The sequence below is a fragment of the Erigeron canadensis genome, chromosome 1 (genome assembly GCF_010389155.1).
Source record: "Erigeron canadensis isolate Cc75 chromosome 1, C_canadensis_v1, whole genome shotgun sequence".
Classification (NCBI taxonomy): Eukaryota; Viridiplantae; Streptophyta; class Magnoliopsida; order Asterales; family Asteraceae; genus Erigeron; species Erigeron canadensis.
In genome coordinates this window covers 29161406-29302861 of record NC_057761.1, presented here as the reverse complement: position 1 = coordinate 29302861, position 141456 = coordinate 29161406, and the positions used below count along the sequence as shown (strand labels likewise).

Sequence of the window (141456 nt, the reverse complement as noted above, 5' to 3'; positions counted from 1 at the left end):
AATAGACGGTCGTTAGCGATAGGTATTGTCAGTGTAAGTTTTTGACAACAATATGTATGTTTCGCGTAATTTTTAAATTGTAGGTATGACCAGTGTAGTTTCGAACAAACCTCAGATATGATTTTTGTAATTTACCCAAGAAATGATGAATATACAAATGGAATATTAAAAAAAATACAGATTTATAAAAAATATTCTATAAAAGTTTAAATGTTACAAAGTGTTGAAAACTATTGTATAATACAAAGACAAAAAAAAAACAATAAATTAAACAAAAGTTATATATATAAAAAAAACTAAATCTTAAAACATCATAAACTACAACACATATGTCATTGTTATAAAGTATATATAATAAAGTTATAAAAAGTTTAAAAAGTTAAAAAAAATATATTACAAAGAATAAAATGCTAAAAATGTCAAAATATAAAAATGACAAAATACAAAAGAAAAAGACAAAATATTAGTAAAACATAAAGGTATAAAATAACTAAAGTTGTTATAAAAATTTTTAAAAAAAAAATTATATAAGGTTAGGGGGTTCAAATAATAAAATAGAAACATGAAGAACAAAAAAGTAAAAAAAAAACAAAGGAAAGACCAAAATGTAAAAACTTTACTATTAAATAGAAACTTAAAAAAATTAAAGAGGGTGGGAGGGGTTGAACCCGTGACCTCCACCCCTTAAGGCATGAAGAAAAACCACAAAACCAAATCCACTTTACATTTGATAATTGCTAATTCTTTTATTTATCTTCACTGTACAGATAAAGACAAAAAAACCACTGTTCATATCCTATTCCATTATTAGAGTAGATAATAACTATTAACTAGATTTAAGTTTAATATTCAATTTAAAAAGCATTGTTGGTCTTGTTTTTTACAATGTTTAATGGGCCAACCCATATGAAGCCAAACCCAAAAATATATCACCATTGACACTATGGTGTATGGTCACAGGTCACTTATGCTGAGTTTTTGTCCAGATACTTGTGTTACAAAACATAGAGTAAAAGTAAATGTTAAATGAGATTACTATATTGTCCAAGTAGTTGGCATGTGAATTTGGTTTGGTTGGATGATAACTAAACTAAGTTTTATCATTATAAAATAATGCATTACGTATTTTTTTGTATTTCACATGATAAAAGTAATATTTTGTTAAATCAAACAAAATGATCTCATGTTCCAAAAGCACGTAAACAACCACTTTCCAACCAAGCAATGACACTACTCCCCAATATGTTCAGATTTCTTTTGTACTATTGACAAAATCCAACTTTATCACACCATAAATAAGTCACTCAATGTTGCATAACAACTTTTTGGGTATGACAACACATCCTGCTTTTTTATTTATCTACTAATTTATTACTGTATTATTCTTATAAGAAAATAATATATTTTGAATGGCTTTGTGGAAAAGCTGTTTACAGAAAATTTTATGTTAGAATCTACCATATGTGTTTTTCCTACATGAAAACATTTGCATTGAAGTAAAAAATAATGTCATTTTGAGAGTTGGGATTATTAAAAAAATCAGAAAAATATTTATTTTTAAAAAATATTTTAGCATAATAAATTTTTTATTATCATAAAATTTTTACATGTAGAATCCATTTAATTATTATCTTTCTCCAATTTATCTTTTGGGTTTTCCATGTGACTTAATCTTACGCTACAGAAGATTATTAGATTGACCAATTAAGATGATCAATCATTCCTCTAATATAATGAAAGTAAAAAAAAAAGAGCTGAAAACTAAGCGATGGATCTTAGACTTTGGATCAACCAAAATTAATGATGAAGATGACCATAACCACCACTACCATCGTTTTTCTGGCCGCCACCACTACCACCATATATTCTTCCCCGTCGTCGGATCTTTTTTTAATGGTGTTACGGTACGAGTTTCGTCCTTAAATGTATTCACAAAAGGTAGATAAAGAGAAATGACCGATAATAAGGTGGTAATCTATGGTATGGGCTTCACCATTGGAGATGGTGATTTGAGATTAGGTGGTATATGGTCGACTGGTTGTGGCAACGACGAATAGTGGTTGTGGAGATGGTGGTTATTACAATCGCCGGAAAGAAAAGAAAGAAAGAGAGTTCTGACAAAAGAGAGATAATCAAATCTTAACAGTTGATTGCAATGATCTAATGACTAAAATATGTTATTTGTTTTTTAACTTAAAAGTGGTTAATTTTCAAACAAACATTTCTCATCGAACATAATATAAACTAGATACATGCTTGCACTATTAAGCGGCAATGTCGGTAGCGGCGACAATGTGGTGGTAATGGTGGCGGCGACGAGATAATGGAGGCGATGGCAACGGTGATAGGGTGATTATTGATGTAAAAAGGGATAGTGTAGTTAATTTGTGAGTTGAGGGGATTTATGTTTTAATTTATTTCATTAAAAATATTATAAATATATTAGGTGAAAATGAAAAAATAAAATACTTGTCGAAGGACAAAATAATGAATACAACTATTTATCGATGAAGGTCAGCCCAGCTGGTCAGAGACACTTCCGGTTTTACTCAAAATCGAATGTTCGAAAAAAATAAATACAACTATTTTTTTTTAATTGAAAATGAGGCTTCCCTATCGAACATAATATAAATTAACGTAGAGTTTAAAATATTTTTAATATAAAGTACATTGATTTAAAGAGATATACTTGCATGAAGAATATTTACTTTAGAGAAGAAAAAAGATGTCACGTATAAATGACAGCAAATAGCTACTGGATTAAATGTGTGATGTTATTCTTTTTCTTTTTCTTTTTTGAGCATATAGCGGCTGGAGATAGTTGGTTTAACGCGATTACGCGATGAAGACACATCGATTCATTATCTTTACTTTAAGTTGTTTCAAAAAAGTACAAGATTTAGCATGTACTCGTATGTATTTAGCCAATTCGAATTAACAGACAAGTGACATGAGACGTATATTTTCCAATATTTTAAAAGGGATTTTATAATCGAATCAGTTGGGTCCTAAAAATGGTTCAACCGCAGGTTCAAGTGAGTTGACTAACCAACCTATTGTTACAATCTAATAAAAACATTAAAATCAACTCAAAAATAATTTTAATTATTTGAGTTTTTTTTTCAAACTAATATAGTGGAAAAACTTATTTATCAACCTAAACTTATTTACCAAACTAGTATAGTTTTAAAAATATTTACTATTTTAGTTAAACTTTAATTAAAATTAATTATATATTTAATAAAACTTAAACCCTTTAACTTTTCTAACCCCTCAATCGTATTTGATTCAAACTCTATCTTCCAGGTTAGTTTTAATATATATATATATATATATATATTATATATATGTTTTTTTTGCCTTTTGATTAACACAAAAACTAATGTCACATATCTATCTACCTAACAAAAGTTGATATTACGGCACAAAAAGATATTAATTTGAAGATATCAACTTTTGGTGTGATTGCCCTGTGATAACAAAAATTAATTACCAATCTATCTATCTTTGATTACGTACACACATATTTTTGTTTTTGCAATGTTATATCATATTATGCAAACTTATAGTGTTGTATCATCTTTGCAAGTTCATAGTAAGGCATTTGTAGTGTTGTACTTGTGCATGACTAATGACATAATCAGAGAATGGGTTTGTCTTGTGCTTTTGTTCTTTTTTCTTTTCTTTCTTTCTTTATTTTTTTGATTATTTCTATTGTAATTATACCCATCTTAGGTTAATGAAAAATTGGATGTGAGGGAACAAGTATTATTAAGTGTTAAGTTGTTTTTTTTTTAGTTTTATATTTAATGTTTAATTAAAGTTTAGAGTTAATTACAGAAATTATCTCTGTCGTGGACCTCTATTTGCAGCTTTCGTCCCTAAGTTTAATAAATTACAAGTTTTAGTCCAAAAAACTTTGTTTCGTCAACACTTTTGGTCCTGACCATAAACATCCGTTAAAAAGAGGTCACGTGCCTGGCACATGATGGGTACTCTCGTAATTTGGCTTTGAGTTATTTATAGAAATCGTCCCTGTCGTGAACCACCACTTTCAGCTTTGGTCCCTAGCTTTTAATAATTAACTTTAAACCAAATTAGTTAAACTAAATCTAAAAATCCAAAATCTTATCAACATATATTAAACTAAATCTTATATACAAACTTTTATAAATAATACATACAAACTTATAATAAATCACACAAACTGCTTGTGAGCCATGATAAATGAAAAGTGAATGAGATGTAACTATGTAAATGCTACTATAAATACATGTGTGCGTGACGAAATTAAGAAATCATGAAACAAATCGAAGTTCGTGTCTCCTAATAACTTCGAAATCGGATTCAAGTGAGTGATGGGGCTACTATGGAAGCTACGACAAATTCCGGTGACTCACAACTACCGTCATCTCCGGTGACTCTAAACCCGGTAACTCATCCTTTCCCTCCAAGCTTGGTAACTGTAATTTATTAAAAATTTGTGTGATTTATTAAAAGTTTGTATATATTATATCTAGGAATCTATAATATAACTAAAAGAGGAGGTTGGGGGTACACTTGGCACCCCCAATCCCCCTCCTTTAGCCTAATATTTCATCCTTATTAATCCTCAATTTTTTCAATATTTATTTCATAAAAAATAGCCGACCTTTAATAAAAAAAATCTTATAAAAAAATCTTTATTATTATTATCTATATATATACCACTTATAAAAAATCCTCACATATTCTCAACCCTAAGAAAAAACCTACGGCAAAAACAAAAACCCTATGATCGGCTACCAAAAAGGTTTTTTTATTTATTTATATAATTTGTTCATATTAATTATTATTATTATTATTATTATTATTATTATTATTATTATTATTATTATTATTATTTAACATTGAATTCTTATGTTGTTGTTATTATTACCTAAAGAAAATCAAAACGTTCGAGATGGTCTTTGTTGATGAATTGATATGTATTTTACAAATTATATACTCTACACTTTTTGTTTCTCTTTTTATTTAATTAAAGTTGGAAAAAAAAGATAAACTGGAATCAATATTTATATGGAGTTAATTTTCATATGTTTCTTATTTAGCTTTCGTATTGATTAAGTTTGTGACATTGGTCATACCTTTTTTGTTTCTCTTTTTATTTAATTAAAATTGAAAAAAAAGTAAACTGGAATTAATATTTATATGGAATAATTTTCATATGTTTCTTCTTTAGCTTTCGTATTCATTAAGTTGTGATATTGGTCATACACTTTTTGTTTCACAATTATTATAAGATTTATATATCTTGAGATTACCCGTTCAATGGACGGGCCTGAGCACTAGTTTGTATATAAAATTTAGTTTAATATATGTTAATAAGATTTTGGATTTTTAGATTTAGATTAACTAATTTGGTTTAAAATTAATTATTAAAAGTTAGGGACCAAACCTGAAAGTGGTGGTTCACGATAAGGACGATTTTTTGTAAATAACTCGAAGCCAAATTATGAGATTACCCATCACGTGCCACACACATGACCGTCTTTTAACGGACGTTTATGGACAGAACCAAAATTGTTGACGGAGCAAAGTTTTTTGGACTAAAACTGTAATTTATTAAACTTAGGGATGAAAATTACAAATAGAGGTCTATAATAGGAACGATTTCTGTAATTAACTATAAAGTTGAACTAAAATGGTAAATATTTTAAAAATTATACTAGTTTGTATAATTTTCAAAATAAAACAATTAATGCAAAAACACGTTTAACCGAAAACCCCCGACTTTCATGCGGTTTAACTATAAAACCACACGTTTAACCGAAAAACCCCGAATTTCATGCGGTTTAACTATAAAACTGGTTATTATTAAAGCATTGCATATCTCAATTTTAGATTCAAACTTAGTGATGCTACCAGGCGGTCTCGAGAATTTAAATATCCCGATTGGGCCAAGAAAAAAAATGCTCTTAACTTCCACCAAATTCAAATATATTGGTAACTTTTTTTATTTATTTATAAATGATAACTAACATTATAACAAGAAATTATATATGCATAATAAGATCATAATTTTATATTATAACATATTTTTTTAATCATATAATACATTATAGAGTATTTACACGGATGGTACCTAAGATACACCCCAAATTATTCTTTTGATACAAACTTTTGAACTTCCACTTTGACCATACTCAAACTTGTACTTTTACACGTGGATCATACACAAACTTTCACTTTTCAACTCGGAACAAACATATCACTGACGACCGTCTATTTGGCCGTTAAGTCAGGCTACATGTCGTGCACGTGAGGTATCAAATGCGTCATTTTATGTATATTTTAGGTATCATTTATGTAATTTATTTTAAACTAACTATTAAGAATTTTAAAGTTTTATTTATATTCATTTATTAAGTTAGGTAGATATTATATTTCATATGGGAAAATTATATTTATTTTATATATTTTTGTATTATTTTTTGAATAAATTTTCATTAAAAAGATACAAATAAGTTGTAAATGAAAACTGTAGGGGTTTTTTCGAGAGTACTAATTTTCATCCCAAACATACGTGTAATTTAGGAGTACAAGTTTGATCAGAATGTCGTTCTAAAAAAGATAAAAAAAAAAACTTCCATTAAAAAACAAAAAAAACTATTTCTTCATAATAAATATATCTACCCAACTTAATAAATTAAAATAAAAAAAATTTAATATAAAAAAAACTCTAAATTTTTTAATAATTATTTTTACGATAAATTACATGGATAATACCTGAAGTATGTATGAAATTACATGTTTAATACCTCATGTGGACGACACGTGGCTTGACTTAACGGCCAAATAGACGACCATTAGCGATAGGTATGGTCCGAGTGGAAAAGTGGAACTTTGGGTATGATCAATGTGGAAAAGTGCAAGTTTAGGTATGTTCCGAGTGAAAATTCAAAAGTTTAAATTAAAAGAGTAATTTGAGGTATACTTTAGATATTATCTGTGTAATTTATTCTATATTATATGTATAATATATTATATGTATAATATATAAATATATAAAAATTTTCAAAATTTATGTCCCCTTTTCAAAATAATGTCCCTGTCGGGAATCGTGTTTGCCCCCCTTAGGCCCTCTAGATGCTACATTGAGAAATTTGTGTGTTTCATGAATTGATTTCAGTCATCGGATATGAATACAAATTACCATTAGTTATTGTTTTTTCATTATAATTTGTTTGAAAACAAGTAATTAATTTTGAGCATCGGCTAACAATTTTCGGGTCTAAAGATTAGTGGCTATAACTAATGTTTGTAGTTAAAGATTATAAAAACCAAAAGCTTATATATACTGTTATATAAAACTTGCCAGTAGAGTCCTCTCATATATACTCTCAAATATACAGATGCAGATCCATACACCGTCGAGATATTAGGACCTAAAACTCGTTAAAGAGGGTCTAAGGTGTTACATTTATATAGATGCAGATTTTCTTTATTACCACAGGATACAGATTTAGAGATGGCCGTTGTGATTTTAAATATATACCATTCCTTTTTGCCGGCAAAAAATCTAGTTTAAAAGTTAGTTATATCTCATCAACTTGTATTCTTCAAGATATATGCTAACTGATCTTCAAGCCTACCTATTTAGCTTCCTCTTTTCTTTCACACACACACACACCCAATTAGATAGTTTGAATTGTTGAGTTTGTTTTATGAGCCATTAATTCACAAAACCATTTTCTTTCTTTCTTTTTTTTTTTTACTTTCCCATCTACATCAAGATTCCCTGCTTATCTTTCTATTCTTTGCTTTTCACAAGCCAAGAATATATCTATCTATATATTTATCTCTATTTCATTGTCTCAAAACTCTACCTTTCCTTTCCCCATCAGAGATTCCCTCCTTTTTTTCTTTCTTTTGAATTTTTTTCTTCAAAACTGTTACCTTTCTTATCATATTTTGATGCCATTCTCAATTTTTCTTCTCATTTCTCTTTCTCATTTCCTTCTTTATAAATTACCTTTCTTTTTTTCCCTTTTTGAGACACCCTTTGAGTTGCTATCGCCATATTAGTCCTTTTTCGTTTTCAGCATTTGTCTTTTCGTTTTCTTGAAATCCTCGTGGCGAATCTATTCATTCGATTATATGGCTTCTTCTGGGAATGTTAGCCACCTCTCCCAGCCTTGTATGTATGGTATGTTAAAAATTGAACATTACTTTTAGATTAAAATGTATTTTGATTTCGTCGTTTTGTGATTTTACTTCAATGCAATGCTCGAGTTAATTAAAATCTAGAATTTTCTTAATAAATACAAATGGTTTCTTATCCTACATGTAAAGAGTAATTTACCATTCTGTTTATATATATAGATAATGTAGACTGCAGAGTTGATATATAATAATGTAACCTGAGTTTTCAAATCAGGAGGATCCGTGACTTCAAACGCAGAAAGGAAGACTCGATTTATGAAATGGCTGAGTAAGCTTTTGAAAGGCGGGTCTACTCGTGGTGGAAATCCTCCTCCCCAGTTTATAGGAGACGAGAGTATGGTATTGCGTGCCCCAGTTAGATCCTTGGTAATCCCATCTTCATTTCCCTTGTTAGTATTCATGGGAATGTATACAAAAAATGTGAACTTTGTTTTGGTTTTTATATATTATCGTCTCCATTAATGTTAAAAGTCCATTTAGGATAATCGCTCAAGGAGTGACAAAGAGAAGGAAGAATTAGATCGAGCCATTGCCCTTTCTATGGCCGAAGGCTTGAAGAAACCAAATGGTAAGATATTATCATTTTGGACATCCTAACTCCAATTTTTAAATTTGGTCCGAATTCTATGAACATTTTTGGTTTGGATATTTCTCAGGGTATGACTGGCCAGCAAGCAATGATGAAGATCTTGCAAAATCACTTCAGGATGACTATGATTCATCATATCCTCGATATGTACCTGATGAATATAATCCAATCGTATATAGGTACTTCCCGTTTTCCTAATTGTGTATGTAACAGAATGAGTGGACAACTTATAATGTAACTTTTGTAAGCTTACCTATGATTACAGAGTGTGTGGTGGCTGCAACCGAGACATCGGTTACAGCAATTACTTGAGATCTATGGAGACTTTTTTTCATCCAGAGTGCTTCCGATGTCATGCTTGTGATTACCCAATCACGGAACTTGAGGTAAGTCTTTGGTTCAAACTTATTTTTGGATGTTTATAAGGTCAAATGAAGGTGTCAAAATGTCTTATTATTGCCAGCTATCTTATTAGTTTTTTTTCTGTTGATTCAAGTTCTCTTTATCAGAGAAAAAGGCATACCATAAGTCCTGCTTTAAAGACTTGACTCATCCTAAATGTGAAGTCTGCTTTCAATATGTAAGAACTAACTTTTACTTGTCTTCATTTTTACAAAGGATTATGAATACTATAGTTTTTCTATATATATTATCTTTGATACAAAGACTATCATATCAAATTATAATATCAACATTTGTTTTTTTGTAGATTCCTGCAAATAGAGCTGGGTTGATTGAGTATCGATGTCATCCATTTTGGTCCCAAAAGTATTGTCCTGAACATGAGCATGATAATACAGCTCGCTGTTGTAGTTGTGAACGATTAGAGGTATGGATTCTGGTGATATTGCAAACATTTATTTATATAATTTACCCATTTCGACATTTGCTCTCAGATCAACTCATTTGTGCTAAAAATCATCTTCTTTCATCTGAAACCATATAAGCATGACCCATTATATGAATATCTGATTTTTGTACTTGACTTTCAAGTTAAACCATATTCACATTTTATATACTTATTGATATTTCGATATCTTGCAGTCTGTGAATGCACGATACATCTCTTTGGGAGATGGACGCAGTTTATGCCTGGAATGCATGGAATCTGCAATAATGGATACAGGTGACTGCCAACCGCTTTACCATTCCATTAGAGACTACTACGAGGGAATGAACATGAGACTTGATCAACAAATTCCAATGCTTCTCGTTGAAAGACATGCCCTTAATGATGCTATCGTCGGGGAGAAAATTGTAACTAACCGATTCTTTATCTTCATATATATTTGCCACTAGAATTATTTTGACTTACAGTCTTATACTTGCAGGGCTTCCATCATTTGCCCGAGACAAGGGGTTTATGCCTTTCTGAGGAACAGACTGTTACAAGCGTACGCCTTTGGAATAACTTTATAGTTTTGATTGATGTATCGCATATTCCACAGTAACACAATGTCGTTATGTCATTGTTACAGATACAAAAAAGGCCGAAAATTGGTGGCCGTCGATTGGTAGGAATGAGAACTCAGCATCAGAAGCTAATTCGCAGATGTGAAGTTACTGCCATACTTGTTTTGTATGGTCTTCCAAGGTGATGAGATTATTACTTTATCTTTAGTCACCTAAAAATGTAAATTATAATGTATATTTATTAAGACGGGTCGATTCTGGATCCCAGGTTGTGTTTATTTTTAATGGGTCAGTTGAAAAAGTTTAGTTATAAGGGGAACGGGTCGGATGGGTCAATGGAGTCAAATGAATTAAAAGTCAAAAATTCTGTTTTCCTCTGGGAAAGTCACAGATCTATTGTTAAGGCATATCTAATTGTTTTATGCAAAAACTTTGATATATATTTTTTTAATTATAAGGTTTATATAATCATGACGACGTGCTGATACCAAAATTTGAAAAATATTTATAAGATGAACAAGAAAATGTTTGAGGGTCAAGCTAACCAGACTCAATTGGTACTATAAATATTTAAATATATATCTAAGGTGAACCTGCCCGTCTTGCCACATCTACGCTTCTCATTCGAGAGTTCAAGTCTTTCATTTGCATTATGCACACTTGGGCAGAAAGTTTACAGTCTTTTTGGCAACTCAACTTTGCAGGTTACTCACTGGGGCTATTCTTGCTCACGAGTTGATGCATGGCTGGTTACGTCTTCATGGTAACTAAACGCCTCTACTTTTTCCTTTTAAAATACTGAAAAACAGATTGAATCTGGAAACCATAGTTGAATATATATTATTTTCCTGCTCAAATTTATGGTAACAAATAAATTTTTGTGTTTTGTTCTTTTAAGAATCGAAAAAGAAGAGCCAAATATGAAACATATTGGTACTTTTCCCGATTGACCAGCAAAATTCTGTTTTTTGTTATGTTTGTCGATAGGTTTCAGGAATTTGAACCCTGAGGTAGAAGAAGGTATTTGTCAAGTTCTTGCAAATATGTGGCTCGAAGCAGAAATCATGCCCGGATTAAAAAACATGCCATCAACATCTTCATCAATGACATCCTCATCAAAGAAAGGTGGAAAATCAAGAGTTGAAAACAGACTAGGTGAATTTTTCATACACCAGATAGACAATGATGCATCAGCAGCATATGGAGGAGGGTTTCGTGCTGCTAATAAAGCTGTCATTACATATGGTCTACGTAGAACACTAGAGCACATTCGCCTCACGGGAAGCATCCCTTTGTGAGTTTTCGTGTTTTTTTTTTTTTTTTTCAATTTTACTTTCTATACATAATTATCCATCTTTATTTTTGCACAAATTGCTCTTGAGGATCAAAATGATCAAATGGCTTTAAGTTTTTTTCTGGGTCATTTGGAGTTAAATGTGCAAGAAAATGGCAGAGTTGTTCTTGATTGAATTTTCATAAACCTTAAAGCTGAACCGTTTCTGTAATTTGTATGGTGTTTTTGATGTATAATTATTTATGAACTTCTGGGATTGTAACCTCAAACTATTTAGCTATGGTGTAACAAAAAGAGATTTCCGATAAATTTATGTATTTTTTATGTACTTGACAATTTCTCCAATTTTATGTTACATGTTCTTAAAACAATCTGCTTCAATTTCTTCCGTTTATATTAACGTAGACACATAGATGTGTATGTAGAGATTATCAAACTAAACACCAATTTGGTCACTAAAGGTTGTTATATAAGAACAGTACATATACAGAATCAAATCTTCACTCACAATCTGATTTTAAATAAGATAAAGATCAAACACTACGAATAACTTTTCAACAAATGACTGGCACGAAGATATGTCAAAAAAAATAAAAAAATAAAGATTCAGACATGTGAGAAAAATCAAAGGTGAAGATAAAAAGTGAAGTCATCCATCAAGAACTGAACGAATTATTCGTGTTTTAGACATGGCTATCATTTCTCCAACTCTTTTACTATACGGGCAAAGAGTAATTGAACTGTTCAACCACTACCAAGCTGAACAATTCTACCATGAGTCAGTTTGAAATTAAGTTTTTCAAGTTAAACCCGAAGAGCCAGATATCGATAGAAAAACATTTCTTTTGAACAAATATAATGACCCATGATTCAGATAGTCATTTACGGACGCTTTTACAACCTTAGACACAACTTCAAGAAACAAAACAACAATTAGAATGTAATTTCATGCTGATATAACTTTGAAATGATCACTTACATGGATTAAGTAGAAACAACAAAAAAATACATTCAAATATCTTTACCTACCAAAACAAAACAAAACAAAGCCCAATCCTCTAGCATTTCTCTCTTCTTTCTTTCCCCTTTCAGTTTTACACATTTAATAAAAACATGCCTTTGTATTTCTTTCGGTTTTCTTGTAAATATAGAACAAACATATACATAATACATGCTTTTCCATCTTCACTTGAATCTAATTAGAACAGCATTTCCTTGAAGACTTATTGTCATAATCACCAACTTTAATGGTGGTAGTATGACTAGGAACAGAAGTAGTGGAAGATGCGGCTTCTTGAGCAGCCAATGCTTTTTTGCTAACAATCTTATATATGTCCAACAAAATCATCTGAAAGGCCTTTTCAACATTGTATGCTTCGAGCGCAGAAGTTTCTAGAAACACGAGCCCTTCATGTTCTGCTAACTTTTGACCTTCAGCCTCTTGAACAGCTCTATGATGATTCAAATCAGCCTTATTTCCAGCCAACATGATGACAATGTTAGAGTCTGCATGCTCCCTCAGCTCCCTTAGCCAGCGTTGCACATTTTCAAATGATTGGGCCTTAGTTATGTCATAGATCAATAGGGCACCCACGGCTCCTCTGTAATAAGCACTTGTGATGGCTCGGTACCTCTCTTGACCGGCTGTGTCCCATATTTGTGCTTTCACTATCTTACCCTCAACCTGCATTGTATTTATCATGAAGTTAATTTGCCTTTTCCAATATATATATATATATATATATGCACTTTATAAATTACAATTAATGGCCTTATAACACGCCTCTCTTGTTTGAAGGTATATGCTAATCATATATCACAATTAGTCAATTAGACAATCTATTATCACACAGGCTGGTTTGTGGAAGCTAGATTGTGTTTATATGTCCTGGTTTTGTTATTTCAGATATCTAAATGTAGATATATGGAACAAATTTTTTAGTAAAAAATATGGTAGATTGATGAGAACCCTTGATCCCATGTACCACATTGGTACCTGCAAAACCACCATGCTGAGTTTTCTGCATCGACGATTAGCTTTCATTCTCATACTTGCCTTTGGCAAGAATTGAACCTAGGTCCCTCAAGACACAGGCTCCCAATGGTGTCATGGTAAGTGAGTTGGTTCAAATTTTTTATTTATGAATATGATATATTCACATTAAAACCAAAGTCTATTAAAATAGATTCGACAAAAGGCACAAACAGAACGACGAAAGTTCAACGAACCTGAAGAGTTCTTGTAGCAAATTCGACTCCAATGGTGGATTTAGACTCCAAACAGAATTCATTCCGGGTAAATCGTGAAAGAATGTTGGATTTCCCAACTCCGGAATCCCCAATTAACACTATCTTAAATAGATAATCATATCCATGATCCACCTTATATGCCATTAATCCTTTTTCTCTCTACACTTTCCACAAACCTATAAAACAAAGATGATATGTTATATCATAGCAAAACTCCATAAAATGTATACATTTTTATTTTTCTTTCAGATTAAAATCAAGATATAAACTAACCATGCAAAAAAGGGCTCAAGATATAATTATGAGATTAGAGGGTAAAGGATTGCAGAGAATGTAGAGAGAAAGAAAAGGTGATGAGACAGAGAAGACCGATAATAAGAAACAGAAATACCGAACATATGGGAAATTTAACGGGTAATTTACAAGGAAACAATCAGAAAAACATGGAAATGTTTCATGATGGTAATTAATTGTTTCATTGGCACACCTTAATATATGTTCTATAAATAAACACTCACCCCTAAAGGGATTGAGTTAATGATCAGGTACCGAATTGTAATTAGGATTTCGGATTTATAGTTCTTGTTATACGAATCAGATTACGGATCATTTTTAGTATAAATTAGTTATCGTAAAACAAGTATTAAATTAAATAAGATCTTGACTATTGACTCATATATGATCGAGATAAATTAAACTGATACACAAAGATTCACATAGCACAGGTATATAAAGCTGACTCTTGATCAAGATTCACAAAATTGATGCATCAAAGATAAAAACCAAATTCATCACGATGGCTTCCATGCTTTCTCAATACTGAACATGTCATGATTTTCGGTTAATAGAAAATAATTGTTATATTTAATTATTTTAACAGTAAAAGTTGCTATATTTGTTTTATTTTGATAGTTATTTTATTTAAACTGGACCTAATTATGCATAATATGAGTAGTATTTTGCCTTTTGTCTGATAGAAGCAAAAACAAATAAATAAGAAATAGCATTCGATGGGACAAGGGGATCAAAAATCATACAATCTAGCTCTTTTGGGTACGTCGCTCGCGATTCCTTGGGGATTTTAAATGTTTTTCTATTTGTTTGATGTGAGTGTTGGCATAATCGATCTGTTGGGAACTATTAGGCCGGTCCTTATAGGACGTACTCCCCGCATCCGCCGAACGTTACGGTGCCGCCGCTATAAGCACGGCCGCGTCTTGGCCCGCGTCTTGTGTGTTTCTTCTAGATCTAGATGTGCGGCATTGGTGGGTGTGGGTCCCGATTGTGGCTATCCGTTGCATAAATAAATAAAAAGACATTTTTTGTTTAAAAATTTGAATCCAACGGCTAGTTGGTTCAAATTTGTTTTTTTTTTAATTTTTTTATTTTCTTACTCCTATTTAAACCCCATTTACATTACCATTTCAAAACACAACAATCTAAACATATCAATTCTTATAACTTTTAAAGCATTTCCATCACACTCTACTACCAAAAATGTCTAGTTCATCATCATCAGCCTCTAGTGACGATTACGAATCAAACGATTACGAAGTACTCAATAATGCTGTTACGCAAATGAATGTTGTTTTCAATCCCCAAGCCATAGGTGCGTGTCTTAACGTTATCTTTGAAGAAGAAGAAAACCAACACCAAGAAGCGTCAAATTCTTCAACACCCAAGTTTACTAGAAGGGTGATCTTGCAAGATCACGTGGGTGCCGCAAAGCTTTTATACGATCATTACTTTGCGCCTAACTGCACTTACCCTCCTGATATGTTTTGTAGAAGGTTCCGAATGCGAAAGAAAATGTTTCTGCGCATAGTGCGAGACATAAACTCCTTTGAAAGCAGCGAACCACTACCGAAACACTTTCAGTTCTTCCACAAAGGCGCGACAGATGCTAGTGGTCGTCCCGGTTTCAACATTTTCCAAAAATGTACTTCTGCTATACACCAGTTAGCGTATAGCTATAAGGCTGATGCTTTAGATGAGTACTTGCAGATGGCTCAAGATACGGGCTACCAGTGTTTAGACGCTTTCTGCAAATGTGTGATACACCTGTATCAACAAGAGTACTTGAGAAGGCCAACAGAAGCAGATATCGAGCGGTTAACTGCCAAACATGAGCAGGTTCATGGTTTTCCGGGAATGCTTGGTAGCATAGATTGCATGCATTGGGGTTGGAGGAACTGTCCGGTGGCATGGCAAGGGAAGTACACCCGAGGCGACAAGGGACATCCAAAAATCATGCTTGAAGCGGTTGCTTCATATGATTTGTGGTTTTGACATGCCTACTTTGGTCCTGCTGGTTCGAACAACGACATCAACGTCCTCAACGAGTCAGATTTGTTCGACGATTTGCTACAAGACAGGGCTCCTAAAGTAGAGTTTTCGGTTAATGGGGAGCAATTTACAAAGGGATATTACCTAGCAGATGGTATTTATCCAGAATGGGCTACTCTTGTTAAGTCATTCAAGTGCCCGATGGAGCCGAAAACCACCAAGTTCAAAAGATACCAAGAAGCTGCAAGAAAGGATGTTAGGCGTGTATTTGGGGTTCTTCAAGGTTGTTAGGAGATTATTGCACGTCCTGCGCGGCCATACAGTACCAACAAAATTAAACGGATCATGTTATGTTATGTGATTCTGCATAATATGATCGTTGAAGATAACGGGCGTGCAATTACAGAGTTTGAAGAAGAGTTGATAGCTAATACTATACTCCTAACCCGTACGTGGACTGAAAGGTGTTCAACGCAACTTCGTATGTACGGGGAGCTGCGCGATAGAATGGCTCACCATCAACTCCGCAATGCTCTAATCGAACATGTTTGGAACCTCCCGGAACACGGCCGTCAACGTTGATGTCTACTTTATAATTTCCTAATAATGTCGTTCTTCAAAATTTATTTTACTTTATGTTTTTTAGTGTAATATTTAATTTTATAATAAATGTAATGTGTTTGTTTTAATAATAAAATGTGTTTTTATTTATTTTTTGTAAAAGAAAATGAAATAATAAAATAATAAAATGAATAGTGAAAGAAGTGGGGAAGAATTGAGTATTATAAGGAGGGGAGTGTTCTGATGTGTTCTTGGAGAGAGAAAGCTGATTAATAGTGGAATAAGTGGGGAAAAAGCAACCCTTATAAGGAGAGGCCTTATAACAGTTTGTTTGGGCACGCAAGGTGTCTAATCAACCATATGTGGTTTGAATTTCGAGGAAATTATAACAGGTTAATTTGAATAATTTGGATTTTGGTTGATATTATGTTAAGTCAAATCTGAATAATTTACACGAATAATCTAAAATCCATGTAACCCATCCAAATAGCATCCTTAGAGTGTTGGCATCCGATGGATTATGAGTGTGGTATGAGAGTTTGCCTTGAAGAAACACCATCGCCCTATTGTTTGGGGCAAGACATGAGGAAGTGTGGTAAAGTTACCACCTGCAAAGTCTGTGGTAAAGTTATCACACCGTCAAAGGTAAACTTTTGTCCTTTTGTGGGGTTAATTTGTTTTATAATTTATAGTGGGATTTTTAATATATGAGGTATAGTGTGGTGTGAGAGATAAATGAGAATTAAATTGCCAACAAAATAGTGAAATATAATACGAGTATGAAAAAGGTAAAGCTGACAATAAAGAGATTGGTTGACAGTAAAGTATATGAAGATAAAAGTGAGAGATCTAATGTCAATCCCCTAAAACTTAGAAGATGAGTTACCCTTGTATCTAAGCCCCCGTCAAATTCAGGGGTGTTATGTGAATAATATTTACCTTTGAAAAAAAAAAAAATCCAATTTGTCAGTGTCCAACTTTGAATCATGTGACCACTTACACATTACTCTAAGGGGGGAGGGAGCCGAAGCTATCAACCTTTTCATCTCCCTTCAACTATCCAATCAAATTACTCCATCTCATTTCAACCCTCCAACCTTTTTTCAGTGGCAAACGAAACTCCCAACCTTTTCTTCACATTTTAATAATTTATTCTTAACATTATAAACTTTACATAATTAACCCTTTTTTAATTTATATCTTTTATTAATAACAAAATACATTACATAACACTTAAAACACATTACATTTTAAAAGTAAAAAACACACACGTACGTAATAAAAACACACAATGCATATCTTAAAAAAAATATAACTACTCTTCATCGTCATTATCTTTGATTGACATTTTTCCTAATCCACGGTAAGCGTGTTCATTGAGCCACCACTTGTCGTGTTGCGGGCATTTGACTTCATCTGTTGTTTTGTCTTCTCCGCAATTATCATGGTACAATTCGGCCCAAGTACATTGGTCACCCAACGTGTAACCGGCCTTAAAAACATCATCGACCACCCTCCTGATCCTTTTGGCCTTATCTTGCAAAAAATATGAATATGTCTCTTCGTGTTTCGAGACATTGCGGCCTGTTGCTTCTATTGTCTTAACATGTTGCTCGCATTGTCGCCTTTTCTCCTGTAGGTAACCCAGGACCCAGAGAGTTCAGTTTGAAGGAGGGTGTCCTCTTTGATATCGGCCATGATTCGTGTTTTCATCTCGTCTTCGGTCAGACGAGGTCGGTGGAACATTCTTTTTTATGATGAGGACGCCATTTGGTTAGAAAGAGTGAGTGAGTTTGTAGAAAAATGGAATTTAGAATTGTGATGAATCTGAATTGTACTCTAGGTTTCTATTTATAGTGTGACAATCTAGGTAGCCGTTCAGGGATTATAAGCGTAAATGATTTTGAATTTTTGGCCATTTGAGGGACTGAAAGTGTAAATATTTTGAATTTAAACGTTAGAGGGACTAATGGTGTAAATATTTTGAATTTTGAACATTGGAGGAGCGTTTTTGTAGTCTACTTATAAATACTAGGACCTTATAAAAGATTTCAGATTAAAACTAAAACTTCTATATATCTGAAATGACTTCTTCGTCAAAAGCACCTAACCAAAAACCACCAATGACTGTCGATCAAGTGAATGACAGTATCATTGCCGATATCATATCCTCGACCACCGAATGTTCAAAGAGGAACTTGTTGCAGTTGGTCGAAAACTAAAGGCGAAAAGGAAATGGTGTCGAAAACAAATCGATTATATACAAACCGGACATTGTACTGATCTTGAAGGTCAATACTTTACTTATTTGCAGGGTAAGATCGACAAGATTGAAAGTGCTATGGAAGAATTTGCTGGTGCGGTCGTCAACTTGAACCATTTGATCATAAATGCCGAAGCACTAGCAGTTTATGAAAAAAAAATGAGTGTTTAATATGTTGTAATGTTATGTATTTTTAAATTAGTTTATGATGGTTTAATTAGTTTTAATTATGTTGTAATGTACTCTTTTAATAAATAAAATACCATTTTAAGAATTAATATGAAGTGTGTGTTGTGTTTTTGGAAGTTTAAATGGGTAATATATATAAAAAATTTAAAAGAAAAATATTTCAGCATAATTGCACCTTTAGTCCATGTCTCTTTTTTTCTTCCACCTTTAGTCCCCCGTCTCACTTTCTCATTTTGACACCTTTAGTCCCTGATGATGCAGCCCTTCTTCAACCTCCTGTGAGCTCAAAGCTCGCGACCTCCAACTCACGGCCATCTCGCTCAGGTGGCGCCCGGATCTCGCCCTAGCCTCTGCAGCTCGCGGCCATCTCCCTCTTCCCTCCTTTTCGGTTCCCTCCCCCTAACCATTTATGCTAAGGTCATTGACACAAAATGAGATTAACTGAAAGGTGGGTTCATTGCTTACCATTTTCTTGAGGTATTAAATATCGAGAAGTCGGGAAATTGCTCGAAAGACAAGAAAACACTATACGTCTATACCAGAAAAGAAAAAACTATACGTCTATACCAAAATAGGTTTAGTCCAGTCTTTGTTATATATATATATATAAATATATCCATAAAAGCGAGCTTTGTTGATTATAAAGCTTATAATAATTAAAAATATTTCCTGATCAATGCATGCATCGTATCCAACTTTTAGAATTTATTTAATTAGAGGATTAAAACGTTAGCTATTTTTAATTACTTTATTCTTAAAACACGTACCCACCTGTTATTCGGTAAAAAGAGAACACAACTTAACTAGCTATGAAAAAAGAGAAGATTTAATTAAAATGATCAAATGAATAAAATACCATATAGTAATCAGAGTGTCTTTTACCGGTCATGTTTAGTCGTATAAGTTATTTGTCACGCGTTTTTTTTTCTATATATGAAAATCAGAATATAAAGTTGTTCAAAAACTTTTTGAAGTCAAACATAGACTCTTGTCTACTTGTCTTTTGAACCTCTTTTTACGCATGGCCGGATTTGCTAGCTAGCTAGCTAGATGCATGTATATATATGTCTGAACCCGGTTTGGGAATACCGGGTTCGGCCTAAAAATCCCAAAACACACGATGTTAATTAATGATGTGGGACTTTAAAGCCTGAACAATGTTTTCAAATGTATCACTCTGTAACTCTTGACTTTGATATATACTCGTAATTCTTTGTGTTTAAAATATACTGAGTATAATATAATTTCTTGACTAGTTTTGAGTCGGCTGCATAAGCCTACTAGCCTACAACCACACAAAAGCACAACCACACAAATAATAGTATATATTTGTAATTTAAAGCTAAAATATCAAACTCTATCTTCTCTGGCATCCATGCTTCACTTTTTATATCTTCAGCGCTATTGCGATATACATCCGATCAAATCAATTATAGTTTCACTTTTCTTGTACTTTTACTCTTTTAGTCGGCCAATAATCAATAATTGGTGTATACCAATAGCAATATTAAACAATATAACCATTGCTGTCCAGTATCAATTATAAACGAAATGAGCCCAGTATAAATAACCGAATTATATATATATATATACTCGATTCGAAACCGGTATTTGAATTACCGGTTTCGACATACGTGCAATGGACCACTGTAGCCAGTCAACTCCCTTGTCACATCACTTGCAAAACTCTGAACCCGGTAATTCAAATACCGGTTTCAAATTGCTTTTTTTGAACCCGGTAATTCAAATACCGGTTTCAAGCCAAATATTTGAACCCGGTAATTGAAATACCGGTTTACCCACTTGGACAAGTTTTTTTTTTTTAAAACTTGTTTGACAAAATACCTTTGAAAAACGACCGTTTCAAAAAAAAAATCTATGTCGTCTTGTCTTACGTACTTAACTTCACCTTTTAGATTATCTCCAAATAATGTTTTCGGTTAATTGAAGTGTATTCAAGTAAAAAAGGAACAAAAGTGATAAACTTAACGACTCCGTTCAAAATAAATAAAAAAAGTGTATTAATAATGATTCGTATTTTACGTAGTTTTATGGATGAACATCTCTCTAACTTATTTTCGCTATCAGTTTTTTCTTTCGATTCGCTGGTTGCATTTTGTATGACCCAGAAAAAAATTAATCTATCAAGTTGAGTTTTTGAGACAATGAAAACTAATAAAATAAAGAGTCGATCGGACCCACAAAAAAAAACCTCACATATTTTTATAGTCACAAAAAACACATACTTGACGTATCAAACTTAATTAGTTCAATTCTAGTCTTACTAAAAAAAAATTAATTGTTTTTTTTTTTCTCTCTAAAAGTGTCTAAAATCCACTTATTCACATGACATATCGTTGAAGTCGTACAGTTTGGGGACCGACCTTTTATCAAATTCAGGGTTGATTAAAACCTGTCGCCACTCTATAGTCGTATTGTTGTCTTATTAAGGCCAGCAAAGTACATATGAAAGGAATCGAGGAATGAATGGAGAAACCAAACTCATGATCACTTGTCGTAGTAGTCAAAAATTTCTAGAGGTACTAGCTAGAAATGTACGTGATTTATTTATTAAAAATAAATTAAATAAATATGTTATATCAACTAACATGGGCTTCATATCCCGTATATAATTAATGCAGCAAACGACGATGAGATGCAAAACAATTGTGAGCACTGCAAGCATCACTCCTTTTATGGAATTCACTATATATAAACGAACCTATATTCTACACACAAAGATTGCAATGTCTTTTTTTTTTCTCTCACAAATCTGTGGACCTCACAATGAAATGATTTATTAGGTCTAAGGCCGGTGCTAATAAACTTCTTGGATGAGCGTCCAAGACCATTGGGACGCAAGACGCAAATGGCAGGGGAAGTCTTGGAGGCCGCGTCCTTCAAAAACTTCTCCACCAAGAAGTTGGAAGACGCAGGAGAGGTGGGGTCGACAACATTTTTTTTTCCGTTTTATATACGTGTGGTGTATATATATGTGTGTATGAGATAAATTATACCATAATTAATAATGTGGAAAGAAGTTCCAAGAAGCTTTTCGATCTTTATAGACATGGAGAGTCTTGAAAGTAGTCTTGAATGATGTGGCGCTGAGTTAGCAAACAAGAAACTTAAAAAAGCTTACCCTTATTAGCATCGGCCTAACAATCGTTGGTTCTATATACTTTTGTGAACAACTGTTATGTAAAATGGCTTTTTAAGCTAAGAATCACAATAAACATAATAAAAGCTAAGGCAGCTATTTTCATCATTTAAACTTTCTTTCCACGTATAAAACTTTGATCGGGTCTCAAACCAAAGATAAACCTTTGGATACGTGACTTATAATTGACCATGTGGTTCTAGAAGATGCCCCGACTGATTTATATATAGATAACGACGCCACAATATCAAAATCAAACTAAATCATCTCTATATAAACTTAGATTATTTATATCAGATTGAAATTCACCAATACTTCAAGTTCAAAGAAATGGGTATGCTTAATTTAAAGAATAATCTATCCATCTTGATATTGCTTATGATGATATTTGGTTATTCTGAATGCACAAGGGATTTGGGAATTGACCCTCACATATATTATCCTCAAAGTAAGACATTTACAATATTGCGTTCTTTCTATTTCAAATTAGTTAACATAATAACATATGAAATGTATATGTATATTCCATGTTAATTTCACTATAGACAACATTTTCTTGATTTAAGTTATGTTAATATGCAAGATGTAATGATTGTATATGTATATGTCAATATATAATACAGGGTATGCAAAGGTGTTTGCTACACTTGGAGTGAAGTGTAGGTGTTGTGATGGAGCATCAAGTGATAAAATGTGCAAAACCATATGGGAAGGATCTTGCTCTAAGCTACAATGTCTTCCATGGAAGTATCATCCTCTTTGATAATTACATAATGTTACATGAAATTTGTTCATCTCCATAGCCTAAGAATACTTGTGGAGTCTCCGTTGTTTATTTATTTATTTATCATTAATTGTTTTATATCTTATTATCATCACTTTGCTGCAATGCGGCATAATGATTTGATAATAATAAATAAATAGTGAAAGATACAAGAAAACAATTCTAGCTATTTCTACGTGAAACATAATATGTATTACGGAGTATATAATTATATTGTATAACTATATAATGCATACAATTTTTTAAAAAACAGATCATTTTCCTTAAGTTTTACTAAGATTGCTACACCATGGTATGATATCGAATTATAGCATACGGTGAAGTTATTAGGATTTGTTATCATGACATGTACGTATTGAACTTTAAAGCATTATTTAAAGTTAAAGTTGAAAAACTCGTTACTCGGATCGGGGGTGGGGGTGGGGTGGAGTCACGAGTTTTTAAAAACGCGGATCGGAATCGGGGAGAATCCAGATTAGGTTTTATATAGAAAATTTATAGTTTTTCAAATTATATCAAATAAACTTTAAACTTAAAACATAATTGTTTAGAAACTTTAGTATAATACTTCAAAGTTCAAACTTCATTCATTAGAAACATAAACTTAAACCAATTTAGGAATTTTTTTTTTTTTTTAAAAAACACATTTTTTTTACCAAAGCTGACCCGAGTTTTGACTCGATCCGGCCGATTTTTGACCGAGAATGAGGTGTATGGAGAAATAGAGGAGAAAATGGAGAAGGACAAAAGAGATGAGAGGCACGAAAGAAAGAATACTATGAACAGCTAAGGGAATTCCATATTGATCAAAGACGTAAAAGTGAAAGCTGCCCAATGGAAGAAAGAGGCCGAATCGTGCATCAAAGCAAAATCTGGAATAGCCACGGAGCAGCCAGCGGCGCTGGGTACACAGATTAGTGCTGTTGGTACACCCTACAGCCCCAATTTTTGCAAAATCAAATCCGTCACCACCCGAACCAGCCCTGGAAATCAAACACCGATCGACGTGGAGATGGTTGAAGCTACTGGAACACGAAGGAACTCAGACAACTTGAAGGAGAAGAAAAGAACAAACGTCAAGGAAGCCATAAGCCACTTCAAACGTTACCCAACGGGTACCGGCCCCCGGCTGAACCCGTATTCTTCCTCAACCTAGTTTCTAGGCCGAGTCCGGCTGAAGACTCGCTAAACTTAGCGCTTCTTGGGAGGCAACCCAAGCCGTATTTTATTTTTTATTTTTCAATTTTAGGAATATGTGACTAATTGCAATTAAGTGATTGTTTTAAATATTATCATTTGTGATATTTTATGAGTATATTTTGAGTATCACAGATGCAAGCTTTCAATGGATCGAGAAAACAAGTAACTTATTGCAATCGTGTTTTATTTTTATTTTATGTTTTAGCTTGTTATTTTTCATTTTTATATTTTGATTGAAGTGTGCAGGAGTATATTGCTTTGTAGTTAGAAGAAAACCATGCACTTGACCAAAAACTAGGTGTGGGGGAGTTCGAGCATCAAATCACTGAAGAAATCAGACATCAAAACACGTACAGGAGACAAAAGCGCCGCTAGAAGTCATCCAGCGCCGCTAGGAATGCATCAGGGCATCTTAGCGTCGCTCCCACTACTTCCAGCGCCGTTGGACCTGCACCTGTTCAGATCCAGCGCCGCTACACATCACACCAACGCCGCTCCAAGCCTAGAAGGCCCAACCAGCGCTGCTGCCTTTCCAACCAGTGCCGCTACTCACCTGTCCAGCGCCGCTATCAGCTCCGCTCTGCGCACCAGATCTCCAAAAATCCAAAAAAATTAGAAAAACCTAAAAATCCAAAAAAATAAAAAACTCAGAAGATACCAAAAAGAAAAGAAGATGGAGATGCATCAATGGATCGCCATCAAATGGAGATGATGAAGTTTTTGAAGCTCATCATGTTCGAGTCGCTCCACAAACGCCATCTTCAACAACAATCATGCAATTTAAGACCAGGAAGTTTCGTTAATCCTGTTACTCTTGAAAGTTTACGTGTTTTTCCTATTACCCTTAGTTTTTATGTCTAGTACTACGAGGACGTAGTACATTTTAAGTGTGGGGGGATGGGATAGGAAAAACCCTTGGTCTAAGTTTGATTTTGAACAAGTTTTCTACTACTTATTTCATGCAAATTAAAAGTTTTTTGTGTCTGAAAACTGTTTTGAGAATATAAGCTTTGCAAGTAGACAAAAGACGATGATAATTAAGCAATATTAGCCTTGGTATATGAACGGTTAGTTAGAATTGTTAGCTTAACTATAGACTTGTGGGTGTTCATGCTTCCAACTGGATTAGAGCTTAGACTGAAACTGTATGCGATTAAGTTTGCCATAGCCCCTTAACCGGACTTTAATATATCTAGCAATTAGAGCTTTCTAGTTATTAGTAGGTATATCAATTGGACTTAATGCTATACGTGCTTGTGTAGGAACTAGTTTAGATGTATGGTTCGCCTTAATTCTTGCACTATTCAATGTGAACTAGTTATATGCGGAGTAGGAATATGAGTCATCTGGGGTCTCTGATAAATGTCTATTGCATGAATAATGTAGTATCTTAAAAAAAGACAATCAGCAGATTAATGAAGTTCAAAGAACTATAACGAGTAAAATCTAAAAAATGCATCAAGTTATGTTGCTTTGCGCGTAGGGAACCACCGACCAGTCACCGTTGTCTTGATGTGAACTTTTAGTCTAGTTATGTCGCTCTGCGAGTGAGGAATCACCGACCTATCACCGCTGTCTCAACTATTAAAAATGATAATATCGTATGACTGCTTTAGTGTCTAGCTAGCGAGCATGACTGTAGTGTATGAGTATATCTAAGTATTGACTCACAAGTACACACACGAAATGAATAACAAATGCCTTGCTAGTAGCTAGTAGTTCTGATTGCTATACAAACCTTATATAAGTGCTTAACTAGTCAGTAGAAAGTAGTAAGATTGAGCACTAAGATATGTGGAAGTATAGAACTGTTTTAGAGGTATTAACACAAGTAAAAAGTTAGCTTTTAGTTTTGATTGACTAATTATCTTGCCTCTAGCTATAACTTACTGATTTTGTCTAAAACTTTCTCAAATCATTTTGCATGACTATTCTTTCAAACGTTTTCAATAAAGTAGAATACTTTAACACTTAAGCTGTCCGCTCATCATTGTTCTATTTTTCTTGGACTGTTTGCTTGAGGAGAAGCAAAGACTTAAGTGTGGGGGTATATGATGAACGTCCATTTTGTGATAAAAACCCCTATCGAAAAGCTTCATTTCAATGTCTAAACGAGTTAATATTTCAATGTCTAAATGAGTGTATGGATAGGACTTAATGGAATCGTATGTTTATATAGGTTCACGGAAGATGTGAGAGATGGTAAATGACATCAAGTAACTCAAGAAGGAAGCTTATGAAGTTATAAGACACAAGGAAGTGATTCGCGAGCCGAACGAAGAAGTACGAGTACAAATAGCAGCCACCAGTGCCGCTGGCACACATGCCAGCGCCGCTGGCAAGCACCCAGCACCGCTCCTGAAGACCCAGCGCCGCTAGCCCTATGAAGCCCAGAACCAGCGCCACTGGTCGGCCCAGATCAAAAACTGACTTAAACACCTATTTAAGTCGAACTAACCCTCAAAACCCTAAGAGAGAGTCAATTCTGCAGCCCTAGTCGCCCCTGTTCAACCCTAGTTCGTAGTTGCAGAATCCAAGAAGGTTTTGGAGCTTCTAACGCCTTCCGATCTTCATCCGCGGTCTAGATTTATCTTTCTATTTTAATTTCAGTTTGGTAAACAATGTCTTTCATTTTTTCAGAATTTTTTATTTCTTTGATAATGCTAGGCTAGTAGGCTGAATACTTGTTTGGATTAATGTGATCATGTAGACGTTTATTGTTTTACTTTGTTTGTTAGAATCTGTTGGAGTGTGCTTTACTGTTTATCGTAGATCCATGTTTATTAGTAATTCATATTGTTATCAGTTCTATATCCGAATATATTAGTTTAATTCTGATGGTTGTCTATGATCATACACTAGGACTAATATGCTAGGATGGAAAACACTAGTCGGTCTATAACTAGATGTAAAAGGTGATTCACTTGTAACCGAGGGATCCAGAACCATAGTAATTATGATGAGTTGAACATGAAGCTTAACAATGTTAGACGCAATACAGTGACTTGTAACCGATCACTGTGGTCACCGGAGAGAATTATTATCTGGTCATGACTTAAGAGCCGGGTAACTAAAAGATGAACTAGTAACACAAACTTTAGGACATTAATGCTTAATGAATCTAACGAGAATTTGTTTATAGGTTAGTGTGAGTCTAACGACAGCACTAGTAATTAGGCAAATTGAATCGAACGAGAATCTGAGCCGTGATTAAGTTTCCAACAGTCTAGCAAACGAGTAGGATAGTATTTGGTCGAACCATGAGATCGGAGATGCCAAATAAATATTTTAATTTTAATTAATGTTATTTGCTTTTTCAAACTATTTTCAGACTGAGCCTCTCGGTTAATAAGCGGTTGCGGATTTTATTTACTTTTTATTGCATTAGTATAATAGGAAATCGTGACAACCCCACAACCGCTAGAATTACACATATTATTAGATTAGGTAGTGCAAGCGTCCCTGCGAACGATCATGCAATTTACCACTAGACTATACTATACTGACCGGGTTCTCTGCTCGTAAGTGTTTGTGTGTTTTAGGAAAATTACTTGTACAACAACTATAAATTTAAAAGTAGAAATAAAAATGAACATCAAAATGCGTGTCTTGTGTTTCTGGTAAGATGACAAGAAAACATTTTCCGCATAAACCGGAGAGGGCTAAAGAGCTACTTGGACTCATACATACTAATGTTTATGGCCCATTTACACATGTGTCAAGAAGAGGTGCTAGCTACTTCATAACTTTTATGGATGATTTCAGTCGTTATGGTTATGTTTACTTGCTTAAACTTAAACATGAAGTTTTTGAAACATTCAAAGAGTTTAAAAATGAAGTAGAAAATCAACTCGGTAAAACCATCAAGATTCTTCATTCCGATCGAGGTGGAGAATACTTAAGCCAAGAGTTTAAGGATTATCTAAAAGTTTGTGGAATTATTCAACAACTTACTCCTCCATATACTCCACACACAATGATGTATCTGAAAGGAAAAACCGAACCTTGTAAGACATGGTGAGATAGATGATGAACCTTACGACTTTCCCATTTTCGTTTTGGGATTATGCTCTAGAGACTGTTGTACGCATTCTTAATATGGTTCCAACCAAGAAGGTTGACAAGACACGACATGAATTGTGGTATGGAAGTGTCCCTAATTTTTCTTACTTAAGAGTCTGGGGATGTGAGGCGCTTGCGAAGCGAGATACGCCTGACAAATTTCAACCCAGATCAGTTAAGTGCATCTTTGTAGGATACCCAAAGGAAACAATGGGTTAATACTTCTACTTTCCTACCGAGAACACTGTTAAAGTTGCTAGATATGCTGAGTTCTTTGAAAAGAATTTCATCACTCAAGAAAATAGTGGGAGGATTGTAGAACTTGATAAGACTCAAGAGGAAGATGTGTCACCTTCTGAAAACACTAGCGATCATCAACTTGGGGGAGGGGGGAAATGTTCAAAGTGATGAACCTCAAGTTGATGCGATTTCAATTCGTAGGTCCTCAAGAACAATACGTGCTCGTGAAAAGTTTAATCTAAATATAAAATTTGGGGAACATGTATTATGAGATTTAGATGAACCTCCAAATTTCAAAGCTGCATTATCAGATCCAGAATCTGACAAATGGCTTGAAGTTGCGAATATGGAAATGAAATCTATGAAAGAAAATCAAGTCTGGAGCCTGGTTAATCTTCCACCTAATGCTAGAACCGTTGGGTGTAAATGGATCTTCAAAAAGAAGACCGACATGGATGTAAATGTACACACCTATAAAGCTCATCTCGTGGCTTAAGGTTATACTCAACTCTATGAAGTTGACTATGATGAGACTTTTTTTCCAATAGTAGACATTAGAGCTATTAGGATTCTTGATGAGCATTCATTTTGTGATTATTTCCCATATCATTAGGTCGTGTTTTGATGTCTAAATGAGTTAAGAAATGTGAACTTTTGGTACTTAATGGGATGACATGTTATGATAGGTTCACGAGGCGTGCAAGTGATGGAAAACGTCTCTACTCAGCTTAACAGGAAGCCATAAGACTCTTGGACGAAGACTAGCAAGCGGAACATGAAGAATTTGAGGGCAACATGAAGCATATGACCACCTGTTAGTATTTTGGGCATAACTTCTTCCCGCTCATTTCACTCCATCTCCGCTGGAAGTGATCCCGAACCAGCCAGCGGCGCTGGGACCATCTTGAGCGCCTTTGGGAGCCATCTAGCGGAGCAGGGACATCACCAGCAGACCTGAGAGCCAGCCAGCACCGCTGGGACTTTTGCCAGCGCCGCTCCCAAAGTCGGTTCAGCTAGGGTTTATTCGAAAATCTATAAATACCTCTCTAAAACCCTAGGGCCGTAGCACACTTCCTCCAGGCAACTTTTGGGTCGTTTCTAGGGTATTTTCACTAGATCTAAACCTCGTAACACCCTCATATCATCCGATAATCAAACATCAATCCTTAACAACATAATCATCATAATCATCAATCAAGAAGGCATGGGTATTGCTCGAGAAGTTCGGCCGAAAGAAACAAAGGAGGCAGCCGCCGCGACTTTAGATCTTCAAAGTCAACATCAACATCAACCAGCCACATACCTTTTATTTTGATCTTTCCTTCTTCTCTTATTATTATTATTAGAGTTACAATTGCAAGACTATTTGTTTGACAATTGTTATTATGGATCTTTTTATATTAATGATTGTTTGACAATTGCAAGACTATTGTTTGACCGACGACTCACAAGCTTGACAACCAAACAACGACATAACCATCCACAACCGACGTACTCAACAACAATTAACAATACTACCAACAACCAACTCGACTCTCACGACCCACATAACCATTTATAACCACGTAATGACTAAAAATCAACTTGTGCATGGCTCTCATGTATTATATTTAAATGGACAAGGCAACACTAGCCAAGTGGGGGTATTAACTAAGGGTTCTAAATAGCTAATGCAAACATTGAATTTGGTTATGTATCTTTTGCACCAAGAATCGTTTTAAAGCTTCATTTTCAAAAGACTCATTTTGAATATTCCTTAGACAACCGTTTCGATCATTCCATATTAAATTTGTAGTTAGGCATAGTTGATCAGACTATGCATAAGTAAAACAAGAATACTTTATGATCGACTCAATTGTTTAAGAAATATTCGACTCGTTTTGAAAATACGTAGGTTATAGCAAAAGTTCTCTATAACCTTGGCTCTGGTACCATTTTTGTGTAACACCCCGACTAAAGCGGAAACACGAGGTGCTACAGAATGACATGGTACAAAAGATTTAGATATAAAACATCAACATCAAGTTCCAAATGACATTCAAATCCAAAAGATTACATAGTTAAAGTTGACGTTTAGAAAACCATTACATAACCAAATTCATAACAAAAGATCAAATGTTTGCATTACTAGTAGTCTAGTCCAACATACAACAAGCAACATATCATCCAAGTGGCGGTCCATAATGCTAACTTACTGCTCTAGACCTGAAAAGCATGAAGAAAAAGTGTCAACTAATAGAGTTGAGTGAGTTCATAGGTTTATATTAACAATTATACTTACAACCGATTCAAAAGTGAAGTAGTAAATCATAAAATTTCCAAAAATTTCCACCATAATATCCATACCCTAACCGTATGTCCAAAACATAATATCCATCTATAAATAATATCAATTTCATTTAGCCAAAGGCATAATTTGATGAGTAAATGCTTGAGCCACTACTAAGACCATTTCATGTCCCAACCAACATAATATCTCATTTAATAGCACAAGCTGTCAATCAAGTGCTTTAACCATAATTGGGTCGTGCCATGGAGACGACCATTAAAATATAAAGTAGATTAGAGCACCCTTAGGTCGGCAGTCGTTGAGGGCGGACACGGAGGCGGCCAATCAACCTGTCACCTATATTTTTGTGGGTGCGTGGAGGAATCCTAGTTGCGCAAACCTCTAACTATAGGCCTCCCCTTTCGGAGTTTATAGTAGTGTACCGAGGTGAAACAGTTTGACAGTACTCAAGCTCACCATACAATATATGTCACATTGAACATACAACATAGTTCTCATATCATAATCATCCTTCCAAATACCATTTCATAAAAGAAGCAAAATTTATTTATCATGCTTTTCACCCCAAAAGTAAATGATGTGCAAAATCGAGCTTTAAATTTATAAACTAAAGCTACCAAAGAACTCACTACTACGCCTCACGGGCAGTGGACCCGATCGTTTGTAATATAGTGAAGAGGTAAGTCTGAGTTCGTTCTCAGGGACTGTGAAATGATTAGTTGCTTGTTGAATGGTTTGGAAAACAGGTGTTGCTTCAAAATTCCCCTTTTGACAATTAAATAAATTGATTTGCAAAATGATTGCATAAAATTAAAAGACAAGTTCAGGCGATATAATTAAAAGTCATCCACCTTGACTTCCCTTGACTTCAAATGTGATTGCATTTGATGAGTAACAAATTCTCTAGAGTTTGAAAGATAGTCGTGACAAGATTATACTACTCACGTGGTACCACCAACCGTGAACAAATTATCGAATCACCTAACTACTAGTTGAATTACCCAAGCCGGTACCACCAAGACCAAGACAATTCTCCTAACAATCAGTTTTTATTGACTTATCAAATTATTAATTGAACCTATGTGACAATAACGTGGTACCACCAACCGATATCAATCACGTTGACAAATTTAATCTTTTCTTAAAATGATATTTGTAACACCCCGCTAAAGCGGAATATACGGGATGCACAGATAAGCAAAAGCACGCACAGTACAAGTTCGAACACAGCCAATAACATTAAAAAGGTAAGAAGTATCATAAGTTATTACAGAACATGAGATATACCCCAGAATAGTCAATATTAAGAAAGACAGAACAATTGTCTTTACAGAACCAAGTCTTGAACTGAAATGAGCAAAAGGAAGTCTTCACAGTTACTGATCTTGAACGTACGAACAATCACCGAAGGAAAGAGCTGAGAGAAGGAAGACTCCTATGCTAAAGGATCTAATAGCCTAGCTTGAAAAGCATGTAAGTTCAAAAGGGTCAACTACGAAAGTAGTTGGTGAGATTCACATAAAGTACTTAATAGGTATACATGATAATAATAATATGTATAATAAGAGCAAGTCATAAGGTCAGTACGTTTATCAAAAGTACTTCGTAATAGCGAGATCAGTTTAAAAACAAGTAATGTACTTTATATGTATGTATGTAATTACTGCTAACCCGATTGGCCAAAGATGAACAATCATATACCAGTAAGCTCACGTAAACAAGTAAGCTAAATATATGATTCAGATCAGAACAAGTATAGATAATATGCATCCTCCAGAACTGTAGAGAATGAGGGTGGGCCTACCCTAACAGCGCTGTCCATGATTACCTACGGTTCATTCCCTGAACTGTCGGATATGAATTGATAGCAGTAAAAATAGTACTTATACATAGATCAGTAAGTACATAGTAGCGAACATGTATAGCAATATGAATGTATTCTAGATCCTGCCTAGTCAAGATCTAAATACACTTTCGAAGACAATTCAGAATCATTTCATAAGTATTTCCATACGATCATATAATAGTACGTAGAACAGTTCATGAACGTATATATATATATTTATATATATAAGTAATATATATATTTATATATATATAAGTACAAAATAGTTTTCATGCTTTTCAGTCCCCGATAAAGAACTTGAACAAAATGTACGAAAAGGGGATGAGTGAACTCACAGTGATCTGGTACAACACAGTTATTGAGCACAGAGAACAAGCACAGAGATAGATGAGTTATATCTATCAGAATCCAAGCACACCTTGACAGAAGCCTAAGCACACGTTGTTGATCATATAATATGTACACATATTAGTCTTGGTGATTAATTAATCATACAAATGTTCTTGATGATCCGATGATTTGGTCCTTAATAAGTTTAGAACATTTTGACATAAAATGGACTCTTAAGTACTAGAACTGGACTCGACTTGTACATCTTTGAACACACACAACCTGATTATATCATTATTTAGTTGTACATACTTTATTAGTGAACTCAATTAGGGTTTTGTATAATGAACATTGTCTTGGACCATTTTAGGAACTAACTCTGAAGTCTATAAGCAGTCTTGGTTGTTCTTAATCAAGGAATATTGCAAGCAAGGGTCTAACCATGAGTTATGTACAAGGCTAGGTCGATTATCTGATCAAATAAAAGAATAGGTGGGTTTAGGTAATTTAGGTCGTCTTGGCTCTCAAGCAGATCAGGTCGTCTTGAAGATACTCAGGTAATCGTCTTAATATCCAATTCAAACAGGTCACTTCCATATTCGAGCAAGAATAGATTGTTTCCCAGAATAAGCAAGGAGATCGTCTTATATTTCCAAACAGATAGTTTCATAATTCTGGCTGAAGAACCGTTTGTAGCAAACATCATTCAAATCATTATACAGGGTTTTTTAATGTACATGAACCAAGTTTATAATCAGTACGTAGGGTCATTTTATATGCTCCTGAAAATGGACCGTTTTACTTCATCTCTAAAGAGACCGTTTTATAAACTTCTATTTAGGTCGTTTTGGTACCCAAAAAAAAGGAATCGTTCTAGTCTTGCCATATTTAGATCGTTCTATCATTAGATCGTTTTAGTACTAAGCAAGTTTAAATAAGATCGTTTCATGATCTCCGAAATTGGATCGTTTCAGGAATTTATGAATTTAGATCGTTTTAGACTAGGAATCAGTTAAGATCGTTTCAAAGTCCTTAGCAAGAGATCGTCCTGATAGTTTCTATGCACAATTGTTTTAGAGTTGCAATACAAATTGTTCAAGATATATTGTTCCAAACCAGAAGTAGTTTTGTAAGGGATTGTTGCATGTACCAGATTAGATCGTTTCATGGGCTCAAGAGAGTTAGATCGTCCTAAACTTCAAAAAGAGATCGTTCCAACTTTTAAAAGATAGAAGATCATTTTATAGTCATAAGCAGAAAGAGACCGTTTTAATTTCAGTTCAAAAGAGATTGCCTAGGTAAAAGCAAAAGGGATCGTTTTGGCTTGGACTGACTTTTAGATCATTCTAGCATTCAACTTAACACCATAATCATGACTAAAGTCGATTCAACATGAGATTGAGCGAAACCGATCATATGATCAGTTACCCATAATGTGAATCAACATCAAGCCAACACAAACACGAAACAACATCGAGTAACAACAGTATAGCAGCTCAAGAACATGTTGCAGCAACTCTATAACATCCCACGAGCCAAACAACCAAGAAATTACATCCATAGAGGTCTAGGTCGATCTTGGAACTAGTTAGGACGTAATATTAGTATATATGAACGTAATAACACAATTTCCTCATCACTTTAACAGTTTCCAAGATCAAAATGTCACAAGTACACTTGGTGGTTTCAAGAACAAGTTATGTTCATATTTGAAAAATGGGTTTTGCAATTTAATCACGTTATGACCCAAATTTGTTCACCGAAATGATGTTAAACACATTTAGACACAAACCCATTGATTATTAACGTGACTTCTTAACAAAAATCGGACCAAATCATCAAGAACAAGAACATAAAAAAGTACACTTTTGTTTTGATCAAATTCTCAAAAGGTGTTGTTATTACCTGCGATTTGATGCTAGAAACGTGTTTTGATCGTCACAAGGAACCCGAAAGTACAAACGATTTCACTCAAACAACTCAAAATCAAAATGATGATTTTTAGTGTGTGAAAATGGTGGTGGAGATGTTCCTGACTATGTGTTTTTAGAGAGAGAGAGGTGTTTGGAGGTGATGAATGAATAGTGAATTTTCTCACACTACAATATTCTATTTATACCTTTTCCAAATGAATGCACTAGGTATTTCCAAGGGACTATTTGTGAACATTTTGCACTAGAACAGTTATGGACATGAACATTTATGAACCGAACCTTCATATGTAATCGAATTAATCATAATCCGTCACATAAATCAAGATTTAAGATCAAATTGACCTTCAAATAAGCACATATTTTAAGTCTAAAGTACGTCAAGGAGTTAAATAGATTGGACTGTCTAGCCGTTCAGATGGCGAAAGTACGATCTAAGAACTTAATTAGAATATTCGTAAGGCGGTTGTTAAAATATTCACTATCATACCATGAACTAGTGATAATTACTTATAGACAAGTAACCGTTTTAAAATCACATACACATTCAACTGGTACCACCAACGAAGAATCATATGCAACCAATATAGAAATTAATTAATTGAAAAGAATTAAAATCATCAAGATCACGGAACAACGATAATTAAATAAACCCTTTTGAATTAAAAATATAGCAATCACATTATCCGTCTCGTTTCATCAAGGTGGATGATTAAACAGTTAGCCACTCATGATCAATTCACAATAATCAATGAAATAGAAAAGAAACATGATGTACCAATTGATTGAAGAAAATAAATTGCAAGACAATAATGTAGATACGATCTAGATGGGTGCCCGTAATATCTTCGATGAATCCGCCTAAGTGAAACACTTGATTGGAGAAGGAAGAATCTTGATAGAGCAACTCCTAGAAAGAGTATTTGATGCCCAATTTTTGAGTTAGGGTTTCCTATTTATACCCCTTCAAAATCTGATGCAGAAACAAGTCAGGATCTGTTTTCCCGTGCACCCACTGCGGCGCAGTGGGTCTTGGCTTCTCCTCACTGCGGCGCAGTGAGGTGTTGGTCGACTTTGACTTCGGCTGACTGCGGCGCAGTGGTTCGTGTGATCTCCACTGCGGCGCAGTATGATTCCACGGCTTCTTTTCTCCTTCAATAGACTGCGGCGCAGTCCCTTTGTTGCCATCCCCACTGCGGCGCAGTGGGGGTTTTTCCTTTTAATTCCGTGGCTCAGGACTGCGGCGCAGTGGGCTTGTGCATCCCCACTGCGGCGCAGTCCAGAGCTTGTACTAGACCAACTTGTTTCGGTCTCGATTACTCGCTAAGCTCTGCCGTTTCGTCCATTCAAATCGACTTTCATTACCATAACGTATTTCCTGGCCAATAATCAACCGAAAATGTACCAAATGAACGCGTAACCTGTTCAGAACCTGAAAACACTAACAAACACCATAAACGCGCCAAATGCATACAAAAACGACTTAAAACATCTACTAAAATGGCCAAAAATGATGTGGGTAATGGGTATAAATTAGTCACATCAAATCCCCCCACACTTAAGCATTGCTTGTCCTCAAGCAAATCCAGAGTTTAAGAAAAAGTAATCCTTGACAACCAAATTATCAAACCCATGACAAGTATCAAAAAGAAGCAACACTCAGCATGTCAAATGACAGAAAATGGGTGAAGCAGTTTTAATCTTAAATGAAAACTCGAAATGTTTGACAATACCTGAACAATCCACAAGCCACGATAATCAACTAAGCATAAATGAAAACAAACGATCCTATAAATATCATTCTACTCCAACAAATTTACTTTCGGGGTCGAATATATGAAGAATCACTCATAGCTCAGTTGTGATGTATACTCTTTTACCATAGGCTTGAACCAGGATCGTCACTCCACCATTAAGGCGCAAGGATCAAGCACATTGTCAAAATAGGCATTAAGGGTGGGTGTATAGTTAAGCTAAGGCTATTTATATGAATATGTGCAAATGGAATTTATGGATGAAGGTTGATGATAATTGTGGAAAAATGAAAAAGTATATAATGTGTATGTTAAGTGTACAAAATAGTCTAATATAAACCCATACCATTGATTGTCATCAAACCACCAACCCAAAGCTGCCATCCGCGAACACCACCCCAAATTAGCCAAGCAAAACCCGACACCATTGTGGTGTATCAACTTGAAACAACTTACAAACAACCAAATCCTCCAAAATAATACAACACACTTTCTAGACATTTGGAAATGAGAAATATCTACTAGTAGCCCGAGTTCTCTTTTTTTTTATATATATATTTTTCTGTTTTTCCATTCTCTATATTCTTTTTGAACCATTTTTACTCTACTAGCAAACATCCTCTTACAATGATAAACATGTCTAAAACACTTCACTTTCTTTGTTTGAACAATCCAAGATAATCTTCAATAACTTAACCCGTTTACGTATTCTCATAGACAAGAATATTCCACAAATCAACCCATGAAACTCTCCCAAACCATCCAAACAAACCATGACAATCAACGACCCCCCAGATTATAGGTATAGTAAGGTTTAGTTTACAAGTATGAATGGGAATTTACAGTGGAGTTGTTAAGTTACAAGGATGTATATATGTGTAATATGTACAAGGAAAAGTGAAAAATTGTATGTATAATCGTATAAGGTTGTATAAGGGTATGGATATACAAAAGAAAATTGAAAAGAAAGAAAGAAAAATGTGTGGTCAAACCTTTGTTGCCATCCCCACTGTGGCGCAGTGGGGGTTTTTCCTTTTAATTCCGTGGATCAGGACTGCGGCGCAGTGGGCTTGTGCATCCCCACTGCGGCGCAGTCCAGAGCTTGTACTGGACCAACTTGTTTCGGTCTTGATTACTCGCTAAGCTCTGCTGTCTCGTCCATTCAAATCGACTTTCATTACCATAACGTATTTCCTGGCCAATAATCAACCGAAAATGTACCAAATGAACGCGTAACCTGTTCAGAACCTGAAAACACTAACAAACACCATAAACGTGCCAAATGTATACAAAAACGACTTAAAACATCTACTAAAATGGCCATTAATGATGTGGGTAATGGGTATGAATTAGTCACATCAGTAAAACACATAAAAGAGTTTGAAAGGGGGCTATGACTCACTTGAATTGAGAGTGTTAGGAGCTGATCAAATGCGTGTTCTCCTTCTAGTTGTGTTGCTCCCCAAGCAAGCCTAAACCATAGTATGTATGTAGATACACAACGTAAGTGTGTGTTGCATGAACTAGTAAGCTAGATCATGAGATGTTTGCTAATAGGCTTGCCCATCTTTGGTTGTTGCTAAATTATGCAATTCAAGTGCATTATGATGTTCTCATTATTTGGTTAAAAGAGATTTAGTGGTAAGATTCGTTTTCTCATAATACGTATTTGTGCGTTTTTTGGAATTTTGGTAGTTTGACTTTGATTTATATAATTTCCATTGTATACTTTGCTTGATTATAATATTTGACATTAGTGGTCTCATAATATGAATATTGATGAATATTTTCTGATTTGTGAACATTTATTGAAAGGACTTGACTCGATAAAATGAAAACTAAAATTTATTTTTTTTATTTTTTATTTTTGTAATACCCCACTACGCCGCAGTGGGGTTGAGCACTCCCCACTGCGCCGTAGTGGAAAGTCACGGACATGCGCGAGAAAAACCCCACTTCGCCGCAGTGGGTTTGGAAACACTCCCACTGCGCCGCAGTGGGAGAAAAGGCATTTCTGAGCCGAGGGATTCCACTGCGCCGCAGTGGGCAAAATCACCCCCACTGCGCCGCAATGGGCACCAGATCAGCAACCCTAAACTCATTTTGACACTTGATCAAACTTACAACCTTCAAAATTTAAAACGAATTTCTTAAAACACATTTCAGAGATTACCAACAACTATATAGACCCATTTTAAACATAATTACAACATCAACTTGTTTAAAATCCCAGGAACACCAACAATGGGTCGTTTACCCATTTCGACACCATTTTCGTCCAAAATGCAACTACACAAACTTCCCAAAAGCTTTACACTTGATCAATTACAGGAATTTAACGAAAGTATGACCTTCAAAACTAAATGTACCAAAAGCCATGAGGAGAGGGATTTCTAAGCCTCTAAACCAAAAGATTGTCATTCATCCATGAATGACCTAAATACCTTCAAGTCTTGCAAAATCTTTACTTCAACCACTTCAAGCTCTAAGTTAACACTTTCAATTCAAGAGTTCTAGCTCCTTCTTCCGGAACTACCTATAAAAGGATAAACAACTAAAATATAAGTAAAGGCTTAGTGAATATACTTGCATACATTTATGAACACGAAGAAGGGCAAAGTACAAGGACTATTACATGTAACCTATGACACCGTCATGTCACATTTACATGTTCACCTTGCACACTAAACGCTATACTTGGATCCATATAAGCTAAACAATCATAACAATAACAACTATCGGGATTCTTAGGCCCCGGAGGTTCTTAGGCCTCATAAACATTATGCCCCATATGAGCCTACGCCAAATCAATCACCACACATGGATAAACAAACTTCAACATAATGTGGCCGATTAACCCAATGTATACATAAAGGTATGCAATTATACTCACCTCCTCCGCAACTTGAACAATAACGCTAAAACGGTAATGCACAAACAAGCTTCAACCTATGATCATAACAAAAAAGTGCATAAGCTTACATTCACAACTTGACTAGCTCAACCTAGTCATACTTAATCACCAGCCTTTCTAAACCCAAACCCAACCCATTTGTCATTGAGTTACTTTCATTTTCAACAATAACACTAGGTAGTTCAACCTACCATTTTCATCAACATTTCAATAACTAGTAAAAACTCATCTTTTCTCATAAACCAAAATTATCACATGGACATACCACTTTCTTAGCCAAACTCAACATCTTACTCAATGACAAACTAGGTTATCTAAGAAATTGGGGAAAAATCATTCATAATTCAATTTCTATCAAAACCTCCAATTTGGGTTACTCCATGAACCCTAATTTTCAAGATAAAAGATAAAAACTAGGTTAGGGAATCATTACCTCAAGGTTCAAAGAGCTAATTCAAGACTTTAGGTTACACTTTCTTTTTCCCCCTTTTTCCTTAGAATTTTCGGCCACTACCACCACTTCTACACAATCCCTAACTTTTAAATTTCTTAAAGAAGATTATCGGTGAGGATTATTATTATAATTTCTATCCTTTATTTGAAAGAATTGATCTTTGATTTTGAATGGATTAAGATGGAATGCATGGAAATGGTGAAGGAGGAGAAAATAAGAGTGAGTGGGAAAATGACTCAAAAGAAAGAAGTGTCTAGCACTCTTTGGAGATGCCACGACTTAAACCAATTTTGTGGGTATTTTTACCCGCTATCCACTAAAATTCCAACTAAATTAACCCCATTTCCAAAAATAAAATACTACAAAATTAATTTAATGTCAAAACTATAGAAAGAAGTTAATTTCTTTTACCCTAAAATCTTTGAGTGCTACATTTATTTAATTTAATATTATTTAATTAATTATTTATTCATTTTATTGATTTAATAATCAAATAATTCCTTAAAAATACTTTTAAATGTCATATTTGTGTTTATAATTTATGAATAATTATGATTGAGTCATATTCTGATTTTTATGCTTTTTATTTTATAATATTATGCTTTATATATTTATTAGTGTAATATTTCTATTTATTTAATAATAGTGATTAATTAGTGATTTTTAATTATTTATTTACCTTTGAAAATCTCCACACTTGTTACTTGACTTATGATAATTATTTTTCGGCGGTTTTTAGTCATTTTCACCATCGGTTATGAGAATTCAACCATATTCATGATTTACAATATTTATTTATTAATTTATACATCTTTTAATAACTATTTCAATTCATTAAGGGAAAAAGGAAAAAGGGAAAAAGATGGAGTGTAAAAGAATGTGTGTGTGTGTTGGGAAGAGAAAGGATATGAGTGTTTTGTTGTATGGGGAGTGTAAAAGAGTGTAATTTGAAATGAGAATGCGAGAGTGTGTGTGTGTGTGTGTAGGAGGGGCTGGTCTCAAGGGGGAATTTGGAGGGGTTTTTCTCTTCTTTTTTTTTTTAAAAAAAAGTTGAGTGTATATATGTATAGGTTGTGTATATATATATATTTTGTAAGGGTAATTTGTATTTATTTATAGTGAAAGTTAATTATTTGTTCTTCTATATGTATCTATGTATGTGGCCGTGTATATATGTATATATTTCTGGTGTTTTAATTTGTTACTTAAGCCATAAACTTGTATTTATTTTAAGCATATATATATACTTATTATTATTTAAACACTTTTATGTACTTATTAGTTTATAAATATATTTTTAAGATAGAAATTTTTATTCTCATGTCATATTTATTTAAATTGGCTTGGTGATTAATTTGTTGGACATTTATAAGAATTTTTTGATTGTTATCTCAACTTGTGAGTCTTACTTTATTATTTAGGTTAGACGGAGCGCCCTGGGAGGGGAGGGGTACCGGTCCGGTACCGGCTGGCACACTGCGCCGACCCCCCCATTACCGGTAGGGTGGGGAGCGTTTTGGTGACCACCGTGCCGGTTTCACTGCCTATTGATTCGACCGTTACTTATCATTTCTTTGTTTTCAACCCCCCCTTTTTTTAATGAAGTACCCATTTCCATCTATACATACATACATACATATATATATATACTGGTTTATGAGTGGAGAAGACGAGCAGCAGGCCAGCAGCCACAAAAGTCAAATATATGTAATTTCATATTTACACTTTACCCCCCTAGGCTTTTAACTTTTTATAAAAATGGTTTAAAATGTTTTTTTTATACATTAATATTTTTTTTATTTCTTCTAACATACTTTAATATTGTTTTAAATTGTACTTTAGTTTATTAAATAAAAGGTTTAATAATTTGGTGATTAAAAAATATATAGAAAGTAAACTAAACAAAAAAGGGTGGAGAAGGGAGGGGAGGGGTGGTGAGGCATTCCTAGTATTAGGCAGCGGCTGGAGAAGAGAAGCAAAATCAGGGAGGGGAGGGGAGGGGTGGGGAAGCGCTCCCCCCACCCTTATAACTTGATCAATTATCAATAAAACTTTTGTTCGATGATATTTTATTAAATTGAATTTAGAACTAAACAATAGGTTTGGATTTGCTAATTTAGGGGCATTATCTACTAGCTTCAAGTATAACTATGGCTTGCGGGATCATAGACAACATAACTAGCACATATATAATATTAAAAGGAGGGTTGTTACACGAAAAGGGTTGGATCTTTGTGCTTCAGAGTCTTATCAAGTTCAAGGAAAGTGTTGAAGAAAACTAAGATTTGATTTTGAAGACCAACAACCCATCTCTACCGTTGCCAAGAGAAGGAGAACTGGCGAAGGGTCATCTGGATAAGTTCTCCTTCTAGTTTATCTGCTTGTATTTTTATTTACGTTCTTGTAACTTATGTAAAATTACTTGTATAAATGAAGTTACTAGTTTGTAACCACAAGGTAGATAGTCGATTAAATCTAACAAACTCAAAAGAAAAACCCAAGGCATTTGTTGATCTATAAAAATGCCTTGGAAAATTTAAATAGATTTAGTCAAACAAGTCTTTCCAGTTCATACTTGTATAGATACAAGAACTAGAAAGACTTGGCAATATTTCAGGACATTTAGGGGGAATTTGTTAGGACCAGTTTCGCCAAATTGGCCAGTCTCCAGTTGCATCTGGAGACCTGAAAAAAATGTCCATAAATATATTGAAGTTCAGTTGCAACATACAGTTAACGCCACTGAAGACTTCCTCCAGTTGAGATCTGACCAGATGAAGAATCATTCCAGTTGAAGTCAAAGACAACAAGTGGAAGATAGAGAATGACAATAGCAGTGAAGCCCAGTTGACATTCTATTCAGATAGAAACTGGAGAGCATCGGTGTAAAGCATTTACAAAGCTTTACACTGATTACGAGGAAAAGACATTTTTGCTTTATGTGCTATTACACTGATAAAAGGATTTATCTATGTATAAAGTACAAAAGGTACATAAAGCACGTTGGATAAAATGACAATATGTCATAATATTATCTAACATTTTAAGGAATTAAATGCAATTCCTTAAATGCTCTCAACCATATTTGTACGCCCAAAGTTGACATCCCAATGTCAACTTTGCCTATAAATAGAGGTCTTTGCACAACCAATAAACAACTTTGCAAACCGACAATATTCTTGGTAAACTTGTGCAATATTCTCTCAATCACAAAAAGAAACATTTCACAACTTTAAGTGTTTCGATTGTAGGAGAATTTCCAAGTATTAGATCAATTGTATTCCATAGGTTGTTAGGATATTTACACTTGTATATTATCTTGGTTCCGCAATAACCTTGTAATTTGTTTAATATCAATAAATAAATTACACTTGAAAAATACATATTGTCTCACCAATTTACTTTACAAGTACTTTACATTATTGTTTTGTATTTACTTATTTGACCTTGTCACCTTTATAAGTAAATAATCCAGACCGTGGTATACTGTTCACTGCAACTGGTCGTCTCCAGATACAGTGAACGTATTGCAAAGTAATCTCACCATTGACATAGAGGTATCTTCAATTAATACTATCTCTTGAGTTGGGACTTACAAAAAGAACGAGTCCAAAGTCTCCCATGTCCGACAAAAGAACCAATTGACCATTTTTTTCATATATGTCTAATTTTTTGGGCTATCATCCTAATTGCCATTAGGGTGATAGCCTAGTGGTTAGGGAGTTTTACACTTCGTGGTTTCTTCCTAGGGGGTCATGGGTTCAAATCTTGCCACATGCAAATGTGGTGAGGAGGCCTTAGCAATGTTATACCCATCTACACATGGGAGAGAAAACCTTTTGGGGCATTGCCAAGATTCAAACCCGGCGTGGACGCATCAAAGTTGGAGGTGTTAGCCACTTATCCGCTCTGTCTTTCAAAAAAAATAAAAATAGGATGTAATCAATGTACATTATTTGTTTAATAAATGGACTAATGTTTAGAGATGTTGATAGCTCGGATGATTGTAGCGGCACATCGAACGACGACAAAGTAATATCGATCGTGGCGTTATGGAGTTACCGGTGAATAATCCTGAAATGCTACTTCCTCAAGAATGGACTTACTAATGACTTCATTTTTAGTAGATAGGAGAATGGATTTGATGGAATATATAATTAGTGGGTAGATACATGATTTAGTTTAATTTGGGATGGAACTAAATGACAAAGGCTTTCCTCCATTTTTAGTACTTTTTGCTGGAGAATTGAATCCTTTTGTTCTAAGGAAAGAGGGAGGGGGACCAGGGGAAGGAAATGTGTAATTTCTAGTTGTATTTTTTCTTTGGGTCGCAAATGTTTATTGTTAGTAATTAAATTTCTTTAAGTTAATAACCTAAAGTCAGTGTTTAGATTGGATTCCGAGTATCTTAGCAAAATAAATTTTATCACCACTCTGTGAACCATTGAAACAAGAAATCATTGATGATTTTTGAAAAAAAGCCAGTTTGGCTAGGGGCACTCGGAATGGGGTGTCCAAACAGACCGTATCACCCCATACCAGTTTGGCTAGGGGCACTCGGAATGGAATGAGAGTGTTGATTGAGAGGGTTAAAAAGTAAAAATGAGTTGTAAGGTTATTATTGGTGGAATTTGAGAGAGTTGATAAATTCAATCAAGTCACTCCTTGTGCTCTAAAAATGGTGGTAGGAATAAATAGGAGATTTGGTTGGATTGATTTTATATGTTAGAGGTTGGTTTTTGTTTTAAGATTTTAGAAAGTATTCTTAAATGCTTTTTTTTGTCTTTTCACAGTTGGTGCATTCGTGTAAAGTCGAAGTGGCGTTTAGCATTTCGCCTATGTATATTGTGATTAATATAAATTTAACAAGGAGTGATCACCTTTTACCAAAAATTTTTTGTGTTTTATTTATTATGTTTAAATAGTTCATTTGTGTTTCAGCAGCTTATATAAATTGACTTGGTGAAATGATGTTAAAGACAAAGGTATTGTATTCTATCGTGGGTGAAAGTATTGTATTGTATTGGTGGAATGATTTAATATTTTTGTTTTCAAAAAGGTCCTGATTCCAAGTTTATTGGATGGATTGGTTCGATAATGGGTGATCCTGTAACTATCATCCATATCTGTGGGTTTACTCACGTGTATGGATACCGAATTTTTTTTGTGTTTTATTTATTATGTTTAAATAGTTCATTTGTGTTTCAGCAGCTTATATAAATTGACTTGGTGAAATGATGTTAAAGACAAAAGTATTGTATATTTGTATTTTATCGTAGGTGAAAGTATTGTATTGTATTAGTGGAATGATTTTACATTTTTGTTTTCAAAAAGGTCTTGGTTCCAAGTTTATTGGATGCATTGGTTCGATAATGGGTGATCCTATAACTATCATCCATATCTGTGGGTTTACTCACGTGTATGGATCACAGATACCGGCAGGGTAAAGGTATTGGTGTATATATTCTTACCTACCAATAGATTTCGGACAAATCTAGCTAGAATATTAGTCTTTCGATTTATATTTGTTTTCTATATTATTTCATAGGATCAAAGTTATAAATATACCCTTAAAATGTTAAATATTGCATTGTATCAAAAATTGAGATGAGAACAGTTGCCCGCGCTTTCTCATTCTAAAATGCTAAGTCCATCTAGGGATGGGTACGGTTTGGTATAAACTGGCTAAACCATTTAAACCAAGGTATTTGGACGGATTGGTTGGTTTTAAATCAAAATTTTGAACCGTCGGTTTATTTTTTTCCGTAAACCATTTGTATGGTTTGGTTTTGGTTTTAGATATTATACAATCCGGTAAAACCAAACCGGACCATGTAATTATAATATATAATTGTAAGTTTATATTTATATTAATAGTAAATAATGTAAATTGTATATAATTATTATTTGTCAAAGTTGTAGACATGATATCGAATCTTAAATTGTTATGTTTGTTTTGTCTAATAAGACTTATGCATATTTTATTATGTCATGATATCGAATCTTAAATGTTGCGTATTATTTTATGCTTACTTTCAAAAAAGGCAAAAAAAACGTTTAACCTTCCAAATCAAACCGGATTAATTGGTTTTAGTTGGTTTGGCTCGACATAACAATCGATATATTGGTTTGGTTGAGATTTTTTGCTAAAACCGTCCGAACTGTTCCATGCATATCCTTATCCATCCATGAATGGATATCTTCAACTTCACGTGTAAAGAAAAATCTGCAAGCATGAGTAATGGGCTAGGGTTACTCGTGCCCGATCTCTAATGTCGAAGTTGGATATTTTGAAAGCAGAAAACAAAGTTAAAAGAGTATTAAACTACAAATTAGAAGCCCAACCTAAAAGATACAAATGTAGAACTAGACGGGTTGGTTTTTGAGCCCATATTTAGACATTGGAACACGATATAGACATATGTTTTTGACATCTCTAAGCCCATATTTATACAATGTTTTTGTTTAATAATATCACTTTTACAGTTTACTCAAGTTTTTAATTAAATTTTACTCGCATAGTCAGGCATCGACATTAATAACGTACAATCACAAAATGACTCCAATGAGTAACATGCCACATCTTAGGAATTAAATGAGGAAAGTTATAGACGAGTTAATATAGGTTACTCGAATAAAACTATCAATTTTTCTAATGGTTTTATTGTAATACATCATATGGATGGTCTAAACTGCATAAGCATTCTATCATATGAGTAAAAAAAAAAAAAACATGATAGGAATAAACTATTACGAGGAATTTGAAGAACTTGAGCTTCTACAACAAATTTGAAGTACTTGAGGTTATTTTGATCCAATACCCATCATTTTAATGTCTTCAACAAGACGATTCAAATTACCATAAGAAGACCCACCTTCATTTATCGATTCCTTTGCTAATCTTGCCATACGATTTGCAGATTCTATAAACTCCATCTTTCGCTCCTCCATAACTTCTTTTATAGTCTTCTCGATTATTGTCCTATCACATGTATCCTTCATGTCTAGACCTAGTTTCCAGACTGCTTCCACGAATCTACTATTAATTTGTTGATCTGCGAAATATGGCCAACTGATCATTGGGACTCCTTCAACGATACTTTCCAAAGTTGAGTTCCATCCATTATGTGTTAGAAATGCACCTACAGCTGGATGGGCTAAGACTTCTTCTTGAGGAGCCCATCCAACCATATAACCTCTTTCTTTAGTACCTTCCTCTAGCTCAATCGGAACCTTATTCTCATCATCCTGTTTTAGCACCAGATCCTCTCGGATGACCCACAAGAATAGCTTTCCGCTATTGACCAAACCATACCAAAACTCCATAAGTTGCTCTCTTGTAACGGTCGCAAGGCTTCCAAAACTAACATACAACACCGATTTTGGTGCTTTTTGATCAAGCCAAGTAATACATGTCTTATCTTCCTCAAATAGACTATTTGAAGATGTTGTTTTGGATGAAGTCCGGGCTTTCAAATGAGCATGAAGTGGTCCAATCGTATAGATATTCGGGCAATGTTGTTGTATTTGAGAGATAATAGGCCCTTCAAGATCATCGAAGGTGTTAATCAAAAGTGCATGTGCCTCCGTGGTCCTGCGTGATATTCTGGTTATTTGTTGGAAGATTTTGTTATTTATATCGGAACGACAAAAGCTAGGAAGATCACGTCGACGAAGGAATCCTTCCATTCCTTTCAAACTCAATATTCGTTCATCCAAGTTTGTACCTTCATCATTATAAAAAAATATCGAAATCATTAACATTAAGCCGTCAACTATAAAGTCACTTTAGATTTACATTACCCCAAATTGCTTTAATTTGGGACATGTCAAATATCCATATAACACGACAAAATTACTTTCTGGCCAAAATGGGCGTATGAGGTACCTGATATGACATGCCAACATTGTTTTTTCCTCGAATTAGTAATAGAAACAACAATACGATAATTTAATACTAAATCTTGTTTGTCTTTTAAGGATCAAAGTATGATTTTAAAAATTATTTTTTAAACGTTCACTTTTTCAATACACCATATCATCTAATCAAAACTAAACAAAATAATATAAAAATAAAAAAAATTAACTCCAATATCATAGCCTCATAGGTAAAACACATTCATGTTCTCCCCTCATTTAGCTAGCTTTTTTACTTACACCCTTAGTAATTTACCTTATTCACCTTCTATGTTTACTTATTGACTTCACTCACTTTTAACAATGGTCTAAGAGATAAGGTCTTTTATCATTCGACTCCATATCAATTGAGCTAAGCCTAATTAATACTTTCCTTCTAAACATATTCATAAAGTTTATGTGGATATCATCCGTACTGTAACATTACGCAACCTTAGGTGTTGCTACTATTACAAACCCATGATTACGTTTGTACAATTAATAAAGTCTAAAAGACAAAATAAAAAAATTTTCTTAACGAATCTGCATTACCGATCATTCCCAAAATATATTATGTGCCTTGATTAGTTTATCAAAAACATTTTCTTTTCTATTTAATTTAGAGGGGGTGTATATGTTTGCAAAAGTATAAAGCAAGTCTTATTTTAAGAAATATTACGAAGTAAATACAATTACGTGCTTACGCGAGACAATACAAAAGTGGTTATATTAACATGTCATCACCATATAAACTTTTAGAAGTAAATTCAATGATTGTTTGAATTATTGAAATAATGGTTACGTAACTATTAAAAGTTTTGATATGATACTATGATTTGGACAACCATTCTCTTTAGAGCTTTCACGAGACAATACTTTAGTTATATTTTTTAAATTAATAGTTTTGATGTAAGCTAAGGATATTTTTAAAATAAAATGAGTTCTTAAATAAATCCAAATAATAATTCAAATTTAAAACATAAGTAAAAGCAAGTGGTAATTTGATATTATCATAAAAAAAATTGATATATTTTTAATATACAGATAATTTGTAATTTTTTGGATGTGGACATAAAGTGTTATGTGGATTGAATTACCATCATCAATTGAAACATAGATGAGTTTTAGAATTTTGTGAAGATATGTATTTGATGATTTATTTATTAATTAATCAATGTGAAAAGCTAAAAAGTATTAATTATATTTAAATTATGTATTGTGTAAGCTTTATCCTTTTATTGAAAGCAAAAAATGTGATAAAAACAAAAAGTGTAAATTAATGAAACTTTAAATTTAATTATTATTTTAATTTTTTGTTGCTCGTATTTGTTCATTTTTTTCATAAATAATAAAAGACGGTTATTCTAATAACTTATCGACCAATGACAATTTTTTTGTTTTCTCAAACTAGTTTTTACTTTAGTTTTCACATGTGTATTATAATTATAAATTAAAATATATAGACCCAAAAAAAACTTTAATTTATATTTTTTTGTTATTCATAACTAATTTACATCTTTAAAATTTTTATAAAAGAATAAATCTTACAAAATACTTCATTCAAAATATATAACACTTTTTATCTTCTATTAACTTTTAATAAATAAATTATTAAAAACATATTTCTACAATAACCTAAACATATCTATATATTGATGATGATAAACCAATCAACATAATAATTTATGTTCATATATTAAAAATATAAATTATTTTTTTGTTATATTAAAAAACAGATCAAAAAAGGTCATTTTTGATAAATATAAGTTTACCAGTGTAATATTTCATATATTTTAAATTTGAATTTAGAAAAAAAAATTTATTTGTATTTATTTAATAATTTGTTTTATTTGAATCGAATAAAACAACTTATATTTTGAATACACTCAAGCTGGCAAACTTCAAAAGTCATCTTTGAAGATAGCGGCGAAGCAACTTAGATTGTGGTCCATAGATTTGTTATAACTATAATCTAATAGTTATCTTTTAAATAAAAAACAATTTTATATTTTGATTTCTACAAATATAGCAATTGCAATTCAGTTAATACTTACATAAATCAATAAATCATAGCATAGACCTTTTTTTTGTTTGTTTTTTGTTTTTTAATGTTGTTAATTAATGCTTCTAACTACGATTCCCCCCACAAAAAAATTTCAAGTTCCGTCAAAGTGAGAGATATAATTAAAAGACTAATGTTAGCTTTTACTAATATTTTAGTATAAACAAAGTTTTTACAAACACATATGTTATAATATAATATGCGAGGACGCGAGGTTATCAGAGTTTATATATAAGACCGGGGACAAAAAAAATATATATCTAAACTGACTAAAAAAATCTTTACGCGAATCAAATAAATTAACATGCTTTCCAAACATATTGGAGTATGTACCTTGAATAGGGAGGTCGCCAGACTCTATAAGCTCCGGGACTGAAAAGTAAGCCCAGAACGCACAAGCGCTAATCGTTCGAAAGGAAATAACCGGAACTCCAGTCCCTTGAGCAGCGTCAAGTGGGAAATCCGTAAACCCATCAGCTATCAAACAAGTCACTTGAGAATCAAGAAGCAAGTTTCTAAGTAATGGTCCAACTACTTTTGGCAAAGATTCAGCCATAATTAGACTTTGTTGTTCCTCGGTAACCATTGGGCCTTCATATAGCCCATGAATGACATGGAACCGAAAATGGCCCGAGTAACTGTTGAGATGAGAATGGACCGTGGTGAAACGGGCCAGGCGGTCATGGTCCTTGGCGGATATTAAGAAGGTGATATTAAGACTGGCTTCCAGAAGGAGCTCCGTTAACTTTAACATGGAGTTAACATGGCCTTGGGCCGGAAATGGGAAGATAACAACGTGTGGTGGAGAAGGTGGTTTTGTATCCATGAAATTGTAAAGGACCGACGAATTATTGTAAAGTTAATATTCCTCTTAAAAGAAACAAGAGGACCAAGTGAGTATTATGAAATGTGTGGTTTTTATTGTGTATTGTTTGCTTGGTTTTATACTAACGAATAAAACACATATGTGAAGAAGAAGAAATAAAGTTGTACACCGTATTTAATACTAGAAGTTATATTATGAGGCCCAAATTAAAGGGTAGGTAGTATAAGGGAAATTCTTCTAATATAAATTGATGGAAACATCACAAAAAGGGAGGGGGTGTCGTGTTTGTGCATTATTGTACGTACGTGCCATATTAAACAACTGTATCTACTTATTTCTTTTTCGTGTATTTTCTAGCTAAATTATTGGTGATGTCGACTATTATACTATACGAACAATAGTACCCGCGCAATGCAGTGTTGAGATAGTGGGAGTGATAGGTCATAGGAGGTGATAAGTTATAGAGTCTGATATTCAAATGCCTTAGCTGTATGGGCTCTATACTCGGATTTAAAAATTCGTCGAAAGTATATCGAATGACATCTCTAATGAAAAAACATAAAATTTTAAGAACACCATACAACTTTTATAATTTATCGATATACGGTTTTTAAGATAAAATATTTTGAATGAATTAGATGAATAAAATGATTTATGGATGAGAGAGGAAAAAATGAATGGTTGAGATTTGATGAGAGAAAAAAACATGAGTGGTTGGGATTTAAGGGTATTATAGGTATATTAGGTAGAGATGTTTAAATTAGTGATTATAGAAGGAATGTAATTTAGGTAGTTCAAATCATCTTTTGAGATTTGAAAAGAGGGCAAAATACTTTATAAAATAGTATTAGATTACGACTTACAAGTACAATGTATGTATACGTATATAAAGTTTTAACTTAAAAATTTTCAAGCTTTAATTACTCAATGGTAGTAAATATCGATCATATGGAGGTTGCCTTTAAACTTTGACCAAATATTAAGTATAATATGAAAGTAACATGTAAGTAATTTTTCAACTTTGACAAAATATGAATTGATCGAAGTACCATGTGAAAGTTAACATATTAAAATGTAAAATGGTCATGTTAGTTTCATGTTTGACTTAATTTATACTATATAATAAAAAAAAAATAGTCCCCGTATTGAAAGTTACATGAAGAAAATGACTAAAATACTATTAATTACTGTAGTATTTAACACTATTAGTTTTTTTTTTCTTATAAAATATTCACATTAACCCTTTAAGTCAATTATTTTTACATCAATATCTAACATCACTCGACGTTATCATTACCACCAACAACCGTCCCCCACCACCACATGTTGACACCATGAAAACCGTCGCATTGTACGGATAATTTGCCAATGATTATTTAGGGATGATGGATGTTTTGTAAGTAGGCGAGTAAAGTTATTAGAAAAATGAAACTATACGCTAAAAGTCCAACCCAAAATATATGAATGGATAACTAGAAGGGCTGGATTTTGAGCCCATTGTTTGGCACTGAAGCAGTGAACATTGAATTGCTTTCGCCATCTTTGAACATTATTGTTGAATTTTAACCGTTTGAAAGAACTCAATTGTTACATGTTTGTTACATACCAAAATTCATGGGCCTGCTAGTCGATGTACACTTAAATTGTATGTTTCATAAGTTAAAAGGGGAAGTTACAATACTTAAAAAAAAGTAAGAAACAGATGACGTGTGTGTGGAACGCGAAGTGAGAAAGGCGTGTTGGTAAGTTTAACTTCAACATGAAGGTTGGGATAATGTCATAATGGACATGTGAAAAAAAAAAAAAAACAACAACAACAACAACGTTGTACAATATGTCAATATCGCATATTCTCTACATTTTCATCTTTCAATTGTGCACGGAGTGCCCCAGAGAGAGAATAGGTACCAGACAGGTACCTATTTGAACATCGATCCGTGCAACAGGTACCAGTAGGATGGGAAGCATTTTGGGAACCGTTGTGCCGGTTTTGATGCCGCTATTCGAACGTTACAAAAAAAAGGGGCCCACATCCAACGGCTAAAACCAAGTTTTATCTTTTCCTTATTCTGTATATGTCAGCACTTATTTTTTCCAACTATAGTAGCAGCAACAACAACATCACAATACCAATAGATTTTTTCAATATATATATATATATGCATATATATATCCACAAATAACAATCATGAACCCTTTTTTCAACAACCATTTATTTTATAGATCCGGCCCAACACCCCTAAATTTTCCATCAGACTCGAGTTCATCCGATGAGGGGGAACGGCTAGTTAACATTTTCACAATCGTGTTTTTTGTTGTGTTAGTTTAATATTGTATTAGTTTAAATTTATTAAATAAAAGCTCTAAGTTATTAATTAAATAAAAATAAATAAAATGAAAAACGGGTAGGGAGGGGTGGGGAGGTATTCCCTGCAATTAGGTAGCGGACTAGAAGGAGAAGAAAAATCAGGGAGGGCGATGAGGGATAGTGAGGTAGTCCCCCACTCTTAGACAAGACTACTCAAACGGTCTATGTGGTTTATTTGAATTTTCATTATCTTTTTTAATACTATGTTGTTGGTTCAAAACTATTAGGTTATGTATAGACCAGTGACCACCCGCTCCTTTAAAGAGGGGCTTGGCGCTGAAATATACAAGGGTTCGAAATCTTTGTTCTCCAACCAAGGTTTTTGAGTTATCACCGCTAGTTAACGTTGCAAAGTCTTTAGAATGAGAAAAAAAAAATTCATTCATAGAACTAAAGGATTCTAAAATCTAAAGCATTTACTTTCTTTTTTTTATGTCGTTGGCTCAAGTTGTTTCAATTTTGTTTCATGGTTGATTCGAAAATGAATGACTGTTCGTTTTACTCAATTACCCCTCACGTTCAGCAAATTCTTCTTTTCCCCTACATCCTTTACATTCACATGCCATCTTTCTTAATTCTATTTTCATTTATGTTTCTCTTTACTTTTTTTTTTTTTACCTCTTTTTCCTTAGTTCAAGTAAGAACACCAAATTAAGAATTTTTCTTTCCACATTAATCACCATGGTTAAGTACTAACATGGAAAGCTTGAAAATTAATATCAATTGTACATCATGGACATCTCAAAACTAGGACGTCGTTTATGTTTTTGTCTTTAAAAAATTTTCGGTTTCAAGTTTATTAGATGGACTAGTCCGATAATGGGTGATAATTTTGTAACTATCATCTATATTGGTGGGTTTACTCACGTGTATGGATACGTGATACCGACAGGGTAAAGGTATTGGTGTATTGTGTATATATTCATACCTACCAATGGATTATTCAGAGACGAACCAAAAATGTATTTCGAGAGAGCAAATTTAAAATACTAGTCTTACAATTTTTATTTATTCACTATATTTTTTATAGGATCAAAGTTACAAATATACTCTTAAATTAAAAAAAAATATTATTGTATATTGTATCAAAATTGGGCTTAAAGCAATTGCCCACACTGCCTCGTCCTATATCTATTGCCTTCATTTTCATGTGTAAAGAAAAATCTGCAAGCAAAGCTAGAATACTCAATTAAATTAGGGATTATGACCTGAGAATATAACTATATCAAAATATTTATGTTATGTAATTAACTACAAAAACGTTTATGTAATGTAACAAACTATTTGTTTTCGTCTATAGTATGTAAATTACTGGTTACCATTGGAAAGTAACCGGTTCTGCTTAGGGATTATGACCTGAGAATGTAACTAACTATGTCAAAATGTTTATGTTATATAACTAACTACAAAAACGTTTATATAATGTAATGAACTACCTGTTTTCGTTTATAGTATTGTCTTTTTTAACTTTTTCTTACCTAATACTCATTGGGCCAATTATTTTTACTTCCTTATCATTATTTCAGCATTACCTTATAAAATAATAATTTTTCTTAAACTTTTTATGTCACATAACGTAACACAAAACTATCTCCAAATCTTACTAAAATTTAATATATGCTTCATAGGTGAGCTCATATACTAAGAAATTTATATAGACCCCAAACAACCATCTTTTCTTGACCTAATATATTTTTATATAACTATTAATTAAACTAAAAACTAAGCAATAGTACCTTAAAAAGATGATAATCAAAGCCTATAATCGGTTAGGAATAATTTGGCATATTTGGTTTGACCCGAAACCCATTTTCCCTCTTTTTCTTCTTGTCTTTTCCTTTCCGGCCGACTCGTCATCGCTCTTCTTTTGTTTTGCCGACTTATTCACTCAATTTTACTTTTGAAATGATCATGGTGATCAAATGTTATTTTATACATGAATTTAATTTTCATGTTTCACATAGGCCCCCCACTTTACGTCTTTCTTGCATTTTTAGTCTTTTTGCTTTAAATACTAGACCCGACATTTGATTTATGCGGCTTTTTAAATAACTCAACATTTATTCATTTGTTATATATATTACTTTTAGTAATATAATAGTACTACGAAATTTGGGGTGTTACATTTGATTTTTGTGCATATTGATTTTTGTAGTATACAGATTATATAGAGTAAAACTAATATAGACAAAAGGGGATATATATATATATATATATATAGAGAGAGAGAGAGATATTTGTTTTGCTACTTATGGCCGGAATCTGTTGGTGTCGCCGGAATCTGCTGGTGTCGTCGGAATCTGCTATCTCCATAAGCACAACCGGTTACTTTCCAATGGTAACCGTTAATTTACATACTATAGACGAAAACAGGTAGTTTGTTACACTACATAAACGTTTTTGTAGTTAGTTACATAACATAAACATTTGGCATAGTTAGTTACATTCTCAGGTCATAATGGTGACCGGCTACGTGTTCAACCAGTAATCCTATACATACTATAGACGAAAACATGTAGTTTGTTACATTACATAAACGTTTTTGTAGTTAGTTACATAACATAAATATTTTCGCATAGTTAGTTACATTCCCAGTTCATAGTCCCATTAAATTACAAGTTAGAAGCCCAACCCAAAAGACGAGATAGGTACCCGCACAATGCGGCGGTGGTGATGGCAACAGGTGGTGCTAGTGGCAGTGGTGGTAACGATGTGGTTATTAATCTTAAAGTAATTGACGTAAATGGTAATGTAATTATTTTATGGTTAAGGGATGTATCTTTTGTAAATAACTTTATTAAGAATAGGGATTATGGCATGTGAGTGTAACGAACTATGCCTCAATGGCTATATAGTGTAGTGACCTTTCAGACTGGCTATCTAGTGTAAGTAACTTTTATTTTTGTTCTTTTAATGTAACACTTGACTGGTGCTACCATTAGCCGGTAACGATCTTTATTTTTTATATTAAAAAAGCCACGTGGCATGGTAACTAGTAAAAACAATTTCATTATTGATTTAAATTAAACACGTTGTCATATATATACACATATTGCATATACATACACATTTAATCCAACCCACCCTTTTCATCTTCCCCAAATTCTCTCCCGCTCGTCACATCAAATTCGCTCCCACCCATCACATCACATCATTTGATGTCTGATCAACAAAATAATATCAATTAAACGCGTGTATGAAGGTATGTAATCGTTTATTTCGTTATTATCTTGTTGATTCGAATCGACTGTAGATAGGAATATTCTAGGGTTTTTTTAATTTTTTAATTTTTAAATTTTTTTTCCTTTTCTTATGATATTTATTGATGGATCTTTAATTTTGTTCCTTTTTTTGTAGAAAACATGAAATTATATAAATTGACTGTTCATTACGCTGGTGGCTTTTTGTTCGAGCCAAAACTAAACTATGTAGATGAAAAAGTTAGGGTTCTACAGTGCCCAAAACTAACCTATGAAGAGTTGGTGCACTTTATCGACCAAGAACAGGTACCCCTTTTACTGGGTTGTATTATATCCAAGGTGGTTCTAGTTTTGAAAATTTGTTAAGTGTTTGTGACCAAGAAGAAACAAATGTTTTTAATGACATTCTAGATACGTATGAGGAAGTAGATGTCTATATTGATCATTTATCATTAGATATGACTAGGTTTTTGCCTGTGAAAGGGGGAAATAGTGAGAATGAAGATGAAATTAATAGGGAGAGTGATTATGATAGTGAAAATGAAAATGAAGATTCTGCCTCAACAGATGAATCTGATGTAGATTCTGTTGCTTCAATTGACCATTTAAGTGAAGGTGAAGATGAAGTAAGGGAAGTGAGGAAAGGAAACCCAATTGCCAAAATTCCCACCTTAAAACAACTACCTGAGCTTGGAAACAACAACAATGGTCCAAAAGATGATGTTGACATTAGGAAGGATGTTTATAATGAACATGACACCTTCTTAAAAGAACTTGTTGAAGCAATGAAAGCCAAGAATGGGGACAACTTTAATGACCCAATGCACCCACTAGAACCACAGTTGCCTAAATTCCCAATTCATGATGCTTCCATACATTGGAAATTGAAAAGGCCTCTGCTGGGTGAATTGTACACTTCTCATACACAATTGAGGGATTGTCTTTCATACTATGCCCTTGCTAATGGGTACTCCATTTGGTTTGAGAGATCATCTAAAAGCAGTATTATTGCCAAGTGTGGAACCAGGCCTCCAAGCATATCAGATCCAAGTAAAGGTAAGCAGGGGAAGAACAAGAGATTTCCTGCTAAGCAGCAAAAGTGCAAATTCAGATGTTATGTTAAGTGGATGAACAATGAGAAGTCAATGCAGATTTTGAGTTTTGTTGATGAGCACACTTGTGCAAGAAATTTCAAGTATGGGTCACTAGTAGATTACAAATGGATTGGCAAACACTTTGCAGAGAGGATTAGAGCTCAACTAGAGATCAAACTTTGTGCTATTCAAGACTTGGTTATGAAGAAATACAAATGTACAATTTCTCATCACCAAGCTAGAAGGGCATGAACTTATGCATTGACAGAGTTTGAAAGAACTTGAAATGAGCATTATGGGATGCTTTGGTCATATGGTGAGGCCATTTTGAGAACAAACCCAGGATCCACAGTTCAGTTAGGTGAGACAACCAACCCAGATGGAAAGACTTATTTTGACAGATTCTAAACTTGTTTTGCTGGGTTGAAAGAAGGATGGAAGCAAGGGTGTCGAAAGGTTGTGGCACTGGATGGGTGTTTCTTAAAAAAACCTTGCAGTGGTGAGATATTGAGTGTAGTTGGAAGGGATGGAAACAACCAAGTGTATCCAATAGCTTGGGCTATTGTGAATGTGGAGAACAAACAAAATTGGACTTTGTTTCTTGAACTGCTAAGTCATGATCTTGGTTGCCCACTTGGTGAAGAATTGACCCTCATGTCAGACCAGCATAAGGTAAATTATACACATTGTTTGCACATTGTCTTAACTTGTATGCATTTTCTACACATTGTATGCATTTTCTGCACATTGTATGCATTTTCTGCACATTGTGTTCATTTTCTGCATATTGTGTTAACTTTCAGGGATTAATTGAAGCAGTAAAGGATGTGATGCCTAGGGCTGAACATAGACAATGTGCTAGGCACATCTATGAGAATTTCAGGAAGCTGTATAGTGGTGTAGAATTCCGACATCTTTTCTGGAAAGCTGCAAAGTCATTTTATGAAGCACAGTATGAGGTTGCCATGAAAGAAATCCAGGTAGCTAATCCTAATGCTTACAAATATCTTATGGAAAGAAATCCCAAATCTTGGTGTAGGGCTTTTTTTGAAATTCATAGGGGTTGTGAGGCTGTAGAAAATGGTTTTAGTGAGTGTTGGAACTCAGTCTTGTTAAAGGTTAGAAACAAACCCATTATAACTTTGTTAGAAGCATTAAGGATAATAGTTATGGTTAGGTTAGAGACCATAAGGGAATAAAACCAAAGATGGAAGCATGATGTCTGTCCTATGATTAGGCAAAAACTAGAAGATATCAAGAAAGATAGAACTTGTTGGTTGGTGGTTCATGCAGGAAGAAATGTTTTTGAGGTTAGAAACTATCATTATGCCTACAGTGTAGATCTGGATGCACAAGATTGTTCATGTAGGATGTGGCATCCCATGTGTGCATGTTATTCAAGCCATATATAAGTGTGACAAGGACCCTGAGGACTATATATCTGGTTGGTTTTGAAAATTGGTGTATCAAGAGGCCTATAACAAGATTTTATACCCAGTTTGTGGTATGGATTCTTGGCCAAGCAATGACAGACCCAAACCCTTGCCCCCAAAGGCCAGAGCTATGCCTGGTAGGCCTAGAAAGAAGAGGATAAGAGCTGCCCATGAACCAAGAGTTGGATCTACAAAGGTCACAAAACATGGAATTAAGATGACTTGTCAGAAGTGGTGGTTAGGCCACAATGCTAGAAGTTGCACTTCAGAACAACAAGAAAGGCCTCCTCATATTCCTAAACCAAGATAGAAAAAAACAAAAACTACAAGTCAACAAAATTAATCACAACCTGAAAATCAACCACATTCTGATACCCAACCACATTCTGAAAATCAACCATTTCCTGAAAATCAACCATTTCCTGAAAATCAACCACATTATGAAAATCAACCCTTTGAACATGAAAGCCAACCAACTGAACATGAAAGTCAACCAGTTCCCTCTAAAAGTCAACAATTCCAGAATGCAGTTGAGGATAGACCTTTGAGTCCTGGAAGGAAGTTTAGGTATACTCTTGGAGGGCATAAGTTTGTTACTGCAGGGGAATCTGTAGACAAAATTGGATCTTCAAGTTCAGGTATTTACAAAGTTACTAATTCACAAATTTAATCAAATATAAAATAATTGCAAGTTTAATATAGTTTTTGTGCATTTGCAGGGATAGTTGGAACTTCATCTACTGGAAAAGGTGGAAAAGGTAAGGTCATAAGGAAAATTGGTTTTGGGACATTCAGCACTCAACCAAGTGCATCAACAAGAAAAGACACCCTTAAAGTTGACAAAGCAACACGTAGGACACAAGAATCAGTGAACACAGGATCCAAAGGAAAGAAAGTGCAGACTGTGAAGAGGAAGCCACCAAGTTATAGATGTTTGAGGCAAAAGCTAGCCAAAGTAAAACCTGGACCTGGTCTTACTGAAGATGATGCAATGATAGTGGAGTAACTTGTTGGCGGTTGTAATTTGTTCCCAATTAATGTCACAGTAGCAGTTATCTAGTCTTTTGGTAACAAAAACTTGCATTATGGTAGTCTTTTGGTACAGCAGTTGTGACTAAAACTTGTAATTTGGCAGTCTTTTGGGAACTTATGATATGTAATGCAAGTACTTACTATATTATGACAATTGGGAATGATATGTAAATTGGCAGTCTTTTGGTATTTCTTCCTTTTTTCTGCTTAATTTGTTTCTGCTTAACTCAACTGTCAACATATTTTTGTCACAAAATAACACAATACTTGATTGTCAAACACTAGAACACATTTCATTAATCAACTGTCAACATATTACATAACTAACACTGCAATTACAAAACAAAGTAGTGCAACAACAAACACCAACAGATAGAACACTTGGTCAAAAACTCTCAATTTTGACTTTGTGATAGTCAACTCATCCTTGACTTTCATATTTTCATAAATTGAATCTTCATCCTGCTTATCTTTAGAAGGTAGATTATCGGAGTTAACAGCTTGATAATGAAGCTCATACACCAAATCTTTGTAATAATCGATTGGAAGTTCTGGGTCAATAAAGCTAAATCGCGTACAACAGCTTGTTTTAACCTATATAAAACATGGATTTTGTTATTTTGTGAGCAAAAAAACATAAACCCTAAACTAATTTCAGAATTAATTGAAAAAAAAATTAAGGTTCTTACACTAGGGCATTTGACAAATCGACGACCTGGATTCTTGGCGGTCCATGATGTTAATATGTACATCTTGGCTCCGCAGTAACAGAGCATATAGCGAGTAGGACGATTTGTTGATGAAGATGAGGAGGTACACGCCATGGAAGAAAAATGGAGGGAATTTTGGGAGAAAAAAGAAGGAAAAATAGCGGGGAGAGAGAAGTGGGTGAAAAGGGTGGGAAAATAGGGTTTTTATATTAATTTTGATGATCTGATGTGGCATAACCGGCTAGAAGATGGTTGTTACCCGGTTAACTACGTTAAAAGAACAAAAATAAAAGTTACTTACACTAGATAGCCAGTCTGAAAGGTCACTATACTACATAGCCATTGGGACATAGTTCGTTACACTCGCATGCCATAATCCCTTAAGAATATTATAGAGATATTAGGTGAAAGTATTTTAATTAATTAATAAAGGAGATAGATAACTTGGATAAATATGAGTGTAAAATATTTTAGGGATATATTGGGTATATTTAGTGTGTGAGTTAGGATCGTGTTAAAAATTAAGGATGTTTTGGGTATTTTAAAGGTAGAGAGTTGAAAAGAAGGGAAAATAGTTTGTTTATTAATATAGTATAGATATAAATGTAGAACTACACGGGTTGGTTTTTAAGCCCATATATAGATATAAATGTAGAACTACAGTTAATTGCTTTTGACATCTCTAAACCCTATAAAGTGAATTTTTTTTTGCCATCATTAAAAATTACTCATATTATTGAACATTAATTAAGAAAAGTGATATTTGTACCACAAGATTTGATATATCTACTACCAGTATACATTATTGACTTGTACAGTTAATTATAAAACTTGTATATTACGTTAGATGAATCAAAAACTGTGGTACGTTTATCATTTCCCATTAATTAATGGTCGCAAATACTTTTTTTTTTACTCAAATACTTTATACAAAGTTTTTGTTTACTCAAGTTTTTGAACAATTTTACCTCACATAGTCAGGCACCAACATTATAATGTACAACCATAGAATGACTCCAATGAGTAGTATGCCACAACATCTTAGGATTTAAATTAGGAACTTTATAGGTAATATAAGTTACTCAAAAAAAACTAGCAAATTTTCAAATGGTTTTACTGCAATACATCATATAGATACTCTACACTGCATAACTCCAGAAGAAATCTATCATATGAGTAACATGATATGTATAAACAATTAAGGAATTTGAAGAACATAAGCTTCTACAACAAATTTGAAGTACCTGAAGTTATTTTGACCCAACACCCATCATTTTAATGTCTTCAACAAGACGATTCAAATTACCATAAGACGACCCACCTTCATTTACCGTTTCCTTTGCTAATCTTGCCATACGATCCGCAGATTCTATAAATTCCATCTTCCGATCCTCCATAACTACTTTTATAGTCTTCTCGATTATTTTCCTATCACATGTATCCTTCATGTCTAAACCTAATTTCCATACGGCTTCCACAAATCTACTATTAATTTGTTGATCCGCAAAATATGGCCAACTAATCATTGGTACTCCTTCGACGATACTTTCCAATGTTGAGTTCCATCCATTATGCGTTAGAAATGCACCTACAGCTGGATGGGCTAACACGTCTTCTTGAGGAACCCATCCTACCATATAGCCTCTTTTTTTTGTACCTTCCTCTAGCTCATACGGAACCTTATTCTCATCATCATGTTTTAACACTAGATCATCACGAATGACCCACAAGAATGGTTTTCCGCTATTGACTAAACCATGCCAAAACTCCATAAGTTGCTCTCTTGTAACGGTCACAAGGCTTCCAAAACTAACATACAACACCGATTTTGGTGCTTTTTGATCAAGCCAAGTAATACATGTCTTATCTTCCTCGAATAAACTGTTCGAAGATGTTAATTTGGATAAAGTCCGGGCTTTCAAATGAGCATGAAGTGGTCCAATTGTATAGATATTCGGGCAATGTTTTTGTATTTGGGAGACAATAGGCCCTTCAAGTTCATCAAAGGTGTTAAGCAAAAGTGCATGAGCCTCTGTGGTTCTGCGTGATACGCCAATTACTTGTTGCAAGGTTTGGTTATTTAAATCGGAGCGACAAAAGCTCGGAAGATCACGTCTACGAAGGAATGCTTCCATTCCTTCTAAACTTACTATTCGTTCATCCAAGTTTGTACCTTCATCAGGATTAAAAATCTCAGATATTGTTCACATTCACTTAGCCTTCAACAATAAAATCATTTTAAATTTACATATCCCCCAAATTGGTTTGGGCTAAAATGGGCATGTAAAAATGTAAAATACTCTCACATGACACGCCAAAGTTGTTTTGGGCCATATGGGCATGTAAGATACCCATGTAACATAAACCAAAAAGTATCATTTTAATAATGTAAATATAAGTATCATTACTAATGTAACATATATAGACCAAAAGGTATCATTATGGAATATATATGTACCTTGAAAGGGGAGGTCGCCAGAGTTTATAAGACCCGGGACAGAAAAGTAAGCCCAAAGTGCACAAGCACTAATTGTTCGAAAGAAAATAACCGGAACTCCGGTACCCTTAGCAACGTCAATTGGAAAACCCATAATTCCATCCACTATCAAACAAGTCACGTGAGAATCAACAAGCAAGTCTCTAAGCAAAGGTACAGCTACTTTTGGCAAAGAATCAGCTATCATTACACTCAACTTTTCATCGGTATCCATTGGGCCTTCATATAGCCCATGAATGACATGGAACCGAAAGCGGCCCAAGTAACGGGTAAGATGTGAGTGGACCGTGGTGAACCGGGCCAGGCGGTCATGGTCCTTGGCGGAAATTAAAAAAGTGATATTAAGACTGGCTTCCAAAAGGAGCTCCGTTAATTTTAACATGGAGTTGACGTGGCCTTGGGCTGGAAATGGGAAGATAAGAACATGTGGCGGAGGTGGTTCTGTATCCATGAAATTGTAAAGGACAGGATTGATATATAAGTTCAATAATTTTGATGACAAAAATAAGAGGATCAACTGAAATGTGTGTTTTTATTGTTATTTTGGTTTAATGTTAACTTAGAAAAGGATATGTTAAAATGAATGGATATATGTAGTTATATATGGTCTGAATTGTCTGATACACCGCAACGATATTACAGACTTTTCTATCTTATCTTCTATATCGGTATACTTCTAGATAGTTATTCTGGCGAGTTTAATTTGTTTCTTTTTTCTTATTACGAAAAAATATAACATTCATTTTTTATTTATTACATATATCCCGTTGATGATTAATTATAACTTTATAAGTCTATGGGCTATTTCGTTATGAAAGTCTTGAAACTCTCACCGTCGAAAACGTCTGAAATCCACCTTTGTCCATCACTTTTGAAAATTATCGAACTAATTTTTCGTAGAAGAATTGTCCATCAATTCAGTGGCGAAGCCAAGCCAGGGTTTTGCTTCATAGTGGGCCAAAACGTCATGTCATTTTATCTAAAATCAGTAATCACCAAAATATAGTCATTTTGGTCTTTTAAACCATGCAACTGTATTTAAGAAATAACTAGGCTAACAATATATTAAGATAAACCAAAATTTACAAATAAGTAAATTAAGTAGCTTAACATTGTACTAATATTACACTATCATTAATTTTTTCCGAGTCATGTCCAACCTTATTCCTATTTAGCTTAGTACAGAGCCTTCTCTGAAAATGTCAAAAAAAATTAGGCACAACTAAAAAATAAAAATATCCCTTAAAATGGAAAAATAATTTTAAAAAAATAAATAAAGTAGAAAGTTAGTTTGAGTTTATCAAGTTTCTTATTGAAAAATTTGAAAGAAATAAATGGTTTATAAGATACGGAGTAGTATAAAACTAAATAATTAATTTACGGGATGGGCTATCTACTATATACATCAAAATTTTATCAAACTATATATAAAAATTTAAGCATCATGGACAGGCTTGGGATGGGCCTTGGTCCACCCTAGTTCTAATGTGGCTACTCTCCCGCATCAAACTGTCACTTTTTTGGAGCAACTCGGGTTCAATTCCCGCTTAAGTAATAATTGGATATAATTGGTTAAATTACCTTGATACTTTCCTTACTGGGGGTTATATGAGTACCAATTCGATACATGAGATCAAATGGTTCATATAAATCTATTGTTTTTTTTAAAAAAAAATTTACAAATGGCCACTTTTGTAAATTGTTGATTTGATTTTTGAGTCAATTGGGATTAAAATAATTTATACATAAAAATATGCGATGAGATAAAACTAAAATATCTAAATGTGTAAATGAAAAATGTGATTTGTTGGACACGAAAGTTTTGGGAAATTTGTTGGAAACCAAGTCATTGATGCTATGTGGAAAACTAAAGTTGTGACAAATTGACGAGAAACCAAACTAGTGGGTAAGTAAGTAAGTAACTGCTCAGTGTCGCCTTTTACGGGTTTTTGAGCCCCAATACTTCGACGGTGTATGAGGGAGGTCAAAATGTACGCAGACCTTACCTCTACCTAAGTAGAGAGGCTGCTTCCAGTTTCTACCTAAATGGTAGAAAAAGCCCTCTAACCTTTGCATGGAAAGAGGATCAAACCCATGACCTCTGTCTTCAGAGGCAAAGATGTTTACCACTGATCCAACCATGCTGCTTAGAAACCAAACTAGTGGGTAATATGCTGAATGTAAAATTTGTGTGCAAACATTTCCACGTTTTTTCTCATCCAAAATTTGGACAAAAATCTGTGTGCCGGCCGCCGAGGGGAAAAAGTAAATTTTATTTTTTTGGAATTTTTAAATCATATTTTTTGTTTTCTATGTTTTTTTTTTTTCGAAAAACATAAGTGGAAACAATTGTATATATGAGATTGTAGTGAAATAAAAGTTGTATATATATATATATATATATATATATGATTGAAGAAGACTGGTGCTGCATTGTGATGTGCTCCGACACTATGCACTTGGTAAGTGGTCGGTCTAATATGTTATCATATCTATCACACCTATGTTTATGTTTGCTATATCTATATATGCGGGTTTGTAATTTTGGGGTAAAGCATAAATCCCAAGCTCAATGCCGGCTTAAGTTTTTTGAAATATTTAATATTTTAAAGTCTAGTTTATTAGTATATAAATTAAAATAAAAAGAAAAAAAAAACTCATTTTATGTACCTGACTATTTTTTACTGTGAAATGAAAGGGAAAAAAAAAATATTTTCATTCTCTTTTTATTGTTGAGAGGTTGTAATTAATGATAACTCATTATGCCTTATCTCTTTTTAATGGTGATGGTCTTGAGCTACATATTATAAAGTTGTCGTCTAGTCAAAAAGTTCAAAACACAAATCCATTAAAAAAAAAATTCGAAGCCTTAAATATTTGAGGACCTAAAATGATTGTTTAATTTTCATTTACTATTGAGCCTCTTATGCCAAAACCTATTATTATCTTTAATGAATGGCAAAAAGTCCACTTATCCTAAATTTAGAATTTGTAAATGAATTAGATTAGTTGCGATCTATTCAAGCTAGCTTAACTAGTTAAAATCTTGATTGGAGCAAACTTTAAACACTTTCGAGCCGAGTACGATCCTAATTTAGAACTCATTTCATAATCACTAAACGAATTAAGTGAAGAAATAAAATATAACCAATTTTAATCATAGCATATCACATACGGAGTATAATAGACACTCTAATAAGGGCATTAGGAGTGGTGGCCGGGTTGGTGACTTTATGCTCTCATACTGGCGGTAACACCGCCACCAGTATTGATTTTATGTTCAACTGAATGGCCGAGAGGTTGTTAAGTCGTTGTCCATCAAATCGAAAAAACACATGGGGCCCATTTTTTTGTGACTGTTTTCTTATTTTTCGGTTTAGTTTTTTGATATATATATGCAATATATATGGATATAGATATATAGGAATAAAAGGGAAGAAGAAGAAGAAGAAGAAAGAGAAGACAAAAAACATTAATATTATTATTATTATTATTATTATTATTATTATTATTATTATTATTATTAAAGTTCCAGATTTATTTTCAAACCATTTTCTTTTTTTTCCTCTTGACTAATTCGAGCAGTAGCAGTAAGGGAAGAATACATATATACATTAATTAATTTATTAATATTAATATTATTAATATTATTTTTTTAATAATAAAATATTATGCTCTTTTTATTAAATTGCTTGTTTATTTAAAAAAGAAAGAAAAAAAAGTTGGGAAGGTTGAAATTTTATAGAGCGTCAGTAGAAAATGTTAAATGTTGAAGGATTGATTGAGAGGGTTAAAAAGATGAAATGAGTTGGATGAACGTTATTAGAAGATTTTCGAAGGGTTGATAAAATTATTTGAACCACTCCTAGTCCCCTAAAAATTTTGGGAGGGTTGATAAAATGAGGGAACCTACCGTATGGTAGATCTTGTATCTGCATGCGATTAACCACATTGATTTAAAGATGTTTAAAAAAGCATATCCAAGTGAATGTTTAAGAATATATTATAATTGAAGCCCTGCTTGAATCCAAAGTCGGAACTCATGTCACATTTTTGGTAATTACAAAAGGATAACTTTAATTACTTAATTCATTGTCGAACTCATTACTCTTATATCATCTATTAAGCGACCCAAACTTATGGATGATGACCCTGTCTCACCAATGGATTCTTTCACAAGACTTGCCCAAATATTCGTAGTTCGTGTAAATACATTTCGTTTCACATCCATGATATCCCTCACAGCCTTTTCAACAATAAATCGATCACAAGTATCTTTTATGTCGATTCCAGCCTTCCATACCTCTCCCACAAATCGACCATTCACTTGTTGGTCTACATGGAACGGCCAACATATCATTGGAATACCCTGAGCTATGCTCTCCAAGGTTGAGTTCCACCCACTATGTGTGAAAAACCCACCAACGGCTCGATGGGCTAAGACAGCTTCTTGTGGGGCCCAATCTACTATACACCCAATTTCTTTCGTATGCTCTAGTAAATCACTCGGAACAATAGACTCGTTATACCCGCCAGTGATTGACCCTGGGCGCCTCACCCACAAAAAAGGTTTATTACTATTAACCAAGCCATGCCATACTTCGAGCATCTGATCAAATGTCAAGGTTGCAAGACTCCCAATGCTAACATACACAACGGTTTTTGTAGGAAATTTATCAAGCCACGACAAACAAGTTTGATCTTCCTTCCAAATACTATTTGAGAAGGAGCTTTTTGGGGACTTGGTATTGAGTCGAGCTTTGTGTAAAGAGTGTATCGGGCCTATAGTGTAAATGTTCGGACAAAGCTTTTTCATGTGTGGGAGTGTTAGACCATCCAACTCTTCGAATGTGTTGAGTATGAGCCCTTGGGTCCTAGGAATGGTTTGAGCTTCTACTAAGGTATGTTGAATTTTAGGGTCGGATAGGTTTTTATTTCGACAGAATTCAGCAAGATCCCGTTTACGCAGAACATATTCAGTGCCTGCCACATTGTTGATCGGTTCGTCCAAATCATTTCCTATAGCGAAACAAAAACATAACAAGCCACTGTCATTTAGATAGTTTTTTGTTAATTACGTTATATTCTAATTAAATATACATTTGCAAACCATATTAATTAATTTAAGAATCAATTTCTTTTCTTCTTTTTTTTTCTTTCTCCTCTTTTTTTTTTTAACCTTGTTTTGTTCTTTTTTATTTAAAAATTTTTTTACTTTTTTAAAGGACAAAGTCCATCCGTCTATGTCAGAACCATCACAATTAAGGGGCAGAGTCCACCATGTATGTTACCTCATGTCGATCTAATCACCCCTATGTCGTAGCATCCCAAGATATATCCAATATTAATAGCATTTAGGCCAAAGTAAGCACCGTATCATTATTGGGATTTTTTATGTTTACAATACGAGTTTTAACTTAAAAGGAACACACATACACACAAAAAAAAAAAAGGAGAAAATATGTAGCTATTTAGTTTATCAAGCAATTTCTAATTTTTATTTGATACAATCATCTAACATTTTAACAATAACATAAACAACCGCACACCTTTTATTGTTTAATCGAATATTGTACGTAATTACGTTAAATAATTTGGGTTTACTCATTTAACCATCTAACTATATATACTTTGCCAATCTAAATTAGAATCATGCTATTTGCCTATTTCAACACTTTTTTTTTAATTCTAAAAGAGCATTGATTGGATCATATAGTTAACAAATCCGCCTTTAGAGATAAAAGTTAATGGTTCAATCCTCACCATATGTGAAAACCGGAGTCTTTTTTTCTTTATATATATATTTAGATAGAACCTGGGCGGCCTATTGATCTAGGTAGCTAGAGATTAAAACTGTCTATATTTTAACATCTCATATATATCGTCAAGATATTATGACTCAAACTTATGAAAAACGACATTAAGTATTACTTACATTTTTATTTTAGTTTTGCATCTGTTTTTATCCAGTTTTGATATATATAAAAGAAAATACAAATCGATCTTTCTAGGTAAGCATTTATATGATTTTTTTGCTTGAACGCGCGAATTTTACTGATTCCATTCTAACAAGATGATAGCATTATAATTACAACACGCATATATATGTATATATATACGATTGATTATATAATGGCATGCATGATGCCAACCTAGCTAATACAATGTCAAACTTTTAGTTTTATGCAAGTGTAACATACATATATATATATAGTATGCATTTATCTTTCATTGAAACGTTTTTTTTTTTTTTAATTAACAGTTAGTTGGTATTCGACATCAGGTTACACCTCACCATATAATGGTTAAGCCCTGCACGTACTTTACACTGCAAGATGTAGACCATAAGCCGTTATAGGTGATTCAGAGAAAAACCCATAGACTTGTCACTCCTAAGAATCAAACCCAAGACTTATAGGAAAAACCATGGATGCATTTGCTAATCGAGCTTCATTTGCTCATTGAAACGGTTTTGATGCGCATATTATTAGTTAATTCAATTTTCTAAAAAAACTAATAAGGTGTATATTAAAATGCTACGTTTTATATACATGATGTACAAAGTACCTTTGAAAGGAAGATGCCCAGCTTCAATAAGGTTATGAAGATTGAAATAAGAAGTCCACAAGCAGCATGGACTAATGGTTTCAAAGCTAAGAACCGGGGTAGATGTTTCAATAGCGACTTCCGCGGCAAAACTCAACACCCCATCCACTATCATCACTGTCACTGGCCGCTTAGATCTCCTACTCAAGCTACCCGAAACAATCATCTCCCTAAAAAGTGGTTTAGTCACAACATCTATGGCATTTATAACCTCTCGGAACTGGTCTCTAGAGGCCGGGTTTTCATGCTCTAGTCCATCCGGTATTGTCTCAAACTGGAAGTTAGGGTAGCCGCTGAAACGAGACAAGACTTGGGTGTGGCGTAAAAGAGGACCGTGGATGTGATTAGTGTTAAGAAAGGTGACATGAATGCCGGAAAGACATAGGAGTTCGGCTAACTTTAGAAAACAATTAACCGGGCCTTGAAATGGAATCGGAAAAAGTAACACGTGGGGTTCGTGAGGGGTTGTGCTATCGACTTCTTGATGAATTTTTCCCATTTTCGTATCAACTTCGAGTTTCTTATTATGGCAGTTACTTGAAATGGCTAGGATGATATATAGCTAATGAGAATGCACTAAATTAATATATAGCCAATTGTGGGAATAAGTTGAAGTTGACTTTACAATAATGATTCTAATTATGAAGTTGACTTTACAACAATGATTCTAATTAAACATAATTAGCAAGGTTCATATATTTATCAGTACGTGCTTATATATATGCGGATATACCAACACATGCATTTGCATATTACGATTAATTAAATAAAAGTCCACTTGAAGGATTCACCAACTTGGCAACTTAATTTGGAGAGCTAGCCTTAGCTAAATTAACTGACTGATTGTATTTTAGAGATCTATATATATAATCAGAGAACTTAATATAGAAATAAACGAACTGATTTTTATTATGCACAATGTTTACAAATTGATGTAGATCAATCTATAAATGGAGATGAAATGAAAAAAAAAAGAAAGGGGGGGGGGGGGGGGTGCTCAACAAAGCCTTAAGGGTTTTCGTTAAAATGCGTTGATTAATTGTACACTTACTATAATATGCAAGCCGGGGTGAACTTTTAATATGAAAATATACAATCTTTTAATACACGTTAAGGGAAGCCATATATATGGGCTTTGTTAAGTTTAGCATTTTCCATTTGTTTATAAACTAGCCATATTCATGTAAAGACATTTCTGATTTTACCCAAGATCTTGAGTTTAACCTTTAGAGATGACAAATTAAATTTTAAGGTTTTTTTTCTGAAAACTTGTAACGACTCATGGTCAATATCTCGTTGTCTAGGGTACGTGCAAGACTTCACCATTATATGGTAAGGTAAACCTGATGTCGTATACTGTTCGTAAAAAAATAAAACATAACTTAACGTAGAAACAATAACAGAAAAGAAATACCTTTTGACTACATAACGAAATAGGAAAGAAAAAATTTATCTAATTAAGAAGAGAAATGATTATTGAAGTACCACATGAGTCGAAACTCATGTCACAATTTTGGTAACTGCATAATGATAATTAATTACTTCATTGTCGAGGTCATTACTCTTATATCATCGATTAAACGACTCAAACTTATGGATGACGACCCTGTCTCACTAATGGATTCTTTCGCCAAATTAGCCCAAGTATTGGTAGTTTGAGTAAACACATCTCGTTTCACATCCATGATATCCCTCACGGCCTTTTCAATAATCAACCGATCACATGTATCTTTTACGTCGATTCCAGCTTTCCATACCTCTCCAACAAATCGACTATTCACTAGTTGGTCCACGTAAAACGGCCGACATATCATTGGAATACCTTGGACGATACTCTCCAAGGTCGAGTTCCACCCACTATGTGTCAAAAACCCACCAATGGCTCGATGGGCTAGGACATCTTCTTGTGGTGCCCAATCTATTATGCACCCCATTTTTTGTGAATACTCCAGTAATTCATTCGGAACAATAGACTCGTTGTTCTCACAAGTGATTGACCCTGGGCGTCTCACCCACAAGAAAGGTTTGTTACTATTTACCAAGCCATGCCATACTTCGAGCATCTGGTCAAATGTCAAGGTTGCCATACTTCCAATACTGACATAAACAACCGTTTTTGAAGGAAATTTATCGAGCCATGACAAGCAAGTTTGATCTTCCTTCCAAATGCTGTTTGAGAAGGAGGTTTTGGGGGACTTATTGGGAATAAGTCGGGCTTCGTGTAAAGAGTGTAACGGGCCTATAGTGTAAATGTTTGGGCAAAGCTTTCTCATGTGTGACAGTATTAGACCATCCAACTCTTCGAATGTGTTGAGTATGAGCCCTTGAGTCCGAGGAATTGTTTTGGCTTCTTTTAAGGTACGTTGAATTTCAGGGTCGGACAGATTCTTTTTACGACAAAATTCAGCAAGATCCCGTTTACGCAGAACATGTTCAGTGCCGACCACAATTTTGATGGGTTCGTCTAAATCATTTCCTACAAAGCAACAAAAACAGAATATGCCATTTATAGTTTGTTTGTAGCTTTATATATATTCTACCAAAATACTATAAATCGTATAATTGTAATGGTATACGTATATTAGTATATGGAGCCCAATAGAGATAGCATAGTTTGATTCTAATAATAGATTTGTTCTAATTATTTGTTGTGTAAGATTTGGTGTCTTTCCTTTACTCATAAAATGTTCTTTCAAAAATCAAAACCGGATATATGATCATATACATATATGATGCCCCGGTTAACACAATATTGTCAAACTTCTAGTATGTAAGCTAGTGTATCAGATATTATCCATTTATCTTTCAATGAAACGGATTTAGCACACATATAATTAAGGCCGGGGTTTCTTATGTAGTTTCTCCACCTTAATGAATTAAGACGTACGGTCTATATACCTTATTGCTCATACAATTAGTACGGTTTTGGTTTCGATGCATGTACAAACTAATAATTTGTATATTAAATGTTACATTTGATCTAAATGATGTACAAACCTTTGAAAGGAAGATGCCCAACTTCAATAAGGTTATGGAGATGGAAATAAGAAGTCCACAAGCAGCATGGACTAATGGTTTCAAAACTAAGAACCGGAGTAGACGTTTCAAAACCCACTTCCGCTGCAAAACTAAACACGCCATCGACTATCATTACTGTGACCGGCCGTTTAGATCTCCTACTCAAACTACCCGAAACAATCATCTCCCTAAAAAGTGGTTTAGTCACTACATCTATAGCGTCCATAACCTCTTGGAACCGGTCTCCAGAGACCGGATTTTCATGCTCCAGCCCATCTGGTATTGTCTCGAAACGGAAGTTAGGGTAGCGGCTGAATCGAGACAATACTTGGGTGTGGCGTAAAAGAGGACCGTGGATGTGATTATTGTTAAGAAAGGTGACATGAATGCCGGAAACACAAAGGAGTTCGGCTAACTTTAGAAAACAATTAACGGGGCCTTGGAATGGAATTGGAAAGAGTAATACGTGGGGTTCGAATGGGGTTTTACTATGGACTTCTTGATAAGTTTTTCCCATTTTTGGAAGGATTTCAACCTTCTTAATTATTGTGATAGTTACTTGAAATAGCTAGGGTGATATATATAGCTAATGAGAGTGAACTTATTTAATAACCAATATGGAAATAATTAAGTAAAACATAATTAATAATACCATTTGTGTGAATAAATATAAGTTGAACTTGCAAGATAATGTTTCTAAATATAGGTAAACTTCATATTTTTATCGGGGTTCATGCGAATATACCGAAATTTGAATATTACGATTAAATTAAAGTCCACTTGAAGGTCGGCCAGATTGGTTAAAGGCATATTTATATGTTCACAACTTGGAGAATTAACTAAATGATTTGTATTTAGAGATCTATTTATGGTTGTCCTCATTTAAAAACTAATTGAAACTAGAAAACTGATCAAAACATATCTGAATTTAACACAATGTATTTTTATTGTGTTTTTAAAAATACATTGTGTTAAGTTCATATAACAACGTCTTTGAACAATTTTTTGATTTTTATTCGCTATCAAAAATACACTGTGATTTAAAATTCTTCGTATACATTATTAATATAACTCATAACATTGTCATTAGAAAAACCTTTACTGTTTGGTTGTCTGTTGGGATTATTGAAAAAAATCTAACGAGAGAAACCCAATAACATATAAGAATAGATGTTGCTGATGATTCTTCGATCATATATAATTTTAAACAAATATGAAAGCCTGTAAATATATATGAGAGCAAAGAGATAGATGGCCAGCATTAGCTCATGTATCATATATAAGAAAATCCAATCTAACAATATTCATGCATGTATCATATCAATCATCTCATTAGCAATTTAATTAACCCAATATAATTTCTTTCGATCGAGCGCCCATTATCTTAATATCCTCAACAAGACGATCCAAATTACTATAAGAAGACCCGCCCTCTCTCACGGATTCCCTTGCTAATTTCGCCATACCAAATGCGGAATCCGTAAATTCTTTCTTCCTAACTTCCATTACTTCTTTTATAGTCTTCTCAACTATCACTCTTTCGCATGTATCCTTCATGTCTAGCCCTAACTTCCATACCGCCTCAACGAATCTACTATTTATTTGTTGATCTCCGAAAAAAGGCCAACTCACCATTGGTACTCCTTCAACTATACTTTCCAGGGTTGAGTTCCACCCACTATGTGTTAAAAACGCACCTACAGCTGGGTGGGCTAAGACGTCTTCTTGTGGAGCCCACCCAACTATATACCCTCTTTGTTTTGAAGCTTCTTCTAACTCAGAAGGAACTTTATTATCACCATAACTTGACATTATATCCTCTCTAAGGACCCACAAGAACGGCATTTCACTATTCACTAGACCGTACCAAAACTCAAGAAGTTGCTCCCTTGTTATGATCGTTATACTTCCAAAACTCACATATAACACGGATCTTGGTTCTTTTTTATCCAGCCAATCGATACACGACTTATCTTCTTCAAATAAACTATTTGAGAAAGTCGAATTTGATTCGGATCGTGCTTTCAAGTGAGCATGAAGTGGTCCTAGGGTATAGATGTTTGGGCAATATTCGCGTATCTGAGAGAGAATCGGACCTTCAAGGTCTTCAAAAGTGTTGAGAATGAGTCCATGAGCACTTGGAGTCCGGCGTGTTGCATTCATAACAGTTTGCATAGTCGGGTTATTTAAACCAAAACGGCAAAACTTTGGAAGATCACGTTGGCGGAGAAATCCTTCCATACCCTTGATATTTACTATCTGTTCATCCATGTTCGTACCTTTCGATTCATTAATTACAAGAGTTAAATGCTAAGCATTAGATCAAGATATATAACTACAAATGAAATTGACATATAGTTGTAAATGAGTCGTTTAGTCATGTGTATAAAAATCAATTAATAAACTCTCAATGATCCAATTTGTTATTAAAAAATAGCATTGGATTCCATGTTAGCGAAATTCCAAAACGATACCGACGAGATCGTATATATTGTATATGTTTTGGTTTTTAGTATGGATGAAAAGAACATAATTCAAAATATTAAAAAATCAGATAACTTTAGTTAAAAGAATAATACCATATATGTTAAATAAAATATTTTGTTATGTGACATACAAAATGTGATACATTAATTAGCTAGCTAATTAAGATGAGTTCATGCATGGCAAATATTGGTGAATCAAATTAAATTAAGATAGTACCTCGGAAAGGAAGCTCGCCGGAGCTTATAAGATCCGGGAGAGAAAAACAAGCCCAAAAAGCACAAGCACTAAACGTCCGGAAAAGAATAACGGGAACTCCGGTACCTTCAGCAGCATCAAGTGAATAACCATAAATCCCATCAGCTATTAAACAAGTAACCTTAGAGTCATGAAGCAATAAGTTACTAAGCAACGGTTTAGTTACTTCAGTCAAACGATCATACATCGTTTTTAGCTTTTCATCGGTGTCTAAAGGGCCTTCATAGAGTCCATGGATGACATGGAACCGAAAACCAGGATAGCAATTGAGTCGAGAGTTGATAGTGGTGAAGCGGGATAGTCTGTCGTGGTCCTTAGCGGATATTAGAAAGGTGACGTTGAGACCGGCCGGCAAGAGAAGCTCGGTCAACTTTAACATTGAGGTTATGTGGCCTTGTGCTGGTAAGGGAAAGATTAGGACATGTAGAGATGAGGGTTGTTGATCCATGAATATATGTAGGTAGTGATTAGTGAAAACAAAGAAAAATAGTGAGTTACTCACAACTATACATGCATAATGCTTGGTACCAAAAATATGTGTATATATGTGATTAATTTTAACATGTTTATATGAGCATGAAAGTGATATATATTTGGATCTTTAGTATGGAACATAAAGATCCGTTCAAACTTGTCTTATATATGGAGAAGGCATCAATGCTTTTAAAAACGGTTCGAATAGGCCGGTCAAACAAGTCTGATTGTTTTTGAAATGAGTTTTTGATCTTTTATTTACTTTTTCCAGGTTATTTAAAAACCGGTTTTTAAAACATTATCAATTTGGTAATGATTTGTACACCACTTACTTTTGACTGTATACCACTATCAAACACATTTAGTAGTGTACGTTAAAAATTAGGTGATATAAAGATCGTCACCCTTATCAATTACATTAAAGATTGTGTTTATGAATAGTGCCACCAACGTGACACTGCTTGATGATATTAAATCCTTTATAATTATTTGAATTTTGTTATATCAAATTCCGTTTACATTTTTTCTTTCCGATTTTTTCAGTATTTTGCACAATAAAGTTTTTTCCTTTGTGTTCTCAACTAATATATCGGGTGATAACACTGTCCACCAGTTCATCTTACACTCGGATTTTGCCATATCAAATCCAGTTTGCATGTTTTTCTTTTTTATTCGTCTTTGTCTTTTGCACATATTTTTTGCTTTTATGTTCTGGAGTAATATATTAGGCACTCTTCAATTTGTCTCATCTTACACCCCCATTATTATCTGGATTTTACCATATGGGTTCTTGTTTGAGTTTCTTTCTTGATTTTTGTACAGTTTTTTTGCGTTTGTATTTTCTTATAAGGGGCAAGGGTGTAGTCAGCTATTTATATCGAAAAAAATCATCGACTATCATCGACTCTTTGGCAACCCTATAGCACATTCATCGGCTATTTTTGGCAAGTTTAATCGGCTAGAAAAAATTTAAAAATAAAATTACCTAACCACGGGTTGCCTCTCGGAAGCGCTAATTTTTTGTTCGAGTCATTAGCTTGAATCCAATGTTATTTACAAGAAATTATGGTTTGTTCCCCCACACTTAAATTTAAGCGGGGATGATAGTAGTGATGCGTACCTTCAAAAAATAAAGTACCTATCCGAAGATGGAAAGGAGAATCATTATGATCAATTGAAGGCACATCATGTTAAAACACACTTACAGGTTTCTTTTCATAAGGAATGGAGTCTAATGGATCAACTTCTTTTAATTCAACTTTCACCAATGTTAATGAAAGTAAATCAGCCTCTAGAGCCTCTTGCATTATTATCTTACTCAAAATATCTCTGGGCTCCATAAATTCCTCCAAAAACTCCTCCATGGTCAAGTCACCAAGATCAGATTGTGAATAAACATCACTCGGCTTCCCAAATTCATGCAAGAATTCGTCCAAATCCATTTTACCTATAAAAGCAAACACTAGAAACCCCGTGAAAAGCAAGTGTATAACACAAAATAAACTAAATGTAAAAACTAATTAAAACTAAAACTAAACTACGCTAAACTAATAAAGCAAGTAACTTTCTCGTAAATTAATACAAGAAAGGATCAAACTACAAAATCTCAAACTAAACTCCTAAAAACAGTCCCCGACAGCGGACCCGTTCATATATAGTATAGCTACCTAATTATAAACAAGAACTACCTAATTACCGACTACTACACATTTGCGGGCAATGGACTCGTTCATATATAGTATAGCTAAAAGGCAAGTCCAGGATCGAACGCAGGGACTGATAAAGAGCAAGCGAGTTTAAAGTAGTTTAGAAAAGGGTTTTGGATTTTAAAGACTCTCGTCACCTTGGATTTGAAAATAGTTAGTTAGATTTCAAAAGTTTGTAATTCCGTAGAATTAATTGAAAAGAGAGTATTTAATATCAAGATTAATTAAAGGATCATCTACCTCGAATCCATGACACTAAAAAATTCAGGTTGCAACTAAATGAAGAAACAATTCAAATATGTTGATTAATAACCGAGAACTAAACAAAGACTCACCCCGTACCCGTCAAGTTCGTTACTTTATTCAATTCCCTTAATTAATTAGTTCCATAACTAAGACCGGTACCCCGAGACGTTTTTCATAACTTTCCTAGTCAACTAATTATTTTGGTTATTTAGATAACAATTGTGTCTATTGATTGTACCCAACCATTAACCCATTAATTCTTATTAACTATTAATTACTTTCTACCGTACCCGTCATGGAAACAATCACTTCTGACCAAGCAATCAAAATAACTTTTACACAACCTAAGTTACCACTAAGATCATGCAAAAACTATCCGCAATTAAGAGTTAAATAACAAAGAATTAATAAGCTAAGATTACGACACAATGTTAAATCAAATCAACTTGAATTATAAATATAGTGCAACCATCATTCAATTGTATCACTTCATCTTGGTAGATGATGAAAAGATTTAGCTATTCATGACAAAACTAATAAAACTAACAATCATTGAATAAATAAAATCCATAATAATAATTGTATAGTAAAATAGTCTTGTAATTAAACAACTAATAAAAGAAATAAAGAAAAGAGAAATCGAACGAGAATTGTGGGTTGTTTATGATGAAGTCGAACACCATAGAAGGCTGAATTTGACTTGTGCGCAGCTCCTCACCAAACTTCACTTTTGGCGGTTACAAAACCCACGCCCAAAACCTCCTTAATTAAATATGATCCATATAATGATATATATACTTAATACTCCAACCGACTTCACTTGTTTCTTTTTTTTATTTTCGGCCCACACGAACAAAACAAGGGAGATATTGGCCCTTCATTCATTTTGGACTTTATGTAAATTAAGTGAGCTGCCACTTTATTTCTTGTCATCGGCCCAACTTAGCCCACCATATAAGTTCATTGCAATTTCCAAGTTACATAGTTCTTTTCTCCTGATCTGCAAATGTATTCCAAACTTGAGCTAAGAACAACTATTTTAAGACTTTCATTATACTTCATCAAATGAACCTACAATTCACATAAATTGTCTAATAAATATCAATAGTCCATAAAATGATCGCAATATAAACTTAAAAGAGATGATATCGCTTTAAATAAATATATATAAAATAGGCGATATCATGCACCCTTTCCGGTGAGATTAGAAACCCCTTTTTGGGGTTTCCGGTGGTTGCCGACCAGAAACATTCACTTTTTAACGGCCAAAACTTTGTTTGGCTTGTGCAATGGTGTAGTTGGCTATTTGACTACTTGTTCGGTTTTCTGGCAACCTTTTTTGGGATTTCCGGTTTAATCCATTAGGGATTTCTGTTTCTTTGTTGGTTCGGTTTACCGGCGAGCCCTTTCTTGGGTTTCCGATGAACTGTTGGTGTTGTTGCATGTTGCATCGGTTTTCGGCGGGCCTTTTCTTGGGTTTTCCGGTTAATTGCTGTTGCTGCTTGTAGCAGCTGGTTTTCCGGCAAGCCCTTTCTTGGGTTTTACGGTGAACAGTTGTTGCTGCTGATATGTATATATATGTATATTTATCTTTTTACATTGCCGTTAATTGCATGTTTGTGATTAGCTTGGTAGTGTTAACTTAGTGGTAGTGTTGCCCGATTTTTCGTTGGTAGCGTTGTCGGATTTTGTTCCACTAAAGCAATTGGTAGCCGGAAAAAGTAGTTTTAGCCGATGATGGTATTGTTGAACAGTTAGGTTGTCGGTGTTACGTTAAATGGGTGATTATGATACAAATGTTCGTAAAAATGGGACTCGGATGATCCGAGGCGTATCTTGGCGGGTTAAACCTTCGGAGCAGCCATGGCGTCTCCGACTTCCGAAATTCCCAACCCCAAAATTCTGAGCCCAAGTTTCTATTTTATACAAAAAACGATCACTTTTTATGTTTTCCGACAACTTTGATTATTTTCCAGTTACCATTTATAAGTTTTCCGACATTAGTAAGTTGGCAAGTCTTAGCTAGTTTGGTTTGCTACACTATGTAATTTGGCAAGTTTTGCCTAGTTTTTTGCAACGAGACGTGTCGACTTGTCATTGGTCGAAAACTTACCAAACTTGTCAATTTGCCAATGTTTTGGCACTACACCCTTGCTCCTAATATATATACTGGAAACTTTGATTCATCATTTTGCTTTTCTTTCTTTTTTTATTTTTGGTTTTCTTGCACTAAAACTAAATGGATCTGTACAATATTGCAAAAGGGTTTGTCATATCGTTTTCGGTTTTAGTTTTCTTGCACATTATCTATTCAATGTTGCAAATTTTTCAACGTGTTTTTGATATTGCCCTTAAATAAATATCTTTTTTCTATCCATATTTGTTGTAAGTTCAACGTAGATACATTGATAACAAAATCTTATTAACACGATAATTGAAGTCCCACAATGCGAGGCTTGAGCCCACTAGTTGGAGAGTATTTGCGTGCCTAGGGGCAAAATCTTTTTCTGTGAAATATACTTTGAAGTACTTGTTAGATTATTGAGTTATACTTATAAGTTTTCATTCTGAAGTATTAGATTGGTGTCCGTGCAATGCAGCGGCGGTGACAGTGTGGTTATTAACGTAAAAGTAATTTCATTGCGGCCGAAGATGTGGTGAATTTTTGTGGTGGGATGTGAAAGGGGGGAGGAGGGAGACGAATTGTGAGTTAGTGTTTTTGCTATGTGAGAGAGAGATAAAAGTTGAATTTTTTTTTAAAGGCATTTTAGTCTCAGTCTATAAAATATGATTAAAGATGTATTAAGATGAAGGGTAAATTAGACATATTAAATTCTTAAATTTAAGGGAGAGGGTTTATTTTTTTTTATAAAAAAATATAAACAAGAAGATAACCCGGCCTGCATATATTTATTTTAGATATTAATGAGATGCTTGAAATATATACATAAAATATACATTTATAATAATTGCAACGTCTTAAACACCCCAATTATATATGGGGTTGGTTTCGAACTCAAGTGTGGCACATATATGCAACATGTTTATTTGTTACATATCATCGGTCAACGGGCCACATTCATCGATGAGGAACCCATCTCGATCGGTTATTTGACTACTTTGGCTCGTATTTTCCAAGTATGTGTTGATTTTACAAACACAACTCATTTCACATCCATGGTATCTTTTATCGCTTTTTCGAACTATCAACCAATCACAAGAATCTTTCATATATATATCTCTCCCCTCATCTTTCATACATCTTTCACAAGTTGACTATTCATTTGTTTTATTCTTTCGTCTCAACTTGAGTATCCTAATTTAACATTCAGAGTTTTTTTTATATATTTTTAACCGTAAATATTTTGATTTATATAAAATATAACAATTGATATAAAATATATAAAATTATTGAATTTTAGAAGTACTTTTCATTCATCCATATAACCTTCATCAACTAATATATAATACAAAACAAAAATATTTACAATTAAAGTTGAAAGAAAAAACTTTGAAAGTACACTTAAAATGAAACAGAGAGAATAGTTATTAGATAAATTTTGAAGTACAACCTATTAAAATAACATTGCATATATTTATTTCTGAAAGTGATGATTATTTATGTTTGAGATGGATATTTAGAATACACACTTATATATTAATCAATTATTCAACAATTAACACGCCAATTGTATGTGGGGGTTTGGTTTCGAACTCAACTCTAGCACATATGTTTACTTTTTGGCATTGCTCATGGCTTTTATATCATCAATCAAACGGGCCACACTCCTAGATGAGGAACCCGTTTCACTTATCGACTCTTCGGCCAATATTTTCCATGTATCCGCAGATTTTGCAAACACATCTCGTTTCACATCCATGACATCCCTCACCGCTTTTTCAACAATCAACCGATCACAAGTATCTTTCATATCTACTCCGATCTTCCATACCTCTTCCACAAATCGACTATTAACTTGTTGGTCCACGAAATAAGGCCAACAAATCATGGGAACACCTTCCACTATACTCTCAATGGTCGAGTTCCATCCACTATGTGTTAAGAACCCTCCGACAGCTGGATGGCCAAGGACATCTTCTTGTGGGGCCCAATCTACTATACACCCGATTTCTTTTGTACGAGCTAGTAGTTCACTTGGAACCATTGACTCGTCATACTCACCGGTGATTGACCCAGGGCGTCTCACCCATAAAAAAGGATTTCCACTATTAACCACACCATACCATATTTCGAGCAGCTGGTGAACTGACATCGTTGCAAGACTCCCAATGCTAACATAAAGGACGGATTTTGGAGCGTGTTTATCTAGCCACAACAAACAAGTTCTATCTTCTTTCCAAACACTATTTGTGAAGGTGGCTTCGGGAGACGGTGTTGTTGTTTTAGGCATGAGTCGGGCTTTGTGGAGCGAGTGAAGTGGACCTATGGGGTAAACATTTGGACAAAGCTTTCGCATGTGTGGGAGTACTAGGCTATCTAACTCTTCAAACGTGTTGATTATGAGACCGTCTGCTTGAGGAACGGATCGAGCTTCTTTTACAATAAGTTCGATAACAGGGTCGTTGGATATATCGTCGGTCCTACAAAAGCTAGCAAGATCCCGTCTTCGCATTACATTTTCAGTTCCGGGTACACTTGCTATAAGTTGGTCTAAATCATCCCCTGTAAAACAAGAAAATAGATAATGGTGTCAGCATATATATCTTCTCTTTTTTCTTGATTCTTTTATTGTTTTCTTTCACCATACTTTTATCTCTAAGTTGACCATTGAATACCTTAGCTAGATGTAATTAAAAGTCAATAACACTATAGTACAATAGCAATATGTGACCATATAATTATGGACCAAAATTTTATCTATATAGATCTTCAAAAGTAAAAGATTTTTCATTTTTAACATGTTATTCTATGGCCATTCATATAACAATTGCATATTAATCAAGCAATCTTAAAGAAGAAATTAAACAAACCTTTAAAGGGAACATCCCCAGCTTCAATTAAAGTAGGAAGATTCAAATAACAAGTCCATAAGCAGCATGGACTCACAGTATCGAAACAAATCACCGGAATCGACGTTTCTTTAGCTATCTCCACAGCAAAACTAAAGCAGCCATCCGGTATCATCAACGTCACGGGCCGTTCTGATCTCGAGCTAAACTTGCCCGAAACCATCATCTCACGAAACAATGGTTTACTCACTCTATCCACAGCTTCCATCACTTCCATGAACCGGTCTCCAGAGACCGGTTTTTCATGCTCAACTCCATCTGGGACAGTCTCAAATTTGAAGTTCGGGTAACTGTTGAACCGGGCCAAGACTTGGGTGTGTTGAAGAAGAGGACGGTGTATGTGATCGGTGTTTAGAAAGGTGACTTGGATGCCCGAAAGACATAGGAGTTCGGCTAATTTGAGTGCACAATTAACTGGTCCTTGAAATGGTAAAGGAAAGATTAGTACATGTGGTTCAAGTGCATTTTTAGTACTGTTAATTTGTTCATGATTTTGGTCCATTTTTGTATTGAATTTGACTTGTTTGATTTATGGATCGTTAGAGTGTGAATATATATATAAGGTGATCAAAGTTGTGAAAAGCGTATATGCAATATGTGAATATATATTAGTAACATTTAGTGTGTGTGAAATGGAATTTATTTTATAATAAACGTAAGAAGAAAAGGCAGGTCATTCTTTTTTTGTCTCAATAATTTCGAGGTTGCTATCTAGTGTTGAAAACTGATGCTGTAAAGTTGAATTTGGGTTGCTACGAGTTGAAAAAAGCCGAATGGATCTAAATAGGTCACGGTCCCACCATTGGCAAGAGCGGCCGTGACGATTTATAAGTCTGTGGCGAGCTAGATAAAGAAAAGAACCATAGGCTAAACACAACAAAATTTGACCCGGTGACCTAAAAACCAATATATATGTGTCCCTAACATGCCGGAAAATCTGGCATTGGACGGTAACGCCTTCACCTTATGCCTAAATTGCCCATCACCCTTGGGGGTGGTTATAAGTATCTATCCGATTTTTGACTTGATATGTATGTATTAGAATCAATGTATAATTGTGCCTATTAAATGTCACTATTTAAAATGACAATAGCTCTAAGAGTAGTGAGTGTGATATATCATGTCGCAATACATATCCACTCATAATGTGTGTTTCCCATCGGTGCTTTTGCATATATGGTCCTAGTGTGACAGAGATCAGGGTTTAGCCGACAATGCTGTACGTGGATATATGTGTGTTTCGATTATTTATTTTTTTGGAATTTTATTAAATATTATTAGTGTGTTACGCGTCAAATTGGGGGACTTGGTTTAATAATAATGTAACAATAATAAAGTGGAAGGATATAATCTTACAAGCAAATATATTAGTACATGTCAATCTCTAATAGATATTCAATGTTGCGGATGGGCTGATTGGCCAAAATGGGTGTCTAATCCAACTTTTGTTTTACTACAAAAAAAATTTTATATTTTTTTGTTTTACTAATTACTACTCAGGTCTCAGGTAACTTAAGGACGATCTCGATCATACATCCCCAAACGCAGATAATGCTCGTGGTTAAGCTAAGCCTATCATGTAGTTCCATTCAAGAAAAAACCTCACAAAGATCTAGCCAAAAATTAAACCTCCTTTTCGTGAGTAAAAGTTGGTGCCTCACCTTCCCCTTGTAGATCATTGGCTTTTTGGGAAGAAATTGATTTGGTGTATTTTAGGTTACTAGGTGATGTTGTCCTTTAATTAGCTGTATCACTGTATGAGCCATGTTTAGGTCCTTTTTGATGCATATGTAACTTGTGTTGACTTAGAGAGTACATTTCATACATATCTTGAAGTTACACTCACACAAGAACTAATGAACCACTACAAACATTACATTATCGACAAAAATAGAGGAGCACTCTATTGATGCCGTCCTACCAGAAACAATTACCTCATCGACCTTCATTTGATGTTATCAAGATGGCACGTTGAAATGGAATAGCCAAGATATGACAAAGGCAAAAACCATACAAGCCAATAAGAAGTTGAGAAACCGGTGGCCCTGCCAGAAGTTGCGGGCATCTAATGTAGCCATGGTCTCACCAGATGCGGGGGCACGAGATGGGGTGGAACCATTTACTTCGTTCCACTGGTCTAACATTTCAACCTCATCTGCACCAGCAATGTTTTTTGCAATTGATCCACAGATTTCACATGTTCTGTAGTATTAAGTATTAACACACACAAAACCAAATTTAGCAATCAAAACTACAACTAAAGTGTTAAAAAAAATTATATCCAGTGTCATTCCTTGTTTATGTAATATCTAAGATGAGAAGAACAATATAAAACATGAAATTGATCAAATGGATGAAGCACACCATCAATACTTACTCTGCTACCTACAATTTGGTGTAAGAGTAAAAAGAACCAAATATATATATATATATATATGGTGCAAGTTATTTTAGAACCACTTATTTTAGAACCAATTTTAGGACATGTGTTTTTTGTAACTTACACACCACCATGATCATCTCCGACCACCACCATGATTTTCCGGCCACCGCGTCGCCGGAAAATCATGTGTAAGTTAACTTACACATAAATTTCTAGTGGGCCCGTCGCCAAAAAGTCTTAGTGTTTTTACAAAAAAGTCTTGTATATCGTAGTAGATGATGATGGTGGTATGTAAGTTACAAAAAACACATGTCCTAATTGGTCCTAAAATAAGAGTTGGTCCTAAAATAACCCACCCCTATATATATATATATATATATTATATATATTTGTGTCACTTAAACCTGTATATACCATAACTTAATCGTATTGTGCAAGTGGAATATAAAATTTTAGTAGATACTCTCAGAAAGAATAGATTGACGGGGACACCCTTGACCCTAGGTGGCTGGGTGCCTTATTGGCACCAACAATTGTACACCCTACAAAAAATAACTCCAGGCAACTCTCCTAACACAGTGGTACACGCTTAAGGCAAGGCTTGAACCTTATCTATCAAAAGTCATCAAGTGGGCGCATGTGCATGTTTCACAAACAGATACTTATTTGAGATATCAAAACTAATGGGAGCATAAAAAATAAGTTCTCAACAAATATATAGCGGAAAATACCAAACCTATATTGAACAATCTGGCAAGTAATAGTCAATTTGGATTCATTTATTTAACAGGCTTTTTGTTCTTCAGTTTGAAGTTAGTTCAATAATAGCTTTAGGCGTGTTAATCCTCATAATGTAGGCCGACAGCTCATCATAAGTCTTTAGAACTGGAAAACCATGTAATGAGCTACCACATGCATTTTTTTCGATTTTGATTCTTTGATTATTATGAGAGTCCAGTCTCTAGCGTTTAAAAACAGTATTAGATTCCGAAAATGAAACCAAAATGAAAAACTATATGTCCAACAACTTAGGACGCCAGCACTAGAATATAGTGACAAGAATCGTATGTCATCTCATGATAATTGAATTCATTAATGACCTTTGAAACTTTTAAAAGTTTTGCTAAGTTGGTTTGAGTCAAATCCCACTTGCAAATGAGAAAAAGAAAGAGAAAAGATGATGATGAATGCAAATTCCATCATGGTTAAAAGATATATATGAATGAGTTCCTCATGCGTAAAATATACAAATCAATATTGCATATCTTTTCTTGAATTCTTTTTTTACTTTGAAGGTATGAAAAGTTAGTAAAACTATCAACATCTCACATTTCCCCTAAGGAGCCATAACCAAAATTTGTCAAGATGACAAATGTGCAAATTTGGAGGCCCTATGCAAGTATCAAAATGAGACCCCAAAACAATATCATGTAAAATCCAAACTGAATGATGATCACCAAAAGTTGTGTAAAGCATAACTTATTTTCGAAGATCCAATCCAGTTTTTCTGAAGTTTATTGGGATTTGGCATCGTTGTCGTTGTACTGTTACTAGTGAACTTCTTTTGGGTTTTTTTTATATGTGCCATTTTTTTGGTTTTTGTTTTTTATATGTGGCATTTTCTCTTTCAAAACAGTTCATATAAAGTCGATTTTTAGACTTTATTTCTGAAACTATTCTCTCCTTATATTATTCCTTAAAGGGTATTTACCAATTTACTACCTATTTTATAGTTAATTATTCAAGTTAGACATAAAAAGAAAGGAAAGGAGAGGAAGTGCTCACTGCCATCTTTCACAGGTTTTGGGCCCCAATACCTCGACGATGTATGTGGACCTCGACGATGTATGTGGAAGGTTAACATGTAGACAGACCTTAATTCTACTTAGTTAGAGCGCCTGCTTCTAGATTCTACCTAAGTGGTAAAAAAGGACCTCCGGCCACTACATGGGATGAGAATCGAATCTTTGATCTCTGTCTTCAGAGGTCATGGTTTACCACTAATCCAAACCACGCTGCTCCAAGTTAGACATGTGGATTAATATTAATGTATCTTATCTTAAACTTAGCCTTCTGTTCTTGTATTCCTATTCCTATTCCTATTCCTATTCCTACATATAAGTATACATTAGCAAGAACCTACAACCTTAAAACTTTCTAACTTCATAATGCTAAAAGGTAAACTAAGTTGAAATATTTAGAACCTAAAAAAGGCAAGAAAACCAATACATTATACACAAATTCAAATATAAATATCATTACTCCACAAAGTAAAATTAAAAACCTTAGAGAAAGACATGAAGTTAAGCATGAAAGATATAAAACAAAAATATATCGATCTGTAAATAAATAGCTATAAGAAAAATAGTTATATATATATAATAAATACCTGTTGCCCCTAATCTTGAACCAAGCTTCAGCACAATGTTTATGAGCAACAGCCAAATCATCTTTACAACAACACCCCAATTCAATCGGAATCCCATTTTCAGATTCTTCACTATTTACATCCAAACTCATATGACATATTCTGCAATCTTTTTCATCTTTCAACAATATATTTACCTCACCACCATTTTCAACATCCACCGCCACAAAGGATAACCTTCCCTTTTCCGGCACCTCCGACTGCCGGCCGGTGACATCTCCACAGCCACCGCCGGATTCTAAGTCCAGTTGGGGTTCTTGTAAAGTTACCATTTTTTTATCAAGTTGAAAGAATGGGAAAAAGGTGGGATTTTTTTTCATGTAATGAATGAGAAAAGGTGAGAACCATTAGTATTTATGTGTAAATGAAAAAAGGGGTTTGTCTTTTTGTTTGTGTGAAATCATTTCATGGCCATGGTTGCAGCAGAAAAAGCTCCCCAAAGACACAAAACTGTGAAATAAAACTGTTGTGGCATATATGGTAAAGTTCTGAAAATGGAAGAAAGTAAGTTACGATTACACCCCTAATGATATTGCAACTTTATAGTCGTAAAAAAAATACAGCATCGACAATACCAATTATATCGAAGGATTAGGTGGATTGCAATTCGCAAATGAGATATACAGGGTCATATTTTTAATCGATCATATTAATTTTTTGTAATTGTGGGTTGCAAGTGAAATATCAAATATAATTAAATAACATTATTAATTCTTTATCTTTTTAAATATTTTTATTAACTATTTACATTAATTATTTTTATATTAATTCACCACTCAACACCTCATCTAGCACAAACAGTCGCCTGTACCACTACATCGTCGTTTTCATGACCACCGCTGCATAACGCGGGTAACGTGCTAGTAAGAAAAAAAACAAATACATATATAGTCATAAAATAAAGTATAGAGTTAATTACAAAGATCATCCTTGTTGGGGAGTGCCATTAATTTGGTCTTATACTTTTAAAAATTGCAGCTTTGGTTTAAAACGGAATAAAACTGTAAATTTTAAACGAATGAAATGACTAAATTACCTAAAAGTGTTGACAAAGTCAGAATTTGTGGACTAAAAATATAATTTTTGAAAGTTGTAGATGAAAACTCCACAACAAAGACGATTTTTGTAATCTAACTCTTATTATAATCCTTCAAGCATATTTAAGTATGTAAGTGTGATACATCGATTGGATTTTTTAATTCTTTTCTAAAATGATATGTTAATTGGTTAGTGATTCGAACCCTAACAGTGACATCCAAACGGATAGTATGTTAGAGGCTGGAACCCAAAGATACTTCTGGATACCAAGGGTACGATAACACGGCTGGCACCATCTGAAAAAATAAATGTCCGAAACCATAGGCAATTGAGATTCGACCCATGATCTCTAAGCCAACATCATCTCTCTCGTAACTCTCAAAAGGGACCTTGGGTGATCACTTGGTCTAAGACCTAAAATTGTTATATACTTATATCAATTGGATTTAGTCACTTATATACACACGGATAACTTAAAAACTTTAGATTTTGATGGTGGTTTATACAATTATAGCTAAAGCTCCAATTCCATGTTAATTAATGAATGAAGGATGATTATTGATCGCCTAAATAAGATTACAAGAATAACCTATGATAATAAATTAATATAACTTTTGTATTAGAAAACTAAAAATCAATCTAACAAAAAATCAAACGTATACCTCAAAACTCTCATAACCACCACAAAATGACTAAACAGCATGAGTGCATGACCGGATGTAAATTATCCAAATCGAGACAGACCAAGACGAAAATGGGAACCATCTAAAATCAGATGTCACTAGAAGCCAAAAACTATTTAAAACGGCCTGAACAACAACTTAAATTTGAATGATGTACAGACAACAAAATTATGATAACTATGCAAGGTTAAACCAAAATCCACTTTGCAAAACAATAGCATAGCGTACAAATTTAGGAAAAAGTTCATGTGAGAACCATTTGAATTGGAGAAACCATGAGAACTTTTATATTATAACTTGATATTCATATATGAATATTCTGTGTGAAAATATTTATGCATATATGAACATATCAAGTTATACCAAATATATATTATGTTCATATGTAAATGGTTCTCAAATGAAACTCACCCTGTTGACATGCCATCAATATATAAGCTGATTAACTAAAATGTTTAAATATACAATATATAAACCGATTAAAATAACTACATTACTATTTTTTATAACAATTACATTTATTTTAATAAACTACACTATACTACTTAATTGGTCCAAAATGTGTTTGTTGTACCTATATAAGTGGAGTAAATAAATTATTCAAATAGTAGTTACTGGAATTTTGTGAATTTCCGATTATTTGCCAACAAATTTTGGCTTGCATCATCCTCATTCCCTAGTGGGCCAGCTACTTACCTTTGGAGTTATTAGGCATTAATCAAAAAAATCAACAAAAATTATTCCTCTGCCAGAAAAAAAATAAAGTGCACGTAAAAGTTGACAATTTATATGTGAATAAATTGCATAAGGAACATGTATTATTGCATGTCTGCAAAGCCTGTGTGCTTTTTAATTTCATCTTCATTCTTTACCCTTTTAATGATATAATGTCGGGTATTGAGATTATGGAGCTTGAATTCTGATAACAAAACGTCTCCCTATAAATATGTTAAAGCTCTTGTCATAAAACTTAGGAAAGTGATCTGTGTTTTTTTTTACGGCATTCTATTCTACTTCTACTCTTAAACTACACGTATCCTTGGAAATTAGGACTCTCAAAAAACCCTATTAATTCATTATAAAAAATGTGAAAATTGAGACTCAAACCCAAATGGATCATCCCAAGGTCAAAAACATTACCAATGTGTCCATCAACCCCATTGGCGGAAAGTGATATGTATACTACCCGCTTCTAATAAAATCACTAAATATGTTTTACAGGGTTCAGGTTCTACTATACAACACACTAAAACATATTTGGTGATGTATCGTCAAAAATTGGTGGCATACAGATCACTACCCTTTAACTTGTGGTCATATCTTTATGACCACTACTACTATTGAAGTGGTTTGAAGGGTTATAGACATTTTGATGAAAAATGATTAATCCTCATAATTTATCCTCTTGAAAATCCTCCTAATGCCTTAGTTCAATGTCATGTGTAATTCACTAATTTTCTCTCATAATTTTATCCTTTGATTGCATCATGTGTCATGATCTTATCATTAGGAAGATTTTTAGGATGATGAGTTAGAAGGATTAATCATTTTCCATTTTGATATCTGTAGAAAAGTTTTTACGTTTTAATCTTTCTAGATAGATATATATCTTCAACGCATAACTACTGACTAGAATAAGAAATTCGAAGATGGTATTATGTTGATACTGGTCTTGAGGCTCGCCCGATTAACGGATAGATTCAAAATATATGTATATCAGATTTTGTTGCAATACACTGGCAGATTTGGGTCACACACTGACATGAGTCATTTCATACATATTTTCCACATCATAATTGTATGTTTTGAACTTATATAAAGTCGTTTTATGCGTGTATTTGGTTTTTATGGTATTTGCTAGTGTTTTCAGCTTTACAACAGGTACATTACATAAAGTTGGCGTGAAACGATATTTTGAAAGTACATTTAGGCTCACGAATGATTGCAAGAAAGATTGGAGCATGAAACAAGTCTTTTCAAGAATCTGGAACATGATCTTGTCGAGGGGATCTTTGTTCTTATCGAGATTAAATGGCAGAATGGAATAGAAGGAAAAGGGAAACAACTAATCTCGTCGTGGGGATTCTTGCCCTCATCGAGATCACTGCATGAACAAAAAAGAGATTTTGCTACACATATAAATAGGAAGCATTAGTCAACCCTAGCCTTATTCTCGACTTTCCAAATGTTTTTAGGGTTTTTGGAGGCCATTTTCATTAGATCCAATACCTCTCAAGATCATAGAGACATTTGGATTTATTTTATCAATTCCTTAACGTTTATAGCACTCTTGAATTTATTTCTTCAACCTTTACATTATGTTCTCATTATTTCTTGACTAGATGGTACCCGCGCGATGCGGCGGTAACCATAAACAAAGTGCTAGATATGACGATAACTTCAAACAAAACATTTGTGTAAGCAATGATATCGATTCGCATTTGATGTTCCGTTACTCATCCGGTCATTCCTTTTAACCTTACTCGTTCTTTTCAACCAAACATCTTTTTTAACCATCAAATATATTTCCAGAAAATTAATCATAACCATTAAGATGAATCATGTGGCTCAAAGTAATACCAGCTATGTACAAAAACACACGCATAATTTGGTAAATCCAAAAAAAAATGTGAACGCATGAATTCATTAACAACTTAGGGTAGGAATAAAGGAGCATAATATATACACATCCAAGTTCTAACTTGCAAGAATTAAAAGCAACTCATATAACCAATACCCACTAAAATCCCAAATATTTTACCATTTAAAAGTCTCTCAGTAATGCGATGCGGCGCATCAAATATTTTTAAACAACTTCTATATTATTTTGTTCGCGTTTTCAAGCGGTTCCTAAAGGTGTTACAGTGTGTATCAATCCTGACTAACTTTAGGTAAACAAACAGAGCAATGATTTATACTCATGTAAGAAACATGACAAAACCAAATATGCTACACATCGGATATTGATATTCTGTATAAGATATCACAAAACTCGCTACTACTAAAGAGCCAGGTCTCAAAGGCTCTTAGCAATAAGGATTATTCATTTACGGGTCGAATGGCTACAACGGACCTGAATTCCATCTATACCAGAATCTATAGTTCGTTCACAATTTATTAATCTTCTAACTTGTGACATGGTTAGCAGGTCAACTCTTATTCTTACAATAGACATAGAGAGCTTACAGGCATTAAGATTCATGCAAAAGCGATATCCTCCCCTCGTGTTTATTCATAGAATTATAACAAAAAGGAATTTCACGAAGAAATATATAACTAAGTTACAATAATAAGAGGGAAATACAAAGTTTAGAGGTCAAATAGCCTTCCAAATTTCAGTAAAATGGAATCTGTAACGATATTGTCATTGAGTTCCCTCCCTCTATAACAAAAGATTAGAAGCTTACAATCATTCATAAATCTAAAGAGGTAAATAAAATTGAAAGTAAGAGTGTTTAGTACAGGTCATGGAGACATATTCACAAAGGTAATGGATCCTGTCAACTTGTTGTGGAGATACCTCAATCACACCAATCTGGGGTTTGCTAAGTGCCTAATTAAATTATAAGGTAAACGTACAATGAGCATCACGTCAAGGTTTAAAATGTCGGTTAAAATTGTGACCGGTTACATATAATAACAAATCATTTCCCTTCGCCATGTTGGTTTCTGGTTAGGTTCTGATCTTGATTGTTCCTCGAAAACAAAAACTATATCAATTAAACCAAAAAACTAAAAGAACTTTATAAAATATTACAACTATTAAACATATATGAAGAAACCTTTTACACGAAGCATGGCCACTAAAGATAGCTATCGAATAACAACATATATACATGGCATCAAAATCATGAGTTGTCATTTTTCCAAAGATTAAAGATCAATCATAACCTTACACCATCAGAAACGAATTCAAATTCTAATACCCATAAACAGATATAGAGCAAACACTTACATAAAATAAAATAAAGTAACAACCTTACATCATCCAAAACTTTCATGTTGTCGGTGTGGATAGAAATAACCTCATCTCAAACCTGCTTACATAAACCTTAAAATAGTTTAACAAAGATCAATTAAAACATTGGTGGTTGTGGTGGTCGAAAATACACATAATTTTCGCACAAAAGAAAAGAAAAAGGGTAGGTCCTAACCCCGATGGTGTGGTGGTAGTAAATGCCGGAGATTGGTGGCTGTGGTGGTCGTTTTTTGGGGTTTTGATTAGGTTACGGGATTGGGATAAAATACACACATAACAAATAGTGAGATGGGTAGATCGCTGTGCCGGCAATGTGGTGGTGGTGACTGCCGACGTTTGGTGGCTGCGGTGGTGGAATCTTGAGAGGGTTTTTGTGTATGTGTGTGAAAGAGAGAAAAGAGACCATTTGTGGGCCGCAAATTGGTGGGGGTATTTTTGGGATAACACTTGTTTTGTGGTAAGGAGTAATGATAAGTCAGGGTAATTTAGACTTATCAAAGGTAGAGTGTTTAAAGATAAAAATAGGGGCTTTGCTTATATAAGTAGTATAGATTGTCTAATTTCTTCATCATGAGTGGCTAATTACTTTATCATCTCTCTTGATGAAATGAGACAATATGTGAAGATTATTACTTTCATGTTGATTTCATTTAACGTTATATTGAGATCTTAGCGTATTAATTCCTCGTCATTTATCTTGGATTGATTGGTGATATATGTGTGTCTATTGCTATAGTTATTGATTATATATATATATATATATATATAGGGAAAAGTTAAATTAGGGATTCTTTATTTTAATGACTGTTAGAGACTCCTTCTACCTCCTTCTCCGGCCACCACCACCATCATCTCTGACCACCACCACCACCACCACTATGATCATCTACGACCACCACCATGATTCTCCGGCGACGACGACCATCTCCAGCGAGACTTACCCATGTGTAAGTAACTTACACATGTTTTAAGTACAATTTTGGGTAGATCACCCATCACCGGTCACCCCATATGAGCTATCACCCTCTATGACCTATCACACTATGACCTATCACCCCCACCAGCTTTGGTTTATGAATATCTTTAAGGGCGAAGCACGCTCCGAATCATAATTTTTATTCAACTTACACATGTGTAAATTGTACTTACACATGTGTAAGTCTCGCTGGAGATGTCGCCGGAATTGATCAGTGGTGATTAGATCTGTTGAAAATGGACGGTATAGATCGAGTCCCTAACAGTCCCTAAAATAAGGAGTCCCTGATCTAACTCACCCCTATATATATGTATATATATATATATATATATCATTTTGATTGTTTAGGTATAAACAATTGGATTTATGCATAGTAATGGTAGATAATCGTTCATTGATAATAGGAATTAGTATGTTAACGGTTGGGTACAATCGATAGGTATCTCAGTAACCAAAACCATTGATTGATTAAGGAAATTATAAAAGATTTCTTGGGGTACCGGTCTTTATAGTGAAATTAGTTAATCAAGAGAGTCGAATAATGCCACAAACTTGACGAGTACGGGCTTGGTGATTTGTTTGAGTCTCGGTTATTTAATCAACTTAAATTGGATTGGAACGTCATTTATGTGCAATTGAAGCATGTTGTTGAGCAGATTCAAGATCGATGCCTTTTAACATTATTGTTTCAAACAAAACTTTTTTCAAATATATCCTCGAAATTACTAACTTGATCTCATTCCTGCAAACTAACTTTTAAAAGCAAGTGACAACACGATTAACCCCCCCCCCCCCCTTTTATTACTTTGAATTGCTTAATTTGAACAACTTCTGTAACAATAGTACTTGTGATCGGTCTTGGATTTACCAAGTTAACTATATTGCATACGAACGGGTTCACTGTCCGCAAATGTGTTACTCAGTCGCTAGGTGATTCGTGTTATAAATTTTAAGACTCAATTTCACATATCACACACACAAAAATTTGCACAATCATTAATACTAATCTAAATAATGCATTATATTACATTATTATTATTATTATTATTATTATTATTATTATTATTATTATTACTACAACAAGAAAACTGTATAATTTGCTAGTAGTCTTACCGATTCTGTAAGGACCTTAAAGATGAAAAGCAAAAGTATGTTTCACTGTAACGGGCTCATTAAAAAAAAAAATTTCTCATTGGCGAGCACACTTTAAAGGTGATCAATAACTAATCACTTGCATATGGCTTTTCACTTTGTCATCTATAAGGCCAATAACTTGCGTAAACTCTCTAATCTTATTAGGGTTGCACTTACTTATCAAGTGCCGAAAAAGGTGTTGCAGTTTGCTGGGATTGATGATGTGTTTGTTTCTTCTTGTGGGTCTACCACGACATCCGGTGATTTCGTCAAGGTCTAATATTATTGCTAACTTTTACGAGTATATGTTAATTTATCTTTGTCATGATTATATGTATGTCTATGTATAGTTGTTTAGACCATTAAAAAAAAAACAGGCTAAAGAAAAATTGACTTTTTAAATTTTTCCATTTTTAATTAATGGGTTTTGATCATTTGAAAACTAAAGTTTTCGTGAAAACTAGAAAACTATCAAACACACTGTGATCTGAATTTAACACACTGTATTTTTAATATGTTTTTCAAAAACACATTGTTTTAAGTTCATATCACAGTGTGTTTGAACAATTTTCTGATTTACAACGCTATCAAAAACACACTGTGATTTAAACTTAACACAACGTATCTTAGATTACACAATTAAAACGCATTGTGTTAAATTTAGATCACAGTGTGTTTTGACCAGTTTTCTAGTGTTCATAGAAAATTTAGTTTTCAAATTAAAATTTCACTTTAATTAATTATGTAATCAACTATAAACTAATTGCAGGTAACCTTTGACTGTCTCCTGAAGACAAGTTTCTCAAGATCCCTATTGCAAGAGTACACCAATGATGACGATCAATTATAATAGAGGTGGTATATGAGTAAGTAATCTTGGTGTGAATTCTATATAATCGACAATTATTACTGTGGTGTTATTAGATCGATCGATCTCTCGGTTGTTTATTTAGATGATTATTAAGTATACAAAGTATCGGGTAAGTGATGATTTTGATGTGAATTGTAGCATAGATTGCAGATTGAACCTCATAATCTAATATCCCGAATTTTTATGTTCCGACTTTTGATGTTTCCGTTACTTAATTTAAACTCCGTCAAGTTTATGTATCGTGAGTTGGGTAGAAAATTATAGGAGTAGAAGAGTAGTATTAGGGCGCGTTTAGTTCGAAAAAATGTTTTCAAGATTTCCATTTTCTAGTTTTTAGAAAATGAAAAGGTTTTTCATTTCTAAAAAATCCTTGAAAATTTTGAAAACGCGTTCAAAATAAAAGATGAAGTTTTATTTTTTCATTTTAGAAAACTAGAAAACATGTTCAAATTCACTTGTTTTCTAATTTTAGGTTTATAAAAGGTTTGAAAAATAGAAAAGTGAAAACAAAAACCGAAAAAAACAGTTTTCTAATTTTTGTGCAAAAGTTGGAAAGGAGAATTTTCATTTTCTAAGAAAACTTTTCTAGAAAAATACAATTTGAACGCGTTTCTTGTTTTTCATGTTTTCTTAAAAAATGAAAATGGAAAACAGAAAGAGTTTTCTTGAACTAAACGCACCCTTAGCTTTTCCAACTATCAAACACTACTTAGCCCAACGGCCCAAGTCATATACTCGTACAATATACCAGATTCTTCATTTTAAACTGAAATTTGGGCCTATAACCCCACTTATGTGCTCTATGGGCTCAAATACTCCAAGCAGAACTATATAGGATTATAGGAATATAATTATAATTATAAATATATTATATCTATATTTATATTCTCTTATAAATAGAATAAGATTAAGAAATTAAGCATTTTTTCTTTCCAAAATACCCCTACTTCTATAAATCCATTATATACCCTTCTTTCCTCAATTCTATCTAAACATTATACACTCTCATCAATCTTCTATCACCCTCTGTCGCCGCCCTCCTTCTCCACCACCTCCCTCGATCTCCACCACCGCTTACCTTTTATATTGTCCTTACCTTCTAGCCGCCGCAACAAGTGTGCACTATGCTCGTTAGTCTTAATATATAATTGTAAAAAATGACTTTTCTGAAAAAATTAGTATAACTAATCAATATGGTCTTTTCACGTTATTAAACTAAAAAATTTATATTTCATAGTATTAGATATAAATTCTTATTAAACGTCAAAACATTCTATTATTATAAACAAACCATATATCACTGATATTAAGGGTTTTTGAGATTGTGATTGTAATATAAATTTTACGTTTTTTAAAATGTGTTATGATAAAACATGTCCCAACCTATTTTTTTTTAAAATTGGGTTTATCATGTGAAAATGCATGAATATATTAACTTTTTCATCTAACACTAATTTCTCTCGGCTTCGTCGTTTAGTGGTAATGAGTGTGCGCCATTATATGCATCATTAAAATGCAATAATCAAATAATTAACTCAAAACACAATCCCAAACACCATTTAGATATATTGATATAACATACTCGTATCAAATATGTGAATATGTGATGTTCGGTTTTATCCTACATAGTGTCATAGTGGTCCTCTTCGATCAACTTAGGTCATGTGACATGTCTATCAACTAAAGAAAAGGCGCGGCGATAAACGTGATTATGGAATATAGGTTATCAACACCATATGCATGTGCTGTTAGTAGATAATGGGCCCGCAAATGTCAATTAAAGTGATCAAACTATTAGCGACTGGTATATGTCATATATCCGATATATAAATTTGGGAATTTGATTTATAAAGTGTAACCTGACCAGTACTTGTCAAAATGACAATACACGATATAATTGTCAATTAAAGTGATCAAGCTATTTATAGTTAATTAAAACTTAATTAATTAATTATTGAATCAGTTGGGAAAAAATTAACTATGCATTCAGTAACTTGGTTAAGAATTAAGATAATTTCATGCATATTGACTTGATCTCGAAAGCATTTTAATTTGCTTTAAAAAGTACGAGCATAATGTCCGTGCGTTGCGGCGGCTAGAAGGTGATGACAATATAAAAGAGAGACGGTGGTGAAGATCGAGGGAGGCGGTGGAGAAGGAGGGCGGCGGCGGAGGGTATGATAGAGGTCAATGAGAGTGTGTAATGATTAAAAAGATGGTATATAAGGTTTTTATGTTTAAATAGGGGTATTTTGAGAAGAAAAAAAAAGTGTTAAATTTTAAGAAATTCAATATTCTTTATAATGGAGTATATATAGATAGATAGAAGTATAGATAATTATAAAAGAATCGTCTTACAAATCGTCTGTGAAGATTAGGCTGCCTAAATTTATGCCAGTTCTAATTAATGCAATGATAATAATATCCCTAAATGTATGTCGATCATTCCAATGTACGCAAATTTATTTATTTTTCTTTTTGGACCTGACTTACGTCAATGGGCTTAATTATAAGCCTCTTCATTTTATTTATTTATTTTATTTTATTTTTTGAACGGCTCTTCATTTTAATTTTAATTTTAATCTTTCCATTTTTATATGAATTTATATATCTAAAGTATATATCGTACTAAAAATAACTCGAAAACTCGCTTTCATAAAAAAAAAAAAAAAAACGCAAAACATATAAAAAGGAGTTTATTAAATAGTTGGTACACTAATTATATAATTTTTAGAAGTGGACTTTAGAGTAGTATTTTTCATATAAAAATTTGGGCCCTCTTTATTTGCTTTACTTAGTTTACTACGAACTTGATTATTTTACATATATATAACTTACACATGCATGCATATGGGATTTTCAAACTAAACATGACAATCTCCATACTAACTCTCCTCTTGCTTTTCATCTCTACCACATCCTATGAAGATCATAAGATAAACCCCTTCATCAACTGCCTAAACAACCGGTCAGACCCCAACTTCCCGGTCACCGGAATCCTCTATACTCCCGACAACTCTTCATTTCCTTCCGTCTTTCACGCATACATCCGAAACCCTCGTTTCAACAACTCCACATACACAAAACCTTCCTTAATCATCACCCCAACACACGTTTCACACATCCAAACTTCCATCATTTGCGCGTATAAACATGGCATCCGAATGAGAACAAGAAGTGGTGGCCATGACTATGAGGGTCTTTCTTACCTCTCCATTTACGACAAAAATCCATTCTTTATCCTCGACATGTTTAATTTACGTGAAGTTGATATTAATATTGAACAAGAAACCGCATGGGTCCAAACCGGTGCCACCCTTGGTGAAGTGTACTATAAAATAGCCGAAAAAAGTAGCATACTTGGCCTCCCGGGTGGCGTTTGCCCTACGGTTGCGGTTGCTGGCCATTGTAGTGGAGCTGGTTATGGTAATATGGTTAGGAAATATGGTCTAACTGTTGACCGTATCGTTGATGCTAAGTTAATTGATGTAAAAGGGGTGCTGTTGGATCGAAAAACAATGGGGGAAGATTTGTTTTGGGCTATTACAGGTGGGGGTGGTGCAAGTTTTGGTGTTGTTCTTGCATATAACTTTAAATTAATTCCAGTGCCACCTAAAGTGACATATTTTAATGTGAAAAGAACATCTGAAGATAAGATTGTAAACATTGCATACAAATGGTTTCAAGTTGCTTATAATTTAGACAATGATCTCTTCATTAGAATGAGTTTTAAAGTAGTAAACAACGCAAAGGGAAGTAAGAGGATACAAGCCTCATTTCCTAGTTTATTTCTTGGTAACTCGACTAGACTATTGAGTCTTATGAACAATGATTTTCATGAATTGGGTTACAAGACTCAGACTGTGTTGAAATGAGTTGGATCGAGTCAACGCTTGTTTACGCAGGGTTTGAAGTTGGAACACCTATTGAGAATCTACTATCTAGAACCCAACAACCCGAAAGAAATAGACCATTCAAGATCAAATCGGATTATGTAAAAAATCCTATCTCAAAACAAGGGTTTGAGTCTATATTCAAGAAAATGAAAGAACTTGAAAGCCAAATGATCACTTTCAATCCGTTAGGTGGACGAATGAATGAGATCTCTGAATTTGCAAAACCATACCCATACCGAGCAGGAAATCTTGCGTTGATTGAATACGAAACGTATTGGGAGGAACCAGGAATTGAAGCTGAGAAGCGATACGTTGAGTTCACAAGGAAGATGCAGGATCATATGACTCCATTCGTATCCGAAAATCCTAGACAAGCGTTTTACAACTATAGGGATTTGGATAATGGGGTGAACCATAATGGGGAAAATGGTTATAATGAAGGGATGGTTTATGGAATAAGGTATTTTAAAGAGATTAATTATAATAGGCTTGTGAAGGTGAAGACCATGGTTGATCCTCATAACTTCTTTAGAAATGAACAAGGCATCCCACCTTTGCAATCTTAGATATACTTTAATCCTATGCAATATGTATATGATACAAATCCCTCCCCCCCCCAAAAAAAAAGAAAAAAAAGAAAAAAAAACTGAAATATTAATACTAGCTAGTACCATTGCAAATGCAATCTCATTTGTTTACTATAAAAACCTTTTTCTTTCTTTTAGAAATGTAAAGCTTTATAAATGCCAAACTTAACAAAAATTACAGTGAGCAGAGCATTTCCGACCCAAAGTCCTGGGGCCTGGGCAGAAGATGGGCCACCATGGATAAAGTCATAAAGTACATGAATACACCAACAAACCTGACTTCATGTTTATGAAACTATCTAGGATCTTGAAAATTTTTATGTCACATTAGTTTGTAATGGCAGTAATGCGAAGTTGCGAACCCACTACCAAGGTTGAATATATCGGTTATCGGTTTATTATCGCCCGACCCCCGATAAGTGATAAATAGCATATATCTGGGATATATCGGATACCCTAAAATGTAAAGGATTTATCTAAAATTTATATATATACTAGCAATATAATACAATTTGTAATGCAATACATCAATAATTAGAATATAAAACTGTAGAAAAGAAAATAATTACAATTAAAGTTTTGAAGACTATATTCAAAAGGTAAAAAACGGTAGTAAAGAAAGTAATTACAATTAACAACTAGAAATTAAAAGATTATTAAAGATTAACACAAAAATTAAAGAATTAATTAAAAATTAACTAAAAAAAATTGAATTAAAGAAAGTAATAAACCCTAATATTTGATAAAAACCCATTTTTTTTTGTTTTAAAAAGTGGTCAATTTTTTTTTTACCGATATTGACCTATAAGTGCCGAGTTTGACCGAAATTTGACCAAAACGATAAATTGCCCGATAAGTCATTTTTCTTATCGGTAAAGGGCCGATAACTGATATATCGGCCGATAAATCCGATATTTACAACCATGCCCACTACACAATGGTTGATAAAAATGGGAACTTTTGAACAATTACTAATAGTGGCCTTCCATAGTAAAGGATATTAGCCATATCGATATCTCCTTCCAACTAAATAACTTCATATGAGTATGTTCCGTAAGCATAAGAAATATGCTGAATTTTGGCTACTGCCATAGTGACATGTTTTGTTTTTGGCTACTACAATATGCTGAATTTTGTTAAAGCCTTTTTGTCCATGATGGGCTTGTGACTTATTGGGCTGGGCTACTGTTAACGTGGAGTCTTGTATTGGTGCTTAATGGAGTCTTGAGTTTTGCTATGGCCCTGGTGCATTTCCACTTTGGCTCTTTTTTAAGGAGTGGTTCCCTTAATTCAGCTACAAGAGTTGTAGATGTTTTACAGGTGTTGGTGGATGTGTATACACAGTCTGTCTATTGTATACACTTAGGGTTAGTTTACTTTTTAGTCATATTAAGTGTAAAATATTATATTAAGTAACTGAATAAATAAATAATGATTTATGTATTACATAATAATTATTATGGAGAAGATTTTTGTTTAGTTGTTGCAACTACACCCTCTAATGTATATGTTGCTCTGCCCATGATAGCTTGATAACAATCATTCACATCAAACATATGTGACATTATGTCAAAATACCTTTTTTAAAGGTAGTGACTAGTGAGTAAAGTAAAATGTCCGTAGAAAACCTTTAAATTCCAATAAAATTTGGACATACAGGGTATATAACAGTTTATCTCGTATTGTGGTAGAGGCTGGAAAGAAAGAGGTACTTCTTCAATATATGAAAACTTAATTAACCGGAATTAAAGATTATTTAAATTATTAATTTTGGTAAATACCTTAAGAAAGGTACGCACCAATTAAAAATCAATCAAGTTGCAATTTTTTATATGTAATTTGTTTTTATTTTTATTAACAACAAACATTACAAAGTAACCCAAAATGAGAGATGAGGTCAAAATTTTTGTTTTAACAAGCAGCTTGACAAGCTAAATTGTAACAGTTCAACAACGGTGAATCCCAAGTTTACAAACGTTGATTTACTATAAGATAATAACGCTTAGTACTTATTATAAGTGACTTATGTCAATCTGGAACCAATATTGTTATTATGTACTATGTTGAATGTAAATGCCCAAAATGCCTAAAAGTCTAAAACAGAATCTATCTATTAGGGTATAAATGGTCATCGTAATGATAACCCAGGATGCCTAATTATAACAACATCTATCAAGGACGATATAACACCATCCTTAGTACGACAGAATCTTAGGGTATAGACAGTAATCATAATGATAACGTAAGTCGTAAGATGCCTAAAACAACACCTACGAAGGATATAATTGCCATCTTTATGTAAGATAGTATCTCGTTATACGAACAAGATAGCATTCTCGTTCTATTATGTTAGTTTTTCTAGAGAATGGAAATGTAATGGAGAATGGAAATAGTGAGAAAAAGAATGAGTATTTGGAAAGAGAATGGATTCCGTTGTTTGGTACCCACAGAAAATGAATATATATAAAAAATAAAATTTTAAATAATAATACATTTATTACATATAACATCTTTAAAATAATAATAATAATAATAATAATAATAATAATTTTTTCCATTCTCACTCATTCTCTACAATTTGTAGACAATGGGGAGAATAAAATTGATTCATCGTTCTCCTTTTTCATTCCCTTTATTCGTCGCAAACAAACAAGGGAAGTATTTCTCATTCCTTTTCACCCTTTTTCATTTCATCATGCCAAACACCCTCGGTCGTATTAAACTTGAGCCCTATAAAACAATCGCTTAAGATTCTTAGCCCATGTACTTGTGACCTAGAGACCCCACGTCAGCATATAAACAGGCCCATCAATCATCTTTACAACAGGTCAAAGTCTCAGACCTCTAGATGCTTAACATATGGACGACAAAAACGGCCTACACGTTGGAGAATAAGTCTAATTATTTTTGTATTTCCTTTTTACGTTTTGCCACCACACATTGAAGCATAAATAATTAATTAAATATCACATTCACGAATTTTACGCTTTTCTAAATATATTCTAAAGTTGCGTAACTTTAAAAATAAAATAAAATAAAATAAAAATAGCGTTTGACTATACATTACCTAACTCCAAACGAGCGCAAATCAGAATATTTAGTCTAGTTGTTATATTATAATGTTATCATATGATGGTAACAGTTCTCAAGATGACCTATTAGTATTCACAATAAGTCTTACTTTAGAATTTTCTTTTTGTCCGGCATTCATTTGAAATATAACATCAGAAAAATCTCACTATATAATGAAGTTTTGCATGTAACATATACAACGAGATATTGATCATGAGTGTTATAAGTATTCAGATGAAAAAAACACAATACTTGTCATACCTGGTTATCGAACTCAAGATCTTTTGTAAATAGAGATTGCCTCTGACATCATTGGCACTTACTTTCGATTGATTTAGATATATAAAACTGATTGGGAAAAAAAAAAGTTAATAAACAATCATAATGATGTTTTTTTAACTCGTGTATATCGTGTATATCTAAGTGAAAGAATTTACAGATTCTCTTGTAGATCAAAATTGTGTTTTTTATGTATATTCTTAATTGTAAGGTTGAGTAATGTTTTTGTGTTCTCTGTCGGTAGATGTTAAGGTGTGCGGCTTATGCAGTGCACAGGCCCACCAATTGGCAGGACATACAAATTTGTAAATCCATTTGTTGTTGTTGTTAATTTATTACGTGTATTATAACGGGATTGAGTATTGTAAAACAAGTATTAAAGTAAAATAAATAAGACAAATATTTGACCCTTAGATCATGGTTAAATTGGTGCACGGAGATTCATAGAGCAATTGATGTACGATGATTTTCATGATGCACGGTGATTATCACTGGAAAAAAACCTATTATTTTATTTGTTTTACTTTACTACTTGTTTTATTTTACCTAAAACCTATCCTACTATCCTGCTTAAGAAGAAAGCCCGGTCCACAAACTAATTTTCCCTTCATTTTGATGAGGACGTTCAGTTTCTTCTTTCACAATTATAAATTGTCAATTTGTCATGTACATTCTACATGCGTATTTCATAATCAAATCATGTAATTTGTTTAAATTAACCAAATGTTCAAATGTTATATTATAGATTAATCAGACCCAAGATAACATTTAATTACTTCTTTTTTCTCTCTCGTAAAAGACACCCTCTTATCGTATAACTTAGAACATGAGAAATCTCATTCGTTTGTCGTTTTACTTCTCTTTCTAATTATTGGTTGTTTCTTAGTTTAACACTCTAACTAATAAGATTTTAAACAGTATTGCTACTAATAAGGACTTGATTTTAATCCACGAGATATTATCTATGGACCGTTACAAGTATTCGGAAGGAAAAACCCAAGGTTTGTCATCCCTAAGGATCGAACTCAAGACATTTATTTTGTAAAAACAAGAGTGCTTCTGACCAGCTAGGCTAGACATCATTAGCAATTAAAGAGTTATATTGGTAAACAAAAACTTGTGCTATAAGTTACTTATTAAAAAGTTGTACGAATAACAAATTTATCATCATTATTCATTACGTTTCCGGCCAAGTTTCCAACTATTTGCGTAGTATGCATTAATCCTATTACATTAAAGACTAGCGCGAATTTATTTACAGGAATGAACAATTTGTTTGTTGAAAACGATCGTTACAAGTAAATTATAAGATATCGATGTTACTTTTAATATAACTTTACATTTTGATAATATACTTCATCATCATGAATGATAGCTAGACAACGAATGTTGAAATTGTATCTTTTTTAAATTCTAAGGTATTCCTTGATTTACCCAAAGTAGGAAGGTCTCATGTTAATTATTGTGGTAACAAAACCCCATTTGTTTAAATTATTCATGCTTTATTCCCCAATCCTAATTGTCTAGAATTTGTTTGATTCTGCTACTAATAAAGAGTGGTGAAGCTTTGCTTATACATATAATGGTTTAAACTTTAGGGAATATATTCTTGTTTTTCACTTATAATTAGATGCTAGGATAGCTAGATCTAAAAGTTTGAACTTGGGTCAACAGAATATAGAATTTACATTCTCCATTATATATGTGTAGTTGTTAATTAATTAATTAATATAAAAAAAATGGAAGTTGTGGTTTCGTTAGTGGTCTTGAACAATTACTTATGAAGACAATTAACAAGAGTTGTCGTATCGAATAGCTTTTTTCTGAAGTGTCTAATTCTTATGCATGATTCTATCAATATTTTTCAGTTTATGTAGAATGTCAATCTTTTCACATATATATGAGTAAGTGCTAATTATTGTTTAGTGAAAAGTTTCTACTACAAGATGCAATATAGTTTAATTTATAATTTCTTACTTCTTAGTAATCATACACTCTTTGGTTAATGCGTAGATAAAGTATTGTAGATAAATATAATAGTTCTTTTTAAAATAAAGATTCGTCAACATATACCACTTTTTTATGCGTGTTAATCATAACTCCAATGAATATGATTAGCGAAATCTTTTTTTTTTTTTTTTGGTTCATGTGGCCATTCGACAAATATATAGACATAAACAAAATGGAACAATTTTACACTCAAACCTATTCGTGTACTTTACATATATGTATAGGACGTTTGGAACACAACTAAAAACGTACTCCGACCGCTAAGATATTTAACTTTCTAAGATTAATTCGACATTAAAGTTATAATATATTGTTTGTTGAGTAAATGAGTAGTAAGTTATATCGGACAAGAACACGTGCTCTGTGTGAGTTCCTTATTTGTGATAGTTTTGTTTTCTAACGGTTAAGTTTCATTGTACAAAGTTTGTATTTTTGATAGAACAAGTCTGTCAAGTCATTAGTCATGTTTGAATACACCGACGATTTACGTTGGGATTTTGCCAGCAATAATCTTGATGATCATTTTAATTAACAATTACTAATTTCCAACTAGTTTTCTTTATCTTGATGATCATTTTAATTAATAATTACTAATATCCACCTTTTTTAATTTTTTTTAAAGATATTATGCTCGAAAAAAAACATTGAATGTCACAAATGACCTTCATGCATGATCATTACTTTATACACACGATATTTTACAGTCTGTCAATTTGGTTTTCATGGGAAAAAAATTAGAGGGGTATACGTGTAATGCGGCGGATGGAGGCATCAGCGAAGACAGGTGGTGTTGGCAACGGCAGTGGTAGCGGCGAGGAGGCGGTGGTAAGAGTATGATTATTAATGTAAAAGGAAGTTTGTAGTTATTTTAAAAGCGGAGACTATATATTGTAATTAATTTAATTAAAGGTATGTATATTGAGTGAAGATATTTAAATTTGATAAATAAATAAGAAATTTATATTAGGTATACTGAATCATTATTTGAAAAAGCGATTGAGTAATTTATTTTATAAAAAGATATATAAATAAATAAAATTATAAAGTTTGACTGTTAACAACTATGCTCATATTTTATCTATTCACTTTGAATGGGTATACGATTTTTTTTATAAAAAAAAAATTATAAAAGAAAGTAAATCAAAGAAACAAAGAGATTTGGTTATGCAGGTTTTCCGAAGGGCCATAGACTGTCATTCTTCGAGAACATACAAGGATAAGTGTCATTTGGATTATATTATATTGTCTTAACCGGATTTATGTTACCATTGAATCACATAAAAAAAACTCAAACATGTGAACCGTAAATTTCAAGCCTATATTCCAATTGCATATGTTTGTTAATCTTACTTTATGAGTAGTATTGGTTGCCTAGTTTGTGAAGCATATAATTAAGTCATATCATCACTAAAAATTATTTGGACAACATGCCGAAACTTTACAAATTACAGTTACAAATAAAGACTCGTTGATCGGCCAATAGATATCAGACTTTTTAAGACAACTAGATATCCAAAAGTAAGACAAAGATACAATAAAATGAAAAATATCACATATATGTCGAAACTATCTCTATAAAGATACAATAGAGTAGTTCTGATTATTTTCATTAGTTTAAAAGTTGAAGAAATCTACCGAATAGGATTACCAAATCAATTCAATTAATTCAACCACTTAAATTTGCAATCAAATAACAATATCACATCTATTTTGAAAATGTATAGTCTTTCTTCAGATTATTTTTACATTAATTAGTACGTACTTAAGATAAAATAAAATTAAATGTATAGAATTAGCTAGAATATAAAGTGTTAACATATAATGGGAAACAACAATAACATAACGTGATACTTTATTGTAAACTTTTGTTTGATAAGAAATCATGGACTGAATTATGGAGTTTATATGGCTCATATGGGTAAGGCATCTGATAAGAACTTTGAGTGTTTGAGTGGATTCAATCAACTTTTGTTTATCATTTGAAAGACATTGTTAATGACACAACTCAAACATTATCCCTATGTATGTTATGACTAGATGGTACCCGCGTGATGCGATAGTACTTTTGAAAAGGTGATGGTTAAATGTGTCGGTATTTTTTTGCAGTTAAACAGAGAGAGCGAGGGAGAGATGAAACAAATCTTTTTGTAGGTTGATGTTGATTGCCGTCGAGATGAAACTAATTTTTTATATTAGGGTTCAGGCGAGAGCAACAGAGAAGGAGATTAAGGATAGACATTGGGAAATAGATTGAAGGGTAGTACGGGAAAATCACTTAAAAAAGTGGAAGAATATTTGTTTGTAGGAGGGTATAATAGGTATTTCAAAGGTAGAATAGTTGAAAAGAAAATAGATAGTTTGCTTTAATATGGAGTATAGATGATCGAATTGTACCCTCTAATTTTGTACTAGTTATGATATTCATATAAATAATAAATAATATAATAATGAATTTATTTTAAAATTAAAATAAGAAAAAGTATCTATCGCATTAAATTGATTATAACTTATAAATGTATCTCAATGCACAAGAGGCAAATATTTGTTAGGGATAAGTATTTTGAAATACAACAAACTTTGAACGAATGTTTATAGCAGGAAAACGTTGTATGTATTGTATGTAAACAACTCAAAAATAATGTTTATTGTATGTAAGAAAATGTATTCAACCAATTAAAATCAGATAAGTGACACCTCTATATGGTTGCCACGTATGTTTTCTTACATACAATAAACATTTTTTAAAGTTGTTTACATACAATACACACAACTTTAGTTATTTCCTACGATAGACATTCGTCCAAAGTTTGTTACATTACAGGATACTTATCCCTATTTGTTAAGTTGTTAGGAAAATGCTAAACAAGATTGTACATTTTCATATTAAAAGTCCACCCTTGAATTTTATGGTAGGTATACATCTAATTAATGCACGTTAACGAAAGCCCTTAGGGCTTCGTTTAGCAAAACCCTTTTAATTAAATACAGTTTTGGTGGTATCTACCTATATATCAAAATAGAATTGTGTATTTTTTTTTAATCGACACTTGGTGCATTCCTTACACGATATGTGTCACTTTTAGTGTAATTAAAAAAAGATTTTTTAATTCATAATTACATAATTGTAATCAAATACTAACCTTTTTTTAGATTTAATATAAAATAGATTTTTGATCGACACTTGGCGCATTCCTTACACAACATATGTCACTTTAGTGCAATTAAAAAAAGATTCTTAATTCATAATTACCTAAATGTAATCAAATATTAATCTTTAGATGCTTCCATATATATGAATTATAAAAAAAAATTAATAATGTTAGCATCAATACAACTATCTTTTATATAAATATAATTGTATCCGTATCCAAACTTATATATCTAACAACCACATATTCTCTATTTTCTATATAAATATAATTGTATAATCAAATATTATATAATTAGTACATTGTACAAGAATTAAAACTGGTTATGCTATATAAAGGTGATTTATTATTTACATGTATTTTTATATTGATTTTCTGATTTATTGAAATAAATTAAACTTACGTTTTAATTAGTTTGATTTTTTATTGACTAAATGATTTTGTATTAAATTATATAAACTAGATTTAGATCAATACCAAATACACGAGAAGTTTATTTACGTTTTCAAATTAAAATGTATTTAATGAATATATGTAACCAAAAGAACCTTAATATATGTGTTGTGTTGTATAACTTGTATATAAGTACCTTTGACATCCTTTTCAATTTAACTCGCAAAATTGAAATGTACAATTAAAAAATAACATAATATATGTGTATAATTCATTATATTACAAAACTTTAAAACCTTTGAAAATATAGGTAATATGATTATTTAAGAGAAAAAAATCAGTGTTGGGTAAGAGTGTAGTGCCAAAGTTTGACATTTTGATAAGTTTTAACATTTTTTTTCTAGTCAATGAGAGTGCGTCATGTGTTCATGATTTTTTTTTGTCAATCTTTCCCAAAAAAAAGTCAAATTGTGTGATGTATTGCCAATTTTTGCTGATGGTTTAAGTTACCAAACAACCCTACATTTTCATTAAATTTTAATATTAAACATAAATAAAACGCAATATAACTAAAAAAACAACACAACTAAAAAATAGGTAAAACTACATAAAACTAGACCAATCCATCATGAGGGCACCTGTATTTGTCAACGATGTCGCGTTTACGTTGCAAGACTATGCTACGCGCGGGTTCAGTCAAATGGCCGTGACGTTGCGGAAAAATTTGGTTGTCTTGATCCATCATCTTTTGTCGTTGCCATTCGAGTTAGGATTGCTGTAACATCCCAAAACTTTTTGATGTTGACCGTTAACTTATCGTTAGTGACCATTAGTTACTATGTGTTTTATATGTGCTTACGTGAATTAAATGATTTACGTGAGATATCTGTTAAAACTATTTAAAGTAATGAAATTAAGGAAACTTTTGTTTCCCATCCCTATAGATATGGGATGTTACATTTAGTTTATTAAAAGCATAGCATTATATTTACACTGTAAGGAATTATCCGGACTATTTTTATTTTTTTTAAACTCTTATTAGTATTTTTGTACTAAATAGCTAATGGGCTAAAAGCCTATTTGGTTCACAGAATGTTTTGGGAAGGAATGGAATCTGTCAAAGGAATTAAAATCTGAAGGAATGAAATTTGACGGAATGTTTTTTATTTTTTGAAGATTCAAGTGAGGGACGGAATGAAATTCATTCCCCCATCCCCAAGGAATGGAGATTCCATCAAATGAGAGAATATTTACATTCCAACGGAATGTGATTCCTCTTTCTTTAACCAACCAAACACGCTAATGAATGGAATTCAATTCCAATTCCACCAAATTCCATCAAATTCTGTAAACCAAACGCGACCTAAGTATTTATGATTAAGTCATGATTTTTTTATTAAGTCATTTAACAAACATCACCTAAGAAAATCAATATATGTCGCGTAAGTGTGGGACAAAAACCCCCTTTATACTTCATTGTATCCGCTACCAATTATATGCCTGATGTTCATGTATAAATAAAATCTTTTACATGTAAAATACGAATTTCACATGTATAAATATAGTTTCTCACATATGAAATACGATTTGCACATTTGAAAAGGTTTGTTTGCATAAACGGTTTAATTGGGTAGGTTAGGGAATGGTGATATCATTTACTTCTTTGAAACCATGTTTTAAACATTCGAAAGATTCTAATTTTTAATTATCCACGACAATTGATTTACAGTAGACATGTACTTGCAGGATAAAATCATTACACACAACAATTGAGCTACTATTGACACTAAGTTAGTGAAAACTATACTAATTACCACGTTGAAAAAGAAAAAAACAAATTGCGTTATCGAAGACCATTGATTGACTCTTTGGAAGTTTTTCGCCCCACATCACATCACTATCGACTCGACAAGAATTAAAAAGATAACCACGTAAATCTTAATCTTATCTTAACCAATCATAGTTCTCATTTTCTTAAATTAATTAAATCGACGCATGTCTAAATTAATTTAGACTTTTTGGTTTTTCATCAACAATTTACACTTTTAACCTAATTTAAAAATAATTAATACTTTATTACATAATGTCTATCTAAAAACAAAATATAACTAAAAGTTAGGGAGGTTGCATATTTATATCAATATTTTATTTTATATTATTAACTGTAATCAAATTAATTCAAATATTGTTCTTAACAATAGTTAAGATATTGCTTATCTGATAGAGTTTGTATAAAAAAACTTTGTTACACCATCCAACCTTGATATGATTTATTATTCAGTATTTACATTTAAATATTTGAATTCTTTTTTAAGTATATTTTTAGATTTAACGTATTAGTATTTTTTTGATTTCATATACTAATTCGTATATTAACAATATTGTATTTTTGTAATAAATAAATATAAATACATCACATTAAACAAAAATAAAGGAAAAAATTATTTTAACATATAGCTATAAAAATAAAATATCAGCTACGATCATAGGTTGTGTTAGCGTGAACAAAAAATTTGTATTTTCATATCAAAACCCACCTCTTTTATTTTATAGTCATTATTTAAAACGTCATCACATCCTATTCGGTTTTTCACCACAGGCCTCTTGGTTTTAACTTATCTACAAGCGACATTTAGAAAATATGTCTATTCGCGAGGTGAGTCATTCAAATTCGCCCTAGTTGACAGTCGCTAGCAGTCACCATTTACGTTATTAGAATTGTTTATGCTAGAGGTCTAAAATACAAAGATTAGAAAAATACAATCTAGACTAAACATTGATTAGAATTAAATATAAGCTATATTAATATGCTAGCTTGGTATCCGCATGTTACGTACAACAACGATAATTTACCATATACATTACGAAGATGGCATGAAGACGGTAATTTTTGTTAGTGAGCGGCGTTGTTGGTGAGCGGAGGTGGTGATAAAGGTGCCGGTAACGACATATATAGGTATACGTTTAGTATGTGAGGAGAATGTGAGCTTCTCATAATATGTTTTGAATATAGTTTGAAAGAAAGGTATTTGTTCTGAAACTTGAAAGTTAGTATTAGATTTTATATTGGTAACGCCTAAACTATTAATAAAGATAAGAGAAAGTTACATTACAGACTTTTGGTAATTAAATCAGACTATTTGCAGCGATTATCGCTGCAAATAGTGGTGTTTTTGTCCATATCCAACTATTTGCAGCGATTACTGACAGGGGGCCCGCTATTTTTTGTCAGATTTGCCATTACAGACATGGAGGCCCGCACTATTTGCAACGACTATCGCTGCAAATAGTAGGTGTGGTCGAGATACCAAAAAAGCTTGGTTATGATACGGTGGGCTATTTTTAAATAGTAAATGAATATATATATATATATACACTAGCATTGTACCCGCGCGATGCGGCGGTGGTCGTGACGGCGACGGTGTGGTGGTGGAGGCGAGTGTTGGTGGTGGATGCGACGTCGAGTGCCGTAGATAATTCATATAAAAGTAATTGATTTAAAAGGTTAATGAAGATATTTAGAAAAATAAAGGATTGATAGTGTAATTTAATTATTAATGTTAAGAGAATAGTGTATGTGAAAATATTTTAAAGGGTTGTAGCCTTGTAGGTGAAAATATTACATAGGAGGGCATTTTAGACATTTCCCCATGTAACTTTCAACATGAGAGTATTTTCTTTAATATAGAGTGTATATATATATATATATATGTTCAATTAATTACCTGAACTATGCAATGATTACGCTTTGTAACCAATTACTAACTTAATTTTGCGGGTATGTGAAGACAAAATTGAATTTGTTGTGAGCTTCTTCTTGATGGGGTTGGGCCGGCCGGATTGTGAGGATGAATATATGTATGCCCATTGAATTAAATTGTTGTTATTTATTTTTTGAACAATAGTGGTGATTGGACTCAGTGGCATGCCTCTTTATCGTCCGGTAGAGATCGATCACATCAACAACACAGTCAATCCGAGGGTATGACTGGTGGTGGAAGTCTTACTACCGTTCTGGGGGAAACTAGCTAAATGTTAGAGAAAACCCCCATGCCCCACCTCATTGGCAAGGACTTCCCATTATGCATTTCAAAAGTTTTGAACCCGTGACCAATATTTGGCTAAAAGACATAAGGGACATTAAATGTCCAATTGCGCATTAAATTATTGTTATTGATACTTGTATTTATTTACTTTTTCTAATTAAACACAGAGCTTCTTCCTCATTTATGCACTACTTATTATATAACATCATATATGTGAGATGGTAGTCTTAATTTAGATTTGATTTGGTTAATTACCATTTTTTGTTTTATTTTTTGGTTTTAGTGTGTTAGATCTAAAAAAGATAAACAAGAAGAAGATAAAGAGTGTTATAGAAAAAGAACATAATGAAATGACAAAGTTTCCCCTCACTTAACGGTTTAAATTGACGGCGTTTGATCACGGAGTATAAATTGCAAAATTTGACAAGTTCAGGGATGATTCATGTAATTTCTTCACTTTAGTCCATTATCTGCAAAACTTGTCAAGTTCAGGGACGAAAAATGTAATTTTCTCTAAAGATAAAGTAACAATAAATATGTTTTATTAATTAATATCTACTTTGTTATTAACTTCTAAAATACTTGTAAATTTCAGTTACAACATCACGATCATAGAGGATTATGGGAGGAGTCAGGTAGTGATTTTTTCCAACACTCTCAAATCCCACCAATCACATCTCTCCAACTCATTTTATCTTTTCAACTCTCTCAACCAACCCTCCCAACTTATTTCTTAGGCATTCATCACTTTCTCAACCCTTTCAATTTTTTTTATTTTCTTTTTTATTTAATTTAATCAAACCTTTATAATAAAAATTTAAAACATTTTATTAAAATAAACTAAACATTACATAACCATAAACATAATTTAAAAACTACATAGACATAATTTAAAAAAACTACATAAACGATAATTTTAAAAAATAAAGACACCTAAATCAATGCCTTCATCGATGATGGCTGCACATGTGGGTTGCCAAGGTATGCTAAGTCCAAACCCGATACATGCGCTGTCAGATCATACCAGAGGCGATGATGGACTTCTTCGTCATGTAACTCCCTCAGCACGTTCCGGTCATAAACGATAGGGGCAGGTGGATCCATAATACGAACCGGTGATATTGCTCTCCCGTCGTCTTTTATTATCATGTTGTGCAATACACTACATGTGGCGACGATTTTCCCAATCTTCTCCTTTGTCGTGAACCGGAGGGGACACTCCAAAATCTTCCATTTCTCTTTGAGAACACCAAAAGTTCGCTCAACATTCTTTCTTGCCGCCTCTTGGAGTCTTTTGACCTTCTTTTCATCCTCTTCGAATGGATGCGGATATGCCTTAACAAATGTAGACCACCTAGGATATATTCAATCGGTAAGGTAATATCCACGCTTGTAATTTCATCCATTTACGCTAAATGAACTGTCTGGTGCGGATCCATTACACTCGGAATAAAACAATGGCGACTGATTCAAAACATTGGCATTGTTGTTTGATCCAGCGGGACCAAAAAACGAATGCCAAATCCACAAGTCGTAAGAAGCAACACACTCAATCATAATAGTCGGCACCTTACGATCACCCCTCTTGTATTGCCCTTTTAAGTATTTAGGACACTTAGCCCATTCAATGTGTGTACAATCAAAACTATCAAGCATTCCTGGAATGTGGTGTCTTTCTTGATGCGCTTGTGTAATGAGAGCAACATCGTGAGATGTCAGCTTACATAAAAACTCCGGTTTGTATAAAACAATGAACGCATCACAAAAATACTCGAGGCTCTCACGTGATGTTCTTTCCGCAATACATAAATACTTATCATATGCGTTTGGAGGTTCACCCGTGGACAATTGTTTGATCGCCGATGTGCATTTTTGTAGAGCCGTGAAGCTTCTTTTCCCCCGACCATCATATCGTACTCGAAAGTACTTGAACCTAGCTTCAATATCATTAACAATCTTCAAAAATAACCTTTTACTCATGCGAAAACGATGATGGAAAAATGGCTCGTCGAATTTTGAGTCTTCAACAAAGTAGTCGCGCATTAGTCTATCGTGCGCTCCTACCCGATCTCAGTCGATGTACCTACGGGTGTCGGTAGAGCTTCCAGTGTCTTCGTACGCGTCTAAAACTGTTTGGAAAAACTGAAAAGTGCACCCATTTGATGAGTCGGAAAGAGAAGGGGGAACACAATATGAAGACGAGTCGAAAGATGCTTCCACTTTATGATAAAAGTGAAGTGTTTGGGTTGAATGATTTATATGAAAAGTGTTTGTGTAATGCATATAGTTGTTGTGGTTGTGTGTGTAAAAAAGAGGGGTTTAAATAAGAATTTTTTTTTGTTTGTTTTAGTCGTTTGAATCTTGCTTGCCCCACACAAATTTGACCGTTCAACGGTCATATTCTTCATTCATTCATTCAACCCATGGTTGGCTTTCTACCCACCCAAGCCTAGCCCGCTCTCAGTCCGCATGACCGATGGCGGTGTTCTTTGGAGGGTTGGGTCAACCCGTGCTTTAGCCCATTCCCACTCCGTCTCCTCTTAGAGGTAACAGTAGACGGCTTTTGTCAATTGTTGACTTCGACTTTAATTGTCTAAAACACGAATATAAAATAAAAATTTATTTCTTTTTTTATGGAGAGAGATGTTTTAACTGAAGTTTACAAGTATTTTAAACGTTAAAATGTAATATAATGTCGCACATTGTAGGGCCAAAAATTTTTAGTGTTAGTATATGATACCTACTAGATTTTAAGGTTGTGTCTAATACACGGACTTACGACATTATCAATATTAGATATTGATTCATTTTGGTTCAAAATTTAGTTTACTATTTTTAGTAATAAAGTTTGATCTATATATTAGAACTTTGAGTTTTATATTAAAGTATTTTTTAGAAAATATGTTCATCAAAGTTGTTTACTATTACCTGCTTAGCGATATATGAATATTACAAAATCATAGTATGTCCATTAAAGTTGTAGATTGTAAGTTCTGACATACTTAATGATATTTGAATATTAAAGAATCATAATTGGTCATTATCATTTTATTTGTTTTATTGTTACACATTTTACACCATTAGAAATAAATTATTATTTTAGATGAAACATATCTTGACTATTTTAATTAGAATATGACAATGTTATATGTGTTTATTATAAATATTATATCTATACAAGTTTGATTTTTCTTCTAATACGTGTCATCACAATTAATAAAAAAAACTTCAAATAAGGATAATAATACAATTAATTTTAAAATCTTAATATATTTACATTAAATTAAAATGAAAGTTAAAAAGAAAAATTAACTTTAAAAAGTCAAGAGTTTGTGATTATTTGATTAGTTATTAGATCAACTGTGTTTTAGTATAACTAGATAGATGCTCGCACGTTATGGCGGATAAACAGTGATGGTTTTGAGGATTTATGGTTATGGTGGTAATGGACTGCGGTGATTGACGACGGTGGGTGGTTATGATGAGATATGTGTGTTTGTGTATGTGTATTCAGTGTGGACAATGGAGAAGAAAGAGAGAAATGAAGAGCGTGTAAGGTTTTTCTTTAAAAAAATACTGATTTAAAAACTCCCTGTTTGTATTATAAGCCGGTATAATAATAATAAAAAAAATTCCTAAATACTCTCGTAAATGATTACTATTATTTGAGCATTACTAGATTAATAATAAAATTACATCGTATGTTCTTTTAGTAGTTACACATGCTATTTATAGATTTACCTATTTTGGTACATGGAAGGTTATTTTTTATTTATTTTTCTTCTACGTAAAGTTGTGAACACCCATTCCGCAGTTAATATTTAAAAAATAAAATAACTAAAAAACAAAAAACATCGCTTGAAATCTTGAAACACTTGCTAGAGCAATAAACAAAGAAACAGAAACAGTTGAATACTCCAACCAATCACACTCCGTCAGCCAACGATCTTCTCTCCTTCCCCCCCTCTCTCTCTCCATTAATTCGATTCGATTTTATTTCTGTCACCATTAAATCCCCATACCTCTCATAAAATATTATATTATATAATAATAATATTAATAACGTAACATTGATTGAAAATAATAATATCTAAGATATAAAATAGATATAGCCTGGAAGAGCCGCTATATATTTGTATATACGGTATCAGTTTTTAGGAGAGCGTAAAAATCGCAATCCATACCTTTAAAGTCTCCACTATCCAAAATTAAAAAAACAAAACTTACTTTTGTTGAATTTCAATTTCAATTTACTACTAATCCTTTGATGATTTTCAATCAATCAATTTGACGTTGAATTTTTTTTGCGTGTTTTATTGCATTCACACACACACACAGTGTACATATCTGTCTGTGTGTTGTGTGTGAGAGAGAAGAGAGATAGAATATTCTTGTTTTTTTGTGTGTATATATACATATATATTTCGCTGGCTAATTTGGAACAAGCTGTAGAAGATAGAACATCTTATTTTTTACTAATTCAACCACAACTACAAGGAATAATAACAAGAGGAGAAGGAAGCTGCTCAATGGAGGAGGGTCACCGAGACGACGTCGTTTCGTCTCGCCCTAGAAAAGTTTACTCTGATGAACAATTAGTTGTTGAAATCCCTGAAACTGCCCATCAAATTAGCAGCGGTTAGTTTTTTACATTTTTATAATTTTTTTACTGATTTACCGCCTAAAGAGTTGAAGTTTGACTCTGTATATATATAACATTTTCATCTCTAGTCTAAAAAAAATGGTAGATTAATAGAAACCGCTTGATCCCATGTACCGAATTGGTACCCACGTAACCCCGGCAGGATAAGGTAATGCAACCACTTAAATTCAGTTCCGCCTGCGCCAAGATTCGATACCAGGTTGCTCCTAGAAAGTGGCAGCTGGTGGCAGAGTTGGTTAATACACTTTATTATTGATGTGATTATTATGTATATATAGTCTTATGAATCATTGTTTGATAGTTAAAGATTGTTAGATCTGCTTATATTTTCGGCTTATCGAAAATACTACTATAAGTTTATCAAATTAATAAAGCTTATTGCTTTTTGGGGAGTATCGGCCCTTGGCTCCATTTGGCTCGGCTCGGTTGGGCCAACTGACGGTAACCTTTAGTCATCGGGTTATTCCAAACAAAGTTCGGGCTATAAAATGTTTAGTTGACCGTTAAAAAAAATGCTTATATGCCGAAAAGAAAGAAAAAAATTTAGTTCATTGGTGCCGAAGAAATAATCTAATTTAGACACCAACATTTTTATTATTATTTATTATTATTATTATTATTATTATTATTATTATTATTATTATTATTATTATTATGGTATGGAGATTGATTAATTTGATGTTTTGAATGATGCAGATTCATGGTTTCAAGTCGGGTTTGTTCTTACGACGGGTATCAACAGTGCTTATGTACTAGGATATTCGGGTGCAGTCATGGTTCCTCTTGGATGGGTAGGTGGAGTAGTAGGATTAATCTTAGCTACAGCCATATCACTCTATGCAAATGCTCTTATTGCAAAGCTTCATGAGTTTGGTGGGAAGAGGCATATTAGATACAGAGATCTTGCAGGATTCATATACGGTAAATTATTAGTCACACAATTTGAATACTTCATAGATTCTTTTGTATAAATACTAAAGTTAGTAATTACTAAATTTGGAAAATCATTTAAGGCTTTTTTTTTTTGGCCAAATGCAGGACCGAAAGCGTATGCTTTAACGTGGGTGTTGCAATATGTAAACCTTTTCATGATTAATGTTGGCTATGTCATTTTGGCCGGCCAGTCTCTTAAGGTACCATCAGTTATCATAATTTATATGCTCAATTTGTTTCGTGAAAATGCCTTTGGCAAATTTTGAACCTGTGACCTGCAACCTTCATCTGTGGCCCATGTGGTCATATGGTGGCGATTTTTTGGTACTCAATTTGTTTCGTGTACATTATCATAAATGGTATTTTGGATATTCGGCAAATTTTCAAACACTGATGTTACCCTTTGAAGTATGAAACTATGAACCATGTTAAAAAGTATAGAATGTGACTAATAGCACTATTTTCATGAAAATGATTTACCTAGTCCTTGGATTACACTTATTTTAGATGTGATTAAATCGTCTTGGTTTTATTTTGTAGGCTGTTTATGTTCTCTTCAGGGATGATAATGCCTTGAAGCTTCCATATTGTATTGCAATAGCAGGATTCGCTTGTGCCCTTTTCGCAATTTGTATTCCTCATCTTTCAGCTTTAGGGATTTGGCTGGGATTTTCAACATTCTTCAGTCTATCATATATAGCTATAGCAATTGCTCTGTGTCTTCGTGATGGTACGATTTTCATTTTCATAGCCTGCTACTTTTTTTTATTTGTGGTCCCATTTACTTGAAAATGAAAAAAATTAAAAATGGATAGTGTGTAGCAAGCATTCTCCAGCTCCCTTTTGGCATATGTGTTTTCGCTCTATAACATTTGCATATTTCCTTATAATATTTTTTCACTTTCCTAGTTAACTCTAAGCCTATTTTTGTTTTATCTGTTCTTTATAGGTAACCGAGCTCCACCCAGGGACTATGACATTCCGGGGACAGACATTAGTAGGATCTTTACAACTATTGGGGCTTCTGCCAGTCTTGTTTTTGCTTTCAACACAGGAATGCTCCCAGAAATACAGGTTAGGCTACGAAAGCTGATACTTATTTTGGTCTTCGTTGGGGAACTTGAACAAGTTTAAAGCGGGGTGGGTGGGTTATGTAACAAGTTTAAAGCGGGTTGGATCCACTTGAACAGTTTTTGTCCGAAAATTTAGTTTTTTTTTCTTTTATAATAATATACATAGTTTGTCAGATATATGATTACAAAAGGTTTTGTATGTAAGAAATACACACTCAAGCGACTTTCAGACATATTTAATTTTTTCTATTTAAACGTCCATTAGTGATAATTTATAGCCCGAATTGATTCATATATGCATAAGTAATTGGGCTAACTGCCAACGCTAGTTGTCACATTAAAGGGATTTCATCTATGTCTGCTGATAATTATAATCTTATGATGTTCAAGGCAACAGTGAAGCAGCCGGTTGTTAGGAACATGATGAAAGCTCTATACTTTCAATTCACAGTAGGAGTTTTGCCATTATATGCTGTGGCTTTCATTGGATATTGGGCGTATGGGAACGAAGCATCAGCGTATTTGCTCAACAGTGTTGATGGTCCAGTTTGGGTGAAGGCATTTGCCAATATATGTGTCTTTCTTCAAACTGTCATAGCATTACATGTAAGCTTCACCTCAGTACCTCCTAACCACCCTTAATCTATTTGGTTGACCAAGAATACATGGGACACAGGGTTCGAGAGATGTAGTGGTAGTGATTTTGTTTTCTTTTTTACTATTGGTCAACAAGAGCGGGTGGGTAACATGTTAAAATAGGTTCGGGTTAAAATAAGTAATTTTCAATTCAGATATTTTTTAGTTGACCCGCCTACATCTTTTTGTCCATGTTTTCAATTGTTTGAACAAGTCAATACATAAGGTTGAAAAGCTTTGGCCTACTTCCACACTCAATCCATCTTAATTTAGTCTATATAGTTACGTGAACAAAATTCAACCCAAATGTCATTGTTGCTACAAAACTGATGCCATAGATGGGGTATGTGAAATTATTTTATTTCATTATTGTGCTTTTGGTATGGGTAGGGTTGACATCAAATAGTTTGTCCAGTTATAATTTATAGATATTAACTAAGTTATATAAGATTACAAGAGCTATATTGTTTTAACAGTATAATATAAAATGTGCACGAATAAAGTGATTTAGGAAGTTATATGCGTTTACTATGGGTTTTGTAGCCAAAATATGGACTTTAAAGCCTTGTGACCCGTTATGAATTAAACTCAACCTGAACCAACCCATTCATAATTGAATTGGTTAAAGATATCATTCTTAGTTGTATACTAACACAAATTTATTATGCTTGTGCAGATTTTTGCAAGCCCAATGTATGAATATCTAGATACAAAATATGGAGTCAAAGGAAGCGCACTAGCCTTGAAAAACTTGTCGTTCAGAATTATGGTGAGGGGCGGCTACCTTGTGATAACCACATTACTAGCGGCAGCACTGCCATTCATTGGAGACTTCATGGCTCTAACGGGAGCCATCAGTACTTTTCCGTTAACATTTATACTTGCGAATCACATGTATTTGGTGGCTAAAAGGAACAAGCTGACTTCTTCACAGAAATCATGGCATTGGCTCAATGTTCTTTTCTTTGGGTTCATGTCTGTTGCTGCAGCAATCGCCGCCTTAAGGCTTATTGTTGTGGACTCCAAAAATTACAGCATCTTTGCTGATATATAGTTTGTAGGTCTCATTGTAACTTAATGGGATATTTAAAATATGTCCCATTTTTTAATTATTCCATATTGAATACTGTTACGAAAAGGAATATATACATCTCGTTCGTATCCAATTCATCTTATGAGGTAGTGAAGGCGGATCACAAGAGGGTTTTTAAATCTGTGATATCATTTACACGAGTGATCTTTAAAAAAATGCGTTGAAATAATGCTACTATCCTCTAATTATTTATACATCTTTGCACTTGTTTTTCGAGTCAGATATGGATTCATTAATAATGGTTTAGTGTCTTACAATACGATGGTAGGAAAACGGGCAACAAGCATAATCTTGGTATACAAACATCATTTTGGTCTACCTTCCAATATCCAAGGTGTTATTGGTCTTGAAAGTAATGATTATAAACCGATCCAATTTTAGTCATTTTAATCCAACCCAGATCTAAATTTTAATAGTAATTGATTATTCAGCATATTCATGGCAAAACCAAGTCTTCGTATGTTCGATACAAAAATCCATGAAAGAATCAATCATTAAAATTCTTATTATGTGTTGGATTAGAATGAGTTTATATGGTTTTTTGTGTATTTGTCATCATACCTTTATAATTCCTTTATATTTAGTCCATATTTATAAGGGTCTTAATCTTAATTCTTGTAACCTACATTATACATGTACGAGCATAACCCGCGCCTTGTGCGGAATTTTATAAATACCTTTTCGGATGAATACATTGGTTATAGAATGTGATTTCACGGCAGTAAAGTTGTGACTTTATTTGGCTGTCATTTTGTTTTAGAAGTGACTAGCACGGTACCCGCGCTATGCGGCGGTGGTCGTGGCGGCGACGGTGTGATGGTTGGACGACTGTTGTTGGTGGAACGGCGGTGAGTTGTGTATATAATTGATGTAAAAGGTTAATGGACATATTTTAAATGATAAAGGACTGACTGTAATTTAATCATTAATGCTAAGAGGATGGTGTATATGAAAGTATTTTAAGGGGTGTTAAGTGAAAATATTACATGTTTTCAACATTACCAAAAATAAAAGGGCTATTTTTTTTATATTATAGTATAGATAATTTGTTACCAAGGTAGATATGGTATTTTGGTATTGTAGTGTGTGCAGTAGCATTTCGTGAACCATAAATATGCTGAAAGGGGCTTTTTGGGAACAAAAAATATGCTTATTTTCTTAAAAACTGTGATACAGGTAATATAAAACTATTTGGATTTACAAAAATCTCATAAGACCAACTTTAACCCACCACACTGATATTCAGTTTATTGGTGTCACGTCAGCAATACATTGTCTCACCACAATAAATCATTTTCATCATTAACCCCCACACTGAAACATCAACTTATTAGTGCCACATCATTATTTATATTAATATTAAAAACCACTTAATATTAAATAAAAACACATTATATTGAGTTTAAAGACACGTTCTGTAATGATAAAATAGGAGTAACTAATAATAGTAATAATAATAATGTTACATACTTCGAAACTAATTATAACACTTTACAATCAACTTTATAAATAACTCAAAAATACGGGGAGTAAAATGAAAACTAATTTACTACATGAATGCTCTATTCTTGAGTTTTAAATACAATGAAAAGAAAAAATAAGAATAGATAGAAGAAGAAAAGAAAAAATTTTATATTTATAATTAGCATTCTTGAGTTAAAATACATACATAGGAAAAGAAAGGATAAATAATACCAAATTTACAACTATATCCTTGCTATTGTATATTCATTGAAAAGGATATAGAGTATATCAAAAAGTATATACTCGTATTAATAAACCCACTATCGCAATACCAAATTTACAATCCATCTCTCTGGCAAATCTATTTTGCCCACCGTCTTTTCCTTCACCATTAAAACCCACTGTTACTGTCTTTTTTTTCACCATAGACATCAAAAAATAAATCCTCTTTTCCTTGTCTTTATCCTACTTTCAGTACAATATACATAGATCGAGTTACACATAGCGGCGGACATTGATGGCAGATGAAGGAGATGAACTGTGACTGGATTTCAGCAGCGAAAAATTCGAGGGGTAAATTGGTACTTCTATACTTGGATGTAAGCTTTCCTTCCAAATCTCGCCATATTTGGCCGGAAAACTTTGGGACAAAAATCCCCTAAGTTTTCTTATCATTTCTTTTCTATTCTTTGTAGAAAAAAAACTCAAGAATGTAAAAAGTTAGTTTTTTCCCTATCTTTTCTTTTCTTATCCCTCTTAAAAAAAATAAAAAAAATACAGTGGAAAACTCGAGGGGCTAAAGATCATTTATAACTTTTATATCTATTGTCTTCTTCAGCCTGCAAAAATAGATCTATACCTTGTAATCTTTCTATACAAACTAATTTACAACTGCCCCCAAGTAATAATAATTCTCTTACTATACAATCGAAATTGATTATTATTCTTATAGGTTTACTCTTTACATTTACTGTATAATCTTGTATATTATAATAATAATTGTAATATTAAGAGATCTAAGTTAAATTGTTATTTCCAGTTACATTTATTTTTGTTTCTCTCCATTTTATATAAATTGTAACATACCTTCTAAGTTCATATATATTATAGGTGATTATTGGTTGACGTTAAGGCATGGCTAAGATTAGAGATAGGACTGAAGACTTTAAAGATGCTGTCAACAGGGGTGCCATGTCGTTAGGATTTAACGAGGTTGGTTCTGTTTTAGCAGATTTTAGTTTAATTTCACATGTAAAGTTGCTTTTTTTAATACAAGATTTTCTGCTAATCGTTATCCCATTGATCATTCTTTGTCTATAGTCTAAAAGGGCAGCTCTAATGGCATCGTTTATAATACACAAACCTCGGGAGAGATCAAATTTCACAAAGGCTGCAATGAAGACGGTACACGGATCTTGATTCTGCGTATGCCCATTAAGTTTTTTCCTGATGCTGACATGTTCTGTTTCTTATCTGATCTCTTTTTTTTAATTTTTTTTTCTTTTCGTATTTCTTTATTTCCAGCTAGAGAGCATTGGGACACTAGAACAGTTCTTGATAAAGCATAGGAAGGATTATGTAGACCCTCATCGTACGACAGAAGAGGAGAGAGACAGCATCGAGCATGAAGTATGATCTAAAATCTCTTTGTATACATCATGCTTCTTCAAACATCTTATTTTTATCGCGCTTTAGATAGCAGCTATTCAGTGTTTTGTTTTTAACTAAAGGTGTCCATTTAATTATGAATGGATCAAGTTAGCTTGTGTTGTATCACAGATGTGTTAAACATCAATTTAGCTTAAAGGGGTATTGGTCAAATGGGCTGGATGTCAACCACAATTTACAATTAATGCATACAAATAAAAGGTATATTCAAGGATCGTGTCAATGGGTAATGAGGTAGTCAAGAAGTCGATGGACTACGTTAGTGACCTCCATTGCACTTAGGAGGGGTGCTAACCCAAGAAGTGGCCAAGCCTACAACGGGGTAGGCGTTATTGCTGCTGAGGCATAAACTCATAATTAACACATTAACTTATAAATGAACGAAGAATGTCTTTGTGCTTTCAACTGATCTTATCCAGGCCTGAACCAAAAGCCGTCACTTGACCCACCCATCGTGCTGCTGCTACTTTTTTTAAACGTCACTCTCTTCTGCAGGTTAGTAATTTTGTTAAAGCCTGTAAAGAACAGATCGACTTTCTACAAACTAGCATAACGAACGAAGAATTGAATTCAAAGGGCTGGCTTGGCATAAGGGGTGGCAAGGCTAATGCCGATACTGTTGCACAGAAACATGGCGTGGTACGTTTAACATTTCTTAAGCATCCGTTTATCCATATTTAGGCGGTATTTGGAACTTTGTATATGCCTTTTAATATATAATATCTAATATTAACAGTAGTTGAGCAAGAAAACAAGTTGTAACAATATGTGTTGTAAAGGATACTCTCATGTGCCTCTGCTACTTGATGTTGAAATATAAGTTATACGAGTGTTTGACAAGTTCTAATTATCTAAGGAACTAGTGGATAAGATAACCAGAAAAGGCACTCTTATATTTTGTTGAGGCATTCAAATAAAATGCAGTGAAAAGCCTTTTAGCTGGTAGAGGACCGACTATCAAGACCAAATCATAATGAGAACTACTTTCCAAACATTAAAACTAACTATTGCAACTTCAACTTCACTATCAAGTGGCGTGTCAATGATTATCATTACCTATCATTGCTTTGATTTCAGGTTTTGATTTTAAGTGAAAAGCTTCATTCGGTCACGTCACAGTTTGATCAGCTCAGAGCTGTACGCTTTCAAGAGGCTATTAATCGAGCTATGCCTAGAAGAAAACCAAAACGGGCTCCTGTGAAAACTTCTGTCGATGTCTCTCAATTTAGTAACAATACAGAATTGAGGGAGCCAACAAGTTCAGAGACCAGGGACCCTGGTGAAATCCAAGCTGAACCCATGAAAGTCCAGCAGCAACTTTTAGATGACGAAACACGTGCTCTTCAGGTATTTTATCATCAATTTGTGTTTCTGCAATGTGAAAGTACAGTTCATGGCTGAGCAAGTTGACTTGATTCAGGTGGAGTTGTCAAGTCTTCTTGATGCTGCCCGTGATACTGAAACAAAGATGGTAGAAATGTCAGCATTGAATCATCTCATGTCGACGCATGTCTTGCAACAGGCTCAACAAATAGAGTATCTGTATGATCAGGTCAGAGATTTAAATGATGTTAAATGTATTTACTTTTGTTTGCTATTATTATCTCGGCAAAAAGAATACTCTGATTTTGATGTGAGAAATAGAGTGAAGTATTGTTAATTATTCACATGAAGGTAGAGGTCGCAAAATGGCTGATAGGGAAATGGTTCACGGGGTACAGTTTGAGACTGGGTGGCTTGAAAAAAAAAACTTTTTGTCCATTATTAATCATTGGGTGATATGAGCATACATTATTTTCTTTAAATAATACTCTGGCACTTTTACCTAAATGATTTAGGATGTTTTTTGCATTAAAATACACCTTGGGTGAGTGTGATAGAACCTCGAAAATTAGAAGGAACAATAGGATAGATTTGACATATAAGTCGGCCCGATTAGAGAGGGGCAAATGTCTCCAAACAAAGAACTAGGATAATATTATAAGATATCAACTGCTAGAAATGAAAAGTAACCCTGCTATTTAAAAGCTAACAATTGCCATGCTAACAGTCACCCCTGACTTTCTGGTTTCTTGCCATTAAATTGCTCTTCCCATTTAATTTTCTATCCAGTAACATTGATTGGGTTTGACCCAACACAAACTGAGAAAAACCCAGCTGTGGATCGTATCATTACATCCTGCCCCAAGAGACGACTTGTCCTCAAGTCGAATGAATGGAATTGAATTCGTAGTCGGTCACCATCAACCAAGGCTCTTCTAAATAGATCTGCAATTCGGTTTGGGTCGGTGCTGCCTAGTCCAGTGCTAAGATTAAACCCAACTCCATGTCTTTTTTATATCTCAACCCACTCATTAGAATTTGATTTAGAAGTTGAGCCCAGATTAAAGCTTTTTTCTCATAGATCAGGCACAGCTCGACTACTTCTGGTGATGGCAGTGAATTGTTTGAGGGTGCAGTGCGGCGAGGAGGAATGTAGGTATCGGTGTAGTTTGGTGGTGGGTTGATAATGGTTGGTAGTGGTGTGGCAGAAACAGCTGGTGGTACGGTGGCAGAGACGGGTGGACCAGATGGTACAGTCCCTTTGACCAGATCTTCATATTCAGGTTTGGATTCAGCACAGTTATGAGATATGGTAGGATCAATTGCTAGACTTGATAGGACCTGAGTAGAGACTGTTCCATAGACTCGAGCCTTGATTGCTTCAACGTCGTTTTTTATGGTTTCAAGAATCGAATCCAGCCGCGCTCCAATGGCTTCTAATTGAGCAGTGATATAATCTCTGTAATCCCCGGGATTCTGATCCATCTTCTCTTCGTTTCCCGGCAATGGAACCAAATGATAGAACCTCGAAAATTAGAAGTAACAATAGGATAGATTTGACATATAAGTCGGCCCAATTCGAGAGGGGCAATGTCTCCAAACAAAGAACTAGGATAATATTAAAAGATATCAACTGCTAGAAATGAAAAGTAACCCTGCTATTTAAAAGCTAACAATTGCCATGCTAACAGTCACCCCTGACTTTCTGGTTTCTTGGCATTAAATTGCTCTTCCCATTTAGTTTTCTATCCAGTAACATTGATTGGTTTTGACCCAACCCAAACTGAGAAAAACCCAGCTGTGGGATTGTATCAGAGTGTCAACCCGTTTGTCCCATTTGACCCTCGTTTTCGTTGTTGATTTTTTTTTATTTTACGTATTTGGCCATAAGAGATAATATGTAGCCTGAATCCTCCATTCATATACGGGGTTGAGTTTGTCACCTCTACTTATAAGGTTCTTTTTTCATATATATGCATATATTTTACTAAGTTATGATGGGCGCGCAAATACAGATTCTTTTCCTACTTTAATTGATCTTTAAAACTATGATGTGCATACATAGACACTTCTTTTTAAGGTTTAAATACATTAAAACATAGTGATTTCACTGAATGTTTAGGTCGACATAAGGCGCCCCCACCAGTATAATAAAGTCTGGGTAACTTGCTTTGAAACAGTTGGAAACTAGTGAAATAGATAGATTAGAGACTAAAATCGAGAATCAAAATAAAATGATTGAAGATTTATTATCTGCAGTTAGAAGTCACTAGAAATAATGGTTTGCAACAACAGGAGATGGTGATAGCTCATGGGCCAACATATATAAAACTATAAAAGTAGTATAAATCCCTTGGTATACTAATCTCATAATATAAATTTGAAGTGAACTATTAGCATCTGTTCTTCTTTTTCTCTAATATGGAAATTGGAGAATAATTATTGATAATTCATCATTGCAAACTTGTCACAAGCCCATAAATAGGACTGACTACTGCAATGCATCTCTGGCAAACCACCTGATAAAATTTGAAGCAACAATCTTTAATTTATGGAGATGTGCATGACAGGCTCATTGCTGCAATGCATCTCCAGCACTGCAATTGACAAATCCCCAAATTTTGTAAGCTAAACAATGAGGATGAGCCATTGGTATTTTTTGTGGGTATGTCCAGCCCAGTGTACAGGAAACCCCACGGGATAATACTTAAGATACCTCAAAACAACACAAAACATCAATAGAAGAGATGAATTGATCTGTGACACTTAGAGAACGTAATATGCTTTCATGGGGTTAAAATAATATTATTTACATGATTCCTAAATTTCCCTGAGTTTATTCTAAGAGTTCTTGATATCTTGATAAAGGTTGAGGTTGGGAACCATCTGAATTGGTTGTTCAACTGTCAAGCATATACTTGTTTTTGTGAGAATTTGAAGCACTAATTCTTTTCCCCACATGCCCTTCCAACATCTGATCTGGTCATCTCAATACTTCACGTATACATAGTATCTAGATATTTCATTTGAAGCTCTCTATGGATAGACAGAGCTTTGTCGTTCCTGCATCAACACTAGATAGTTAGAAACATGTCGAAAAGGAGAAGTTAACCATAACGCCTTGCTACTATTGAAGTAACAGCATGAAAAACCACTAAGTTGCTTAATTCCTTTTGTTGTTGTAAGATTAGAAAGTAATCCTACGTGCTATGAATTAATCCAAATGTCTTCCGAACTTTAAAAAGTTCACGGAATCAAACTCAACAACCCGAGAGTTGATACCCGTACTAACATTTGTATGACAAACCTAAGAGATTGTAGCATGCAAACCTTTTTAGAAACTGCAATGTTGATATCTAGTTGATGTGGTGGGCAATGGTGTATAGCTATGCGCACTATGGCCAATGATGAGATGTATCAGGCGTCGATATGTGCAAAATAAGACGATCAAACTCAAGGACAAGCTCTTGTGTTGACCAGTTGTTTTTTCTTGATATTATAGAGTTATAAATGGTGGACATGTGAGGTCAGTGTGACACATACAGCAGCTGCAAGGATTTTATGGTGGCCATGGTAGATCCACAGCAGTTTGATGGCTATCCATAATTTCAAAGAGATTACATCTTTCAAATATATCTCTCAAAAGTTGTCTCATATCATTGAGAGAGTGATAGCTTGTATACCTGGACTAATTTACATAGACGTAATTAAATTACAGCCTTGTAGCTCTACTATTCTAATAGGGCACCAGATTATAAAGTATCAAATGGCATGAAACAATATTGAAGGGCGTGAAAACCATATGAAATGGGGTATAAATATTACCAAAGGGTGTTAATTATACAGATACTTGACAATGTGACTTGAATTATAATGGAATTGTAATGTTATATGTTTCTTTATAAAAACTTGATTTCATTCTTTCTATGATTTTGCTATAAAGAAAGGAATAAAGGAATATTAATGCTAACAAAATATTGATTGTGCAGGCGGTTGAAGCAACTAAGAATGTAGAGTTGGGTAACAAGGAATTGACTCAAGCTATCGATCGAAATAGTAGTAGCAGGACATTTCTTCTGCTTTTCCTAATTGTCCTAACTTTTTCCATTCTTTTTCTTGACTGGTACAGTTAAAACTCATATCAATCTGTTAACTTACATCCATATTTATCTATGATATTTCTATGAAACTAGTGCAGAAAATGAAACAGTTCTTTTTCTTGTGACTCTTTATTTTATTTTATTTTTTATTTTATAAAAAGGTTATGCAGCTTCATGTAGTGTATGTGGATAGTGTTTTATATATGCGAGTGGTTATTTGTTCACTACAAGGTTTGTCCAACCAAGTGATTTGATAAGTAATCCGAAGCATAATTTACCTAAATCTAGGGTGCCGGTTCTACAGATAAAAAAATCCCAAAAAACCAAAACCAGACCGCTACAGATGGTACATGGTATCGGTTTTGGCATTAGAGATTTGGTAAAATGGTTGAAAATGATCATTAATTAACATGTACTGCTATTTATCATGTGTGATGCCTGATAATATGCGTGTGGGAAACAAGGTACCCTGACATGTGTTAAGGGGTTGCATTTTTGTATTAGAATTTCACGTAAGCAAAAGGAAAAAATGCAAGCTGCAGTAAAGAAACCTGATACAAAACTTGCACCTGCCAAAGAAGATACATTACTATAAACAATCGCCTCTAAATGAATAAAAATACTGATTATACATGAAAGTGTACGAGAAATCTTGGTACCGATATCTGTAGTTTCGCTACGGTATTGGTTTTGATTTCAGTAGTGACCTGTTCAATACTGTACTGACTACCGAAAATAGATGAAAAATGTCCATCCATCTCCCTCATGAACAACCACTCCGCCAACCATCATTCACCCATTTAACTTACATTTTTATGAGTGTTTGAACTAGAAATATCAAAATCTTGAGCTTTTTGAGAGCTAGTTTGCTTGAGCCGTTGAATTTAGAATTACATACACCCATCTTATTTTTTTTTTTATTAAAGTATTGTTTTTCTTAATATTTTTTACATTAAAGCTACAAATATTAAAAACTCACAATTAGCTCTAAGCCTATAACTAAATATACCCTTTTTAGTTTAAGAAAAACTAAAAATCAAAATCTCATCTTAGCCCATACGTCAACCAATTTGAAAATTAGCCCAATCCAATCCAACTCAGCCCAGCCCAACAAACCATAAATTGATATTACAGTCATCCAAACCAAACCAAACCTAGGGTTTACTTGCAGTCTCATTTTTTCAATCAGCAAGCTCACGTCGGCGGCTACTAGTATTTTTGGTGGGTAGGCGAAAATGGTGAAAGGACGCCAAGGTGAACGTGTCAGACTCTACACCAGGGGAACTGTTCTCGGTTACAAGAGGTCATCTTTTTCCCCTATTTTATTTATTATATCTATTTATTTTTAACTATGTGTGTGTATATATATATGTATATATATATATATATAGAAATTGATATATGAATATTATTATTATTGTTTGAACTCCTTTGTGTCTGTTTGTTTTATTTGCTTAGTACATAGAAATGTTAAATGTTGACTTCCTATATATATATATATATATATATATATGTTAATGAAATGTTAAAATTTTAAATTATTGAAAATTTGTTACATTAAAAGTTATTGTTTTATGGTTTGATACATATGAAATAATTCAATAATGATATATATTGAATATGTTTGTATAATTCGATAAGGTGGATATGAATAGGCTGTTTGTGTTTTTTATGTAGTAGTATATTAAAATATAAGAGTGATATTTGAGTAGGTCAAAGTCGAACCAGTATCCGAACACGTCGTTGGTTCAGATTGAGGGAGTGAACACAAAGGAAGAGGTAGCATGGTACCAAGGGAAACGTATGGCGTACATTTACAAAGCTAAGGTGAAGAAGGATGGATCGCACTATCGTTGCATTTGGGGAAAGGTTACTAGGCCCCACGGTAACACTGGTATCGTTCGTGCCAAGTTCACGTCCAATCTTCCTCCTAAAGCCATGGTAATTATCCGTTCGTAAACAATCATTGCAGTATTTGTTTTGTGTTTGGTTACGTGCGTTTTGCTTAAGGTGTGCGATTTTCTTTGCAGGGTGCTAGAGTTAGGGTGTTCATGTACCCAAGCAACATCTAAGGTAATTTATTCATATATTACTTATTCTCGCCTTTTGGATCAAGATTTTTCTGTGTGCTTTATGATCAAGTGAATATGTGCTGTTTACGTTATCATCTTCAAAACTAGATTTTTTCCTGGTAAAAATTTAGCACACTGGGAATAATGTGTATTGAAATTAAAAGTTTTGACTAAATTTGAATTTAAACAATCTAGAAACCATCCACTGTCATGCATTGTGTGGGACTGTGGGTAGAATTCTATGTGAATTTATTTTGTTAAAATACAACCGTAGTAAAAAATGTGACAATTTTAAATCTTTTGATGGTAAGACATCCCTCTCAGGTCCAGTATAAGGCTGTAGTTAGGATGCCAAGTAGGAAAGCTTTGTTTATGGTTGGCAGATCGTATAATAATACTTGAATATTGTAGTTATTTGCAACATGTTATTGAGCCAATCTTGCTAATACATGTGTTCATCTTAGTCTCGGTGTTTACGGACACGCTATCCAACTAGGGTACCCCCCCTTATTCCAAATAGAATACCTGTATGTGTATATTTTGGGTTTGCAGACATGGTTGATACTCATGGTTGTTGTAGAAACATGTTTTGAGCATGCTTGTTTTATAACATGTTTATTTTTACTCTTGAACCTTGACATTCATTGCATATTTTACTTTGTTTTGAAGTTGATATGTAACGGCTTTTGGAATGTAGTTCATGTTTTATGCTTTTTCATTGTGTTACATGTTTTGGTAGATAAGTTTAACTTTTTTCTGTGCACCGGATTATTTAATTTGTACTTGTGTTTATACTGATATGATGTTTCATGAAGATGGTTATTGTTACTTTATGTTGAATCTCTATGCATTTATATCTGATGTTCTTTTGTATTCGAGAGCCTGAGAGGGCTGCCCTGTAATTGCAATCTTGTTTGTGTCAACATCAGTTAGTCATGGGCTCATGGCTTGATTTTTGTAAACTTGTTGGTAGTTTTATCTTTTATATCACAACTTGATTCCATTTTGAACCTTTTTGTGTTGCAGTTTCTAGCCGAGGGGAGAAAAGAAGATGTTGGTGGTGTTTAAATGGTTTCCTATAACAATTTTGTGATCGTTACTTTTGTTTAATGGGATATATGTAAAGCAATGAGATTCTGTGGCACTTGATGATGCTACAAAATTCTTATGTTTAAGTGAATTTGAATTTATGTTTAATTTAGCTAATCGAGCAGACTTTGGAATTAATTTTAGTTGCCCATGGTCATATCTTCTTTTGTTGGTTCCATTACCACATAGTGCAAGTCTACCTAAATTCTAGGAATTGTGAATGGATGACATTTTTGATGCATTTGCTTTTGCTTATGGATAGTTCAATCTGGCTGTTTTCCCCCCCTATTTCATGCATATGTTGAATTGGTATGTCAAAACTCCAGTGAAAAGGAGAAAGTGTTGAATGGTTCAGAACAGTTAAAATCTTCAAATGTTCAAAGAGTTAGCAGACCGAAGTCAATTTTAAATTTATATTACTTGTAAGCTGTTTGATTTTTAACACTAATATTGGTAGTTGTTGATTGTTTGTGACAAATGAAGACATAAAAATGAGTTTCTAGGCATTATTGCACTAACCGGCATGGCTCAACATGAGTTGAGCCATACATTTGTTTTAACTTATGAACTTGTCTACATCACATATATAACTTGTTATCAAGTGAAGACCCTGTTCTAACCACATACATGTGCACTTAGCCAACTTTAATTGGATCTGATATGTTTGTTTTTTGTTTTATAATCAATCCAGGGAAACTAATGTTGTCCTCTAGCATTTAAAGACCGAACTTGTTCTTGGCTTCCCATCCTTATACCTTACTTGAACTTTGCCGAGTCTCCATACAAATCAAAGCTTTAATTTTGTCATTTGCTCTTTACACTTCTATTCAAAATTTGTATCATTAACCAATACTTGAAGATAAATGTGTATGAGGTCTAGTAGATATAAATAGGTCGAAAACCACCATAGATAATGATTTATGTTTGACCAGGCGTGGGTCAATGGACAGGTGACTGACCAAAACAATGTCATATCTCAACAATGAAAATTGTTTCTACTAATGAAACAACATCATAACAATCCATAAATCCACTTACATATATACATAAATAAATTGACTGCTTTAAAATAATGGTCGTTGTCACTTGACGGATTGTTCAACTAGTTTTAGTTTAATGTCCATATATGGGGGGTCATATGCTATTTATGATAAAAAGGCAAATAACCTATTACCTTTTTTTAGTCATCACTACAACTGTGAATAATAGAATAGACAAAATATCAAATGATTATGTTAACTGCAAGTTATATATCGATTACTTAGGATTCATTGAAAGGTTAAACTTTTCTCTATGTTGTGTATGTATATCTAGGCATCAAGTAGAAGACTTGCATTCTTTTTTTGAACATAGAAGACTTCCATTCAACGTAAAGGAAATGTATACTCTTTGACCCTCATAAATCAATTGCTAAAAGTTAGAGTTAAATGCACTAAATGTCATCTTTGCTTAAGAATTCATCACATGGTGTATTTTGACATTTTGCTTTTTCTAAATATTATTAGTTATATCCATACTTGTTGAGTCACTGGATTTTATTTCAAGCCATGCATTCAACTTTCCAGAGTGATGCATCCTGGGTTCTTCATTTGACGTATTGGGGTTCTTCATTTGAATCAAGTGTAACGACTTATGGTCTATATCTTGTACTTTAGATTATGTGTAAGGATTTATTATTGTATGGTGAGATATCCCTCGATGTCGAATACCGACTGATTCTTCATAAAAGTTAATACATACTAATTTTGTTTTAATATTTTTGCTAATAAAACTATAACTAACATGCTTAAATTTGTTGTACACTTGTATATTTTAGTTAGAGTATATATTTCAAAAGATAACTATTCCTATTTATAACAAATTTTTGTGTGTTAACCATATTAGAACCAACTCCATTTAGATGGGTTGGTTAGGGATATCTTATAAATCCATTATGTGGGCTTCGAAGGTCAGTTTTTTCTAAGGTCTCAGGTTTGAGTCTTGAGTTTCTGATCTCAAAGTATTTTCCATGAGGAGGGGTTAGAAGTCCAGCAAATCGCTGGTTAAAATTGCCTCCAACACGTCTGAATCGAAACTAACTTTACAAATAATAAAATAAAATATTCATAGAGTATTGTCAATAGAATTTTTTTTTTATATAACCTTTTTGTGTTCAATAACTATTACATTAATCAAAATGAAAAGTATAAAGTTTATAATTCTCTAAATAAATTTAAGGTTTTGTTAATTACAGCAAATTATTTGAGTGAATCAAAAATTGTACTTTGTTATGTTAAAATTTAAAAACTAATTTTTAATATATAATATATTAATTTTTATACATGTAATAAGCCACTAAAAAAACCCTATCATCTTTAATAAATTTAATATTAATGAGATGAGGTTGGAATGTTGGATGGTTGACTATATATAATGTATTGCAACGGTTGAGCATACAGCTGATCATGCATAAAAAACAAGGAAATTCGATCTAACATGCATGTCGTGATGTGCACTATGAGATACTAACAGTTTACAAATGTACGTAACTTTATTAAATACTTGAAAGGCTTCAAAAGCATTTGGTAGAAATAATTATTTTTAGTTTCCTAAAAGTTCACTCAATAAATAACTTTATTCATGTGTTTGTTTATGAAATGATCAATCAATTTTATACTCGATAAGTTGATGACAAGAGGAATTGTTCCATCGCAAGGACAATTTGTTATCAAGTATTTATTTCCCCTCAAGTATCATTGTATCAATTAGGGGGAAAAACAAAACACGAGTATGTTTTGAACTGTTAGTTTAAAAGCATAATAACACGACATTGATTTAGTTAGATATTAGTTCTCGTGTAAACAGAAAAAGAACACCCCTTAAATATGGAGAATGAAACCTACCAGGCTACCACAATTTCCATGTAAAAACATATATACACAACTTTTAAATATTATAATTTACTTTACAGCATATCCCATCACTAATTAACTTTTAGAAAGAGTTAATTGAAATATTTGATTACATCGGCTCATTATATAGGCTACTGAAATGTGTTTACGAACTTCAGCCTGATGCCTAGCTTACTGACCACTAATATAACATAAAACATATTGATCCTCCTTCATATATATGATTCATTTGAGATATCAACATGTAATGTTAGATCTAAACAACTACACATATGTTTGCTTAATATAAGCTATGCACGAAATAAACTACAAATAGGTTCGCAACTTCCTGCATGTTACATTCCTTCCATTGCATATTTGCTAAATACAATAGAACGGTTTTTAATAGCTCATGGAATTACCTGACCTAGCTTGCAGGAGTTGCCACCCCATTTCCTATGGCTCTTGAGCCAACACGATAACTTAACTGCCCGGGTCCATGAGACAAAACACGAGGCTATGGTTACCACTTTTCTAATGCGTCTATAACACGCAATCAATTTCATTTCCTCCCCGACGTGCAACGCAAACGCTTTAAACCCTCATGCTAAACAAAGATAACAATGTGCATGTCTTAATTGAGGGTGGAGAGCAAGAAAAAGAATGTGATCAGTAATTTTTATGTCAAAAATGAATAAATTAGGTATGTTAAGTTATAAGAATTTTTGGCATATATAGTATTTCTATTTCTATTTTCCAAAACACCTTATATTATTTTTAATCATAAACACTCGTCATTTATATCTGTACTATCTAATAAAACAAATCACTTTTTTTTTCCCCTTAAACTTTCTATCTTTGAAAAACCAAATATACCTTTCTCCTTTATTCACTGATTTAAACATCTCAATCTAATATACTTAAAATACCCTTAATGAAATAATTTACAATATAGATCTCTCAACACTTAAAATAACTATAATACCACCTTTAACATCAATTACTTTTACATTCACCACCATCGTCGCCCCATCACCGTCCCCACTACCGCCATCATCACTGTCATCACAACTACCTCTTACCCCATTTCCACCGCATTGTACGCACATAAATCTAGTATCATCTTAAGTCAAACCATTTATTTCATCCAACTTCCGACTGTTAATAACTTCAAGTACTGCATAATAGTTTATGTTATTAAAATCTTATAAATAAAACAACTCGTGTAGCATTCAATATGACCATGAGTAATTGGATATCATTTAGAAAATCATAAAAGTTGTTTCTTTCAACCATAAACTAAGAGGCAAGGGTGCAGTCGGCACTTTGAAACGACTCCTTCCATCGATAAGTATTGGCTCCTTGGCCCCATTGCACCCCCTTTTTCGACAAAAAAAAATGGCAAGAAGCATCGACAAGAAAATCGACTATATTAGTCTGGTCCACATGAACATTGAATAAGAATCTTTATATAACATTGGCAAATTGGCTATAATCAACACTTACACCATTTATATTGGATCAAATTTGCTCCAATTTATCAAAGTTTGACATTGAGTTGTTAGTGGATATATTTATTTATTTATTTTTTTATCAAAAACGAGATATGTCACCCGGGCGTTGCCCCGGGAGACATTACATTTGTTAAAGATTTAATAAAGAATATAATTCAAGAGATAATGTGTCATAAACTTTTTTAAGAAAACATGTATTATTCAAATTATTAAAAACTAACATTTGTCAGTTAAAATGAAATGGTTCGCATAAAAGTTTAGTGCTAAAAGTATATGAGACTTAAATGTTGTGGTGAAAATAAAAGAAAATCAAAAAATATAAAAATTTAGTGTTAAAAGTATAAGGGAAAAATGAATAAAAAGTTTATTATTCTTTACAAGTTTTCACCTACATATCTTTTTGATATATGTGTTAAAAGTTTGTTGTTAAAGTGTAAGAGGTTAAAATGTTGTTGTTAAAATAAAATATTATCAAAAAGTAGAAAAATTTAGTGTTAAAAGTGTAAGGAGTTAAGATATTGTGGTAAAAATAAAAGGATTAAAAAGTTTACTAAAAATTATAAAAGTTTTGTTCTAAAATTGTAAAGAGTGAAACTATTGTGGTGAAAATAAAAAATAAAATAAAAAATATATTATTCTATACACACTTTTCCGTACCTTAAAATAAAAGAAAATTAAAAACTATGAAAGTTTAGTGCTAAAAGAGTAAAGAGTTAAAATATTGTGGTGAAAATAAAAAGAATGCAAAGTTTACTAAAAATAATATAGTTTAGTGCTAAAAGTGTAAAGATTGAAAGTTTTGTGTTGAAAATAAAAAGAATAAAAAGTTTACTAAAAAGTATTATAGTTTAGTGCTAAAAGTGTAAAGATTGAAACTTCTGTGGTGAAAGTAAAAAGAATAAAAAAATATACTATTACTAAAAAAATATTATAGTTTAGTGCTAAAATTGTAAAGATTGAAAGTTTTGTGGTGAAAATAAGTAGAACAAAAAGTTACTACAAAGTATTATAGTTTAGTGTTAAAAATGTAAAGATTGAAACTGATGTACTAAAAATAAAAATAAAAATAATAAAATATATATACTATTCTTTACACTTTTTTCTAGACTTTGTTTTTAATATATATATTATAATTAGCAAATCGGCATTGCATCCTTCTCCTTAAATAATTATTTAAGAAGTGTAACATTTGATATGACCATTGTACAAAATAGTACAACGTAACAAAATAGGCATATAAACTTCATTATAAATGTCTACACATTCATTATCACCTCACTCAATATTTACGATGACTTGTAACTTTTACAATGTTGTATAATAATGTCTCATTATCAATGGGGCTTAATAAATATGAACCGATTTCCCTAAAATGTAAATTGTTCATTGTGGTCAAGCCTTTTTAATTTACTACGGAGTAATAAGTAAATTTATTAATATTAAATGTTTAACATTTAACTAATGTTAATGTTAAGTCTTGACATTATGTAGCAAATGAAGTTAGCATAGCTGATTAGCTGGTGAATGAATTTGGGGTTTTTCTTGCAATAATGGGTTCGATCCAAGAGTGATATGCTTGTGAGGTTTTTATTTAGAGATTTCACTTTATGGTAGCGCACACTCGGTAAAGATGATGTAATTTACCGTGAGTAACATTCATTATTGTATGATGATTCGATACGTGATTTTCTGAAATTTTTTTCTAACATTATGTGAAAGTATAGATATTGTTTGACTGGAAATAGGAGAAAAAATGTTTTACTTTATTTTATAACCATCACAGGGCTTAAATTGATTGTGTTTTATGACCGGAAAATAATTTTAAAATGTATATAATTTTATCTATTTAATGGTAATTCTTTTTAATTCTAAATTTCCTAAATAATACTACTAAACAATCTCATGACTATAACACATTAATGGTAAAACCCGATAACTTTGGACTTGGAACTAGGGTTTTTCTAAACCAAACTTCCTTGGTTGATTTCCATATTGAATTATTGATCCTTGAATGAAAATTTGACGCTTTCATCGTTACTAAAAGAATAATCAAATGTTTTAAAAGTCAAAGTTTATAAATTCCGTGGACAATCGGAATATCTTCTCCTTGATACTGATATTTATAGAAATGGTCCCTTGGTTATCATATTTGTCACACACTATATATATATGTGCATAACCGATTGCAGTTTGAACATTTTTATTATAAATATTATAACTTTTTTTAATTAATATTATAAGATTTTACACGTGTTTTTCAATATCATCTTCGAGACTTCTTATAGTGTCGACTTTTGTTTTAAAAACCTACATTATAGTATAGCTTCTTTTTCAATGTTAGGTTTGTTCAAGTCCACGAGCTTTTAAAAGGCACTCCAACCATTAGCTAATCGTTAAAATTAAGTTAAGGTATTATCATAAGCTAAGATGCATATCAAAGACACGACCGGTCTTAAGGATTCAAATACCCAATATGAGTGGAAATAAAAGGTTCCAATACACCTAGCATTTTCAAATCTATAAACACAAAAGTTCTATGATTGACTAACAACATAACAAATTTTGTTATATACGAGTATATAAATAACAACTAACGTTATAACTTTTTTTATTCATAGATTTAAAAGAATGGATCCGAATGGTGAGTCGAATTTGCCCTTTCCCAAAGCCGCTCCTAATCAAAACACACATAACTACTAGTCATTCCTTCCAAACATTTTCTATTTTTTTTTTCTCTCTTTATCAATCAAATTCATGCATGTATGTATACAATGTGCTATGTGCATCTTTCCTCTTATTTTCTTGATTTTATATTTTCCTTACTTTCAAGCTTTTGAATCCGCGTGTTGGTAATGTTCGTATGTTATGATTACTTTAATAATATCAGTATAATTACATAAATCAAACAACTCTTATCTTTTGTCATGTCAATATTGATGCGGTATAGAATTACTATGATACTTAATGGAAAGTTCATCAACTTATGAAGCATGATAAAATCATGATTAGTATACAATGAAGATGAAATGAAATGTGTCAGTTAAAGTAAAATGACACAACAATCTTCCTAGATGTACA

At 33.3% G+C, this 141456-nt stretch overlaps 14 protein-coding genes and 1 pseudogene across 16 annotated transcripts; 6 read left to right on the top strand and 9 right to left on the bottom strand.

Annotated features, from left to right (window-relative positions):
* The first annotated feature begins 8091 nt into the window (after positions 1-8091).
* Positions 8092-11799, top strand: LOC122585192 (protein DA1-related 2-like). The gene is made up of 12 exons (XM_043757304.1): positions 8092-8188; positions 8420-8571; positions 8686-8773; positions 8862-8973; positions 9060-9180; positions 9291-9374; positions 9504-9623; positions 9839-10051; positions 10126-10188; positions 10273-10388; positions 10912-10970; positions 11195-11799. The coding sequence occupies exons 1-12, from the start codon at positions 8140-8142 to the stop codon at positions 11503-11505; spliced, it is 1488 nt and encodes a 495-aa protein (XP_043613239.1). The 5' UTR covers positions 8092-8139; the 3' UTR covers positions 11506-11799.
* Positions 11800-12445: 646 nt separating this feature from the next.
* LOC122580643 (ras-related protein Rab2BV-like) lies at positions 12446-14120 on the bottom strand. The gene is made up of 3 exons (XM_043752914.1): positions 14025-14120; positions 13731-13927; positions 12446-13185 (listed from the first exon to the last, which is right to left on the bottom strand). Exons 2-3 carry the CDS (start codon positions 13893-13895, stop codon positions 12697-12699), a joined length of 654 nt encoding a protein of 217 aa, XP_043608849.1. The 5' UTR covers positions 13896-13927; positions 14025-14120; the 3' UTR covers positions 12446-12696.
* Positions 14121-15248: 1128 nt separating this feature from the next.
* LOC122589215 lies at positions 15249-16619 on the top strand. The gene is made up of 3 exons (XM_043761470.1): positions 15249-16033; positions 16127-16320; positions 16423-16619. The coding sequence occupies exons 1-3, from the start codon at positions 15249-15251 to the stop codon at positions 16617-16619; spliced, it is 1176 nt and encodes a 391-aa protein (XP_043617405.1).
* Positions 16620-46572: 29953 nt separating this feature from the next.
* Positions 46573-50892, bottom strand: LOC122578175 (7-deoxyloganetic acid glucosyl transferase-like). The gene is made up of 2 exons (XM_043750083.1): positions 50307-50892; positions 46573-47742 (listed from the first exon to the last, which is right to left on the bottom strand). The coding sequence occupies exons 1-2, from the start codon at positions 50797-50799 to the stop codon at positions 46820-46822; spliced, it is 1416 nt and encodes a 471-aa protein (XP_043606018.1). The 5' UTR covers positions 50800-50892; the 3' UTR covers positions 46573-46819.
* A 9321-nt stretch (positions 50893-60213) lies between these two features.
* Positions 60214-63685, bottom strand: LOC122583238 (7-deoxyloganetic acid glucosyl transferase-like). Of its 3 annotated transcripts, XR_006321314.1 has the most exons (4): positions 63095-63685; positions 61881-62809; positions 60616-60903; positions 60214-60520 (listed from the first exon to the last, which is right to left on the bottom strand). XR_006321314.1 is itself a non-coding variant. In XM_043755672.1 (3 exons), the coding sequence occupies exons 1-2, from the start codon at positions 63582-63584 to the stop codon at positions 61887-61889; spliced, it is 1413 nt and encodes a 470-aa protein (XP_043611607.1). In that variant the 5' UTR covers positions 63585-63685; the 3' UTR covers positions 60214-60520; positions 61881-61886. The 3 variants fall into 3 exon arrangements, 2 of the variants coding, with proteins under 2 accessions (XP_043611607.1, XP_043611599.1); XM_043755672.1 differs by lacking the exon at positions 60616-60903; XM_043755664.1 differs by lacking the exons at positions 60214-60520; positions 60616-60903 and having other exon boundaries at positions 61737-62809.
* Positions 63686-67217: 3532 nt separating this feature from the next.
* LOC122589206 (7-deoxyloganetic acid glucosyltransferase-like) lies at positions 67218-70238 on the bottom strand. The gene is made up of 2 exons (XM_043761460.1): positions 69701-70238; positions 67218-68152 (listed from the first exon to the last, which is right to left on the bottom strand). Exons 1-2 carry the CDS (start codon positions 70236-70238, stop codon positions 67218-67220), a joined length of 1473 nt encoding a protein of 490 aa, XP_043617395.1.
* A 1039-nt stretch (positions 70239-71277) lies between these two features.
* On the bottom strand, positions 71278-73274 carry LOC122589196 (7-deoxyloganetic acid glucosyltransferase-like). The gene is made up of 2 exons (XM_043761449.1): positions 72737-73274; positions 71278-72215 (listed from the first exon to the last, which is right to left on the bottom strand). Exons 1-2 carry the CDS (start codon positions 73272-73274, stop codon positions 71278-71280), a joined length of 1476 nt encoding a protein of 491 aa, XP_043617384.1.
* An 827-nt stretch (positions 73275-74101) lies between these two features.
* On the bottom strand, positions 74102-75947 carry LOC122589185 (7-deoxyloganetic acid glucosyltransferase-like). Its single transcript, XM_043761438.1, has 2 exons — positions 75461-75947; positions 74102-75036 (listed from the first exon to the last, which is right to left on the bottom strand). Exons 1-2 carry the CDS (start codon positions 75945-75947, stop codon positions 74102-74104), a joined length of 1422 nt encoding a protein of 473 aa, XP_043617373.1.
* A 5501-nt stretch (positions 75948-81448) lies between these two features.
* LOC122598277 (7-deoxyloganetic acid glucosyltransferase-like) lies at positions 81449-83550 on the bottom strand. Its single transcript, XM_043770875.1, has 2 exons — positions 82918-83550; positions 81449-82609 (listed from the first exon to the last, which is right to left on the bottom strand). Exons 1-2 carry the CDS (start codon positions 83456-83458, stop codon positions 81660-81662), a joined length of 1491 nt encoding a protein of 496 aa, XP_043626810.1. The 5' UTR covers positions 83459-83550; the 3' UTR covers positions 81449-81659.
* Positions 83551-84751: 1201 nt separating this feature from the next.
* LOC122598287 lies at positions 84752-88198 on the bottom strand. The gene is made up of 2 exons (XM_043770885.1): positions 87729-88198; positions 84752-85158 (listed from the first exon to the last, which is right to left on the bottom strand). The coding sequence occupies exons 1-2, from the start codon at positions 88085-88087 to the stop codon at positions 84915-84917; spliced, it is 603 nt and encodes a 200-aa protein (XP_043626820.1). The 5' UTR covers positions 88088-88198; the 3' UTR covers positions 84752-84914.
* An 11120-nt stretch (positions 88199-99318) lies between these two features.
* Positions 99319-100956, top strand: LOC122585656 (annotated as a pseudogene).
* A 13857-nt stretch (positions 100957-114813) lies between these two features.
* Positions 114814-115923, bottom strand: LOC122589176. Its single transcript, XM_043761430.1, has 2 exons — positions 115337-115923; positions 114814-115234 (listed from the first exon to the last, which is right to left on the bottom strand). Exons 1-2 carry the CDS (start codon positions 115921-115923, stop codon positions 114814-114816), a joined length of 1008 nt encoding a protein of 335 aa, XP_043617365.1.
* A 2346-nt stretch (positions 115924-118269) lies between these two features.
* On the top strand, positions 118270-122351 carry LOC122584768 (proline transporter 2-like). Its single transcript, XM_043756827.1, has 7 exons — positions 118270-118518; positions 119240-119464; positions 119582-119676; positions 120017-120206; positions 120426-120550; positions 120940-121155; positions 121862-122351. Exons 1-7 carry the CDS (start codon positions 118410-118412, stop codon positions 122237-122239), a joined length of 1338 nt encoding a protein of 445 aa, XP_043612762.1. The 5' UTR covers positions 118270-118409; the 3' UTR covers positions 122240-122351.
* Positions 122352-124094: 1743 nt separating this feature from the next.
* On the top strand, positions 124095-130935 carry LOC122585660 (syntaxin-81). The gene is made up of 8 exons (XM_043757788.1): positions 124095-124341; positions 124853-124954; positions 125063-125146; positions 125267-125371; positions 125906-126049; positions 126488-126757; positions 126831-126962; positions 130723-130935. Exons 2-8 carry the CDS (start codon positions 124877-124879, stop codon positions 130864-130866), a joined length of 957 nt encoding a protein of 318 aa, XP_043613723.1. The 5' UTR covers positions 124095-124341; positions 124853-124876; the 3' UTR covers positions 130867-130935.
* A 1058-nt stretch (positions 130936-131993) lies between these two features.
* On the top strand, positions 131994-134132 carry LOC122601068 (60S ribosomal protein L35a-1-like). The gene is made up of 4 exons (XM_043773846.1): positions 131994-132136; positions 132546-132774; positions 132864-132906; positions 133932-134132. The coding sequence occupies exons 1-3, from the start codon at positions 132069-132071 to the stop codon at positions 132903-132905; spliced, it is 339 nt and encodes a 112-aa protein (XP_043629781.1). The 5' UTR covers positions 131994-132068; the 3' UTR covers position 132906; positions 133932-134132.
* The last annotated feature ends 7324 nt before the right edge of the window (positions 134133-141456 follow it).

Excerpts from the sequence above, each read along its gene's own strand:
- LOC122584768 (XM_043756827.1), top strand. The coding sequence starts at position 118,410 with ATGGAGGAGGGTCACCGAGACGACGTCGTTTCGTCTCGCCCTAGAAAA. Across the intron at positions 118,519-119,239 it reads TGCCCATCAAATTAGCAGCG|ATTCATGGTTTCAAGTCGGG; the intron begins GTTAGTTTTTTA and ends TGAATGATGCAG. Across the intron at positions 119,465-119,581 it reads TCTTGCAGGATTCATATACG|GACCGAAAGCGTATGCTTTA; the intron begins GTAAATTATTAG and ends GGCCAAATGCAG.
- LOC122589206 (XM_043761460.1), bottom strand. The coding sequence starts at position 70,238 with ATGGGAAAAATTCATCAAGAAGTCGATAGCACAACCCCTCACGAACCC. Across the intron at positions 68,153-69,700 it reads TGGGCATCTTCCTTTCAAAG|GAAATGATTTGGACGAACCG; the intron begins GTACTTTGTACA and ends GTTTCGCTATAG.
- LOC122589185 (XM_043761438.1), bottom strand. The coding sequence starts at position 75,947 with ATGGATCAACAACCCTCATCTCTACATGTCCTAATCTTTCCCTTACCA. Across the intron at positions 75,037-75,460 it reads CGGCGAGCTTCCTTTCCGAG|GTACGAACATGGATGAACAG; the intron begins GTACTATCTTAA and ends ATGAATCGAAAG.
- LOC122598277 (XM_043770875.1), bottom strand. The coding sequence starts at position 83,458 with ATGGACCAAAATCATGAACAAATTAACAGTACTAAAAATGCACTTGAA. Across the intron at positions 82,610-82,917 it reads TGGGGATGTTCCCTTTAAAG|GGGATGATTTAGACCAACTT; the intron begins GTTTGTTTAATT and ends CTTGTTTTACAG.
- LOC122589215 (XM_043761470.1), top strand. The coding sequence starts at position 15,249 with ATGTCTAGTTCATCATCATCAGCCTCTAGTGACGATTACGAATCAAAC. Across the intron at positions 16,034-16,126 it reads GTTGCTTCATATGATTTGTG|GGCTCCTAAAGTAGAGTTTT; the intron begins GTTTTGACATGC and ends GCTACAAGACAG. Across the intron at positions 16,321-16,422 it reads TGTATTTGGGGTTCTTCAAG|ATAACGGGCGTGCAATTACA; the intron begins GTTGTTAGGAGA and ends TGATCGTTGAAG.
- LOC122601068 (XM_043773846.1), top strand. The coding sequence starts at position 132,069 with ATGGTGAAAGGACGCCAAGGTGAACGTGTCAGACTCTACACCAGGGGA. Across the intron at positions 132,137-132,545 it reads ACTGTTCTCGGTTACAAGAG|GTCAAAGTCGAACCAGTATC; the intron begins GTCATCTTTTTC and ends ATATTTGAGTAG. Across the intron at positions 132,775-132,863 it reads ATCTTCCTCCTAAAGCCATG|GGTGCTAGAGTTAGGGTGTT; the intron begins GTAATTATCCGT and ends TTTTCTTTGCAG.
- LOC122583238 (XM_043755672.1), bottom strand. The coding sequence starts at position 63,584 with ATGGATACAGAACCACCTCCGCCACATGTTCTTATCTTCCCATTTCCA. Across the intron at positions 62,810-63,094 it reads TGGCGACCTCCCCTTTCAAG|GTACAAACTTGGATGAACGA; the intron begins GTACATATATAT and ends ATCCTGATGAAG.
- LOC122580643 (XM_043752914.1), bottom strand. The coding sequence starts at position 13,895 with ATGGCATATAAGGTGGATCATGGATATGATTATCTATTTAAGATAGTG. Across the intron at positions 13,186-13,730 it reads TTGCTACAAGAACTCTTCAG|GTTGAGGGTAAGATAGTGAA; the intron begins GTTCGTTGAACT and ends AATACAATGCAG.
- LOC122589196 (XM_043761449.1), bottom strand. The coding sequence starts at position 73,274 with ATGGGAAAAACTTATCAAGAAGTCCATAGTAAAACCCCATTCGAACCC. Across the intron at positions 72,216-72,736 it reads TGGGCATCTTCCTTTCAAAG|GAAATGATTTAGACGAACCC; the intron begins GTTTGTACATCA and ends GTTGCTTTGTAG.
- LOC122585660 (XM_043757788.1), top strand. The coding sequence starts at position 124,877 with ATGGCTAAGATTAGAGATAGGACTGAAGACTTTAAAGATGCTGTCAAC. Across the intron at positions 125,147-125,266 it reads CAAAGGCTGCAATGAAGACG|CTAGAGAGCATTGGGACACT; the intron begins GTACACGGATCT and ends CTTTATTTCCAG. Across the intron at positions 126,963-130,722 it reads TAGAGTATCTGTATGATCAG|GCGGTTGAAGCAACTAAGAA; the intron begins GTCAGAGATTTA and ends TTGATTGTGCAG.
- LOC122578175 (XM_043750083.1), bottom strand. The coding sequence starts at position 50,799 with ATGGATACAAAACCACCTTCTCCACCACACGTTGTTATCTTCCCATTT. Across the intron at positions 47,743-50,306 it reads TGGCGACCTCCCTATTCAAG|GTACAAACTTGGATGAACGA; the intron begins GTACATACTCCA and ends ATAATGATGAAG.
- LOC122585192 (XM_043757304.1), top strand. The coding sequence starts at position 8,140 with ATGGCTTCTTCTGGGAATGTTAGCCACCTCTCCCAGCCTTGTATGTAT. Across the intron at positions 8,572-8,685 it reads GTGCCCCAGTTAGATCCTTG|GATAATCGCTCAAGGAGTGA; the intron begins GTAATCCCATCT and ends AAGTCCATTTAG. Across the intron at positions 10,971-11,194 it reads TGGCTGGTTACGTCTTCATG|GTTTCAGGAATTTGAACCCT; the intron begins GTAACTAAACGC and ends GTTTGTCGATAG.
- LOC122598287 (XM_043770885.1), bottom strand. The coding sequence starts at position 88,087 with ATGAAAAAAAATCCCACCTTTTTCCCATTCTTTCAACTTGATAAAAAA. Across the intron at positions 85,159-87,728 it reads TTCAAGATTAGGGGCAACAG|AACATGTGAAATCTGTGGAT; the intron begins GTATTTATTATA and ends TTAATACTACAG.
- LOC122589176 (XM_043761430.1), bottom strand. The coding sequence starts at position 115,923 with ATGCGCGACTACTTTGTTGAAGACTCAAAATTCGACGAGCCATTTTTC. Across the intron at positions 115,235-115,336 it reads GTTTTGAATCAGTCGCCATT|GTGGTCTACATTTGTTAAGG; the intron begins GTTTTATTCCGA and ends AATATATCCTAG.